The 130,624-nt window shown below is 38.2% G+C and overlaps 5 protein-coding genes and 1 pseudogene across 7 annotated transcripts; 2 read left to right on the top strand and 4 right to left on the bottom strand.

Annotated features, from left to right (window-relative positions):
• Positions 1-2,346: 2,346 nt before the first annotated feature.
• Positions 2,347-29,252, top strand: rinl (Ras and Rab interactor-like). Of its 2 annotated transcripts, none has more exons than XM_067450068.1 (13): positions 2,347-2,681; positions 4,472-4,530; positions 6,751-6,879; positions 7,232-7,391; positions 13,413-13,521; positions 14,975-15,047; positions 15,310-15,398; positions 15,525-15,625; positions 21,272-21,494; positions 24,319-24,930; positions 26,398-26,715; positions 27,728-27,859; positions 28,394-29,252. In XM_067450068.1, exons 3-13 carry the CDS (start codon positions 6,833-6,835, stop codon positions 28,813-28,815), a joined length of 2,286 nt encoding a protein of 761 aa, XP_067306169.1. In that variant the 5' UTR covers positions 2,347-2,681; positions 4,472-4,530; positions 6,751-6,832; the 3' UTR covers positions 28,816-29,252. The 2 variants fall into 2 exon arrangements, with proteins under 2 accessions (XP_067306169.1, XP_067306168.1); XM_067450067.1 differs by lacking the exon at positions 2,347-2,681 and adding an exon at positions 3,559-3,780.
• Positions 19,018-19,134, top strand: LOC137085599 (5S ribosomal RNA; annotated as a pseudogene).
• A 4,152-nt stretch (positions 29,253-33,404) lies between the features above and the next one.
• On the bottom strand, positions 33,405-57,060 carry meis3 (myeloid ecotropic viral integration site 3). Of its 2 annotated transcripts, XM_067450065.1 has the most exons (14): positions 56,833-57,060; positions 54,115-54,249; positions 53,672-53,759; positions 50,969-51,108; positions 49,471-49,645; positions 48,151-48,201; positions 48,008-48,058; positions 47,580-47,729; positions 43,847-43,955; positions 40,414-40,559; positions 38,777-38,853; positions 38,500-38,558; positions 38,284-38,370; positions 33,405-35,665 (listed from the first exon to the last, which is right to left on the bottom strand). In XM_067450065.1, exons 3-14 carry the CDS (start codon positions 53,681-53,683, stop codon positions 35,475-35,477), a joined length of 1,248 nt encoding a protein of 415 aa, XP_067306166.1. In that variant the 5' UTR covers positions 53,684-53,759; positions 54,115-54,249; positions 56,833-57,060; the 3' UTR covers positions 33,405-35,474. The 2 variants fall into 2 exon arrangements, with proteins under 2 accessions (XP_067306166.1, XP_067306165.1); XM_067450064.1 differs by lacking the exon at positions 56,833-57,060 and having other exon boundaries at positions 54,115-54,370.
• Positions 57,061-79,462: 22,402 nt separating this feature from the next.
• On the bottom strand, positions 79,463-95,830 carry prss16 (serine protease 16). Its single transcript, XM_067450062.1, has 12 exons — positions 95,682-95,830; positions 92,519-92,664; positions 91,956-92,055; positions 90,525-90,654; positions 90,322-90,445; positions 89,708-89,785; positions 84,759-84,806; positions 84,341-84,625; positions 83,230-83,362; positions 79,968-80,147; positions 79,639-79,790; positions 79,463-79,522 (listed from the first exon to the last, which is right to left on the bottom strand). Exons 1-12 carry the CDS (start codon positions 95,737-95,739, stop codon positions 79,463-79,465), a joined length of 1,494 nt encoding a protein of 497 aa, XP_067306163.1. The 5' UTR covers positions 95,740-95,830.
• Positions 95,831-95,974: 144 nt separating this feature from the next.
• ech1 (enoyl CoA hydratase 1, peroxisomal) lies at positions 95,975-108,222 on the bottom strand. Its single transcript, XM_067450066.1, has 10 exons — positions 107,940-108,222; positions 106,723-106,891; positions 104,899-104,987; positions 104,453-104,577; positions 101,650-101,698; positions 101,029-101,093; positions 100,833-100,903; positions 100,670-100,741; positions 98,393-98,543; positions 95,975-96,443 (listed from the first exon to the last, which is right to left on the bottom strand). Exons 1-10 carry the CDS (start codon positions 107,968-107,970, stop codon positions 96,339-96,341), a joined length of 927 nt encoding a protein of 308 aa, XP_067306167.1. The 5' UTR covers positions 107,971-108,222; the 3' UTR covers positions 95,975-96,338.
• Positions 108,223-113,850: 5,628 nt separating this feature from the next.
• mrps22 (mitochondrial ribosomal protein S22) lies at positions 113,851-126,457 on the bottom strand. Its single transcript, XM_067451566.1, has 8 exons — positions 126,291-126,457; positions 125,469-125,626; positions 125,116-125,280; positions 124,723-124,866; positions 124,556-124,639; positions 121,883-122,028; positions 119,393-119,501; positions 113,851-114,073 (listed from the first exon to the last, which is right to left on the bottom strand). Exons 1-8 carry the CDS (start codon positions 126,415-126,417, stop codon positions 113,984-113,986), a joined length of 1,023 nt encoding a protein of 340 aa, XP_067307667.1. The 5' UTR covers positions 126,418-126,457; the 3' UTR covers positions 113,851-113,983.
• Between the last annotated feature and the right edge of the window lie 4,167 nt (positions 126,458-130,624).

The raw sequence follows: 130,624 nt of genomic DNA, 5'->3' as shown, positions 1-130,624 counted from the left end.
TTCATCAAACTACACCTTTGTTTTGAACAGGCGCCCTCAAGTGGACGGAAATTTGCATAGTGCACCTTTAATAATTATGAACACTGTTGTTGTTTGAAGCAATTCCAGTCCATCTATTTCAGCCGGCAATAAGCCTGGAGGAATTTTCCCAGATCTTGATCTATGTGTTCAGGTTGTCCATTGGATTGAGGATGATACCCAGATGTTAGGCTTATGTTGGACATTAAGCAGTATGAAAAATGCTGACCATACTCTGGAAGTGAATCGAGTTGACAGGCCTTGGAGAATCATTCAATGACTAGGGTATAGCCAGGTGTAGGCCTGTGCCGAAATTCACTGCAACATGAAACAAAGAATGACATGGAGTAGGAGGAAGAGGAAGAATGAGTCCAAAGGGAAATTGGGGGTAAGAGTGTCACAATTCACTTTCATGATTCCAAAAGGCATGGTGGTGGCCCAGTCTAGTGCTTTTCCTGACAACAGAGATGCAACAAAGATAACTTGAGACTCTTCAGTTGGGTAAAAATGTGGTTGTTGGATAAGGAAGAGATCACATTGCACAAAAAAGCCTCAAACTTACCTGGCACGCTGTCAAAATTGGAGAGAGCTGAGATGCTAGACTGCGCGTGGTTAGTTCACCCGGAGACGTGCTCATGCTGGATTGCTGCTGCACATATCTGACAAGCTCCGCCATCAACGAGCTTGCAGAGTTGCTGATGGTGACAGGCCAGCATTTCTACTTGTGCAGTAACAATCTCGTTTAGCTGTTGAACCACTGTTGGATCCATTAGCGGTTACATCTGAAACTGCATAAAACTGCATTCTTCCATCTTTAAAATATATCTAAATTACGGCACATGCTTTCAATGCAAAATGCTGAACATATAGTACATGCGTTCATGAGCTCAAGGCTAGATTATTGTAATGCTCTACTGGGTGGTTGCCCTGCTCGCTTAATAAACAAACTCCAAATTGTCCAAAATGCAGCAGCTCGAGCTCTTACTAGAACCAGGAAGTATGATCATATTAGTCCAGCTCTGTCAACACTGCACTGGCTCCCTATTAAACATGGCATATATTTAAAAAAAATCTTGCTTATTACTTACCAAGCACTAAATGGTTTGGCTCCCCAGTACTTAAAGGTGCAAAATGCAACTTTCTGTCCACTAGAGGGCACCTATTCAAATCAAAGGCGTAGTTTGATGACGCCAAGCTTGAGCTCAGTATCTTGGGACATGTGGCCTTCACCTCAAAGCTAGTGGAAAATAGGACTCGGGCAGAAATCATGTTCACGGGTGCATTTATTAATGTTACTGTAGTGTGAAGCAGAGCAGGACCGAGTGTTGTGGAGCTGAGCACGGCCGCTAGAGGGATTGTTACACAAACACCTGCCTCGCGAGTACCGGTACTTTTATTATGAGTGGACGGGACACAGTCGCGGGGCGCCTGCAGTTTTTCCGGTCATGATTATAAGGTAAAGCAGCTCTGTTTATGTTTTCAGATACATTTAAGTGTGTTTAAAATTATGTTATGACGTTACTCTGTGCGTTCACTTGGCACTGCTGTGACTTCTTCACACTTAAGAGTAAAGCGCTTCTGCCAAATAAAACTGAGGGAAACGCAGATATGACGCGATTGACAGGCGACTCGCTCAAACGCTATGCTGAAACGTCCCGGTCCTTGCTTAAAATAGCAATTTTCTCACAATTTACAAATAGTTGGAAACATTTGGAATATTGTAGGTACTCAACTGAACAAAATATATAACACTGGCCTAGTGGATTTTGCATATAATACTGCAAAGTACACCTTTAAGTGAGCTCTTAACACATTATACTCCATCACGTCTATTGCAGTCTCCTTGCCAGTTGACAATACCTAGAATTAGAAAATCATATGCAGGGGGTCGATCCTTTTCCTATTTAGCACCTAAACTCTGAAACAGTCTTCCTAGCATTGTTCGGGGAAGCAGTTTAAATCAAGACTAAAAACACATCTCTTTATGGCTCTTTAACTGGAAGTCAAATATAAACAGGTCATTTCCATTTACTATGTATTTTTTTTTCAAAGTCATCATAAATTTTAAAAAGCACATTCCACTAATATTTTATTCACCATAAAACTACTTAAATATTATGTGTAATATTGTTACCATACTTTTTTAAAGTAGATACTGTTTAATATTTTTACAGTGTAGATACGTGTAATGAAATTGTGTTATTAAATTACCAAAACAAAGTAATTGTTACATTACTGAGGTAAAATGTGTAATTTAATTAGTTACTAATCATATTAAAAGAAATTGCTTTGCATTGATAAGTAATCCAAACCACATTTATAATGGCTAACTTAAAGGGTTACTTCAGCAATTAGCATATGGCATTGTGTCAGTAGAAACCCTGGAGTATATTCAAATGATTGTGCCCCCCTCCTCCTCATATCCCCCTGAGACAAGAGATTTATGCATGTTATTTCTGGAAAAATTCCTTCCATGAGGCAAATATCGTCAATTTGCGCCATCGGAGGAATTGTTGGCCAGAGGCTAAAGACTACAGCCAGCAGAGGGAGCCATTTCTGCATGTTTTTAACTCACGTGTGGGGGATGGAGATCACACTCACAGCTCAGCTCGCAGCAGCAGCCTCAGGCATTCATGTTTAAACGGTGCGGCCAGCAGAGCAAAGTAAGTCTTTCAACTTCTCAAACTAATTCCTATGAAAGTTAAACTTTCAAAGGCATGAACTGAAAATGCGCCAGACAGAACATGCGCTGTGAATCTATGCCAGGGACGCGTTTACCTCAGCTCTCATCACGAGCATGACTGTCTATATATCTGACTCCTGCAGCGTTTTGGGCTGGGAGACTCCTTCAGCGGCTAAATCACATATTGAACAGACACGTTTAGTTTTTAATTGTAGTGTCTGTTCTCTAACTGAACTGAATTTATGAAAATGAATGCGGTCGCGGTGGGAAAGTGATCGGGATTCAGTAATCTAGTAGCGGTGGCTTTGGGAATGGTCTAGGAGGGCAGCAATGCATTCTGGGAATTGTTGTCTTTCATCCCCATGAGACAAAAATACATGTTCTGTCTTTTCTCAGTCTAGAAAGCACCAAATTAAAAAATAATTTCACATTTCTCCTACATTAATGACCCATTTTAAATTATTAAAGTACTCCTTTAAGCAATTACATTTCCAAAGCAACCTAACACTGAATGTATGTGAGACTCAACACATTCTTTCTGTTGTGTGACTGTGTGGAATTTCTTTGAATTGTCATGAATTTAATTCTACTTCCTGTTCCTGTCATTCAAATTCAACTTCCTGTGGGGCGGAGTTAATTCAATTCAAATTCCAAATCATGAATTGAATGGAGGCCAATTTTGAAATTCTGAATTTTGCACAAGCCTGCTGTAACACTCATAGCTATAATCTTTCTGCTCCATCCTACTTTCACTTGATTTTTTTTTTTTCTGTGAGGTTTACCACAATCATGAAAGTAGGTGGAGCTTATGGTGTGAAAGACACAAAGGGCATCCTCAAGAGTTCTGTCACTCTTATCAAAGCTGATAATGATCTTTTTAGTCTGACTGAAATTTAATGTTTAATATCACATACCAAAAGTGAATCTCACTGGTGACGTGACTGAGAGCAGAGCATATTCGTAATGAGGAGACTTGGTTACTTCACACGCAAACTTGCAGTGGGTGGAGGTGTCTGTAGCAGCTTTCAGAGATGTTCAGTTTTTTCTTCATGTAGGAGGACATTTTGAAGACACCACATGTGAGTTTAGCAAAGACTTTTGTTTGCATCATTGCAAGAGTGTTACTTTAAATGCATATTTCTTAACTTATTTGTGAGACACAGGACAAAACAGGATTCATAAGTGAAAGAAAAATCTAATTTATGTGCTGAAGCCTACCAAGGAATTACTGTTGCTTACACTTTTGAGAGCAATCACGTGCTACTTCCATTTTTATATAGAAATAGATATAAAATAATATACACTGCAATGAAAAATATTTATTATAAATGACATTAAACATGGATTAAGAATAAACTAAAAAGACAGACTGTCAAGACTATTAGTTCTGATTGATGACAGCTCAAAAGGCTGACAAAAATTATAGTTCGCAGCACATCAACTAAAAAAATAGCAGTGTTGCATTTTTTCATAAACATAATCCACTAAAGATGACTAAATGCTAAAAAATCTACATAGACAAGCAATCACACCACTAAATACTCAACATTCAATGTTTTTGTAAAACTCTGGACATTTTTTTACTGCAAAAACATTTAAATGATTGATTTATGTCTATATGTATATGCTTGTATTTGTTAATGTGTGCAAGGTCAGTGTGTGAGTTTACAGCACTAAAACTAATTTAACGGTAGGCTTCTATTTCACTGAAAGATTTTTTTTTTCACTCAACAATTCAAAATAATTTGCACTCATTGTTTATTGTCACAGGAAACCCAGCAATGTGTCTCCCAGCTGTCAAACTAAAGCAAACGCAAGAAGACCAACATGTGAGCGAAATGAACTATTTTTCCTTTCATTATCCATTTAAAAGTAAATACTGTGCCAGTTTGGTATAAAGACAAATTTAAGATATTTAGACATCGGAAGGACTGGCGTAATGGGATCCCATTACATCATTCTTTCCGACGTTACGTCTCAATCCTCTCCTTCAGGGAACAAGAGTAACATATGTAACCGAGACAGTTGATGTTGATCACTACATAATTTCCATATGTGTGTTATTTTAATTGTAGCACTTTTACAGTTCTGTTTATTTTAGTAATTGCAATAACTGGTTAATAACCTTAAAGGTGCCCTAGAATGAAAAATTGAATTAACCTTGGCATAGTGAAATAATAAGAGTTCATTACATGGACATCACACGCTGTGAGTCTCAAACATCATTGTCTCCTCCTTCATATGTAAATCACGTGAATCAAAAATGCCACAGAAAAATAAGTGCTTCTCAACATAACGCCAACCGTGACGCAAGCGTTGGGAATCATTTATATGCACTCCCCCAACATTTGCATCTGTCCAAACATGTTCATTGTCAAGCGGAACTGACGGAGCCGAATCATCGGGACTGCAGGTAAACAAGACACTTGCGGATAGCAATGGTTGAGGTTTATTATAATCGGATACCACAACAATTTATTTCAAAATCGTTCGTTTGTTCGGCACATTTCAAGCAAGCTTCGCTCAGCGTCTTAAACTGAAGAAAGGGGCGAATATATTCCTGCAAGCAGTAAGTAGTGATTTATTCACTTATTGACTAGGTGTTTCTTAGAGAGACAGCGCTATCTAGATGACGCAAGATGCTAATACAGTAACAATAGGAAACTCCAAGTACCATACAAAACTAAATAGTGTGTCTAATGACAGGTTTATATTATTTAGTATTACAAAATACAACCGTAGATACATTGTTTACAGATCGTTCACTCGATCCTTCTACCAAACATCACCTTTACCACCATATAAGTTAAAACGAGTCATTTGACAAGGCTATTCATTTTGCAAAAATATAAGTTATATTTTTATATTTTAGAGAACTGAAGTAGGCCTATGATGTTTTCGCATGATTGTATTTCAGAGAAACGTTACATCACAGTCACTGCGTAGCCTACATTGTGACTAACGTTATATAAACAAGTCTAAAATGTAGACTGAATGACACAATTTAAGCAGAACATCTCAAATGGAGATTGCTGAAATGCAGCTTACTTGTTTATTGGTGTTTTCAGATCATCCGCGCACGAGAGAGAGCTTACGTGCATATGGTTGCCAGATTGGACATGTTTAGGTAAAACACCGGATAGTATACGTGTTTTTTTTTTACAGAAAAGCTCTGTTTTGGGGATTTAAATGACTGAAATCTGGCAACCTCAAACACGCGAGCTCTTTCTCGCGCGAGGATGATCTGAAAACACCAATAAACAAGTAAACTGCATTTTAACAATCTCCATTTGAGATGTTCTGCTTAAAGTGTCATTCAGTCGGTCTGTGTTCTGTCAGGACTGTCAGGACTCACGAGACGCTTCACTGAACTGCTGTGAGCTGCTGAAATAAGCCAATCAGAGCAGAGCTCAACATTAATATTCATGACTCTTCCAAATAAGGCAAAAACAGAGCATTACATCCTAGGGACAATTTATAGGGTTGTAAATGGACCTGTAAAACTCTATCTGGACAATTTTTGCCCTTAAATAAGACACATACCCTCTATGTAGATATCAGAGAACAATTTAACATATTGTTTCAACTCATTCTAGAGCACCTTTAACCTACTAACCCTGAACCTATACTACTAAACCCAAACTCTACCCAAGTAGTTACCTTATGGGTGAGTAGTTTACACTGTAATTGCACGCACTACTGTAAAGTAAAGAGCAATTGTTTTAATGACTATAATATTATTCTAAAATGTGATAAATAGCAATAACGAGTAACAATGAGCTGGGGTGCTGGTGTGGTGATTTCAACATGCTGGAAGTGGCCTCTTTTTGTCACAGCACATGGCCGTCCGTTTTCAAAGTTGTATATCACAGATGGAACTCCTCCCCTAAATATGAAAACTTTCAGACTTTAGATTTCACTGCTGATAAAACGCGTTCAACTATTAACTAGGAACTATGACAAAGAGAAAGCATATGACAAGACGTATGTGGGAGAGAAACAATATTTCATCCATTTTTTTCTTTTTTATTATTTCCAAATATCAACAGGGTTTCAGCAACATAGTTAAAATGGAAGACCTTGTGCCAGAACAGATTTCCTGAGCAGGTCCACGGCTCTTCTGTTGGACCAATGATGATGAAAGAGTCAAAAGATGAATTCACAACCAGTGGAAACAGGTGAGAAATAAGCCAAGTCAAGTCAACTTTATTTATATAGTGCTTTTACGATGACGATTGTTTCAAAGCAGCTTCACAGTGTCAAACAGGACAATATTGCAGCAGAATCTGATTTGGCTGTACAGTCGTTCTGGAGAAAACAGTGATGTTATCAGCTTATTTTAATTTATCATATAGCAACAATGTGGGACGATCAGTATTATAGTTTATACAGTTAATTTAGTAATTCATTTTATTTGTATATTTAGTTGAAAACTTAGATCTGATACAACCATTATGTTCTTTTTTATTTCTAGTAAAGAGATTATTGTTTATTTGCTGTTTATTCAAGCAGCTTTTTTATTTCTCATAGAGAAAATGCTGACAGTGCAGTACCCAACGGGGTCTCCAGGGATCCAACAAAAACCCTGAGTCTACAGCAAAGTTTACGCTTGTGTCAGGAGGCCTGGGGTCCCAAGAGCCCGTGGGATAGACACGGGGCTCACGCTGCTCTGTGGGGCAGACCTTCTGGGGTGCGTGCCTTTACTTCCTTTTTAGCAATGCTTGCTTGTTCAGTCATTCAGCTTACAACAGTAAGTTGTGTAAACCCTAAGGTGCGGTTCAGACAGAGACGCAGGTCAGTGGAACGGAAATAAGCGCAAGGTCTAGAGATGCATCTTTTAATAAGTTTAACTTCTTTTAAAGGGGTGATGAATTGAGAAATCTTTCCCTTGAGCTTTTGAAAAGAAAAGCTTTTATTGGCGCCAGGCTCAGAAAACGATCGTGTTCGCATCTTGAAGTCATCGACTGACGAAACACGCCTCTACAGAATTATACGCTTGTGTAATTCAGTCGCCCCGCCCACAGACTCATCGGATCACGCTAGCCAGCAGCAATAAACATGCCGAAGAATATAGCAAGATATTGCACTATTCCTGGTTGTGGAAGAATACAGTTGCTGCATAAGCTTCCTTCGGATCCTAATATTAGGGATGTGTGATACTTCATTTATTTTTAATGAAGTTCCAGCTGACGTGGGGAAGCCATTCGTATGTTTGCTTCATTTAACAGCAGAATCGTTTGCAAACAAATCTCAGGTCGTAGATTTGCAGACATTTGATATTAAAACACAATGCAATTCTTCTATATTGGATCCAACAGGAATGGTGCAACACACTTATGTGAGTAAAACGTGTTTTTATATGTAATAGTACTCATTGTTTTAGATCGTTTTGCTTTAGATTGTTTTGCTTATGTGTACGTGTTTAACAGAACATAGCTTTAGCACGCTGGACTCGTGTGGCCTCATGGGTTTACATGCATTAGCCAGGGCTCGCAAAGCCCAACGCCCCGGGGCTGTGTGTTTTCCAGACGGGGCTACCAAAACGGAAGCCCGTCGGCAGGCTAATGAATCTCATAATATTCCTTTCTTGTTCTGCTATTCTCTCTCTATTGCATGACATTTGAAGGGCGCGTGCGCGCATGTGTGTGTGCGCGGTTCGCACTTATATCGACCGATCGTGCGGTCTATGTAATACAAAAATTATAGTCCAATCAATCATGGGTCGATGAGAAATAAATCATTGTGTTTGTTTGATAAAGACTTACTTGAATCAGTCCGGTTGCCGCTTTAATAATCCCTCCCTCATGTGAACTGAACTGACAGGGGCTGAAGCTCATTAAATATGCTAATCTTATCTAATTCTTGCCGTGGGCATTTACTTGCAAGTCTCCAGTGCGGCACGCCCATCAAAACCCAGCGTTCAGGAGAGAGCCTCAGTGTAGAAAATAGCCTATTACTTATTAGATATGATGTTTTTGAATGTAAAAACCACACAAACGTCATTAGTTGACCTCAGACAACAGTATAATTTTTTTTTAAAGCCTGTTCATGACACCTTTAACTTGAGCTCTGCATTTTAAGAAAGCCGTCCCATGCGAGAGACGCTGCAAAAGATGCGAGTGCGACGGTTAAAGACATCCGTCTAGCGCATTTATTTTGAGAAACACGGTGACTGGAAAACCGTGTTCTCTGTGAACGGTCCCCAATGTTGTCAATAATAAAAACAGGCAAGTACTTTTAGTGTGACTTGAAATCTAACTCATAATTCAATCATTTGCATTGCTTGATTTGTTTTGTCTTTTTCTTTTTTTATTCCATAAAAGTTAGACTTTAATTATTAAAGGGATAGTTCACCAAAAACTTGCACATAACCCTGGATGTAAGACTAAACTTGACATAAACTGTTACCTTGTCCCTCAAATCTGGTTGATTTCAATGTTGTTTTAGGATCAACAAAGATGTACTTGGTGAAATCATGTTCACCTATTAATACTTTTGTTTGTTTGTTTAATAAACCGTCTTAATAAAGCCATTTAGGTTTAGTCCTGTGAACTTATTGCGTTGCTAAACACTGGGGGAAAGATGTAAGGCATAGCATAACCTGTGCTTAATGTGGAAACAGTAATAAAGGCTTAATAATTATTTAGCCTTTAGTATTATTGATGCTATTTTGTAATAGTTATTGTGGGAAGACACTGTTGCTTTTTTGGTGAACGTGGACCCTGTTTAATAAAAGCCCTTTCTTTGTCTAAATGCATAGTTGGAGCGTAGTTTTAATGCGCATTATTGGGGAGATGTAAATTTAACAATTGACTTATGGTTGTTTATACCTGCACCATAATAAAAATATTAAAAAAAATCATCTTGGTAAGGTTTACTAACCTAACCAGCACTATGACCACTATAAGTTCAGTAATGAATAAACTACCGTTATGTTGCTGACAATTGCAGAAGTAGAGTTAGATAAGAGTGTAGAAAGCATGATTGCAAATATACTTAAGGAGAGGCTGAAAGAGAGAGAGAGCTGAGCACTGGTGTCTTAAAGGACCACAAGATAGTAAAGTAAGATAAAGGACCATAATATTGTAAGGTGAGATCTATTCTACAATTTGTGTAAGTTGTTATTTAAAATATGTTGATTCAGAATGGTGGAAAGGAGCATTATGCAATGTTAATTTGTTTATTGCTTTTGCTGGTCTAAAGATTTATTTCTAGTTTTTCAGACTTCATTTTAATCTCAGCTTTATCCTTAATATATCCAAGGATCCAGCGTTGTACTTTTTAGAAGTGTCGGTAAACACTGATAGTCTGTGAACGATACGTCTATATTCCCACAAACTCTTACTCTGTGTAATTAGTGAGTGATGTTAAAATGATCAAAGATTTCATTTCACTTCCTCTGTGGTCAACACGTTCCAAACAAGGAATCTTGTTTTTTATATTTTGGGGATTATATTTTAATGACATATTGCCTGTGAACATTGTTAGCAGCATATTCATAACTGGTTTCAATAAGCTAAATAAACTCAAATAACTTCAGTAGCTCTCTCTATCATCTATTTTTGGATTTTTTGGCACCCAACTCGTCTTTCTGTGTGTGCGCATTGACTTCCTCTTGAGAGAGTGCTTACCCACAAAGTGAGCGTTTCCTTGATGTCAATGCTGGTTGTATAACTTATTGAGACTCATCCGTATGAGTTCTCATCTGCCAATGATACAATATTCTCCACAATATTACAGTTTTTCAATCCTCATTGCTCTCAATATAACCCACATTTACATTTACATTTAATCATTTAGCAGACGCTTTTATCCAAAGCGACTTACAAAAAAGGGGAGAGCAATAGAAGCAACGAAACAGACAAGCCCAACAACCTGTAAGAGCTGTAAGAAATCTCAATTAATTAGCACAGTACACAAATTTTTATTTTATTTTTTTATTTTTTATAGACATCTACAACAAAAACTCATGTACGCAAAATACAAAACACTGGATTTTGATAGCTATGATAACAACCCATTAGGACAAAGGCTGTTGCCCCAACTGTTGTCGTTAATGCAGATTCAGTGGCCCAATGGGTTGGTTTTGTATGGCATTCTAGCTAAACGTGCAGCAATAGCCATCTACAACAAAAACTCACGTACGCAGAATACAGAACACTGGATTTTGATAGTTATAACTATGTAACATACCCGCCTGAAGGCACAAATCCGGATGAGAGACGTAGATATGATCCAGGAGTGTGCGCTTTTGGTCGTTGCTGTGGTGATCAGTAAGTGCTATTCTGTATTGGTCAAGTGCAATTGGAAAAGATGTGTCTTAAGATGTTTTTTAAGAATGGCTACAGACTCGGCAGCACGAATTGAGATCGGCAGGTCATTCCACCAGGTGGGAACGGTCCAGGAAAATGTCCACGAGAGCGATTTCATGCCTCTTTGGGATGGAACCACGAGGCGCCGCTCACTCGCAGAACGCAAGCTTCTGGAGGGTGTGTAAGTCTGAACAAGTGAGTTTAGGTATATTGGTGCAGAGCCAGTGGTTGTTTTGTAGGCGATAACTAGTGCCTTGAATTTGATGCGAGCAGCCATTGGCAACCAGTGCAGTCTGATGAAGAGAGGCGTGACATGCGCTCTCTTCTGCTCATTAAAGAGCACTCTCGCCGCTGCATTCTGGATCAGCTGCAAGGGTTTGATAGTGCATGCTGGAAGCCCAGCCAGAAGAGCATTACAATAATCCAGTCTGGAGAGAACAAGAGCTTGAACCAGGAGTTGTGCAGCCTGTTCTGATAGGAAGGGTCTAATCTTTCTAATGTTGTATAAAGCAAATCTGCAGGACCGGGCTGTTGCAGTAATGTGGTCAGTGAAGTTTAACTGGTCATCAATCACAACTCCAAGGTTCCTGGCTGTCCTTGATGGAGATATGGTCGATGAACCAAGCTGAATGGAGAAATTTTGATGAAGTGCTGGGTTGGTTGAGAAAACAAGTAATTCTGTCTTTGCAAGATTGAGTTTAAGATGATGCTCTTTCATCCAGTCAGAAATGTCTGTCAGACAGGCAGCGATACGAACACTGACTGTAGGATCATCTGGTTGAAATGAGAAGTAGAGTTGAGTGTCATCAGCATAGCAGTGATAGGAGAAGCCGTGTTTCTGAATGACAGAACCTAATGATGACATGTAGAAGGAGAAGAGAAGTGGTCCAAGGACTGAGCCCTGGGGAACCCCAGTATCTAGATGATGTGATGGAGCAGTTGCGTGTGTAGACAAGGTCTAATTAGTTACCTGATCTGTGAGTAGCCGTAGTAGATACTAACTTAAGGTCAAATGAAGTCAGTAGAGTGCTGAAGTCTGCGGCTAGGTGTTTATCAAGATGGATGTTGAAGTCGCCAAGCAGAATCAGTGGAGTGCCATCCTCAGGGAAGCTAGAAAGTAACACATCCAACTCCTCCACAAAGTTACCGAGGTGACCTGGAGGACGATAGACCACTACCACATGGATTTTAACAGGGTGAGTAATCGTGATTGAGTGTGATTCAAATGAAATGGCCGGTAGAGATGGTAATGGATCAAATTTCCAATCATTTGAGATAAGCAAACCAGTGCCCCCACCCCTCCCAATAGGCCGAGGAGTGTGTGAAAAAGTTAAATTGGTTGAGAGGGCTGCAGGAGTGGCAGTGTCCTCTGGTTTAATCCAGGTCTCAGTTAGGGCCATGAGGCTGAGCTGAGAATGAGTCCCAATAGATGAAATAAAGTCTGCTTTGTTTACAGCAGACTGGCAATTCCAGAGACCAATTGGAATAGAGAGTAAAGTAGCAGAGGATGTTAGGATATAGCGCAAATTATTAGGATTGCAGCGTCTCATGCGTACAGAGCGTGATTTACGAGTGCTAGTAGTTATAGTTGAGATTTGAAAGCACATGGTGAATTCAGATCAGAGAAAAGGCCAGATAGGAATTAGAAAAGATCCGAACACAAATAATGAAAAGGAAGATGATACTCAAGTGCCTTGCCGGGGTCCTTGCTCGGGTGGAGTTGCACAGGGAAGAGTTGAGGTCTTTACACTCGTCGGTCTTGCACAGGGAAAAGTTGAGGTCTTTACACTCGTCGGTCTTGCACAGGAAGAGTTGAGGTCTTTACACTCGTCGGTCTTGCACAGGGAAGAGTTGAGGTCTTTACACTCGTCGGTCTTGCACAGGGAAGAGTTGAGGTCTTTACACTCGTCGGTCTTGCACAGGGAAGAGTTGAGGTCTTTACACTCGTCGGTCTTGCACAGGGAAGAGTTGAGGTCTTTACACTCGTTGGTCTTCACACAAGGAGGGCTTCACACTGCCGCTTCCGCTGCCGCGGACTATCACGCTATTTATACTCACCTGAGTATCGTTATTGAAAGCAGCTGGGAACGCCCCCAACAAACTCACTCCCAACGTGGCAATGACCAAACAAATGCTAACTCAACAAATGCTAACTCCCACACACACCGTGAGAATACACCAAAACTAATAATACACACCACTGCACTACACAGACACACTTATCCAACAACAAATGAACAAACAATCAAATGAAAAAAGTTACAAACACTTACAGAGTAGTTGTCTATCAGTCAATTAATTGCTCACCTCTAGGTTGCTCAATTAATTGCTCACTTCTAGATAACCCTTTCGTTAAAACTTGCATAACAGTGAAATAATCAAAATGTTTCTTTACACAGAGTTTCCTGGTGGTCCAAGGGTCTTTGTCTCAAGACCGGCTTCTGTGCGTGTCTGTAGAGGACAGCGGGGAACCGGTCAAAGAATTCCCCATCATAACCACTGGAACAGGTACTCAAAAACTACTTCATCCTTGATTGAGACTCAATCAAAAGTCAGATTTCAACATGAAATCAAACATTCGATCATGTTCTCAACTCATGTTGTCAACTCTTCCAAGATCAATATCTGAGCTATGCTGTCCATATTTTATAGCTGTATACTATTCCTGTTTATGCTGTCAAATGCTTGAAACTGATTGGTTAATGAACGCTGTGCAATTCAGGCTAAAGTATTTCCAGGCAGGTTGGCATTACAGTCACTTCGCCAAATGATTCAGTTCTTTCAAATGTCCTTACAGCCGACAACAGCACAAAAACCAAAACCCACAATGACAGCGACCACATCTGCTCTCTCTCTCTCCTCTCTCTCTCTCTCTCTCTCTCTCTCTCTCTCTCTCTCTCTCTCTCTCTCTCTCTGTCTCTCTCTCTCTCTCTCTGTCTCTCTCTCTCTCTGTCTCTCTCTCTCTCTCTCTCTCTGCTCTCTCTCTCTCTCTCTCTCTCTCTCTCTCTCTCTCTCTCTCTCTCTCTCTCTCTCTCTCTCTCTCTCTCTCTCTCTCTCTCTCTCTCTCTCTCTCTGTCTCTCATTCTCTCTCTCTTAATGTGTGTATTCATTTTCTAATAATTCAATGGCTGGATTCAATTAATATGGAAACTTCTGCCACTGAATACAATTTTGTAACTTTTTGTGTCACAATTCTGACTTTTTTTTTCTCGCAACTGTGTTTACATCTTGCATCCCCATAAAATGATATATAAAAATGGGACAAATGGGTCAGTAGTTGTATTATGGAAGCTTGTTCCTGCCATGGACAACTTTTTGTTCTCAGAATTGTGCGATATAAAATGTCACAATTGCATGTTATAAATTGAAAATTATGAGATAAAAACCGGCAACTCTGAGAATTATTATTATTTTTCCTCAGAAATGGACTTGCGAGTTTATATCTCACAAATCTGAGATAAAAATTAAAAAAAAGTTGCATGGCAGGAACAAGCTTCCATAATATCAACTACTGACCCATTTGTCCCATTTTTATATATAATTTTATGGGGAACATCCATCAAAGCATATAGCTAAGTTTCCTGAGATATGAAAGAGCGACCGCAGAGCATTTTATATTTTGCACAAAAGGAAATGAACAAGATGTCATTCTGCCAGGCATGATGCGGATGTAAAACATTGCAAGTTTTCTACATTTCCTGTTACAAACAGACATGGGAAGTGCACTCTTGGAATCCATGTGCAAATAGTTTATGCTGTGTACAAGTTCAGTAAACTCGTGTGCACTGTAGTTCCTTCTCCATTTGTGCATGCTGTTCAAATTGACATCATGAACACTGCAGCCTTCCTCTTTCCTCATTGCATCCGTGTTCTTTTGAAGTTCACGACTAGTCTGTCCAGTTTCTCTGTATGACTCACAGTGCACGTCGGATTGAGTTCTCATGTCTTTTTTCCCCCGCAGCGCTTCAACTGAAAACATCACACCTGGCTTTCCCTGATCTCTTTCAGCTGCTGCACTTCTACACACTGAGCAGGTGCAGATGACTTATTTTAATCTATTGATAAGGTAGAACGTCTGTTTAGCTTGATAACAGGACTGTATCTCAGGAAGTAACACTGCACCGCTGTATTAGATAGTAAATTGTACTATATTCTCCTATGGCACAAAGAGTTGCAGAGAAAGTGAATTCATAATCTGCTTTTTTCTTTTACGCCAAAGTTTAAAATGTGTGTTAAACCATACAAATAATGCATTGTAACCTTATCTGGCATTTGATCCACTCACTTTTCTCTTAGGGATGTTTTACCTGCCTGTTTGTTGGTTCCCTCGTGGGTTTACACCTTTATCAATCTACCAGATCATCTTGTTCCTCTGCTTGGTCCAAGTTAGTGCTTGCCCTGTCATTCCCCATTCTCTGTACTACACTATAAATCTGCTGTTATGTCAGTCAGACATAATTATGTCAGACTCTCTCAGTTTAAAGGTTTTTGTGTGTGTGTTTGACTTTCAGAGGCCTGGCTGTGTCCCTCCTCAGATCTGCAGGCTAACAGCATGACTTCAGAAACACAGGACACAGAGGAAATGCCAGAAACAGTCCTGTGCACGATCCAGGTGATATAGAGCTTCTACTTCTGTAATGTTAGTTTTACAATATTTCTTCGGTATTAAATATGTAAAATGAGCTTGTGCTCCATTTTTATTCCAGATTCTGATTTCTGAATTAAAATTGTATTAAAGCCACAGCATGTTATTTTTCGCCACTAGATAGCACTTATTCAGAACAAAGGTGTAGCTCGATGACACCTTAATTTTGCATAGCTTTTATTATGCCGCAAACGAGCGCTTCCGCTTTTCTTGATCATGCGTATGTGGGGTAACGCAGTGCTGTTTTATCATATTAGATACATTTGAATGCTTTGAAAGTTGTTATATAATGCTACTCTGTGTGTTTATTGGGCGGCTATTATGAGACACTTGTTCACACTGCAGTGAGATATTAGGCATGGTAAAATAATGATTTAAAGTTATAAAAAATCCAAACATCTGTCTGATAAAAAACATAATAAGGGGTGGTGAATTGAGAAATCAACTTTCCCTTGAGCTTTTGATATATAAAAGGTCATGGTACTATAAGAATATCCTGTACGTTTCAGAGCTGAAAACTTCCTTTTTAGTCAAAGAAAAGCTTTTATTGACACCAGGCCCATCGTGCAACGAACATTTTGCTTCTACAGAACGTGTAATTCAGTCGCCCCGTCCACCGACTCATCGGATCACGCTAGCCAGCAGCAAAAAACATGTGGAAGAAGATAGCAAGATAGTGTGGAAGAACACAGTCGCTGCATAAGCTTCTTTCGGACCTTATTATTAGGAATGTGTGATACTTCATTTATTTTTAGTGAAGTTCCAGCTCACGTGGGGAAGACCATTTGTGTGTTTGCTTCATTTCACTGTGGAATCGTTTGTAAATAAATCTCAGGTCAAACTGGGTTTGCAGACACAATGCTTTGCTTCTATATTGGATCCGACAGGAATGGTGCAACACTTATGTGAGTAAAACGTCTTATATATTTTATATGTAGGCCTAATAGTAGTCCCGGGGCTTTGTGTTTTCCAGACAGCCACCAAAACGTACACTCGTCGGCAGAAATTCTTTCTTGATCTGGCGTGTGTGTGTGTTTGTGCTTATATCGACTGATCGTGTGGGCCATCAAATTAATCACGGGTGGATGAGAAATAAATCATTATGTTTGTTTGATAAAGACGTTTACGAGCCCTGTGGTCAAGAGAATCATTCTGGTTGCCGCTTTAATAATCCCTCCCTCATGTGAACTGACAGGGCCATAGATATGACAGGAGCTGAAGCTCATTAAATATGCAAATCTTATCCAATCCTAGCCGTGTGCGTTTACTTCCAAGTCTCCAGTGCGGCACGCACATCAAAACCCAGCGTTCATCAGAACGCCTCAAAACCAGTGTAGAAAATAGCCTATTACTTATTAGTTATGTTTTTGAATGTAAAAAACTACACAAACATCATTAGTTGACCTCAGACAACACCTTTCATGACACCTTTGAAGCGTCTTTGGTTGTTTCCATGGTTTCTTCAAAGTAAAGGGTCTGTATCCTGGTTAAAATTGTTTATTTCTCTGGATTTAAACCTTATTGGAAACATTTTGGATGTAAACGTCTTTATCTAACAAACACAATCATTTATTTCTCATCCACCCATGATCGATTGGACTATTATTTTTGTATTAAATGGCCCGCCCGATCGGTCAATATAAGCGCAAACCGCATGTACGCACATGTGTCCTTCAAATGTCACGTCAAGAGAGAGTGTATAGCGCAGATCAAGAAAGGAATATTATTTCACTATTTAAGATTAATGCTGACTGGTTTACGTTTTGGTAGCCCGTCTGGAAAACACACAGCCCCGGGACATTGGGCTTTGCGATCCCTGGCCTGGCCCAGTCCAGCGTGCTAAAGGTATGCTCTGTTAGACACGTACACATAAGCAAAACGATCTATAACAATGCAATACTATTACATATTAAAACACGTTTTACTCACATAAGTGTGTCGCACCATTCCTGTCGGATCCATTATAGAAGAATAGCATTGTGTTTTAATCTCAATATGTCTGTAAATCCAGCATCTGATACTTGTTTACAAACGATTCTGCTGTGAAATGAAGCAAACATACGAATGTCTTCCCCACGCCAGCGGGAACTTCATTAAAAATAAGTATGTGTATAAGTATCACACATCCCCAATATTAGGATCCGAAGGAAGCTTATGCAGTGACTGTGTTTTTCCACAACCAGAAATAGCGCAATATATTGCTATATTCTTCGGCATGTTTATTGTTGTTGGCTATCTAGCCCAAGCCGATCACCTCCATGAGTCGGTGGGCGTGGCGACTGAATTAGACGCGCTGTAGAGGCGCGTTTCGTTGCGCAATGAGATGCACACACGATCATTTGCCAAGCCTGTTGTCTATAAAAGCTTTTCTTTGACTAACAATGAAGTTTTCAGCTATGAAAGGATATTGTTTATCATATTACCATGAACTTTTATATATCAAAAGCTCAAGGGAAAGATGATTTCTCAATTCATCATCACTTTAATCCACAAATCTTATATATTGTGCCTTACAATTGAAGATCAATAACATGAAAAGTTATAGGTTGTTTTAAGTTTTCAACTTGTTTTAGAAAAACGTTTGTTATACATTACATCACTTTCTTTTTGTAGTAACAGTAAATTATGCATAATTCCAAGCCATAGCATAAGCGCTAACCCTTAACGGGTACACGTACATGCTATTAATTAATATTAATTAGTTCTTTATTATTATATCCTTATTATATTATACAATTTATGTCCTTTATTGGTCCTTTATTATTCCAAAGACACCCTGAAATAAAGTGTAACCAAAAGTGTAACCACATTTCAAAGACTGTTTGTCTTGTTCCCATGAAATGAAGAATAACATCTAGACACTGACAAAAAGTTATCATTCATTAAACCAAGACTTATTGAACGTCGTATTTTGAGTGCAAAGTCCAAAAATCAAATTATGATGATAAAGGATGCTTTAATGTAAGAAACCTGTGCACGTGACTGATTACATTACACTTCATGTTTTTTATAACAAAGAATTGGAATATATTTTATTTCTCTTTGTACTTTATATATCAATATGGTACAAGATTATGCTTTTCAAATTAGTGTCGTTTGTCACACTAATTTGAAAAGCATAATCTTGTACCATATTGATATATAAAGTACAAAGAGAAATAAAATATATTCCAACATATATTCCAATTGAGTCAAAAGTAATGTAAAAGTAAAATTCAGATTATATTAAAAATATATCTGATTACATAAAGATAAAAGTCTGATTATATTACCTTACATGTTTAGTGTAATGTAATTTGGAATCAGTAACTGATTAAAAAAGTAATCTATGGACAAGGAAGTTGAAATTTACCACCACCAGCAGCAGCCATATCACCCTGTAGCCCAAGACTGGTTTCCCACTGAAGCTAAGCAGGGCTGAGCCTGGTCAGTACCAGGATGGGAGACCAACTGGGAAAACCAGGTAGCTGCTGGTAGAGGTGTTAGTGAGGCCAGAAGGGGGCGCTCACCCTGTGGTCTGTGTGGGTCTTAACACCCCAGTGTAGCGATGGGGACACTATACTGTCATAAGAGCACCGTCCTTCGGATGAGACATTAAACTGAGGTCCCAACTCTCCGTGGTCGTTAATAATCCCAGGATGTCCTTCGATAAAAAGAGTAGGGGTGTAACCCCGTCATCCTGGCCCAATTTGCCAATTGGCCTCTGTTCTTCATGTCCTCCTAATCATCCCCCTATTCTGATTGGCTTCATCACTCGGTCTCCTCTCCACCATAAGCTGGTGTATGGTGAGCGTTCTGGCGCAATATGGCTGCCGTCGCAGCATCCAGGTGGTACTGCACATTGGTGGTGGTTGAGGAGATTCCCCTTTCGATATGTAAAAGCGCTTTGAGTGCCTAGAAAAGCTAGCCTGGATGCCAGCCGAACTTAGCCCCGCCCACAAAATTTAGGGATCGGGCAGTTCGGTCTGGCCTTGCTCCATAGAGGAGTAATTATCCCCGAACAGAAACTGTTCGGACCAATGAGATCCTCAGGGCGGGCTTTAGACGATGACGGACAGATGATCAACAGTAACGTAATCATGCACGTCATCAAAGGGGCTTGGATTATATTTACTCGAATCCTAAACGCAGAGCTTGTTTGTATCTGCATGCACCTTCACTATTTCTCTCAGAAATGATGATCATGTTGGGTAAGTACTCTGTGTATCATTCAATTATTTTATTTTTTTACAACACCGGCAAAGATCGTTTATTCCAGCGTACGTGCAGACAGGGTTGCCAAGTTTTTACAACAAAACCCGCCAACTACTAGCCCTGAACAATAGCTTCTCGGGGGGTTCTCCGGGGGAAAAATGAGTGTTATTTTGGCAAGGTTGCCTTCTAAAATTCACACTCATGGGTCTATATATCACATAATAGTCGCTTCAACCTGCGGACATAGAAAACAATCCGCGGAAAAAATGCGTACTTGGCCACTGTGGACATTTGACAATGCGTCGCTTCGTTGCTCTGATTGGTTGTCGGTCTGTCCAATTGAGGTCTTTCCTGGTTCGGTTGAAAAACGCCCCATAATCACAGCCCAATGGAGCAGTTTCAGACTCATGCTGCGTCCCAATTCGCCTACTTATACTACGTCCTAAAAGTATGTACTCTTTTTGTGAAGAAAAAGTATATACTTTTGAGTGTGTAGCAGAAAAGTATGCAAGCTTCGGGACATACTACTTCGCCATCTTTAACGGACTCTGTCGCTTAGTTACGTGCATCCCGTCACCGTTTAACTGCCCTGTCAATCATCTTCAGATTCGTCACAGTTCAAATCCTCCACATGCAGTTTAATCTCCTACCGTATCGGAGAGAAATGTAGCCGCTCGTTGATCTGCCATTTGTGGGTCTTTAATGCAGAGACTCTCCTCGTGTATTTGCAGTTTAAATATTATGATGCATTTAAAAGTTAATGGCCAAACATGTCATTACAAAAGTTCACAATTCTGCTGCAGGTGAAATATAATGTGACAACACTGAATAAATATATTTTTGTCAGGTTAAATATTGATAGTTGGTCACTCAAACCCCTTTATCTAAACTTCTCTACTTAACCGCCGGACTCGCACATCCGCCATGTTTGTAGTTTTTAACGCTTTTTATCCGCGCTTGTAGTTCTAATCGAATCCCCATACGACCTCGCAGTGGGTTGTGGGCAATATCAGCCGTTTGAGTGCCCATCGATTCATACTTCGAATTCGGACCGGAAATAGCAAACCATCCGGGTACCTTTGGAATACTCTTTTCAACATACTATGATTTGGGACATACTAATTCTATTTTCGAATACTATTTAGGATGGATAGTATGCAAATTGGGACGCAGGGTCATATTCTGACTAGAATTGAGTATGACCACGTCAGACTATAGAAAAGCACTATATAAATGTAACAAATTATTATAATTTTTTACCACAACAAATGTGTCCATTGGGATCTATTTTAATTTGGGATTTGTATTCATTTTCTTCACTTGTCCAGTTGGACCACAATGATTGACATGCGAGGCTATATTACATAGTCTCCAATTGGAGAAGTGATCTTCAAATTATTTCTGTTTTTGGAAATGTAGGTTACAGCCGCCAATGGTGCAATGTGCTTCATCAATCCCTTATACCTTCAAGAGCACGGGGATGATTGGCTTACTCATTCTTCAGCCAGCCCAGTCAATCGTCCAATCGGCTTGAGGCGAGACAAGAGGTTAAGCACCACAAGATCATGGGAAGGGAGAGGACTGAAACAGAGACCATCTGCACTAGCCAAGGACAACTCTAGCAGTTTTGACTATGACAGAGGTAGCGGTGGACTTTCTTTTCTTTTCTTTTTTTGCTTTAGTTATGTCATTTCAACCAATTCGAAATGTGAAATGTATAGATATTTTATGAAAGAAATTGTTTACTTGTTGTTGAGAGTGTGTTGACAGACTGTCTTTGAATGGCCGAGATCCAGAAAATCAGCAATGAAGGGGCTTTGATAGTTACAGATTTGAAAAAGAAAAAGGCGGGGAAAAGAAACATTTCTGCACATAAAGACAAAACGGTTCTAAATAGAACTGTTACTACGTGTCAACAACCTTTAAAGAACCCTCTTTTTTTAGAGTGTACTGCAGTCCCTGACAAAAGTCTTGTCGCTTGTGTACAAATTGACCTAAAGTGCCGCTGAAATATATTTCTAATCAAGATTTTTTTTACAAGAAACGGCTCATTTTAATCCCACCAGCTTTTGTGATAATGTTTCAGTGAAAAACTAAACTTTCAAAAAGTATTCTAATATTCACAGCTTGGTAAAGCCCATTAAGTCAATTTTTGCAAAGACATAAGTGTTGTCACCTTGTCATATGAGCTTCCCCTGTGACTAATAATGGATCAATTAGGTCTCAAGTGTGTATAAAAAGAACCCCAGTACACTAGACCTTCACATCAACTGCAACTAGACCTCTGCAAACATGCCTAAGAGTCACCCTGAGACTAAAGTTTTGATTATCAAGAGGCTGAAGACCAGATCCACTGCTGATGTGGCAGTCACCTTCAATGTGTCTCAGCGTCAAGTACAGAGGATAAAAAAAAGATTTGAAGAGACTGGAGACGTTTTTGACAAGCCCAGGTCAGGCAGACAACTGCTCGAGAGGACCGTTTGTTGGCTCGCAAATCCAAGGCCAGCCCATTTTCCACTGCAGCAGAGCTCCACGAGACCTGATCACCTGAAGTCCCGGTGTCAACCAGAACAGTTTGTCGGATTCTGTCTCGAAATGGCCTCCATGGTCGAATCAGTGCCCAGAAGCCAGCACTAAACAAAAGACAATTGAAAAACTGTGTGGCATTTGCCAAGGCCCACAGCCTGCTAAAAGGATGGACGCTGGAAAAATGGCAGAAGGTGGATTTTTCAGATGAATCTTCTGTTGAATTACACCACAGTCGCCGCAAATATTGCAGGAGACCTACTGGTGCCCGAATGGATCCGAGATTCACCCAGAAAACAGTGAAGTTTGGTGGCGGAAAAATCATGGTCTGGGGTTACATCCAGCATGGGGGTGTACGAGAGATCTGCAGGGTGGAAGGCAACATCAATAGTCTAAAATACCAAGAAATCTTAGCTACCTCTTATATTCCCAACCATAAAAGAGGTCAAATTCTGCAGCAGGACGGTGCTCCATCGCATACTTCCATCTCCACATCAAAGTTCCTCAAGGCGAAGAAGATCAAGATGCTCCAGGATTGGCCAGCCCAGTCACCAGACATGAACATCATTGAGCATATGTGGGGTAGGATGGAAGAGGATGCATGGAAGACGAAACCAAAGAATATTGATGAACTCTGGGAGGCATGCAAGACTGCTTTCTTAGCTATTCCTGATGACTTCATCAATAAATTGTATGAATCCTTGCCAAACCGCATGGATGCAGTCCTTCAAGCTCATGGAAGTCATACAAGATATTACATTTGGATCTCACAGCACCACAACTTAATTTGCTGACATATTTTTGTATTTGCAGTAAATTTGTTCAATTTCTGTATAGGCGACAAAACTTTTGTCTTGCCAATATTTGACCTTTCTGTCTTGATTAAATGATAAATATTTTTTCTGTGAAAATTATTTATTTCAGTGCATTAATTGAAGTTTCACAAACTAATTTCGGGAGAAGCACGCGCAAACAATTAAATCTAATTAAACACAGGTGGAGCAGGCTCAGATAATTAACCCAATTGGAACACAAGAGGAGCACATTAAACTAATCAGTTAATCAATGATAGGAGGTGTATATAGACAGCCGATTTACCTTCCTGTCATTGGCAGTTTCTCAGCATCCCACCACCACCCCTTCTCCGCACTTACTTAAATCAAATGCTATAAATATCAAAATAAATCACAAGTTGCAATCTAGTTCTAAACTATCCATGTCGGGGGGGGGGGGGGGGGGGAGCTATTTCTAACACCAATGAATTAATTAAAAGTCAGGTTAATATCAGGTATTTCTAGAAAATAGATAAGCGACAAGACTTTTGTCAGGGACTGTATTATATTGGTTTGAATGAGCTTTTATTCTTATATTGTTTCGTTATATTCAATTTTAAAAAGTTTGCCAATTTTATTTGTTTTAAATATTTCATAATTGTCACTTTTTCCCTTAAATATTTATATTTTGAGTTCATTTTAACTACAAATAATGAAAAATCATTTGAATAGTTTTAGTTTTATCAAAGCAAAGGAGCGCAAGAAGTGCTGCACAGGGTGTAAAGTCTCTGTGCTCTTTGGTTATTAGGGAAAATTAAGTCTAAAAGCAAAAGTAGTCCAAGGCACTCGATGGGTGTATTGAGAAAGAAAGTTTCAGTTTTAGTCAACAATAATAGCACTGATTTCAAGGAACCAACATACAATAGCTGGTTTTCCACAGTCGGGGCAAACATTTCTTGTTGCTTATCCGTTTCATTTTGTGTCCAGCCGCTATAAAAGGGGTTACACTTTCCTCTGTGTTCCTCTGACTCAAGTTGAAATATAATAGGAACTGTTCCTAACTGCTCGGCCCGGTGAAAAAGCAGCTAATGTATATTTCAACAGGATGTGCTGATAAAAACAGGGCTGTTAGAAAGTGCTAGTTCATATCTTTTTTTTTTTTCAAAGGGTCATTTGAGAAGAGTCCAGTATCTCCATCTACTCCAGGCGGAGTAGTGCTTCGAAGGGCGAGTGGCACCAGCAAGGAGGACCCCCTAAAAAGAGAAAGCACAGACTCCATTCAGAGCCCTCTCCCTCAGTCGCCCCACCGCGTGTCGTGGATAGAGGACAAGATATGGCTGAATTCCCCAATTCCTTCCTCTTTGCTTCACCCACCCTGCTTAGAGCTGGACTCGCTGTCAGTCAGCAGCATAGAGGAGGAGTCTGAATCAGCTTTAAGCCCCTCTCCAATGCTACCTTCGCCCCGCTTCCATTTGGCAGATAAGATGAAGAACCGCCTCTCTGCAGTGGGTCAGGCTCTGGGAGGACTTGTGTCGCCACACCGTAGACTGAGTAAACGTGTTCAGGAGATGTCCGAACGGAAGGGTGGGGCTTTTGCAGAGGCTGTCAGGGGATTCGTAGAGCAAACTCTTGCGAGTGGAGACGCTCCTGGAGTGAGCTGCACCGAGATGCTGCAGGAAGTGCGTTCGTCTCTCACTGCTCTGAGGGAAATGCTATTTGATTGTCCAGAGATCCAAAGCATCACAGACAGCTTTGGAGACACTTCGGATTTTGAGCTGGGTATGACCAGGAGATGTGTTGGGTAAATCCGTTGGGTAGTGAGTTTTCGGCATGCAATGTAATCAGAAGAAATGGATGAAGTATTCTATATTCTTTTATCAACAAATACAATTGAATGTAACACTTCATTTTATTAGTCCACTTTAAATATTCTAATAACCATTAACACTCGCCAACCCACCAAATGCAGGTGTATTTCAGCAGTGGCGTGTAATACAGACGCTCCTACTAGCCACTTTGACGGGTTGAATTTGATATATAATATATATACATTTTACAGTTGTAGTCTTTTAAAAAGGCTTCTGAAATAATAAACTACATGTAATGTAGTGTTGTCCAAAATATAGATTTTTCAGTACATACTGTATCAATACTGAAATATTTGAAATGCTTCCAATACTCATTTCCCGCAGAATAGTTACACGACACCATCTGCAATTTCTCGCTCATCTCTCCGACAGCGAGTGACACACAAACCATCCTCCCTTCACTCACTCTTTTATTTACTCAGGATTAATATTGTTGGTGTTACAGGGCTTGAATTTCGGCATGGGATTGAGCATATTGTGGCATAATTTTATGCAGATTTTGAGCTCACACCCAAAGTGAGCACACTCACAGCCGCCTCTGAGTACTAAATTGAGTCCTTTTCCGCTGCTTATTGTTCAAACACACAAAACAATGTCAAAATGCAGGTCTTGGCGAGTATTCACGTAAACACAGTCAAGTTTTAAGTGAACGTAAACATTTGAGAAAGAAAACGCATGTGTAACAGTATAATGGATCCGTGCGTCTGCTCTTAAAGTGACAGCAGCCTAATATACCTGCTGACAAATTATGAGATAATTTTAAAAATATCTATATGGTAGTTATTCCCCATGGTATCAATGTCAAACTTGTGGCCAGTGAAAATGCTGAGTGGCTAGTAACTTTGGTAAACCACTAGCCACAGTGGCTGGTGAGCAAAAAAGCCCTAGTACTAACTATTTAAAACTTTGCAACTACATGTCAACTAGCAGTCATTAGACTAACAGTAGTCTGTCTGCTTAATATCTGAATACACTTTATTTTGATGCTCCTCAACAGACATTAGTAACTTTGCAACTTTCACATCAACGTTATTCGACAAACCCTAACAGTCTACTAATATTTGAATGACTGCTATTTGACATGTAGATGCAAAGTTACTTATATTTAGTAGAACGTCTAAAGTGGACCATCAAAATAAATTATAACCCAATTGAATTTCTCCATTCTCCAAAAGAGTTATGCCTACATAATGAAGGAAAGATCTCTAAGGTCACAAAAGTTTTGCAAGCATATTGTTTTGATTCTTATTTTTCAATAAATAAAATGATAAAATGGTGCTACAGTACACACAGCAAGAATTCTATATAATAACAATTCTATTATTCGCCTCCACTAAACCAAATGACTTCACAAATCTGTTTTTTTCTCTGCCCTTAGATGCTTTGCTGGAGCTTGCCTTACATAAAGTAGCTTTGAAGCCAGTTTACACTCACCTTTACGTGTATCTAAAGACAGCCCGCAGGGATGATGGCACTCTGCAGCGTTTAGAGGCCAACAAGAGCACACTGGAGAACCGGAGCCTGGAAGAGCTGGAGGGAGCAGCGGGGGCCGGCGTTCCTGATTCCAGCATGATGGAAAAGATCCAGCAACGCTGGACTGCAATGCATGAGGCCTACTCGCCTAGTAAAAAAGTTAACACCCTCCTCAAAGTCTGCAAGAATATCTACCACAGCATGAATGCTAATGCTAAGCCTGGTGAGTGAAGTAGACTAGGCCTACTGTAGAGACACAATACATGACTAACTCATCCTGGAGTGTCTGCTGAGCCGTGTCAAACAGAGGTGTCTCCTCTGAATTTGCCTCACCGGCACGTCATCCTCAATAAACCCATCTCCGGCGCGACGACTCCGATCTTTCAAGTATTCAAACTCTTGTGTAATCGACGCACCATCCTCAATAAACCCATCTCTTCCGATCTAGACCATGCATATTCTGATCTAATATGATTTCTATCCTGTAAGGTTGCCAGAATAATAATCGTACACCGTGTGTTAATAGGCCAGAGGAGAACTGGCACCCTGACTGAGTCTGGTTTCATGCCCTGATGGAGTTTTGGTTCCTTGCCACTGTCGCCTTTGGCTTGGCTTGCTCAGTTGGGGACACTAAAATTTCGATCAAAGTTATTCAACTAAATATCTAAATAAAATCTATTTATTAGGTCTTAATTAATTCTATAAACTATAATACTGATCTGCCAACATTGTCGCTATATGATAAATGAAAATAAGCTGATAACTTTGCTGTTTTCTCCAGAACGACTGTACAGCTGAATCAGTTTTTGTTGCAATATTGTCCTGTTTAACACTGGGAAGCTGCTTTGAAACAATCGTCATTGTAAAAGCACTATATAAATAAAGTTGATTGATCTTCCTCTAAACTTGCTCTCTATTTTTATACTCCCCAGTCCAGTCCTTTGCCGAATAACCAACAATTTCACACACATTGCTGGGTAGCTTACTGATTTCATATAAAATGACAAAAATTGTAGCTATTAACGTAAGCCATTACATTACACATTTAAGGTAATATAATCAGACTACTTGTGGATTACTTTTAGATTACTTTTGACCTAATTAGGTTATCACATTGATTTGAATGGGATAATCTTGTACCATATTGATATAAAAATACAATGAGGAAGTAAATGTATAAATATTGGTGCCATTAAGTTGTAGAAGATTTAAATATGTTATTTGTTTCTTGTCAGGAACGGTTTTCGGGGCAGATGACTTCCTGCCCTGCCTGACATGGGTGTTGCTGCGAAGTGATGTAGCTATACTACAGGTCGACACTGACTACATGATGGAGCTGCTGGACCCCATGCAGCTACAAGGAGAGGGTAGGGATTACACACACATTCAGACGCATAAACAATATTTACACCACTAGTTTAATGTGCAGTGAGGTCTATAAGCAAGCATGCACTGCAAAAAAATGCTTTTCATACTTAGTATTTTTGTCTTGTTTCTAGTCCAAACATCTAAAAATTTGTAAAACAAGAAGTATTTACTGGACAAGCAAAAGTAATTGTCTTGTTTTAGGAAAAAATAACTCAAAATTAAGAGAGTTTTTGCTTAAAATAAGCAACATAATCATAGAAATGTTGATGTAAGAAGAGCGTTTTTTGCAGTGAGTGGGTGTACAGCAATCAGAGATTCTGAAGAAACTCATAGGGATTTGGGAAAACATGAACATAATAAGAATGTAATTATTTTTCTAAATGTATTTGTTGCTTGACAAACTAAATTTATTGCATTACAATTTATCAGTTCAATAACCAGCAATGGAGTTTTGGCCCATGAAGGGTGTAGTAGTTCAAGAATTGACACCCTGCAGTGTATGACAGGCTTCTCTCCCTCTGTCTTTCCCTCAGGTGGCTACTACCTTACGTCTCTCTACGCGGCCCTTTTTTACATCAGCAGCTTCCGGCCTCGTCTAGCAAAGCGGCAACTCAGCGCAGAAGCACATAAGTCTCTCAGCCAATGGCACCGCAGACGCACACTGCACGGCAACCAATCGCGCTGCAGCAGAAATCGCAGGACCATACGGAGGCATGGCCCGCCGGCTGGAGGCCGAACAACAGCAGAGGATGGCAACTCTTTAAATGAGAGCACAGAGTCCAGCAGTCTGACTGACGTCCTGCCAGCCACCCACAGCATGCAAGAACCACTCCAGGGTTTGGATGAAGAATTAGAGGCTGTGAGGGAAGAAGAGGAGGGAAGTGCAGGACGAGAACAAACACAGTTACCAGAGACGTTGGACCTCACCCGTCCCAAGAGAGCTGATGGAGATTAAGGGAAATCACAGGATCCTGAATTAACCAGCACAGGGTATCAAAGAACTTAACATTTGACTTATTAGTGATGCTTCTGAAGGCAAAGTCAGTTACCCAAATGATACCTCAAATCAGCTTAATGCGATAAAATGGGTTAGAAATTCCCATAGACTTACTTTGATATTAGAGGACATGCTCCAGTCCCTCCCTCAGAGACTGGGGGGTCTTTTTTCACATTTGCCAATGAGGACCCAGTCAGAAAACCCTAGCAACTGCATATCAACACTTTAAAAATGACTGGATCGCCCTGGCAACCATCCACAACATCTTGGGCAAAGCAAACCATTTTCATTCAACAAAAAAATCTATATAAAAAGTATACGTTTTTATTTTTTAATAATACATTTCATTTTTCAGTATGATTACTCATGAACATGTTATGACAAAACAAATTGTGTGCGTGTATATATATATATATATATATATATATATATATATATATATATATATATATATATATTGTCAAATGTCTTAAACATTTATTTACTAACATATAGTTAGTTTATATATATATATAATATGTAAGTAATTTATTAAGTAATTTCATATATATATATATATATATATATATGAAATTACTTAATAAATTACTAACATTTAATACCATGTGTAGCAACTCATAAGTAATAACTGCACATATTTTAATAAGTTTTAAATCTTATTATTATCATAATAATAAAATGTTCATAATGTAATCATTTTCTCAAAATGTAATAAAATCTTAAGCTCATTATGTAATAACATTTTTTTACATTATGAGAAATCTATTACATTATAAACTCATCAAAAACATTCATTATTGAAATAGCTTTTAAAAACAAATATTAATATTCCAGTCTTCAACTACCTGTGAAATGACACAGACTTAAATATTCATGCTATTATTATTAGTAATAAATAAAGTATTGGTATTCCTTTACAGTACATTTTAAAATTCAGTCTTAACCTCCATACAAAATCTACCAGATTGCTGAGACTTCTACTACTAGTATTTAGATGTTTAAAATGTACTGTAAGGTATACCAATGCTTTATGTTTAATAAACAGCAGTTATTACACTGAGTTGCTACAGAGTTACAGTGTCCTTGCTTTAAATGCTTTAATTTATGTCAAAGTTTTTAAAATGGAGCCAAACAACATAAATCAGGTTTACAATAGGAATATATTACCCAGCACACTTTACATTATCTGCTACGCTAGACTTCGGAAATCCCTCTGTTGTGTAACATTGTTGAATTCCTTTAAATTTAGACATTTCCTCTTCCTGTCATCCAATCGACGCTCAGAACTCGGGCCTGTCCAAAACTTGATGACTAGTCTACTAGCATGACGTACAGTATTTCCAGTATTTGGCCCAGAGCTCAAGTTGGTACAAAGGCCGCAAGTGTGTTTCTAACTTTTGATTACCTGATGGGACACACTTACAACATAGTGCTGTGAAAATGCTCGCTTTATTTATACAAGATGATTTTCTATTTAAAATAAACTTTAATATGTCTGTTCAGTTTCTATGTAACAAATACAATTTACAACGGTTTTACAACACATGCACCAATAAAATGTACAACACTTTACATGGATACTACCAAGTAATATCTGATTCATTTAACATGCGCACTGGAAAGTGTTCTGGAGATGTCATGAAATCCATGATGTACAGTTGTGGTCAGAATTATTGGCACCCTTGGTAAATATGATCAGAGCTGTAAAAAAAATTCTGCAATGTATATCCTTTATCTTTTACACAAAAATGTGCAAAAACCTAACCTTTTATCTGTTTGGTATTTGCTAGAATCCATGATACCATGTGTCTGAACAAGATGTCCAGGACCTCCAGCAAAAAAAAACCAAAAAGGCACACAACATTAAAGATTCAGCTGTATGGACATGGGTTACTTTTTTATCCCTGTTTGCACCCCATCTGGTGGGTTTTCTGCCAAAAAGCTCTTTTTAGTTTCATCTGACCACAGAAACCGGTCCCGTTTGAATTTCCAGTCGAGTCTGAACACTGAATATACTGGAGTTTGTTTCTGCATGAGCGAGGAGGATTTTGTTTTAAACCCTCCCAAACAACATGTGGTGCTGTACAGGTTTATTCATATATAGTTTTTAGGCTTTCTGACCCAAAGACTCAAGTTAATTAAAAAGTAAATAGAAATAAGACTTTCTATTTTGTGATCTTTTGCTGCACATCAGAACTATATTCTGTGGTTTTACTCATTGGGAGAATGATTAAGGGAATATTGCCTTTGCGTTTCCTCATATTTATATTCCTGTGGTACAAGACCTCATAGCTAGATAATTGCACGCTCCCACCCTGGTGTCCTAAAAAAATAATATTAATGGGAATGTATTGAGATATTCACTCTCAGAAAAACGATACAGTGCTGTCACTGGGGCAGTACCTGTGGGCAGTACCCTAAGGTACTAACACCACCATTTAAAAAAAAATAAAAGATCAAAAGGATAAACAATACAGATTTATTTTTACAGCCATCTTTATTTATATTTACCAGAGGTGCCAATAACATGCTTGCATACTTCAAGTACAAATTTTGTTGCAATATTGTCCTGTTTGACACTGTGAAGCTGCTTTGAAACAATCGTCATTGTAAAAGCGCTATATAAATAAAGTTGATTATTTGATTGATACTTGGGCCAAGACCAAGACCGCAATTCTTGGGTATTGGAAAAGTTTTACTTTTACTTTTAGTTTGTAGGCCTGCTATGAATTAGCTGCCATTCATTGTGACCACTAGAGGGAACTATTGTTCATGTTTTTCCAGTCATTTGTTACTAAAAACCAAAGATTTCGAGTGCTTATTGTGGCGTTCAAACATTGCTTTGGAAAAGGTATGTATTTGATAATTACATATTATTTAAATGTACGTTTTTTTTCTTTTTTCTTGTATCAATTCTCCTGTTTCTTTAACAAACATAAGAGCAAAAACAGAAGATTGTAATAATTCACATCCCTCTATACCGGTTCACTTGGCAGTTTGTTGTGACTGGTGCACACAAACACATCACTATTTCATTCTTAAAATTGCTTGTTTTTAGAATAATGCATATATAAACAGCCAAGAGGAACCAGATTACAAGCCCCAATATATAACTGGACCAAAAATTATTATTCTTTTTCTCTTTTAAATTATTATTTTATAATTATTTTTTTAATTGAGACTGAGCCGAATAAACAAGCTTTGATATATTTACGGTAGGAAATTTACTAAATAGCAACATGATCTTTTCCTAATATCCTAATTATTTTTGGCATATCCTAATGATCATTTTGACCCATACAATGTATTGGCTATTGCCACAAATTGTGAGACTGGTTTTGTGGTCCAGGGTCACAAATAATGCATCCAGCATGGGCCATACGTTGAACATACAGTATACGGCCTTTTCTTGTGTATCGCTGAATACACAGATGGTTAAAGCCTGAGGTATTTAAAGGCTAAACATAGCAACAAAGAGGGACTGGCTTCCCAATACACACTTTCTGAATTTGTGATGCTTTGATTGACAGCTTTGTAAAGAGTGTGAGCTATAATGAAGCTGCAGTTAATGGAGATAAATAGAGAGTGCCAGTGGCAAAATGCACCCCAGCACTTTCAAACCAATTATTCTCTACATTAAACCAACGGATGGATCATTAACAACCTGCCTGGATTTTTCCTTTCTGTCTCACACAGACTTTCACACTTCTCTTGTGTCACGGGCCCACGTGCATGCATCGTTTCAGCAGCTTGTTCACAGCAATTTTGCTGAGATTGTGCTGTGAACAGTGACTTTACGTATAATTATAAAGTGGAGCAGCTTGACTCCACGCCATCGACATAAATACCATGGCATATGACAATAGTTATCAATCATTATGTGGTACATATTAAAGTAGGGGTTGACTGATTCATATAGAATGTAAGATATAATTTTGTTAATCATCATTGTTGTCTTGATCCCAGAAACAAAAAATGGGCCTTTACAATATATATATATATATATATATATATATTGCTAAAATTTAGTAAGGGTTACACTCAAAACAAGAAAATGAATTAGCCAATGGGATTTAGATGATAGATAGATAAAACTGCAGCGTGTGCTTATAATAAACAATATTTTGCGCCGGTGTGGACACGAATGTAGTTATCGTAATAGTTACAGGATTTTTGGAGTGAACAGGCCATAATAACAGATGAAGAAATGTTTCTTATCAAGCCTACATTTTGTGCTAAAATCAGTGTCTACTTGAGAGACAAAGATAATAAAAAGGTAATAAAAATGAAAAGAAGAAAAGCTAATGGATGGTCATAAAATATGAGGACAAGAAATGAAAGTGGAGGGACTCGGGTGACCTTCAGGGGTCAGAGGGATAGGCCTCTTCCTGTTAACCCTTGAGTGAACTCTGACCCCTGCTGAGGGCTGAATCTATCACACAAGGCTGGCTGGCATGTGTGGGGGTCGACCTGGAGCCAGAAGACCAGCGAGGCGCGCAAAACGCTTCGGCTGAGATTTGTGAGGACAAGGAAAGTAAAAGCCAACCCACGGGTAGAAACTGTTATTTATTGTTATATTTTGTCTGCAATTCATTGGATGCCTTTGATAGCATTTAAACAAAGAAATACAAATTGCCCCCCAAAAGAAATCAAATAAAAAGCTGTGATTTTATGGAATTGGTTCAAATGTTGCTTCTCTCAAATTCAAATGTCCTCCTTTCCAGTCTTCAAATCTTCAGTGTCAAACAATTCTATAATTAATTGATACATTTATTGGCTTTAAAAAAATTATCAAATTAAATATGCATTAACCATGAGTTAAACTGAATTTAAATTCATCCAATTTAATGTTTTGTACCTATATACCGATATAAATGCATTTTGCCATATCATACACTCAATAAAATTCTGGGTAAAAAAAAAACCAATGTTGGGTCAAATATGGACTAACCAAGCAATTGGGTTGTTTTTAGCAAATATTTAACCCAACCGCAGGGTTAAAACAACCCAATCGCTGGGTTAGTCCATATTTGACCCAACATTAGGTTAAAACAACCCAGCATTTTTTTAGAGTGTAAAGACATCATAAACAGTCACATAATCTGTTTTAATGCAGACAGGAATGACAAAAAGAAGAGCTCAGGTTTCAAAGATCGAAATCCATTGCTGTCCAACAAATCTCCGAAAGGTGTAGTCAGAAATTCTTGAATTGATTAATACGTTTGTACTGAGTGATAAAAATGGATGAAATCTTGATGGCGATGCGAGTCAGGCCCTTTAGAGCAAACCAAAAACGTGCCTGTCGGGACCTCAGCAGGTAAACATTCACATAAACTTCAAATAACTGAAGAACATATTCAATTCTTTATCAAATCCAGATATTCGTGGCACTCGGGTTATTGTAACTTTAACGGTTTGCAGCAGCCGTATTTCTGACACAGATAAATACAAACAAAAAGAAATAAAATAACATACATTTTAAATTAAATAATGTGTAATACTAAAAAGTGAGACTGGCTTGTTAAGAGAAGAACTGAGAGAAATGTATATGACGGCCCTCAGCTAGGAAGACAGAGACTCTTGGCTGACTTTTTACAGGTAAATCTCACAAAACCTCTCAATGACATGTCAACATTTCTTAGTACAGAGACTCTTAAGGGACATGGTGTTGGAAAAATGATGAGGAAATATGCTTTTACTTTGTGAGAGAACGCAAAAAAAAATTTCCTCCCATTTTTTCCTTCACTGTGTTCCTTTAGGGGCTCTGTAAGTTTCACCCGCAAATCAAAAGAAATAAAATAAGAATTATGTTTTTCTTCCAAGAAAAACTTTACTACACCAATGGGAAACTAATGAGAATCGTTATTGAGAATAGCGTGGGAAGGGAAATGGGATCATATGTTTTGAAAATAATATAACTATCCAAAAATGAAAAAGTAATCTTCATTTTCTCTAAATAGGGCAAAGTCTTTTTATCTTTTCTTTTGATTTGGGGGTGAAATGAGACCTGGTCCTGTTTCATGAGCTTCACCCTTAGATTTTATTAAGCATGTTCAGCAGTTATAAACATTTGGTGCAATAGTTCATCTCTATTTCAGGACCTTTTGATATGCTTTCCTTGGGTCCTGACTGAGGAGGTATATGCTGTGTTTTTCCATTTGTGCTCCTCAAGAGGGTTTTCGGAGGCAAGGCAAGAAAGGCAATGAAGGCCTTAATGTTCGATTAAGGGAGATTTCAGCTCACCCCTAAGGCCATAGGAAGACATGGGTGTATTCAATCAAACGCTGCAATGTGCATTAAAACTAGCGGTTAGATGTATTGGGTACAGTGCATTCAGAGCATTGTCATGAGGAGAGAGGGTAGTAATACATGTTGATAAACGGCTAAGGAATGTAACAAGTCCGTCAGGCATTGAGTGCATAAAATGGACATTTCGATACATTTATAGGATGCCAGGTCAGTGCATTTAAGACATTCTCAGAGTCATTATGTGTCGACTGCGGTGATGCCCTGAAGGTTTGGTGAGAGGCTGTGGTACTGCCAAGTCAATTTACAATGTACCCTTCCTTCCTTCCTTCCTTCCCGTTTTCAGCGCACCCTCCCCTGCTCCGCTCCAGTTAGTGGGCGTGTATGTCCAGGCCTTGTCCTATGAGGGGTTCGGCGGGGTGGCTGTGGGGGGGTGGATGGAGCAGCATGGCGGTGTGGGGGCCGGGGTAGGGGTGCAAGGATGGGCCGGCGTGGGAGTATCCCGGCTGGGGCAGAAGGGCCCCGGGGTAATCTGTGGGCAGGGACGGCATTCCCTGAAGCCCTGACGATGGAGAAAGAGAGAAAGGGTCAATCTCCAGAACAGGTACATCACCCTCAGTCTCACAAAGCAAGTGTTCGCACACAACAAAAACGACCACATGGTTAACTGCTTCAGATGAAGTCATGTGCTGTGCGATATTGAAGAAAAATGCGATATCTTCTTAAATAATGCGATATTCGATATGCGATATGATATAGCTATTAGTTTGTAAAATCTATTTAAATTATATTTTGAAAAAGTATTTTTAAAAAACAGAGAATGATATTATTTATGCGTTTCACATTCTTTCTGGGAAAAGAAAGTATTGTTACAACTTCTGAAAGTGACCAGCAGTGTTTTAGCAAAAATGTATGTCACAAATCTGACAATATCATTTTAACATCAATGTAAACAAACAAAAAAATGTAATGCAAATATTTAAATACCAAAAACTCTTTGCTTGACTTGATAATATATAGTTATATCAACCTAAAACTTAACAAGAACATCCAGGTAAACAAAGACACCTGAACTAAGGGTGGACGATTATTGTTATTTTTATGAATCTTTCTAATTAAAAATAAAAACAGTCGTCTTCTTATGATTAAAATATGCATCATAAAGCTACAAAGGTTATTCAGCCGAGAGCACAGAGTGATTTTCTCTTGTTCTTTTGTTGTTTGACAGACGGCGGCAGCTTTACCGTATTAGCAGTCTGTCACTTTAAGACATAATGCACGGATGTGCGCACATTTCGCTGTGTCAGATAGCAGACAGCGCAAGACTGCAAGGAGTCATAAGTAACAGTCGTGCCCAGTACACTTTTCACAATGTTGAAGTAACCTATTCAAATCATTCAGATATTGCGTGCCGTTGCAATATGCATATTGCGATATGTACATTTGCGATATTTCGATATATTGCACAGCCCTAGCTGGAATGACACATAAAAACATGTTGGGATATTTGTCATTACAATACTGTATGAATTAACTTTGTCATGTTTCAGCATAACACCATTATTATTATTATTTGAATATGGAAGGAAAAACTGCTAAATAATACTATCATTTAATAACTTTATATTATTTTCAATTCACCCAACGTATACAATGCCAGCGTTATTGTTTTTTAAGTATTTTTCTGGCAAGTGCCAGAATATTTTGTTGTATGAATATCTGAACATAAAAACTTCTTACCCATATTCAAGTGTTGATAAATAAGAATGTTTAAAGCTAGGATATATATATATATATATATACACAGGGCTTGACATTAACTTTTTTGCTCACCAACCACTGTGGCTACTGGTTTTCCAAAGTACTAACCACTCAGCATTTTCACTGGCCACAATTTTGCCATCGATACCACAAGGAACGTATATATTTTAATATTATCTTATTAGGCAGTAGGTATATTTTGCTGCTGTCACTTTAAGACCTGATGCACGGATCCATATTGTCATGCATGTGTTTTCTTTCTCAACTGTTTACGTTCACTTAAAACAGAACTCACTGTGTTTACGTGAATACTCGCCAAGACCGGCATTTTGACATTATTTGTGTGTTTGACTCTTTGAGAACAATAAGCAAAATTATGCACAACATGCTCAATCCCACACCAAAATTACAGCCCTGTAACACCAACAATATTAATCCAGAGCAAATGATTGCAGGGTTTATGTGTAACTCGCTGTCGGAGAGATAAGAGAGAGAAAGTGCAGATGGTATCGTTTATCTGTTCGGCAGAAAATTAGTATTTCAGAAGCGTTTCAGATATTTCAGTATCGATATGTATCGAAAAATCGGTATCTTTGACAGCACTTGCTCTTTGTTTATTATTTCAGATACATTTTTAAAAGACTATAACTTAAAAAAGAAAATATTATATATCAAATTCAACCCACCAAATTGGCTAGTAGGAGCGTCTGTGTTACACGCCACTGCTGAAATACACCCGCCTTTTGTGGGTTGGGGAGTTTTAATGACAATCCCTGTATATATTTATCCTAGCTTTAAACATTCTTATAAATAAACACTTGAATATGGGTAAGTTTCACAAAAAAATCTAAATTTTCATGAAAAATCTGGAAAAAAATCACGTTTTTGTCCAAGACTACGTTCTATTCAGATTCAGAATGATGATCAAAACACAGATGAAGTAGATCTAGTCCATCAACACCCCCAAAGCTTCACAGTCCAATAGTTTGTCCTGGGTCGACATTTTGGTAACATTAGGCAGTTTTGATTTATATGCTTATGCAATGCTTATATCACTTGTTTCTGCTTCTTCTCCTGTGTTTTGATCTGTACTATTTGAGATTCTGTACTATTTTAGAAGATGTATAATAGCACCGCCTACTGTATAACAGTTGAAAACATGGTTTGCTGAAAAATTCTTCAGTAGAGGGGAAAGAGTTCATTATGAATACAGTATGCTGCTTACAACATCAGAACAAAAGAAAAACGTTGAAAGTAATGTGAAAATATATTCACATATACAGATGACAACAGTTTTAACTATGGCTAGATTTTAACTATGGATAAAAATGTTCTCAGAGCAATGTTTTGGTGGTGTATATTCCTTATGAATCCTTATGAATCCCTTATGACAATTGCTTGAGAAGAAGCGGCTCTCACCTGCTGTCCTAAGACCTAAATGAGACTGAGCATCTAACCCATATCCTCCCAGACCTGCCCCCTCCGGACTGTACGGATCACTCTGGCCTAAAAAAACACACACACACAAATATGTGTTATTCAGTGCAGAGAGCCACAGTAAATGTTAACTTCCTATACAATCAGTAAAACAAGCCATAGGTAAACACACACAAATGCAGAATTACTTTCTTTTACCTGAGCGGTTTGATTGGTCAATCATTGGCTGGACTATTCTGCGTCTGGCATTTATAAACCTGAGAGCGGACAGCAGGAGCAAACACACAATTAGAACAACAGGAGCTCATTATTTTGATGAGTGCAACAATAGCTGACCAAAGAACCACAATTTAACTTAAGCATTTAATATCAATACAATTTGAATATTTGAATCCATTTTACAGAAGTTAAAAATGCCTAATGAAGGGAGGTAATGAGAGAGGTTGATTATTAGTAAAAGAGAGTGATTACTAACCAGTTGTTGACCTGCAGTATGGTGAGACCCGTGTCTAGGGAGAGCTGTTTTTTCTGTTCTTCAGACGGATACGGATGCTGAGAGAGGACAAAAAGGTTTGTAATGCAATTAAGCCTAGGTTAGTGGTGTGACCTTTGTGAGCGCACAATAATAGACAGCTGCATTGTTATTGGCAGTGCTGGGGGTTACATATTTACATACTCGGATTACTTTCTGAACACATAAACTAATGCGTACATTTTTGAACTTGCACCATTCTTTAGTTAGAATGAATTTTTCAAGCAAGTAATGCATACTTGGTAAATAGTACACATTATTAAATATTTAATAAATTTACTGACAAATATAATTGCAACAATGCAACACAATGGGCCCTATCATACACCCTGCACAATGCGACGCCAGGCACAACGCAAATGTTTTTTGCTGGTTTCCGACTGATGCAACTTTCATTTTCACATCCAGTGCCACGTTGTTTAAATAAATAGCAAAAGCACTCGTGCCCATCTGTTCGCCCATGTGCTGGTCTGAAAATGAGGTGTGTTCAGGCGCTTTGTTGGCGTGCTGATATTTTGAGGAACTGAAAACGACTGTGCCATTGACCAACAAAAACCTGGTATAAAGTCAATCTTGTTATTTATATAAATATAAGTTATTTAAAGAGTGCGCTATTAATATGCACCTATAGGCGGGTGCACAACGTGCATACTCACTTGTTACACACACAGGGCAGCACACAAACGTGTAAATATTAAAATAAAAGGATGAGTCCATTTACCATTTAAACAGCGAATCCGCCATGGTGCGAGCACAACTGGCTTTTAAAGGTAATGGTAGATGAGACTCTGATTGGTTTCTTGCACATTACACCTAAAACACACCCATGACTTATTAAGAGTCTACGTACAAAGCTTTTAGACCATGTGCCTGGCGTGCAGACCATTTTTTCCATCGTTAAACTAGCAAAAGTGGATTCGGACACGCCATTAGAGACACATCATGTGCTCAGATCGTTAAAATAGGGGCCAAATAGTTACTTTTTGCAAGTAGTAAAATAATGTAACAAGTTGCCTTTAAAATAAATATAAAATGCATTTAAATATAAACCTGTTTATATTATTATTTTTATCCTTGTTATTCTTAGTAACTTCTGGATATTAAAATGCGTCATTACTTGGCAGTTACCATATGCTCATTACCACATCTGCAAAAGCTTTGCTAATTTCAGCTGCGCTCAGCTATGAAATATTTTTAACCATCGAAGAGATCATAAATTCATATTTCACAGATATTATTATTTGAGATGGTCAATAAAGTCATACATTTCTGTCAAACCTTTTCTAAACCTTTTATGACTTCTTCTTTTTCTAGCTTTCCTCTTTCGTCTTTATCTTTCTTCAAGCTCTAGTCTTTGTTTTTCTGCCACCAATTTTTGCACCAAATGCTACAATTTCTTTCAAGCCTTATATAAATATATTGTTATCATCACAATAAATCAAAAAAGGGTTCACTCTCATTTACTTCATATTTTCCTCATGTCATTCCAAACCTATATCCTGCAATTTTTTTCTCTCTCCACAAAACACAAAAAGAAAAATTGTGTTTTTAACTGTTAATGAATTGGTTTTCTCTCTTACCGACAGGTGCTGAAAGAGCCATGCTCTCATAATGTTCGTTGCAACTTTGGGGAAGATTCCTCTTTTCTTGTTGTTTCGTCTGTCTCTGTCCGTTTCATCTTCTTCTCCTGTGCTGGGCGATGCCACACTTCCATCCAGCCCATCACCTGACACAGCACAACACACACGCACAATGAAATATCGGCCCCACTTTATATAAGGTGGTCTTAAGTACTATGTACTTACATAAAAAAATAAGTACAATGCACTTATTGTGTTCATATTGTATAGCAAAACACTTTTGCTGATATTGAGATGGGATACGGGTAGAGTTAGGGACAGGTGTGGTGATATGGGTCAGTTTAAGGGTAGAGTTAGGTGTAAGGGAAGTGCCAACTGTGTAATTACAAATGTAACCAGAAATTAATTACAGATGTAATTACATGCAGGTATTTTTTAAAATGTAAGTACAATGTAAAATCATGTATGTTCACAATAAGTGCATTGTATCAAATAATTATTTAAAATGTTAGTACAAAGTAGTTGAGGCCACCAAATATAAAGTGGGTCTGAAATATCTCGCTAGACTGGACTGATAACAGGACACCGATCATTAAATTAAAGGATTTGTTCACCCAAAAATGAAAATTCTGTCATTAATTTCTTACCCTAATGTCGTTCGACACCCGTAAGACCTCCGTTCATCTTCAGACACAAAAGCAGATATTTTAGTTGAAATCTGATGGCTCAGAAAGGCCTCCATTGACATTGTCATTCAATTGTCTCCAATGTCATTTCCTCTCTCAAGACCCAGAAAAGGTAGCCTGGATGCCAGCCAAACTTAGCCCCGCCCACATTTTTTTTAGGTCGGGCAATTCGGTCTGGCCTCGCTCCATAGAGGAGTAATTATCCACTAACAGAAACTGTTCGGATCAATTAAATCCTCAGGGCGGGCTTTAGACGATGATGGACAGATGATCAACAGTACCGTAATCATCACGTCATCAAAGGGGCTTGGATTATATTTGTTTGAATCCTAAACGGAGAGCTTGTTTGTATCTGCATTCAACTTCACAATTTCTCTCAGAAATGATGATCATGTTGGGTAAGTACTCTGTGTATCATTAAAGGTGAACTATGTAGTATTTTTGCAGTAAAAAAACCAAAAACCACTAGGCCAGTGTTATATATTTTGTTCAGTTGAGTACCTACAATATCCCAGATGTTTCCAACTATTTGTAAATTGTGAGAAAATTGCTATTTTAACTAAGGACAGGGACGTTGCAGCATTGCATTTGAGAGAGTCGCCTGTCAATTGCGTCATATCTGCGTTCCCCTCGGTTTCGGCTTTTATTTGGCAGGAGCGCTTTATTCTTAGCAGTGTGAACAACTGAACGCACGGAGTAACGTCATAACATTGTTTTAAACACACTTAAATGTATCTAATATGATAAACAGAGCTCCATTACCTCAAAATCATAACCGGAAGAGCGGATCTGTGCAGGCGCCCGGCAAATGAGTCCCGTCCCGTCATAATAAAAGTCCCGGTATTCGCAAGGCGGGTATTTGTTTAACAATCGCTCCAGCAGCTTTGCTCAGGTCCATAACACTCGGTCCTGCTCTGCTTTAGACTACAGTAATGTTAATAACCGCATGCATGAACGTGATTTCTGCCCGAGTCCTATTTTTCACCGGCTGTGATGAGAAGACCACATCTCCCAAGATGCTGCGCTCACACTTTGCGTCATCAAACTACGCATTTGTTTTGCATAGGCGCCCTCCAGTGGACAAAAGCTGCATAGTGCACCTTTAAATTATTTTACAACACTGGCAAAGATCGTGTATTCCAGCCTGATTTCAGCGCACGTGCAGACGGGGTTGCCAAGTTTTTACAACAAAACGCGCCAACTACTAGCCTTGAACAATAGCTTCTCTGGGGTTTTTCCGGGGAAAAAATGGTGTTTGGGGGGTAAAATGTGTGTTATTTTGGCAAGGTTGCCTGCTAGAATTCGCACTCATGGGTCTATATATCACATAATAGTCGCTTCAACCCGCGGAAAAAACGCAGACTTGGCAACACAGTGCAGTTGAGCTCTGTTGACATTTGACAATGCGTCGCTTTGTTGCTCTGATCGGTTGTAGGTCTATCCAATTGAGGTCTTTCCTGGTTCGGTTGAAACACGCCCCATAATCACAGCCCAATGGAGCAGTTTCAGACTCATATTCTGACTAGAATTGAGTATGACCACGTCAGGCTACATAAAAGGCACTAAAGACGTTGTTACAAAGCCCATCTCACTACAGCGGCTCTACAATCATTTTATGAAGCCACGAGAATAGTTTTTGTGCACAAAAAAAACAACTAAATAACACTAACACCAAATAATCGGCCGATTTTAAAACAAAGATTCGAACGGTTATGAATCAGTGTATCAATCACTTGATTTCAACAGTTTGACAGGCGATCCGAATCGTGAATCAATACGCTGATTCATAACCGTTCGAATCTTTGTTTTGAATTTGGCACTTCACTATATAAGTCGTTATTTCATTTTAGTTTTTAGAGAGGAAATGAAATTGGTGTCAATGGAGGCCTTTCTGAGCCATCGGATTTCAACAAAAATATCTTCATTTGTGTTCTGAAGATGAACGGAGGTCTTACGGGTGTCGAACGACATTAAGGTGAGGAATTAATGACAGAATTTTCATTTTTGGGTAAACTAACCCTTTAAACCAACATGTCCGCCAACCAATTCGCCTATATAGGTCGTTTGTCACTTCCTTGAAATACGACCAATGGGAGCATTTACTAAAGTTGCGCAGCTATCGACAATATTTTAATTAATTAAATATGACGCTCAGGAGCGTTTTCTAAAGTTGTGCTCCTATTGACTGCAGGACACTTTCATTTTAAAGCATTTTTCCCTTTAATCTGCTTAATATTTCAGGTTTTGCATAATTCTGTTGGTAAACCATTGCACTACACAACAACAACATGTGATCATGCGATCGAGAGTTTGATCCCAGGGAACACATGTGCTCAATGAGTGTGTATATTTCACTGGGTAGATTTAGGGATGGGTGTGTGCATTGTAAATTTAAACAAAATATTTGCGCAAAATGGAAATTAAGACATTGCATTAAAATGAACATGCATTTTGATTGGTTACGACAGTCATGCGTCATTTCATGACGTCAGACGTAACACGGCACTGTCATTATTTTTACGCCAGCTAGAGGGCGCATAACTTTAAAACGTAAATATAGGTCGTAATAAGCTGCTTGAAAAATGACCAATAGAGTCGTATTTTTTTGGAGGACAGGTTGCTTTAAACATGCAACAACGAAGCATACTGCTGTTTGAAACATTCATCACTGCATTTAGTTTAAACAATTCACAGAAGATTTTATAAAACAGCATGCAGTACTTGATTGTGTGTAAAATGATCAGTACCGGCATCGCTGCAGTTCTCTACGCTGTGTGAGGTGAGGCCGCAGGAGGCGCTGGGGGTGCCCGAGGGGGTCGACAGACAGTCATCTGGGTCCCGCAACCAAGACGGATTCTAGATCAGGAGAGACAAACACAGCCGGTCAGTCAGACACACACACACACACACACACACACACACACACACACACAATAAGAGTAGGCAAAAAGTCCCCAGATGACCAATTACATCTGGTGAGATTCTGAAGTGTGCATACGATGGACCCTTTACTATCGCATGAGGCCACAGGGGAGGATTAATAAATGACAGTGAAGCTGTAGGTCACATGATCATGCCAACATGGTGAATGTAGTACGTCCAGATTACATTCATACTACATAGAACATACTTTTTTAGCGGCTGTGAAGTAGTAATTACTTATCCAAAGTAAGTACCTACTCAAGAGAGCATGTGATTTCGGACACCGCCAAAGTGTTCTGAGGACTGCACACTGCACAGTGTCTGGGTTAGCATGAAAAATATGCTTTTTTTATGCTATGTGAGTATAAAAAACAACATTTATGTTAATGTCAGATTTTGTTGCTGATTTGAAATATGTTATTTAATACACCTTATTCAGAGCAGCGCCATGACAGGTATGAAAGTGAGGCTTATAGTGCGCTCAAGTCCTCCTGGGAATTTGGTATTTATGAGGTGGGAAGTCTTGTTTACGACATCAGGTGACTTTCGTCGGGGCAAGATGGCACCTTCTCTTAATTAACTACTTAAAAATACAGCAAGGATTTTTGACTCTGCGTCTAGAAAACGAAGAACAAAAATGTGCATCAGGTGTGTTGTGCTTTTTCTATGTTTTTTAATTAATTTATGAAGCCACTGTAAACTTTGTTGTTACACATTTTATTTTTACATTACAATGCTATTATATTTTCTGTTTTAAATAAATAAAAACCTGACAATGTCACTGGTAAATACTCAGCAAGCAATAGTCGACATTTCCCCATCTCGGTTAACTATAGACCTGATATTGTCCGCAGAGGTGGACAAAGGACACAACTTCATTACTTGAGCAAAAGTAACAGTACTACTGGTCAAATATTAGTCTTTTACAAGAGAAAGGTGTAAAAACTGATTTTTACTTCAGTAAAAGTACAGAAGGTAGCCTGGATGCCAGCCGAACTCAGCCCCGCCCACAAATTTTTTAGGTCGGGCAGTTCGGTCTGGCCTCGCTCCATAGAGGAGTAATCCACTAACAGAAACTGTTCGGACCAATGAAATCCTCAGGGCGGGCTTTAGACGATGACGGACAGATGATCAACAGTAACGTGCCAAGTTTTTACAACAAAACCCGCCAACTACTAGTCCTAAACAATAGCTTCTCAGGGGGTTCTCCGGGGGAAAAATGCCGTTTGGGGGGTAAAATGAGTGTTATTTTGGCAAGGTTGCCTGAAATTCGCACTCATGGGTCTATATATCACATATTAGTAGCTTCAACCAGCGGACATAGAAATCAACCCGCGGGGGAAAAACGCGGACTTGGCAACACAGTGCAGTTGAGCTCTGTTGACATTTGACAATGCGTCGCTTCGTTGCTCTGATTGGTTGTCGGTCTATCCAATTGAGGTCTTTCCTGGTTCGGTTGAAACACGCCCCATAATCACAGCCCAATGGAGCAGTTTCAGACTCATATTCTGACTAGAATTGAGTATGACCACGTCAGGCTATAAAGAAGTATTTGTTTTCAAAAGTACTTAAGTATCACAAGTAAATTTTCTTTTTTATGTCAAAACATTACTTTATTATTGTTGTATAAATGCACATTATGCCATCATGGTTTAAGCCAGTCAGTGATGCTCCATCCGTCATACAACAAACTAAAACTAATTTAAATACTGGTATAAAAGTTACAAAGCCCTTTACAATGCTGCTTTCACTTTAAGGCTGAATTCTCCCAACTGTTTAGGTTAAGATAAACAAAGATGATTATGTGTGAATACTCGCCAAAATGATCATTCTGACATCCGTATTTCATTTTGCTATAAACTATAAATCAGTGTTCAAAAAAAGCAGGGAAATCATTGAACTTCATGTGACTCTACAAGAGTGATTCCTGAAAGGCTTTCTGCAAAAACCCAAACACCTTTTAAAGAAGAAAAACATCATCCACTGACTTTCAAAGCTGCTACAGAAATGACTTTTGACTTTGAGGACCTTCATAGAAATGTAGTGGAGTAAAAAGTTCGATATTTGTCTCTCAAATGTAGTGAAGTTAAAGTCATACGTTTCCAGAAAATAATAATAAAGTAAAGTACAGATACTCAAAAAGTGTACTTAAGTACAGTACTCAAGTAAATGTACTTAGTTATTGTCCACCTCTGCTAGTCCGGCTCTGAGTAACCCACCTCTAGCCAAAATAATCTTGAATTTGGTTACATGTGGTTTTTGCCAAAATAACTTGAGAGACGCATGATATTCCATCATGTAAGCAAAGTCAACAGGTTGATTACAAGGTGTTTGGTTTCATTTCTTTGACATGTTCATGTTCTAGATGACTAGTCTATTCTAGACATTATTACATTTTCAGTGACAGCCCAAATTTTGCCTTGTTCTTTTAGATGTCTTTCAAGTTCAAAATTGCATGCTGGGTACCGCCACGTTTTTCACTGACTCGCAACTAGTAAACATCAGGGCCTAAAGAAAATCTAGAACTTCCCACTTGTATTTACGACTTTGTCAAGTCAGGTCAACTTTATTTATATATTTATGTTTCAAAGCAGCTTCACAGTGTTAAACAGGAAAATATTACAACAGAATTTGATTCAGCTGTACAGTCGTTCTGGAGAAAACGATTTTATCAGCTTATTATAATTTATAATATAGCGACAATGTGGGCAGGTCATTGATATAGTTGATACAGTTAATTTAGTAATGATTTTTATTTGGATATTTAGTTGAATAACTTTGATCATAATTTTAGTGCCAACTGAGCAAGCAAAGGCGACAGTGGCAAGGAACCAAAACTCCATCAGGGCATGATGGAGAAAAATAAACCTTGGGAGAAACCAGACTCAGTCGGGTGCCAGTTCTCCTCTGGCCTATTAACACACCGTGTATGATTATTATTCTGGCAACCTTACAGGTCAGAAATCATATTAGATCGGAATATTCAAAAGTTTGAGCACTTTGAGGTATAAGGCCGGAGACGGGCTTATTTAGGATGACGTGTTGAGTAAACAATTATTAAATATGAATATTCGAAAAATCAAAGTCATCACGCCGGAGACGGGCTTATTTAGGATGATGTGTCGGTGAGGCAAATTCAGAGAAGACACATTGTGTTCAACTCGTAAATATGAAATCTTTTCAACATGACTTGAACGCACCATTACCGTATAGGCGTCAGCTTTGAAAAACCCTTAGATCAATTTTAGATCAACCCTTAAAATTTTACACAGCTCATATTGGGTTTTTTGTCAACTGAAACTTCTTGGAAATATATTTTGCAGTGTTTCATCAGCAAAACAAATTTAAAAACACATCAAATAACGAACCATAGCCTCGCTTTCATTCCCCTTAAAAATCAAAGATGTTTCTGCTGTTAATAAGGATTTCCATTCATGTAGATGGGACTTGGTCTTGGGTGCCTGAAATAGCAAATATGGCCACCGAGTGAGCAGACTATCTTCTAAAGGGACTTAAAGAACTAGCTCCCTAATATGTGACAGATGTCTGCTGACTCACCTGTTCTGACAGATTGGTGCAGGAACCAGTGAAATCCTCCATGTCAGATTTGGATCCCCCCTCCCGGTCCTCCAGCACCAAATCCGTGGGCATCTTGCCCTTTAGACAGGTGATGTAGCGATGACAGAAATTATCACAGAGGTCATGAACCTATGAGAAAAGAGTAAAGAAGTCAGGCTTATTGACATGTATAAAGCTGTTTATGATGCTTTTTCATAAACAATGAAAGCTAAGAACACAGAAAAGAGACATCTGTCTCTTATTAAAAAGGCTTGGTTTCAAAACATGCGTGTGATGTTTGGTGTCACTGACAGTACTGATAATATATTAAAGTGCAATATTATTCTCATCTGATACAATTCCTTTATAATTGTATCACCATATTGCTTTAAAAACACTTGTCGTGTAATAATAGAGATAAACCGTACCTTTTCTAGCTCTAACAGATGAAACCGAAGAACTTGAATGGCTTGGATCATCTGTGCAAAAAGAGAACATATGGTTAAAATGTTTACACCCTTTGCAAAATTACATGAAGGCAATTGTTTTTTAAAGCTTATGTATATTTTACCAGATTATCCAGTTCTGGGTTTGATGAAAAGATGGGTTTCTCTGATCGAATCTAAAATAATTAACAGAAAGAAGCATTAGGCACTGGCTTTGATTTTCGATATTTATGCAATCTGCAGGAATTTTTGTAGTAAAGACAAAAATACACTACAAGACACAAGCCTGTCTCCTTTGACATTTTAAACTAGAGTTGCAGATCCCAGTGTGTGTGTGTGTGTGTGTGTGTGTGTGGGGGGGGGGGGGGGGGGGGGGTTGTGACATATGACGACACAAATATGTATAATAACTTGGGTATGACAGGTATTACAAGGAGAGGGTGCTTATAAATGCTTATAAATCATACAGGATGAGTTTTTTTTAGAAAGTAAAAATGCAGAATGTTTCCGGTGATTGGTGATAGGGTAGGTTTAGGGGTAGGGGCAGTGTAAGGGGATAGAAAATACAGTTTGTTCAACCATTACGCCTATGGAATGTCCCCATATGTCACAAAAACAAACGTGTGTGTGTGTGTGTGTGTGTGTGTGTGTGTGTGTGTGTGTGTGTGTGTGTGTGTGTGTGTGTGTGTGTGTGTGTGTGTGTGTGTGTGTGTGTGTGTGTGTGTGTGTGAGCCTGTTTATGTGGTTTATGAGGACATATCAAATGTCCTCATAATTCAAATGGCCTTAAAAACATACTAAATGATGTTTTTTTGAGAAAGTAAAAATGCAGAATGTTTCCTGTGATGGGTAGGTTTAGGGGCAGGAGCAGTGTAAGGGGATAGAAAATACGGTTCGTACAGTATAAAAACCATTACGCCTATGGAGAGTCCCTGTAAACCACATAGACCAACGTGTGTGTGTGTGTGTGTGTGTGTGTGTGTGTGTGTGTGTGTGTGTGTGTGTGTGGTGTCCACAAGGAAAACAGCTTATAAATCAAGTGATGTTCTTTGAAAATATAATATCAATCAATCAATCAACCAACTTTATTTATATAGCGCTTTTACAATGACGATTGTTTCAAAGAAGCTTCACAGTGTTAAACAGGACAATATTGCAACAAAATTTGATTTGGCTGTACAGTCGTTCTGGAGAAAACAGCGATGTTATCAGCTTATTTTAGCGACAATGTTAGCAGATCAATATTATAGTTTGTAGAATTAAATAAGACTTAATTAATTAATTTTACTTGTATATTTAGTTGAATAACTTTGATCATAATTTTAATAATGCAGAAAGTTTTCTGTGATATGTAGGTTTAGGGGTAGGGGACAGAATATAGAGTGTGTACAGTATAAAAAAATCATGTTTCCATAAAACATAAAAAACCCAAATGTGTTACTCACTTGTTTGGCAAATGCTGCGATATCATCATTGAACGATTCGGAGGAGCAGACATCGCTGTGATTGGTCATGCCGTGGAGGTGGGCGGGGTTTGACATGGAGGAAGAGTCTCGTGGTGAGCAAGTGGCAAGTTCACACTTTTCAAATACCAGAGCCAGGAGTGGAAACAGCGGATGACTGCAAATCAAGACATGTGCTCCAATAAGACCACAATGCAGGGTAAGAGCATGCAACACCGCTAATGCTGCCTTAGAATGACTGATCTTATGTGATAAACACAAATTAATGCCACCACAAGGTCATAATCATTCAGGATTCTCTTCATAGTATATCCTTTCTCCTATCTCAGATTATTGTGGATAGGTAATAAACTATTTGTAGATTGGCTGTCCACTAATATTAAAATGGCTCTAAGGTGAATTTTAAACATTGCCCAAAACAGCAACTAGCTCAACCAATGGCATGAGTTCGAGGACACTGGGAGTGTTTGGAAAACCTGTCTGAAAACAGTCATTATTTTGTGCAATTTCATTTGGTGACAATCTTGCTGCAAAAATGACACACCACATTTTGGACTTTCCAAAACATTTTTAAGTTTTTAATTGTGAATTGTGAATGTAGATTGTAAACTGTTAAAGAACAGCCTGCCTGAAAATATAACATTTTGTTGGTTTTTGTGGTGACCAATTTTGATCATTCTCAGTGGTAGCACTTGAATGGTAAAATACATAAATGATATTGCTTAACTCTTTCCCTGCCACAGACGGAAATCTTTGGTAGAAATTTTCGGTTTTCTGTATTTTCAATTCTATACTGTAGCGGGCGCTATTACAATCAATCAATCAATCAATCAATCAATCAATCAATCAATCAATCAATCAATCAATCAATCAATCAATCAATCAATCAATCAATCAATCAATCAACTTTATTTATATAGCACTTTTACAGTGACGATGATGTTTCAAAGCAGCTTCACAGGGCATGAAAGTTTTGTCAAAAATGCTGGCACACCCGTAAGACCTCCGTTCATCTTCACACACAGTTTAAGATATTTTATATTTTAGTACGAGAGCTTTTCTGTTCCTTTAATGAATGTCTATGCACACTATACTGTCCATGTCCATAAAGGTAATGAAAACATCATCATAGTAGTCCATATGTGGCATCAGTTGGTTGATTAGAATCTCTTGAAGCATCGGAAATACATTTTGGTCCAAAAATAACAAAAACTACGACTTTATTCAGCATTGTCTTCTCTTCTGTGATTGTTTTCAATCCTCAAATAAAGATTCAAATGGTTATGAATCAGTGAATCAATTCATGATTTGATTAGTGTGGATACACTTAGATTCTCTCTCGGACTAAATATAAAATATCTTAAACTGTGTTCTGAAGATGAACGGAGGTCGTTTTTGGGTGAACTAACCCTTTAAGACATGCAGTGCTGGTACATGTTTCGTGGGAGGCAACAGATGGTTGAAGTAACCAGACTCTCACCCGTAGATCTGGTCCCGGTGGTGTTTCAGGGAGTCAGGCACAGTGTGGCCAAAATGAGGCGGAGGAAGAGACCTCATGATGTCCCGGTAGCCTCCCACAGGCATGCCGTCAGAGCCTGGGTACTGCACCAACTCCTCATACTAGATATGGATAAGACAAAATTACAAGATAAGACATTCGCCTTATGTTAATATGAACTGTGTATGGGAGGATTGGTTATGATGTATAAGTACATACAGGATTGACAGTACAGTGGAGTATGCGAGTTATAAAGAGAGGCTGTTTGAAGTCGCTGCTAATTGTATCTCCTCCTTAATAAACACTGGCTGCGGAGAGGCTTTGATGTGCGATTTTTCAGTGTGCCAGGCAACATTCACCCAGGGACATAACTCCAAAGAAAAAACTTTCACTGATTTATAATTAACAGCCTTACATACAATTACATAAAGTCATCCAGCCTTCATTTTTATACTAATTAGGTGATAATAATGTGAACTTTCTGATTAATGCTGAAGTTAGATCAGCAAGACAGCATATAAAAAAACTGCACGATGGGACTGCTTTCAGAAAAATCAATAATCATAAGGGGAAAGAAACTATAAAATACATTTGATTTATTTCTAATGACTGCTCACCTAGTGTCAATATTAATAACGGTACTTAATGCAAGCCATAACCTCTGCAAAGTACATTTGAACTAAAAAAAAAGTAGGCCTTTGTTAATAATCAGGCTTTTCAGTAGCATATGAGTAACATGCTCATATTCTTATGCTCAATATTTTTATTCTTGCATTTGCTTTCTCAGCATGAAAACCTTTTTCACACACTATGTTAACACCAGTTTCATTTGGATTTACTTTTTTAAGCTGCAAACAGAGAAAGCTATTTTTAGGTTTCGTAGTTCTTTAAAATTTGTCCAATGAACATGCTGTTATGGAAAATATGGTAACACTTTACAATAATGTTCATTACTTAATGAACTGCTCTTATAAAGCATTTATTAATCTTTGTTAATGTTAATTTCAACATTTACTAATAATTTATTAAACTCTTGTTAGCATTAGTTAATGCACTGTGAAATAAAATTAACACTAATGAAACCTTATTGTAAAGTGTTATAATATGTGTGTGTGTGTGTGTGTGTGTGTGTGTGTGTGTGTGTGTGTGTGTGTGTGTGTGTGTGTGTGTGTGCGCGTGCGTGCGTGCGTGCGTGCGTGCACGTGTGTGTGCTACCAACACTCATTATAAAATTAATTCACAAAAAATAACAAAAAAAGAAGTTTTGAGCTAACATTAGAAGTCGGCCTATTATGAAGATCTACAATGTACGCATTTAAATTTGAAGTCACATCAGTCATCATTACCGCAGCAAATGCGTTACAACAACCTATGTCAAGTCACCCTTATTTATATAGCGCTTTTACAATGCCAATTGTTTCAAAGCAGCTTCCCAGTGTTAACAGGAAAATAATGCAACAGAATGTGATCCGGCTGTAGAGCCGCTCTGGATAAAACAGTGATGTTATCCAGCTAATTTCTGTTATCATATAGTGTCAATGCGGGCAGATCGGTAATATAGTTGAAATTCAGGTGTCCCCAACTGAGCAAGCCAAAAGCCAAAGGTGGCAAGGAACCAAAACTCTTTCAGAGCCAGAATGGAGAAAAAACCTTGGGAGAAACCAGACTCAGTCAGTAGGCAGTTCTCCTCTGGCCGACGAACAAACAAAGTGTATGATTATTATTCTGGCAACATTACAGGTAAGAAGTCATATTAGATCAAAAGTTATTGATTTTTCTATGAGCAAACAAAACTGTTGAACGTATAAAAAAAAGATCCAAAGTATTATATTTGATAAACAGTTTATGCAGTGCTGGTAATCAGTAGTTTAACACTTTATAATAACTTTCATTCAATTTAAGTAATGGACAGATATAGCTTACCTACATATAAAACTGGAAAACCTGAGATTATCCTGTCTATTTTTCTGTCTATTGATGGAAATATCATCAAACTTTGATGCACATATTTTAAGTGTTAATCACATAATGACTACTAGTGTAAATAATGAAGATGAAATACACATGAACCCACTTATTTTGTGGAATTTATCAATAAAAATTGTCTGGTGTAGTTGCAGGAAAAGATATAAGAGCTTATGTTTGAGACTGAATATGCCAAATTAACAGGATCTTAACTACCATTTCTGAGAAGACACAGACAGAACACAAGAAGAATTTCCATTTGGCCGCTCACTGTAGCACAAAAGTTGACCTACTTACCGACTTCATCTGCCTTTCTAGGGCCTGTATTTTCTACACTACTCAATTCGAGGTTTGCCTTTTGTTGCATTTCTGAATACTAGCTTGATTTCAATAAGGATAAACTGAGCATCTGAGTGTGAGCACCATGCCTGTCAAAGTGTTGGCCTAGCTACATGAAAATGCATAAATTATTTATCTCAATATTTGAATGCACATTAAGCATTTCATACTAAAATACTGTTTACGACTGAATTATAGCCTAATATAACGTGCCAGGCAAAAATTTCACAATTGCAAAATAGGAAGTAACTTTTTGTATTTTAAACAGCATTGCTTGCAAAATTCTATACTTATGCTTTTTAAACATCCACACTACGGCATCAAACACTACACATAGCAGGAAAAGGGATTTGGAAAATCAAGGGAAGAAACAGGACCTACCCTCTTCTCCATGCGATACGGAAGCCGAGCTCACACACTCACTGACGGAGGACAACACACACCAGACACCCGGCAGATAAGACACACTCTATATAAGAAATAACGCGTTAAAAACATGCATTGTGACATAAACGCGCACTGATGTCATATTCATATTCTAGTCCAAAAGCATTTGAGATTTTGGGGACATTATAAAACAAATAGAAGCACATAGCCTTGGAGAGTACAGGATAAGATTGCTTTTTTCACTTTAAAAGTATCCACCAAAATAACAGCGCAAGTGTTACTGTTCTAGAGTGAATGAGAAAAGCATACGAATATACAATACATATCACATATCCATAACAAATTACTGCATCCACGTAAATGTTGGTTCTGGAAAATGGACTGTATTATGAATATAGGCTACTAGGTTATGATGAGAAGGCGTAAAGATACCCCACCTTAAAAAGACCGTAGCAGCAGAAGCGTGAAGCGGGCCGAGTATCCAGCGTTAGCGGCGCGTCCTTCTCGCGCTATCGATGTCCATAAAGCGACGCGTTGAGCTCAAATGCGTCTCTCCACGATGGGCGATAGAGCTTTAAACGAGAGAGAGAGAGTGAGGGAGAGATGGAGACTGAGAGTTGTTTAGGGGGTCAAAACACAACGGGGTCTCTCACCCCCACCTCCTTCACACACGCTCGCGCATTACAAACACACACACACACACACACTCGCGCATTACAAACGCAGAGCCTTTGGTTTTATCTGGAGGACGCTCTCTTCCTCTTTCTCTCACACAAACCGTGCTTACCGAGTTTCATCATCGCTATTTCGGTGTATAATCATTCTGTCTGATTTATAGGCTACAGTGTCTGGAGCAGATCTGTTTGAGTTGCACTGGAGAATTCACACACATGCGTTATTCTCCACTTCATGTAGCCTAAGCGTCACATCATATACTACACAATACCACCACATTAATATATACAGTGGACTCAAAAAGTATTTGCAGACTCATTCCGTATTTTACATTGGATTAGATTCAAAAAATGTATCCAAGCAAACGGCATCTGCAAACAAACAAATACATTTTTTTCAGAACTATAACTTGAGCCATATTTGCATATTAAATAACTGGTGTCAAGGTGATTTTATAGTGGATATATGAAGAAAGTTCCCGTTAAACCTAACACTCAAAATAATTAATTGGTTTGAGTAGAGCCAACTCAAATTAAACATCAAATGAACTTTTATGAGAATTTAGAATTTTATCTTACATTTGAGTTCTCAAAACTGACAAATTTAAGTAATCTGAATTGTTTCACTGTTTTTAGTTTTATGAACTTGTTTCTTTTAATTAAGACAAACTTAAATTTAACCGAAACTGGGCTGAGATTTCTATTTCCCAGCATGCTTTGCCATGACACTCAAAAGGGAGAGTAAATGCCGAAATTAAGTGTATATGTTCCTTTACGATAAACAGAATGTGTCTGTTAATAAATTATTGTTAATATACAAGTGTGTGAAATTGTGTGTAGACTAGAGTTTATTTTTTCTTTACTAAAAGTCAGTATTGTTGGGTCATATTTTTAAAGCAATGCTGATGTGAAATGATCAGCTGTATTCATGTGACATGTAAGATTGGTGAGAAATGTAACGCAGTGTAAGTTGTACTAGTTTAACAACTTTAAAAATGTGCTACATGGGAAGAATTCAGTGTTATACGCTCCTAAGGGGACAGTTATAAGTGTCTGTGTAAAAATATGAAGGGTTTACATGACGAAAATAAATTCTGATAGCTATAATTCTGAGGTATAGAAATGAAAAATAAAAATCTACATTTGCTTTGAATTCAGCACTAACTCGCAATAATAAAATACTGCTTGTTTGCTGTTTTAAAATAACATTTCTATAACTTTTTTATTTAAATGCCTTCAAAAAAAAATTAAGTAAAACATTTGTATCCTCTTTATAATTTAACACCAATTACTTATAGTGAAATATTAGCTTAAAAGGTAAGCTTTTGCCATCCTTTAAATTTGGTGACGCTTGGTTTGACTTTTTGTGGTTGTTGTTGAAATAATGGCTTTTATTGTCAAAATAGTTTTGGGAGACAATGTACACCACTTTTGCTGAAAGTCAGGCACCAATCAGCAGATAACACTAACTGCCCCAACTTTTAACTTACTATAATAAATAACATGCATGTAATTGTTTTAATTGCAGGGCAAATTACAGCAATAGGTTTCTCTTATTTATGACTGTAATTGCTCTAGCTGTGACATAGAGAAGCTCTCGGGACTAAACTCTCAGTATATCCACACTTAATTAAACCACATTAAGACAAATGTTAGATTACATTCTGAAGGTCGAACTGTTTTCTCAAGACAAAGGTATTTTTCATTAAATTGGTATATGTTGTCACGTAGCCTGTTTTTATACAATTCATTACGTGCAATATGCCAAAGGGTTGTTGACATGACATTGCATTGTCACACAAGGTAAAAATGAATACAATTAGTATTATTTTATATATTATCATTTAAAATGGAGTAAATGGTTAAACATTTATTTGTCTTTCATGGTCCTATAAAAACCTTCAGAATTATTTTATTTTTTTCCAATTTTGAGCCACATCTCAAAATTGACAAGTGACAAAAATTGTCTTTTTTAAACTACTATAAAAGTGTTAAGTTTTGTTGTCCTTCGGTGCAACACCCCTATATTCTTAACTGTTGTTTTCACAGTTACACCATATAGGGCACATTTCAGTAAAAATAAAAATAAGTTAGTGACCACTATACTTTCTCAAACATCAGACTTCATACTACAGTAATATGTAGGCCTATGTTTTCTTCAAAAGTGGTGTTTTACACACACACACACACACACAAACATTTGTTTACTGCATATTTCTCAACTACCCCAATATAGCCTAATTGTTTTTCTTTTGTTTGATAATTGTTTTACTACTCGAAAAGCCATTAAACAGCCTATAAAACATTTTAAATACCGCGTGTGTGTGTGATGTTTAAGTGAAAACAATGGGCTTTCAATATGTAGCCAACCAGCATAACAATGATTTCGAGCAACCTGTAACAGGAAAACAGTTCCTCAGCGGACCAAACGTGGTCTTGTGTTGTAAATCAGACTTAAATAACATAATAATTATTGCATACGTCCCCTGAACTCTTCCCCCGCTGGGCGAGCCCTCGCAGGCGGTCGGGACTTCAATCAGCGCGGCGCTCCTCCGACGCACCGCGGCCGGACCGACGCGCACGGTGGGCGGCGCGCGGCATGACACAAGCAAGGCAGAGGATCTGGAGATCTGCGGCCTTTCAACGCCAAGGGAGGGCATTGGCCAGCAGAGATGATCATAGCTAAATAAAGGCATTAACAGCGGAACAACAGTGATTGTAAAGACGCTCAAAAGAGCAACGCCTTTTGAATGCGGCCTTTAATCGGATATTTCCACTTGTAATGCGTTGTCTTTTCATGCAACAAAATGCTATAATACAACAGCTGCTATAATATAACCTTGTAAATAATTTAGTTTAATAATAATAATATTGTCAAATACTCTGGCCTTATTAATTAAATAATTTTAAACGACTGTGAGAAATAATAACATTTAATGAATACACAAAACTTGGTTCAACTTAAAAAAGTAAGTTACCTGGTTGCCTTAAATTGCCTTAATATGCCTTAAATAGAGTTCATTGAAATTAAAACTTTGAGTTAATACACTGTAAAAAAAAATATTGTTGGTTTAACTTTAAAAAGTAAGTATTAGGGTTGCATTAACATTTTAAGTTTATTGAAATTAAAAATTTGAGTTGATACAATAGAGGAAAATGCTTTAATAATTAGAACTCAAAATATTATTGTATCTGAACCACAATCAAAAATTTGATAAATCATGAAAATATCACTATTTGACATGTTTCACGGCATCTTCCCACAATAAAACACACACAATTACCCAATATGCTGACAAAATCTTTTAATAATATTTGAATAAAGGTTGTTGATTCTCAAAAATGTTCATTGTATTAACTCAAATTTTTAATTTCAATGAACTCAAAATGTTAAGGCAACCAGGTAACTTATTTTTGAAAAAAAAAATTTTTTTTACAGTGTACAATGATACAAATATAGTATGTCATCTGAACCTCATTGATTAAGTTGATTTGAAAAAAATATTTAAAAAAAGTTGTATACAAGTGTATATACAATAAACATGTATATACTACAACATGCATCCTGCCACAACACTGAAAAGCCCACACTGGTTTGAACGGTGCCATCGATGATTGTGTATAGAGATTTTGACGTTAATTGTGTGTTTGTGTTGGAGTGAAAGTGAGGGCAGGTTGTGTTTAGAGAATAAGCTCATTAGTGTTCTGGTGTTAGGTAGGCTGGTGTGATTTTTTTTGTTTAATGTGACTGTTTGTCACTTCCTCTCAAAATGTGAATGTTTGTTTTGGGGCATTTGTCGTCATGCCATGTGAGAGACTTTGGTCAGTCAAGTCACCGAGACAAAAACACACACCATGGAGAAATAACAGCGGCAATTCATAGTCAACAAAACACTTTATGATCAAGTTTAATATCATTCCAGAGCTATACTGATCTTATGGCCTGTCCTCCATTTACAGTTTGCTAAAGAACTGACCTCACAAATTAACATCCCAACAACCTCACACAGTCTTTCAGGCCTGACCTTTGACCTCCGGATCAATATCTGCTGCTGTGAGCGTTGTGTATCCCTGAGGGAGTCGTTCTCCGGCGTCCATTCACCCCAAATCCTCAGGTCAGGATCTCTCTGTCACACACATTACATTTTTGGTGCCTTTAATGCTTATTATTAGGCTTGTTTATGGCACTTCTCATGTTATGCAGAATGTCGACACACACTTTTTCAGTCAGACTAAACCAATAATTTGTCTTTCTAAACTTTTTCTTGCAAGGTTAGACTAACAGACCTAGATAAAAGGAGTGTGCATGAAAGAGCTTGTGATGTGTACATCAAATTACAGTTGGTCTTGGCATTGTGCACATCCTCCGAAATACAGAAGTGATGTGCTACATGTATTTAATCCTTCAAATATTTGATTATGCGTTGTGTTATAAACAACAGATGAAGATCAGACACCTGACTATGCAAAAAAACAACTGATAGCTCGATATTAAATGTAAACCTACTGACGGTGTTACTACAGGATGAATTGCTTTTGTTGCAACATTCATCACTTGTGATCAGTTAAAATAATTGATTCAAATAGAAATTCATTGTTTTTTTTCCTTATCATAAAAAATGTGACTTTTTTGTACACATTTTGATTTGTAAATCATGTTTCCAATTGAAAATTTTCTGGTGACTGATCGCATCTAAATTTTTCAGTTGGCCAAATTGAATTTCTGTGAATTGATGCAACTGTGACTGAAAAATTTTGATGCGATCAGTCACTAGAAAATTTTCAATTGGAGACCTGATTTTTTTTTTCCAGTGTAAGGAAGACATTTAGTACTGGCTTTAAAGGTGCAGTGTGTAGTATTTATGAGGATCTATTGACAGAAATGCGATATACTAGACATAACTATGTTTTCAGTGGTATATAAACCCCTTACATTATGAACCGTTATGTTTTTATTACCTTAAAATGAGCCATTATTACCTACACAGTACACACACTCTTACAGTGAAGTCGCCGTTTTGTGCCATGTTTTTTACAGTAGCCCTAAATGGACAAACTTCTCTACAGAGCGCTAGTCACTCTCTGCGGTCTCAGACGACATCTTTGTCCTGTGTCAGCCACCGTAGCTTCTCTATTACCCCTTTTCCACCAAGGCACTGCTGGTGCTAGTTCGGAGCCAGAGCCTAGTTTCAAATCGGTTCTTTGTCTTTCCACACCCAAAGCACCAGCTCCAAACCAGAAAAAAGTGGTTCTTAAGTAGCACCAAAACATTGCTGGGCTAGAAGTAAGAACCGATTGTGTCAGCGGCTGGAGGCGGAGTTACCGTGATCAACAAGACAAACACAAACCTGTGACCGCCATTTTTGAAATAGCAGCTAATCAAGCTAACAGCTGCATCAATTGTAATCTCCGTCTATGCGACTCATGGAGAGCTGCACAAATGCGTTGGATTCACGGCGTTTTGATGCTGATGTAGGATCATAAAGCCATGAGCCATTGAGGGAAGGCTCGTTGGAGAGGCATCGGCGCGCGCTGTGCAGACCGATCGCGTATGACATCAAAGTACAGCGAGAGCAAAAGACTCCTTATGCTTTTGAATCACTCTCGCCAGTATTTTGATATCATACAGTCCGCGCAGTGCCGATGCATCTCGAACAAGCCTGGTGTGTTTGTATTTCCGCTGACTCGCTAGCATTGCTAAAACGCTAGCAAGACAGATGAGACGTAGACAGTGTGTACAGAATGTCCAATACAATTTTCTACATTTATTCTTATTCTTCACACAGACTTACATTTATCCTTTTCCTCACATTTTATGTTGTTATTGATTCGTATAGTTTGTATGTCGACACACTTCTGTTTAAAGTTTAATTTTGTAATGCTATAGTACTTTAATAGCAACTATGTTGCTTGCATACATTTCTCAGATGGTTATTTTGCAATTAAACTATTAATAAAATCATTACAAATGAAATTGATAAGTACTGTGATTATTGATATGATAGTCTGGGGGTGGGGGGTACATTATACACACACCAGTGGCAGCCAATGTTGGGAGGTTTATTATAAAGCATTAAGTTTCAAGTGCAGTAAATGTTTTACAAATGAATTTTTTTTGTATAGGAGCATTTTTATGTCCTCGTTCCAATCAATGCATTTAATCGCCTTCGTACCGCCGGTTCTTCTGAAACGGCCGTGATCCTGTCGGAATCCTATAAAACTTAAGCCCATTGGTGGAATAGCAATTAGTGCAACCGAAAACGCAACAGCCAGACATTTTGATGCTGGGAAACCGTTTTGATAAACTTTCGGAGTTGCTCACACGTTAGAACCATAGACATCATTTAGACCTATATGATGTCTATGGTTAGAACCACTGGGGAACAACACCACTTCCGTTGCCAAAATGCGCGCGCAACTCTTTGATCACCTGGGCTGTAAAAGGGTCTATTAACTAGCAATTTAATTTTACTTCCCTGTGCCCCATAGAAAAGAGTTATAAGCTAATCTGTTTTTAGAGATAAAACTCTTTAAATTCGATGTTCATGAAAACACATCCCAGAGAACGATCTACTAGCTAACCATCTGTTAATTACCCCTAGGGTAATTAGGGAGGAAACTAGGGAGGGGCGAGCGGTGAGAGGTTGCAATTCACAACCTCACCACTAGATGCAGCTAAATTATATTTATTTATATCTATAATTATATTTATAATTTAATTATATTTATTTATATTAATTTATAATTAATAACTCAGTGCAGCTTTAATAGAAAATAAAGAAGACACATCAAAGTGTTAGCAGATGTTAAAATAATTAACAATTAATAATGATGGTATTACCATAGTGTTTCTGAGGTGGCATTGACTTTTGCTAGACTTTTGAACGGAGACAAGTGGAAACCAACAGCTCTACTAGGCTACTAAGACATGCTTAACCATTAATCTTAATATTGGCCAACATGTACCATTCTTTAAAGTGCTATTCCCAAAAGCCTGTAAACATGATAACTGAGTCGAAATGTTGTTTTTTGGTGAACTTGTGCTGGGATGACACCGACATGACATGAATGGCCAGTGTTTCTCTGACATGCAGTTAATGCACAACATCAAAGAGAATTCAGTCTACCTACATCTAGCAGCGGCCAAAGAGAGAGAGAGAGAGAGAGAGAGAGAGAGAGAGAGAGAGAGAGAGAGAGAGAGAGAGAGAGAGAGAGAGAGAGAGAGAGAGAGAGAGAGTGAGAGAGAGAGGGAGAGAGTGCTTTTTTATGAGCACGTTCCTCTCCAGTTACGGTGTCGTCTGGCCCAGCACCCATAAATATTACTTCACTTTTTCGATCTTTCTCATCAGGCCTCTTATCTGTCCCATATATAAGTTTACCCTCTGCCTGAACTTTGTCTTCCTTCAAATGCGTACCTCCTCTTATAGATGTTTCCAAAGTACAATAAAGCTGAATCAAAATTATTTTTAAAGGATTACTATTAGTGGCCGTTCAAACAGAATATTTTTTTTTATTCCACTGCACTACTTTTCCACACTCTAAAAAAATGCTGGGTTAAAAACAACCCAAGTTGGGTTGAAAATGGACAAACCCAGAAATTGGGTTGTTTGAACCCAGGGAATGGACCTATTCAAACAACCCAATTTCTGGGTTTGTCCATTTTCAACCCAACTAGGGTTGTTTTTAACCCAGCATTTTTAGAGTGCATTGTTTTTCAATGTAAACACACGCAGGTCGGACATCTTTAACTGCTGCGCTCACGTCTTGCGTCTTTTGCAAAGCTTCGCACATGACACATGAATCTAAAAATGGGGCGCTCACGTTAAATTAAGTTCAGTTGAAAAAAAAGCATCATTAGACCTTGTTTTCTTTCATTCGATTGTCTATCTCACATTTTTAACAGCAAAAGCGCATTCTGTGTGAATCGGCCCTTAGTGATTGATTTGTGTTTTGCTAAGGCAAGCATAACTATGGCTGTTGCTCATACGTATAGGGCATTGAACAAACATGAATGATACTCTCAAATTTTGGGGCTTGTTGATGAGATGTGCCGATTACGTTGCAGAGTCCACCTGATGGATGTCAAAAACTGGCAACAAAAACGGCACATAAAATGTCAAATAATGTCAGAATGTCAAGTCACCTTCATTTATATAGTGTTTTTCACAACATAGACTGTTTCAAAGCAGCTTTACAGTGATAATTAATGGAAGAGAGATTGTTTTGGCTGTACATCACCTCTAGAAAAAATGTTATTGTTCAGCTAAAGTAAATTTTTTACTGATAAATTTCCGCTGTAAGAAATCATTAGGGTATATATTTTAGGGCCACTTACACGACACCATTTTAAACTAAAATAGAAAATTCTCAAAGCATTCTGCATTGAGCTCATCTGCACAACAACAGTACCTGCAAACCCCAAAATATTTTTTGAAATGGTTTGAAATGATACCATTTATCATCTTCATTAAAACCTTTTAAAAAACGTATGCATGCATGAAAGCATTACGTGTCTATAGGCAAGCGCGTTTGAACACGTAGGTGTGCAGGCGCATAGGTTTTCTTTACAAAATGACTGCTAAATAACTTGCTTGGCACGCATAATAAAGTGTGTTTAGTAGTTTCCCAAAAATTTGTTTGCGATAATAGGGAAAGTGAAGAGTCTAGTTGACCGTCTGATCCGGATCCGGCAGACCACTGTAGACCTCAGGATAAACAGAGAGACTAATATTATTAGTCTAGATGCCATTCTTGGTATGGTGTAATGAGTACATCAGGTGTTAAAGACAGGACCAGAGACAAGAAACGGGACAAGAAAACCAGAGACCTCCTAGTAAGCTCTTTAAATTGGACAGTAAGCAACACCCTATAGCTGGGGTTTTCAAACTGTACAATGCCAAGGACCCCTAAATACGAGGAACATTTATGGGAGACCCCCTTATTAAAATCGATCTATATATTTGTATGAACAAAACATTTAAACTGTTACATAAAAAGTAAGTGTGACATTATAAGTACAACATATTAGCCTGACAAGCCAGACCCACATCAAGATGTTTGGTCTGGAAACTCACCATTGACAGCTCAATCCGAGGGGCGGGATAAACGGTTGTCTTTCAAACTCCCTCTGCACGCGATAGGATAGCGCTACAACCAACCAGAGCAACGAAGGTGAAGCAGAGATCGCTGACTGATTAAACATTCGCCGTATCCGGTCGGCTAAACTCCGAACACATCTTCCCTTTTTAAGAATGACTTCAGTGCCCCTCTTTGTTCTTTTCTCAGAGAAAAGCTTAACTCCAAGTCTTCCAGAGTCACGGCCAAAGCTGATTCGAAAGACCGCCGTTCGGCAGTTTCTGTGTTTACTAGAAGCACGCGGACGCAACTCGGCCGTCATCATTATGGCCCCGCCCACCGACTCTATACACGATGTGATTGGGCCGTCCAGATTCTGAGGAATACAGCTCAGATGGGTATTGAGAGTTCCTAGACGACACTTGCGGGCAAATTAAATTTGCTGCCGCTAGGGTGCGTCTAGATTTCTAGGCTAACAACATATTGTTTCCAAACGTAAATTGGCTATACGTAATGTTGGACATATAAATCTGTAAAAGAAAATGTTTAATGAAAATGTACTTGTATAAGCAACTTTCATAATGTAGGATTATGTAAGCAACTTATGTACTGAGTTAAGAACCCCAGCGAGCAAGATAAAAGGGACTATAGTGAGAAAAACTCCCTAGATACAAAGCAAACATACAAAGTATGTATACAGCAAATGAGGAGAGAAACAGTTAAAGCATTCGAATGTTCGGTAGACTCCATTTTTGCCTTTTCTTTTAATTCTCTTAAATTTTCTGGGGACCCCTTAGAACCTTCTGGAGGACCCCTGGGGGTCCCCGGTCCCCCGTTTGAAAACCCCTGCCCTATAGCTTCCACCCAAAAATGTTCAGCCTTGTCCTTAGAAAATGAAATGTCTATAGTTTAAAAGAGATTTGACAATTTGTTTACTCGTTTACAGTATGTTCAAGGGTCACTATTTCCACTCGTTCTTCTTCTGAATTTATTTGTATACTCCTTGTTTGTTTTCACCACATTCTGGAGCAGAGAAACCATGGCTTTCTTTCTCCAGAACCCTCCTCTTCATCCCTGACTCCCTCAATCTCTCCCCCTCTCCCTCCGATGGTCTTCTTGCAGATGGAGATTAACTCCGAGCCCGAGCGCCATCCGTTTCCCTGACTGTTTGTTATTAAAGAGATGGATGGTGGCTTGCAGTGCCAGCCCGACACAAGCGCAATTACAGCAGGGCCCATGATAGATAGAGGGAGAGAGGGAGGAGACGGAGAGAAGCAGATAGAGAGAGGGGCATCTATCACACCCCTTAATCTACCTGTCACTCCGGGGGGAGAGGCAGCAGAACAGAGTGAGAGAGGGAAATAAAGAGAAAAGATTTTCATCTGGCTTATCTTGCAAATCTTTCAGCTTTGAATTGAATTATTTTTAATTGCAGAAAAAAATACTTGTGTAAGATTGGAGTATGAAAGCTCTGTTTAGACATTTTAAATGTCTTTAAAAAAAAATACTTTTAAAATGATGAAATCTTTAAACTTTATTTATTTTAAGGTGTCCTTGTTGAAGTGTAGTTATCCATGCAAGTACTGAGTAACATTAATGAACTATATTGGTTTTTGTTACATAATAATAATAATAAAAATAATAATAATAATTAATTACATTTATATAGCGCTTTTCTAGGCACTCAAAGCGCTTTACATAGAAGGGGGAATCTCCTCAACCACCACCAATGTGCAGCACCCACCTGGATGATGAGACGGCAGCCATATTGCACCATTACATGAATGTAATGTGTAACAAAGACACTGTAAAATAGAGAAATCGCTGCATGTACACTAAAAAAGGATAATTATGATAAAAATGATACCAAATAGTGATGAATAGTTATGCCATTGATGAATTACTGAGTAATCCACTATATTGTAGAGGGTGATCAAATTGATTTGGAAATTTTGAGCCAAATTACAGACGGGTAAATTTGACTTTAGAAAGATGTCAGCACCATTATTTTATTTTTAAACAGAGATTGGTATAGGTCTATTTGTAAAATATGGTGACAGTTCAAAATTGTGAAAAGCTATTTTTCAAAGTTTGAATTCCTGTAACTCAAGTAGTATTAGATTCTAATTATTAACAAACCTTTCTTTTGGTCTTCATTTTAAAGGTCCTATATAGTTCAATCAGAGATACACTATGTTGCCAAAAGTTTTGCGATGCCTGCCTTTACATGCACATGAACTTTAATGACATCCCATTCTTAATCTGTTTAATTGGCCCACCCTTTGCAGCTATTCCAGCTTCAACTCTTCTGGGAAGGCTTTCCACAAGGTTTAGGAGTGTGTTTAAGGGAATTTTTGACCATTCTTCTAGAAGCGCATTTGTGAGTTCAGGCACTGATATTGGATGAGAAGGCCTGACTCTCAGTCTCCGCTCTAATTCATCCCAAAGGTGATCTATCGGGTTGAGGTCAGGACTCTGTGCAGGCCAGTCAAGTTCCTCCACACCAAACTCACTCATCCATGAATTTATGAATGCACTTGTGCACAGTTATGTTGGAACAGGAAAGGGGCCATCCCCAAACTGCCCCCACAAAGTTAAGAGCATAAAATTGTTCAAAACGTCTTGGTAAACTGAAGCATTAATAGTTCCTTGCCCTGGAACTAAGGGGCCAAGCACAACCCCCTGAAAAACAACCTCACATCATAATCCCCCCTCCACCAAACCTTACACTTGGCACAATGCAGTCATGCATTTGTACTGTTAGTACTGTTCTCCTGCCAACTGCCAAACCCTGACTCAACCATCGGATTGCCAGACAGAGAAGTGTGATTGGTCACAATTGCAATTGGCCGTAGAATATTTAGTAGGGAGGAAATTTCACGAATGGACTTATTCCACAGACGGAAACCCATCACGGTACCACGCTTCAAGACGAGAGTTCACTGAGCTCCTGAGAGCGACCCATTCTTTCACAAATGTTTGTAGAAGCGTCTGCATGCCTAGTGCTTGATTTAAACACCAGTGGCCATGGAAGTGATAGGAACACCTGAATTCAGTGATTTGGAGGGGCGTCCCAAAACTTTTGGCAATAGAGTGTATGTGTAAATCTGATTTAATTTGTATTAATAGAAAGAAATTAAAACAAATGTATATACTTTGATAATGAATAACTGTATAAACTTTGTAATCCTGTGTATTTCACTAATACATTTCAACACAATTTAAGGTCATTTTGTTTACTTTTGTGTAATAAATAATTTTGGTACAGTTGTTGCTACCCTGATTACGGTATGAAATCAGTTACTGGCCTACTAGAGTGAATGAGTTATCCTGCATCATGAAACATTCTGCAAGCTGCTCAAGCTGTAAACATCAGGATGTAAACGCTGACCTCTGTGTAAAGTCTGGTCTACTTTACAGCTGAAATTGCCTCAAAAAAAACTCTTGATCCTACCATCAGACAGACTGAAAAGGGAGTCACATCTCATTCACACTTCCGTATATTTAGACCTGATGCATTATGTTCAGCTCTTTTAACATGCAGTGAAATGGAATGATTCACACTTGAGTTTTGTCATATTTATTTTCAGACATAGCCATATGAGGGTCAAACTGGCAAATATCATCTGCATAAGCAATAAAGTTTTACGTGTATTATGTTGATATACTTCCAACTTCCCACTTCTGAAGTCAGGATTATGAGCTAATTTAATGACAAGACAAGCAGATAGCTGTTGTGGAAAAAACTATTAAAGAATCCCAGTCGCTGCAGCAATCGTTCTCCGTTTATGCACTCTAAAAAAATGCTGGGTTAAAAACAACCCAAGTTGGGTTGAAAATGGACAAACCCAGAAATTGGGTTGTTTGAATGGGTCCATTCAATGGGTTCAAACAATTTCTGTGTTTGTCCAACCCAATTCAAACCCAATTTCTGTGTTTGTCCATTTTCAACCCAACTTGGGTTGTTTTTACATTATTTTTCATAATGTAATGATAAAAAATTAAACTTTCATATATTTTAGATTCATTGCACACCAACTGAAATATTTCAGGTCTTTTATAGTTTTAATACTGATGATTTTGGCATACAGCTCATGAAAAACCAAAACTCCTATCTCAAAAAATTAGCATATCATAAAAAGGTTCTCTAAACGAGCTTTTAACCTAATCATCTGAACCAACTAATTAACTCTAAACGTCTAAGGCCGAGTTCACACTGCCCGATTTTTGCCCCGATTTTGAGTCGCCGACAAGTTTTGTGAAATCGCCGACAAATGCCCGAGATCACAGGCAAATCGGTGCTCGTGCACGCGAGTGACAATCACGCAGTGTGAATAATCAAAGACGCGATCAGAGAGAATCGCCGACGCCGGTGAAATATTTGGCATGCTAAATATCTGGACCTGCCGGCAATTCAAACTCCTTCTGTGTGAACTGCGTTCTGACTGAAAATTACATCGGCGATGACCGACAGCCAATGAGAGAGTGAGATACAGGGCAGCAGGAGGTTCAGGGAGGAGTTATAGAGCAGAATTTCAGTATTTTAATAGATATATTTACAATTCTATCAAACAGAAACAAAGGCCAAACATTTGTACATCCAGCCACAGCAGCAGCACATTACAAAATTATTTATTTACCTCAAACTGTTTTTGCAGAACAAAATCCTGGCTCCCTCTGTCTCTCCAACAATTTCTTCCGCCATAATCTTTTTTCTTTTTCTGCACAAATCAGCGCACATACAATTTGAAGCAAACTTTGTGCAGTTTATAATTTTTAATAACAATTCCAAGTCACGCGCAAGAACTCCGGTCTGACGCACGTGTGATCTCGCGTTGTTTACTTGTCACATCGCACGTGTGTTTGGGAAACGTAGTTTGCGCACGGGAGAGAGAGAAAGTTGTCGGCGATTCTTCCTCTTGTTCAGTCATGCAGTGTGAACTCCTCTGTCGTCAAACCATCGTGCAGTGTGAACAAAGCAGTGACTGAATGATACCCCAGATAGTCATGCAGTGTGAATAGAGCAGTGACCCGACGAGTTTGAAAATCGTGCAGTCTGAACTAGGCTTAAAAGATTCCTGAGGCTTTTAAAAACTCCAAGCCTGGTTCATTACTCAAAACCGCAATCATGGGTAAGACTGCCGACCTGACTGCTGTCCAGAAGGCCATCATTGACACCCTCAAGCGAGAGGGTAAGACACGGAAAGAAATTTCTGAACGAATAGGCTGTTCCCAGAGTGCTGTATCAAGGCACCTCAGTGGGAAGTCTGTGGGAAGGAAAAAGTGTGGCAAAAAACGCTGCACAACGAGAAGAGGTGACCGGACCCTGAGGAAGATTGTGGAGAAGGACCGATTCCAGACCTTGGGGGACCTGCGGAAGCAGTGGACTGAGTCTGGAGTAGAAACATCCAGAGCCACCGTGCTCAGGCGTGTGCAGGAAATGGGCTACAGGTGCCGCATTCCCCAGGTCAAGACACTTTTGGGCTACAGAGAAGCAGCACTGGACTGTTGCTCAGTGGTCCAAAGTACTTTTTTCAGATGAAAGCAAATTTTGTATGTCATTCGGAAATCAAGGTGCCAGAGTCTGGAGGAAGACTGGGGAGAAGGAAATGCCAAAATGCCTGAAGTCCAGTGTCAAGTACCCACAGTCAGCGATGGTCTGGCGTGCCATGTCAGCTGCTGGTGTTGGTCCACTGTGTTTTATCAAGGGCAGGGTCAATGCAGCTCGCTATCAGGAGATTTTGGAGCACTTCATGCTTCCATCTGCTGAAAAGCTTTATGGAGATAAAGATTTGGTTTTTCAGCACGACCTGGCACCTGCTCACAGTGCCAAAACCACTGGTAAAGGGTTTACTGACCATGGTATTACTGTGCTCAATTGGCCTGCCAACTCTCCTGACCTGAACCCCATAGAGAATCTGTGGGATATTGTGAAGAGAAAGTTGAGAGACGCAAGACCCAACACTCTGGATGAGCTTAAGGCCGCTGTCGAAGCATCCTGGGCCTCCAGAACACCTCAGCAGAGCCACAGGCTGATCGCCTCCATGCCACGCCGCATTGAAGCAGTCATTTCTGCAAAAGGATTCCCGACCAAGTATTGAGTTCATAACTGAACATAATTATTTGAAGGTTGACTTTTTTTGTATTAAAAACACTTTTCTTTTATTGGTCGGATGAAATATGCTAATTTTTTGAGATTATAGAGCTGTATGCCAAAATCATCAGTATTAAAACAATAAAAGACCTGAAATATGTCAGTTGGTGTGCAATGAATCTAAAATATATGAAAGTTTATTTTTTATCTTTACATTATGGAAAATAATGAACTTTATCACAATATGCTAATTTTTTGAGAAGGACCTGTAATATCTGAACAGCTTTTAGCAGATTTCCTTGAAGATGAAAGGCGCTAGAATAGTACTACGCAAGAAAAATGTCTTAATTTTTCAAAATGTCATGTTACACTCTGAGACAACCAACTAACACACACACACACCTGCAGTTAACCCACAGCTGCATGTAACGTATGTGCATACGTTTGGTGTAATGCAATACAGTTTTTATTTTCCAGTGTTACAAAAATGTTATGAAAAATCCAAGGTTCTCCCATTTCCTGCCCTCCCTCTCATCAGTCTAGAGGAGTGAAGGATGGGGTGGAGGGATTAATACTCTTCCGCTGGCCACCGAGATGATGGATGGACAGATGTGGAGAAGGACAGAGGGAGGTAAGAGAGAAGGCCAAGGGAGGAACGCTAAGCCAAGTGCTCGATAAATCTAATGGAGGGTCTGCTTTGCATCAGACACTGACAGACTGTTGCAGAGGTGTTATGATGAACGACTGCTTTACCGCTCGCTGATTGGACCAAATTTCATGCTTTTGAGGAGACGAGAGCTGAAACTTTCGTCTTTGTGCATAGTGTTTCACTGTGTTGGTGTTTACACCGATGCAGAACAGTCTGTACAGTATCAGAGCAGCCCTTTCTGAAGTTTCTGCTGACCTGGGAACAGTTATTATTTGAGGAGGGGTTTTAAATTAAGTGTTTGATGTTGCCAGCCAAGAAAAATGGCAAAATACAGTTTTCATTATATGCTGACTTTCTTAACTGTTTTAGATTAGTTGCCACTATACTGACTTGACAATGCATACCACTGTAAAATCCAACAGGGATTCTAACTAACACTTTTTGTGTGTGTGTGCGTGTGCGCGCGCGCGCGTGCGTGTGTGTGTGTGTGTGTCTTTTTTTACTCAGAAAACCCACGTTAAGATTAATTGATTGTTTTGAGTCCCACTTTTTGAGGCGGCCAATTCTTAATAGACTTTCCACCCATTTCCTCCACTTCTGCAGTTATCTATCTCTAGTTGCATTCACTCATTTCTAAATGTCATCTTGAAAGTTCAATTGTCAATACAACTGAACAATTTAAGAGAACATCACACAAGCTGACTTCATAAATTGATGTTTATTTTCCTAAAATGTTTTTGAACTCACCATTATGGTGATCAGTGTTTCCTTTGGATGGGCACTTGGAACGTAATTTATATTATTGTAATTCCCTTCCTATTTATACAATGATGCAACAAGAAATCCAGTAATCTAGTTTCAAAACACTTACGTAATCATAATCACCTTGTGAAACTTTTAATTGGGATGATATACATTTGATTTAAAGTAAATTATCAAGTAGAAGTTTTAGTTACTAGAACTCTATTGTAAACTAAGGGCGTTTTCACACCTGAAAGTCCGCACTAAGGTCCGAACCAAAGTTCGTGTTTGGACATTTGGTTCGTTTTGGTTTGCTTTCACATTGCAGTTATGTCAGCGCACCAAAGAACTTTACATGACGCACTGGCGTCCTGTCGTCATCATCTATGTGGGCTGCATCTTAACATTGATTGGTTTGTTAGCGGACGTGCGTCTGACGTCAGTGTGTTGTCAATTCAGCGGGTAACTTTGACAAGAATGAACAGCAGACGCATCGTTGCCAATACTGTTAATATTATGGCATTACTATCTGCAGCACCAACTATACTCGAGGCAAATTCACCAAATGAACGTCCTCGTTGAGCAAACATTTTATCGACGCCGACAGGAAAGGAGGAGCTCCTAAAAGATAGGCTTTTTAGCCAAACAATGTGTTTTATTTTATAGTTATGTTTAAATATTATAATGTTATTTTTAAATTTCATCTAGGCTAAATTGATTATGAAACGTGCACAGATGTGCAATATATGTCAAAGACATTAAGATTTGTTTTGTAGAAAGCTTTATTTTGTATCTTAATTTTAATAAATGTTTCATCGTTTGCCTGAATTTAATAAATAAGCTTAAATAAATAATATAGCAGACATCCCGTGACGGAGTGATTATTTGCGTTGCACATGAACTGGAGCGGTCTCATAAATAAACCGAAACTCATATAGTCAAGCAGAGCACGCTGTTCACGCGAGCTGACATAAGTACACACGCGGTTCTGGTTAAAATGCTGCGCACTCCATCACTGCTGCTCACATGTGCAGTGAGTTTAATCTGTTTTTTCACTAATCCTACACCAGAACTTCCTGTAAATGGTCTGAAAGTCCGAACTATACAGAAAATGCTTTCACACAAGAAATGAACCGAACCTTTGTTCTGTTTGGTCCGGATCGAGACTACCTCTTTTCGTCGGACCAAATTTCGTCTGTTTGGTCCGGACCATGGTCCGGGGGAGGTTTCACACCTGTAATTTTGGTTCGTACCAAACTGAAAAGTCCGAAAATCCGGACCAAACAAGGTAGGTGTGAAAGCACCCTAAGTGAACTCTACTAACTAAGCATTTTTCAGTACAACATACTATCATACAACATACAATCAGGGACGGATTGGCAATCCGAGGGCCTTCACCCGTCCGTCGAAAAAAAAAAAGTTGAGATAGTCAATAAATCAATAAATCGCATGATACAAAATTATGAGCTCGATAATTTTTCCAGCCGCGATCATTTCCATTTGCATGCTTGTTTGTTTTCCTCATCTCTCTCTCTCGCTGACGAGGCACGCGCCTCGTCCGTTTAGAGGTGTTTAAACTCCACGCAGACTGTGTGCGTGATGAGACGTCATGATCGGCCAGATTCGCCTGAACTCGTGCTTCTTCGGTTACGGAGCCGCACGCAAAGTTACAAAATTTGACGAGCACACCGCGATCATCGGGGTCTCGCGCACTCCATGTTGACGTTATTTTTGCCGCGCACCCTCGCGCTCGAGCGGACACGGCGAGTATAACAAGGCAAGCCTATACTGAAGTTGGCAGTTTAATAAAAGCAAGTTAATTCTTCAGTTCAATCTTTGTGTGCTAAAAAAGTTCCTCTAGAGATAGCAATACACATTCTCCTTTTGTTAGCCAAATAAATGAAAAGCATGCCATCAATCTTCTCTCTTGCTTTTTCAAAATCTCACCTAGCTATAAATCTCATTAAGCTATAAATAATATGCTAAAGTAAATGTCTGGAGTGTTAATAATCAAAAGAAAAAACAACAACACGAACCCTAAAGAACTAAAAACCATGAGCCTAAAAGCATGATATGATCCAAACCGTGGGTTTTGTGAACCGTGCCGCCCTAATATGCACCTAAAACACAATAATCCATTGCAGTTTTCATCCATTTTATTTTTTTGTTTTTTGGTATTTATTCAAGTGTATTTTTTGTTAACAGACTGAAAGTCCATTGCTTTTATTGTTTTAGGTTGTTTTGTTCATTTATTGTGAATATTTAAAATGTTTCCATTTTCAGTGTTAAATAGTCTTTAGAAATAAAAGTTTATTGATCTTTGAAAAGGTGTCCCTGCATTATTATGCCATTATCATTATTTTAGATGAAAATGGTCTCAGAACGACAATATTATCGTTTATATCGCAATAATTTCTTGGCCAATTTATCGTCCAGCAAAATGTGTTATCGTGACAGGCCTACTAATAACACAATATGAAAAGCCATTGGCAGGGGCATTAATACGATCACTTATATACTGCTACATGCAAAACAACAACAACAAAAAACCCTGAGGAAGATGAGTCGGCCTACTAGCCAGAAAAGAGGGCCAAATACAGTGTAGTACATAGTACACCATAGTACAGTGTAGTACATAGTACACTATAGTACAGTGTAGTACATAGTACACCATAGTACAGTGTCTGTTGCGCACGGCTAGGGGCAAATAGCCGGATTATGGGCCTATTTAGGAGAAAGTCCAGGGCTGTTTTTTAGCCCCAGTCCATCCCTGCATACAATGGGTTTGCATGTTTTTTGCATCCATTTGATTTTACAGTGTACTCTTATCGTAGATATTCATTTTTTTTTTTTTTTTTTGAGACTTGTCTCAGTTAATTAGTTAGTAAGGTAGTTGTTTAGGTATTGGGTATGGATTAAGGGATGAAGAATAAGACATTAATATGTGCTTTATAAGCACTAATAAACTGTCAATAGTAATATGCATGCTAATAAGCAACTAGTTAAGAGTGAGAATTGAACCCTAAACTAAAGTGTTACCAAAGTGTTTACTGTTAGCTGATTGAAGTCTTCAGATGTGATACTCATGTAATTATAGAGAATGTGACACGGTCCGCTCAAATCATCAGGCATATTTCATTGTAATTTTCACAGCTAATGTATACACTGTTTGAAACTTTGTATTAATAACAAAGGCTCTGATGTGCAAGTACACTAGTTCTGTAGAATGGTGCGCAGCGATGGGCCTGCTGACCTAAAACAAGTAAAAATAATGGGCTGAACTCCAACATGATATACAATGAATGACTGAAGGGGAAAATTCACTGAATTAGTTGTCTTTATGTTGAGTTGACAAAGACAACGTATACTGTTGATATTGTACATAGTATTTTTCTAAATCCCTAACCCGAGATCAATATTTCTGAATATTTTCTTGAGTTTTCAAGTCAAATCAAGTCAGATTTATTTAGGCTATTTAGCACTTTATACAATACATGATGCTTAAAAGAAGCTTTAAATTTTCAGCCGGTGCTGACTTGTATAGTGTCTATATGGTATATTGCAGTATATGCTTAATACACATAAAGGAAAGGATCTGTCAAGCCAAAATTAATTTTTTGCTTTGCAATTTATCAAAATGATCAAGTGAGGTTATTAAAATCTTTTCCCATTGTAAAATGGACTGTATTTCAGTAACAGAGCTCTTCTTGACATGCCTGCACCACGTATTTGTACAATGTAGCATGGCATCCCTGTTTACACAAGCGTGTGGGCTTTTGTTTCAGACCGCATGTGTGTTTTCAATCAGCATCTGTAGTCATCTGTAAGTGTCGTTGTGCTGTGACCTGGCTAAGATCAGATAAAGTATGCCTTCACCCCTCCACTCCGCCTGCCACCCTGCTCCATTTGTTATGGAGTAGCTGTCGGGGCGCTGTGATTGGTTGTTGTGGTAGACAGATAGCCGATAGGCCCTGATTAATAGTTGTGGCTCTGGCACTTGCTCATTGATCAAGGGAACAGACGAGAGAGAGAGAGAGAGAGAGAGAGAGAGAGAGAGAGAGAGAGAGAGAGAGAGAGAGAGAGAGAGAGAGAGAGAGAGAGAGAGAGAGAGAGAGAGAGAGAGAGAGAGAGAAGACTCTTAGCTTCTGCTTATCTGGTTGCAGTGATGAGATAAGGGCTGATTTAATATATATATATATATATATATATATATATATATATTCATGGTGATATTATTTACACCGTTAAGAAAAATGTGTTACACTTTAGCTCTCACTAACTAGTTCCTTATTAGCATCTTATTGTGCATTATATCCCTTAATCCTACACAATACCTAAATTTAACAACTACCTTACTAACTAGGAGAATGTCGAGGCAAAAGTCATAGTTAATAGTCAGTTAATAGTAAGCATTGGACACACACACACACACACACACACACACACACACACACACACACACACACACACACACTTGTAGGTTAATATGGGCAGTTGACATGACATGTCAACATATATTACAAATATTTATATTCCCAGTTAACATAAATTCATATTATAGAAAATAATTATAAAATAGTTGTTTAAAATAGTTTTAGATGAAGCATAACACGGCAGGATCCTACTGTTACATGTCATACTTAAGACATGATAAGTGATCATGCACAGTATATTGGCAAGTGTATGTATTCATATGTCTGTTTGAAAGGGAAAGGGGGTAAGAGTGAAATGGAGTGTGTGTGTGTGTGTGTGTGTGTGTGTGTGTGTGTGTGTGTGTGTGTGTGTGTGTGTGTGTGTGTGTGTGTGTATGTGTGTGTGTGTGTGTGTGTGTGTGTGTCCTGAATGAGCTCTCTCGGAGGGGGGGTCAGTAGTGGGAGGTCGTGACCTGGTCGACCCTGGGGGAGTGGAGATCATCAATCAGCGAGAGGCAGGACCAAACAGCAGGAGCTGAACACACCCCCTGTCCCCTAAACCACCCCCTCACTCACACACACACACACACACACACACACACACACACACACACACACACACACACACACACACACACACACACACTGCCGCCAAGCAGATGGCCTTGTAACAACTGGCTCTTGCTCTCTTTACACACACTCATACATTCACAGATCGAGTATGATTGATTTTGTGTTCCTGCTGTTGTTCAGACAGCATTGCACATGCCTCTATTTATAAATTATTTGCATAGAAACGATTGATTACTCCTGTAGTGCTCAGATCATGCAATAGGAGTATGAGAGAATACCAGGATAATCTTCTTGTTATTATCATCATGCACCTCAACATATTTTTCTTGATCCTGGAATTGCATAATTAAACTTATAAAATGTACAGTATAGAAAGTTTTGCAAGACTCATCTATTATATAAATTAGATCTGCAGTTACATTTGAAGCAACTGCACTAAACCATTACTCATGCAATGACATTTTAAAACTCTCTCTCTCTCTCTCTCTCTCTCTCTCTCTCTCTCTCTCTCTCTCTCTCTCTCTCTCTCTCTCTCTCTGGCTATAGTAAAGATTGTTAATAGGAGTGGGAGTATGTAATATCAACAGCGCCTCCTATTGTATAAAACAAGCTGGTGGCTTTTCATAGATAATATTGTGGATGGAAATTGCCCATTATAGGGTTTATCTAAATTTCAGGAGTTTGAGGAAGAGCATGATCATTTATACCTGTGGAATACACAAGGTGTGACATTTACCAAATCTGTATACCAAGAGCACATACACACATAAATTATGCATCACACATATTATATTATCATTAAAGGCCTTATTAATCACCATAAGTATTAGTCAGATGTTAACTTAGATTAAAACAGATTCATTTACTGAAAAAATTTAAAGCATAATATTAATATATTTCACAAAGTGTACCCCTCATTTTTATGTTATATACTGCACACAAATATAAATCTGTGCATATAGAAAATCTGCCTACTGTGTATTGCAGTACAGAAATAGTAAGAATAGCATGGTAGTATACATTTCCATACATAGTCAGTGGCCTGACTTTGTATTTGCATGTAATTACAAACACAGTATTTCATACTCTGATGACCAAACTCCAACCCAAATGTACCTACTCCTCCTAACCTAAGCAAATGCAAATCTGGTAATAATTTTGCAGACCAACATTTTTGTAATTAGAAGTACAATTTTATATGCTTATCATTTGAATATTAAAGACCACTAATATGAAGTGTGATCGTAATATTAATTAGCATGTGTGGAGTTTTTAATTCAGCTTGAGTAGCATTAATAGAACATTTAAGACTGGAATCATTGTGAGTGTACATACACTATGGCCCTGTCCCAAATGGCACACTTCATGTGCACTTTCGGTCTTGTGGACTTACAATGACCATTGCGTGCGCGTGTCCGTTAAGTCCACGAGACCGTAGGGTGTCCCATTCGTCATTTAAGCTTAAAGAAGGGTGCTTTGCGGCTGCTATGCGCACTTGATGCGCACTTTCGGTGAGCCCTCAAGACCGTGAGTTACGCAGAGGACTTCAGCCCGGCAGTCAAAGCGGCATTACGTTGTGAAAATGCAGACTCAGAGGAAGACCGTGAGGGTTTAGGGTGCCATTTGGGACAGGGCCTATTATTGCCAAAGTTAGGGGGGCTAGCCTAGAAATCTAAATGCACCCTAGCGCCAGCAAATCTAATCTGCCCGAAAGTGTCGTTTAGCAACTCTCAATACCCTTCTGAGCTGTAAACGCCAAACTCTGGTCGGGCCAATCACATTGTGTATAGAGTTGGTGGGCGGGGCTTAACATAATGACGGCCGAGTTGTGCTTGTGTGCTTCTAGTAAACACAGAAGCTGGCGAACGTCGGTCTTTCGAATCAGCTTTGACCGCAACTCTGGAAGACTTGGAGTTAAGCTTTTCTTTGAGAAAAGAACAAAGAACGGCACTGAAGTCATTCTTAAAAAGGGAAGATGTCTTCAGAGTTTTGCCGACTGGATGCAGCGAAAGTTTAATCTGTCAAATAGCTCTGCTTCACCTTCGTTGCTCTGGTTGGTGGTAGCGCTATCCTATCGCGTGCAGAGGGAGTTTGAAAGACAACCGTTTATCCGCCCCTTTGGATTGAGCCCTGTCTATGGTGTGTTTCCAGACCAAACATCTTGATGTGGGTCTGGCTTGCCAGGCTATTGGGAGGCCCCTCCAAATCACTGAATTAAGGTATTCCAGTCACTTCCATGGCCACAGGTGTTTAAAATCAAGCACTTAGGCATGCAGACGCTTCTACAAACATTTGTGAAAGAATGGGTCGATCTCAGGAGCTCAGTGAAGTCAAGCGTGGTACCGTGATGGGTTGCTATCTATGCAATAAGTCCATTCGTGAAATTTCCTCACTACTAAATATTCTACGGTCAACTGTTAGTGGTATTAAAACAAAGTGGAAGCAATTGGGAACAAAAGCAACTCAGCCACAAAGTGGTAAAATCACAGAGCGGGGTCAGCACACGCTGTGTTGAAGTCAATAGACCTACAGACCTCCAAACTTCATGGGGCCTTCAGATTAGCTCAAGATCAGTGTGTAGAGCGCTTCATGGAATGGGTTTCCATGGCGAGCGGCTCATCCAAACCTTACATCACTAAGTGCAATGTAAAGAGTGGGATGCAGTGGTATAAAGCACAACGCCACTGGACTCCAGAGCAGGGGAGACGTGTTCTCTGGAGGGACCAATCACACTTCTCTGTCTGGCAATCCAATGGTTGAGTCAGGGTTTGGCGGTTGCCAGGAGTTCAGTACTTGCCTGACTGCACTGTGCCAAGTGTAAGGTTTGGTGGAGGAGGAAGTAAGGTGTGAGGTTGTCTTCAGGGGTTGGACTTGGCCCCTTAGTTCCAGGGAAATTAACTCTTAATGCTTCAGTATACCAAGACATTTTGGACAATTTCATGCTCCCAACTTTGTGGGAGCAGTTTGGGGATGGCCCCTTTCCTGTTCCAACATAACTGTGCACAAGTGCATCCATAAATTCATGGATGAGCAAGTTTGGTTTGGAGGAACTTGACTGGCCTGCACAGAGTCCTGACCTCAACCTGGTAGATCACCTTTGGGATGAATTAGAGCGGAGACTGAGAGCCAGACCTTCTTATCCAATATCAGTGCCTGAACTCACAAATGCGCTTCTAGAAGAATGGTCAAAAATTCCCTTAAACACACTCCTAAACCTTGTGGAAAGCCTTCCTAGAAGACTTGAAGCTGTTATAGATGCTAAGGGTACTCCATATTAAACCCTACAGATTAAGAATGAGATGTTATTAAAGTCCATGTGCATGTAAAGGCAGGCGTCCCAAAACTTTTGGCAACATAGTGTATATGAGTACTATTGCATAAATGGAAATAATTTAGACATTTGTTAAACTCCACCAGTCTCTCAACTCCTATTGAAGGTTAAGAAGTTTAATGTAGAACAGATTTCAAGATTTTACACACTCAGATCTCTCTCTTTCAATTAAAAGATAAAAAGAAACCCAGTTGACACACTTTGGTCATCATGTGATTATGAAAAAGTCATGCTGATCAAACCATATGGTGCTGTGCTGCGCGTTTGAGCCACATGGACACACGTCTTTCAATCTCCTATGGGGATAACAACATGGAAAATAGTGTGAGAAACAAGGGTATGTCAACTACTTTATTTTTAAAATATGGATTATTCCATAATCCTTTTTTCACAAACTCCATTACATAGCTACCTTCCTTGCTTGGTGCAGTGCAGGTTTATCCACTGATTTATCTACGTTCATGTCCATACAGTGGGCGGTGCCGTCGATAAGAATGACTCTGTCATCCTCCACCATAGTGTCGTTCCAGACCACGCTTAACGCCGACCACGGGTCAATGTTGCCTTGGTCAGAAAAAACAGGTCTTTATGAATCACATCACAATGTTGTGCAGGCAACTTCACTTTCATTACATGCATACGAATTAACTCAATCATATATTTCAACAGAACTGAATTCTGCTTAATCTAATGTGAAAGGATCTGAGAATCTTTATGAAAGCCAAAGGCACTCATGCTCACCGTTGACATAGAGAACTCTTTGTGTTTGGGGCTGGTTTCCTCCATAGTACTGGTTGGTAAAATCAATGCGGACAGGCAGACTGTCCTGAGAGATGCCGAAGAGTCTAGAACAGAGCTCCGTCTGAGACTGAAGGGTTAACATTCGTGAGAAGGGGCAGCGAGTGTCCTCGCATGTCTGATCTGCACCATAAACCAACACAAAAGGTCCAAAACAGTGAAATTAATCCATGCTGGGTCATTTTCTTATGAATTACTGTTAATCAACAGCAGTAACTGATGTTTATTGCATCACAATAACTCATTGCTCTTTACTGTGAATTCACATGATAAAGTTGTCTTTAACACCACTGTAAGAAAGTATATTGTTCAGTACTGAAATTGTTTTGAAGTCACCATGATGGAGATCAGTGTTACATTAGTTTGGGATCTTGGACCTTGTATAATCATATCCAATTTCTGAACTAAAACATTTGTTAAAGGTCCCGTTCTTTGCGATTCCATCTTTCAAACTTTAGTTAGTGTGTAATGTTGCTGTTAGAGCATAAATAATACCTGTAAAATTATAACGCTCAAAGTTCGATGCCAAGCGAGATATTTTATTTAACAGAAGTTCCCTTTCAAAGCCTACAGCGAACGGCCGGTTTGGACTACAGCCCTGCACATCCTGCTGTAATGACGTCACTAGAACCGTTTGTTGACTAATCATCCGCCCATAAGAACACGCAAAATAGGGGGAGTGGTCTCATTGCTCTCCCACGTGGAGAAGAGCGCACATTGAACGCTTACATCTCCCCATTATGGTAAGAGGCGGGACCTTTCCGGGCAAAGTGCACTAAGCTGCTGTCCAATCACAACACGGGAAGCGCCGGCCTAATCAGAACTCGTTACGTGTTTCTGAAGGAGGGACTTCATAGAACAAGGAAATCATCAGGCCGTTTTTAGGACAGAGGAAACAGCGCTGTACAGATAAGTAAATTGTATTGCACACTGTAAACATAATCAAAGCTTCAAAAACACGCGAAGAACGGGACCTTTAAAATAATGAGAATATAAAGCTAGAATATAAAATAAGCTAATTGGCTGATTTTAAGTTAGTCAGATGATACTATTATGCGCTAATACTTCATGTGTTATTTTCCGCCAAGGAGAAAAAAATTACAACAATGACAAACTAAAATATAAAACAAGATAATTGGCTGATTTTAAGTTACTTTAACTATACTATTATTAGCATTATTTCAGCATAACGATTGAACAATATCTTATTTCAAATTCAGAATTGTTTGCAGATTGATATTTCACAATAGTAGAGCAGCTGCTGAGATTTATCTTTGAAAGGGATGAAATGTTCTTCCAACACAATTTTTCTTCCAAGTCAATCAATCAATACTCAACAAATACTACCACTACTACTACTAATAATAACAAAGATCAATTCTGACCACTAAACAAACAACACAAACTGCTAAAAGTGAAGCATAAATAAGTTCAGCAGCACAGTTCAAAACAATAAGAATCAAGAAACTCCACAGGTTCATATTTTCCTGCCGCACTGCATGCTGGGTATCTTCATCATAGAGTGCAGTTAGAGACAAGAGACGTCCTACTGTGGACTTACTGTGAAAGTCATGCGGTTATTAACCTGGATTGGAATATGTTATTTCACAATTATTATTTTTTACATTTTAACACTTTACAGAATACAGATTGTTTCAAAACAGCTTTACAGTGATAAACAGGAGAATAATGATCCGATCATGCAAACAGAATTAAATTCATTGTTCAGCTAGTCAGTTCAGTTCAATAACTGTGTAAAGACAATCAATATGAAATGAGCTCAATACGTCTATAAAGCGGCTCTGAAGAAAACAGTGATATCAAAAGTGAAGAAAAATCAGCTAAAAAATCAGCTCAGTTCAGTTTTCATCCAAAGTGTCAGTACAGTCGCATCAATAATTTTGTTTTATATTTAGTTTCCCCAACTAAGTAAGCCAGAGGCAAGATTGGCAAGAACCCAAACTCCATCACACTGTAAAATCTAATTAGTTAGACCAACTTTAAAAAAAAGCATGCAAATCGATTGTCTTAAAAAACAAAGTGAAATAGGAATAGTTTGTTGTGCTGAGTTAGAATCAGAGGTGGACAGTAACTAAGTACATTTACTTGAGTACTGTACTTAAGTACACTTTTTGAGTATCTGTGCTTTACTGGAGTATAATTTTTTTCTGGAAACTTTTGACTTTTACTTCACTACATTTGAAGGACAAATATCATACTTTTTTCTCCACTACATTTTTTATCAAGGTCGAAAGTTGTTTCTGCAGCAGCTCTGAAAGTCGGTGGATGATTTTTTCCTTCTTTAAAAGTTTTTGTTGTTGTTGTTGTTGTTGTTGTTGTTGCAGACAGTCTGTCAGGAATCACTTATAGGGTCATATACATTTTCCCAACTTTTTTTTAACACTGATCAGGTCATAGCAAAATGGAAGAAGACGGTTCTTAGGCTCAAGTGTGTGCACCCATAGCCATACTTTGAAAGTATGTTTCAGTTAAAAAAAAAAAAGAGACAAGATTAGTTTCGTTTAGTTGGCATACACTTGGTGCATGTCTTATAAAATATTAAAAATATAAACTTCTGGGAGAAAGAGAATGGTAAATTTGGGAGAATATCAGATGTGTATCAGTGTATTGGATCCGTGCATTCGGCCTTAAAGTGACAGCAGCTTTGTAAAGAGCTTTGTAACTTATATACAAGTATTTAAATGAGTTTAAGTTAGTCATATGGTAGTATGACGGATGGAGCATCACTGACTGGCATAATGTGCATTTATACAACAATAATAAAATAATGCATTGGCATAAAAAAGGAAATTTACTTTTATACTTAAGTACTTTTGAAAACAAATACTTCTGTACTTTTACTTGAGTAAAAATCTGTTTTTACAACTTTCACTCTTATCGGAGTAATATTTGACCAGCAGTACTTTTACTTTTACTCAAGTAATAGAGTTGTGTACTTTGTCCACCTCTGGTTAGAATAGCCTAGTTCACTCTCACTACAGTTATAGTATAACTAAAAAGCTTTGTTTTACTATTTGTTTTGTTTATTTGACAATTTTATTGTCTTAATTGTCAATTTGATTGTTGAAGTCTGTGTGACTCACTCAAGCATGATTAACTGCAAGATATTGTCACAAATATAGAAGATTATATAATCCCAGTTAAATGTTTTGGTACAAATAACAGGTGTTTGTGAGTGACTCACAGAAGCCGAACTCAGTGCAGGTCTGGTAAAACCACGGTCTGTAACTGGACGCAGCTTTAGTGTTACTGAGCTCAAGCACGAGATTCTCCCTAGAGACATCCAAACACGGGACTTTCTCTCTGGTACGGTACATCTGAATATAGAGCAAAAAACATTTATGATAAGACCTCACAGTGGCTGTTGAGCTCCATCTACATAATCTGTGATAATGTTATCATTTATATACTATATTAATTGAGCAAAATGTATTGTATAGTCAGAGGAATCTATTCAGTGTGTACAGCTGTGTTCAAATATAAAAGAGATTAAAAAGAATCAGGCAACATTTTTTAGTCAGTGATGCGCTCAGCTGGTTAGAAATGATATTGCGCTTTTCATTTTATTTGCACAACATGGGCTCAAATGACCTCAATACAGATTACATTATTTGAGGAAAACTTTTGGAAAGTGTCATTACTTATCACATTATAAATTAATGGTGACACGTGTGTGTGTGTGTGTGTGTGTGTGTGTGTGTGTGTGTGTGTGTGTGTGTGTGTGTGTGTGTGTGTGTGTGTGTGTGTGTGTGTGTGTGTGTGTGTGTGTGTGTGTGTGTGTGTGTGTGTGTGTGTGTGTGTGTGTGTGTGTGTGTGTGTGTGTGTGTGTGTACATATTAATATAAATATTAACCAGCATAAAATGATAAAATATAATCCACATAGATAGTAATAAGAGCAATTATGAATAATTCAGCATCAATAACTGAGCAGCAGATCATCATACAGATTTCGGATCTCGGATCCTTCATGTTTTCTGAAAGATCATATGACTGAAGAGTGGAGTAATGATGCTGAAAATTCTGCTTTACTATCACAGGGATAAATTACAATGAAATAACACTATAGTATTGTACTGTATTTAAATGTAGAATTTCTAGTCTGAGCAACATATCAATAATGTTATGAAAATGAAACAATTTCAGTGTAAACATTTACATTTAATTACATTTATTTATTATATTTTTAAATTTTAAATTATATTTATTAAATTGACACACAAATTCACTTTTTATTTTAACCAAACCATAACATATTTTTAGGATACCACATAAAATGAGATGAAAAAGAGTTACCGCCACTATTTTGACCAGCCGGTCATACGCCTCCTCCTTCTGCTCATAGGCCTCACTCTTGTTGGTCATGACGTTACAAAGCTCTGCGATGGTGAATGCAACGCCCTCCTCATTGTATTGGACGGTCCCCATGAAGATATCAGCCAAACTCTGCAACAGCTCCGTCTTGTCCTCTGGTTTCAAAGGGGTCTCACAACAGCCAAAGTCTTTTCCCACCTCTGTCTCATTCCCCATAAGCAGAGCTGCCTCTACTGCTGCAAACACACCCTTCACTTCTTCTACACACTGAGGCCACACACACACACACACACACACACACACACACACACACACACACACACACACACACACACACACACACTCAGATAGACACACAAAAACACAGAGAAATTCATAGCAACCCTAAATGTTATCTTACCCTTTTAGAGCCACCCACTGCCTCATTCATAAGACTATAAGCAACCACCTGCAAAATAAATTACAAATAGTTTTTTAATGCCAAACCACACAGGATATGCAATAACTACTGAAAGTTGTGACTGGTTTTGTAGTTCACATATATAGATGGATTTTAGGAAGGGGGTCCCTCATAAAAGGTTCATCATATTTGAGGGTCCTTGGCATCATAAAGTTTGAAAACTCCTGCTTTATAGCCCAGTGTTTGCCAAATGTTGGGATTGGGAAACTTCATCTATTGCAGTGAGTTTAGCTCTCTGCTGTCCGTCATTCAGGAGAAGAACTTGTGTTCTGATCACAAGAACATATATATATGACGGACATTCAGACACACACATATATATATATATATATATATATATATATATATATATATATATATATATATATATATATATATACACACACAGGTCCTTCTCAAAAAATTTGCATATTATGATAAAGTTAATTATTTTCTATAATGTAATGATAAAAATTAAACTTTCATATATTTTAGATTCATTGCACACCAACTGAAATATTTCAGGTCTTTTATTGTTTTAAAGGACAACTCCGGTGAATTTTTAAGTTTATCTTGATCGTTATACCTTTGTGAGTACAGTCTATAGAAAAAAAAACGAACCATGTCTAAGTGACTAACGCATCTCGTTGTCATGTGAGGGACCTGTTCATGTTGGACGGACATTTTAATTGCATTTTGTGTCTGTTAAGAGGCACAAAGACACCCTTTACGTGCATGCCCCCAAAGCTGCCGTTTTAGCTGAGGGGGGCTCTGGGCATTAACTGTAATAACTACGTGGTACGTTTTTTTTTTCTATAGACTGTACTCACAAATGTATAACGATCAAGATAAACGTAAAAATTCGCCGGAGTTGTCCTTTAATACTGATGATTTTGGCATACAGCTCATGAAAACCCAAAATTACTATCTCAAAAAATTAGCATATCATGAAAAGGTTCTCTAAACGAGCTTTTAACCTAATCATCTGAATCAACTAATTAACTCTAAACGTCTAAATGATTCCTGAGGCTTTTAAAAACTCCCAGCCTGGTTCATTACTCAAAACCGCAATCATGGGTAAGACTGCCGACCTGACTGCTGTCCAGAAGGCCATCATTGACACCCTCAAGCGAGAGGGTAAGACACGGAAAGAAATTTCTGAACGAATAGGCTGTTCCCAGAGTGCTGTATCAAGGCACCTCAGTGGGAAGTCTGTGGGAAGGAAAAAGTGTGGCAAAAAATGCTGCACAACGAGAAGAGGTGACCGGACCCTGAGGAAGATTGTGGAGAAGGACCGATTCCAGACCTTGGGGGACCTGCGGAAGCAGTGGACTGAGTCTGGAGTAGAAACATCCAGAGCCACCGTGCACAGGCGTGTGCAGGAAATGGGCTACAGGTGCCGCATTCCCCAGGTCAAGCCACTTTGAGCTACAGAGAAGCAGCACTGGACTGTTGCTCAGTGGTCCAAAGTACTTTTTTCGGATGAAAGCAAATTTTGCATGTCATTCGGAAATCAAGGTGCCAGAACCTGGAGGAAGACTGGGGAGAAGGAAATGCCAAAATGCCTGAAGTCCAGTGTCAAGTACCCACAGTCAGTGATGGTCTGGGGTGCCATGTCAGCTGCTGGTGTTGGTCCACTGTGTTTTATCAAGGGCAGGGTCAATGCCGCTAGCTATCAGGAGATTTTGGAGCACTTCATGCTTCCATCTGCTGAAAAGATTTATGGAGATGAAGATTTGGTTTTTCAGCACGACCTGGCACCTGCTCACAGTGCCAAAACCACTGGTAAATGGTTTACTGACCATGGTATTACTGTGCTCAATTGGCCTGCCAACTCTCCTGACCTGAACCCCATAGAGAATCTGTGGGATAATGTGAAGATAAAGTTGAGAGATGCAAGACCCAACACTCTGGATGAGCTTAAGGCCGCTATCGAAGCATCCTGGGCCTCCATAACACCTCAGCAGTGCCACAGGCTGATCGCCTCCATGCCACGCCGCATTGAAGCAGTCATTTCTGCAAAAGGATTCCCCACCAAGTATTGAGTGCATAAATGAACATAATTATTTAAAGGCTGACTTTTTTTGTATTAAAAACACTTTTCTTTTATTGATCAGATGAAATATGCTAATTCTTTGAGATTTTGAGAGAATTTGGGGTTTTCATGAGTTGTATTCCAAAATCATCAGTATTAAAACAATAAAAGACCTGAAATATTTCTAAATATTTATATAATATAATTATTATAAATATTTCTAAAATATACGAAAGTTTAATTTTTATCATTACATTACAATATGCATTTTTTTTTTTAGAAGGACCTGTATGTATATATATATATATATATATATATTCAAACTAATATCGAACTTACCTCGGTAACAACTGAAACCAGCTTTGTGCAACAGGCCACATATTGATTAGGCTATATATATATATAATATATAATATATATATTCGGTAAGTTCGATATTAGTTTGAGCTCTGGTTAGTTTGAAACTCTGGTTTTTCGGGCTCAAGAAGTTGGATTGGTTTTTATCTGTGATCATCACCATGGTAACTTACACTGCTAACCTAGGTTTTATTCTGGGTTAGAGATCGCAAACCCAAACTGGACCAATCAGCTGCCAGTAAAGATGCAATAAAGCCACACCCCCTGTATCTCCCATTCCAAATTAAAGCAGTTTATAATCAAAAAACTTTTGAAATAAAACTGTGCATATTTTGGTGCTAATTATTTATTATATTTATATTACATGAATTATAATCACTTTGAATTCATATATGTTCATATAAATTTTATATTAATTGACAAGTAATTATACAAGTATAATACATGCGTTTATAATTATTTTAAACAACGTGTATTCATTTGAGCTCTTTGTGAACATATAATTATTAGGCATATTCCTTTGATTCACATCATGCATTGTTATAGTCAGATATTCTTTCAGCTGCCTTCTCAATCGTTCGCTGCAGTAGCAGTGTTTATGCTGCCTTGTTAACACATTTAATTTCATGATCATTTTCAAATCGATCTCTCAATCTTCAGAAGAGAAGTGAATCAAATGGATACTGTGATGGGCTGTTTGCCGCACCTGTCACATTTTCAGGTGCTTCAGAGTTAATTGCTAACTCTAGATTAAACCTGAGTTGACTGCGAACATTTATACCGTGCTTTGAGAAACAGTTGAACTTGATCTAAACCAGGTTGGCTTTATCTGGATTTGTCAACTCTAAACCTACTCTGAAATTCAGAGTTTGTTCAACTAGCTTCATGCAACAGGCCTCTGGGTTTGATCTGATTTCAACTTTGTTATTTGAGTCTTCTTATTCTTAAAGTTATTCTTCACTTTTGCCATATTGTTACAGCCACACCAGTTTGTGTGTGTGTGTGTGTGTGTGTGTGTGTGTGTGTGTGTGTGTGTGTGTGTGTGTGTGTGTGTGTGTGTGTGTGTGTGTGTGTGTGTGTGTGTGTGTGTGTGTGTGAGTTGTACTCTTGATATTTAAACATTTATAAATACTCTTGATATTAGTGTAACCGCTTCCTTGCTGTCCCTTTTTTAGTGCATTGTGGCTGATTTGTAGATTGTTATCACAAGTTTTTTTCAGTAATTATTGACCGTGAAGAACACAAGTGTGACTATTTTTCAGACCTTTTAATGCAACACATTATTAGTGCCACTAAAGTCACAACGTTTTGTACATTTCTGATGAATCTAGGGTTTGTAAAATTTCATAACATAATATGTTTCAGTCAAAAGTGAAATGCATTTTGAGAATGCACTGTGTATTAGGTTAACATTATTCAAACGATTTCCAACATTTCTGTGAATATAAGTTTAGAACTCCATCAGTATCCTGCCAAAATAAAAGCTTGAAGATTTGAGAGTGAAGAATTTAAAATATAAATATTAGTACTGTAACTTGAAATGTAAAATAAAACAATTATTATGCCTATAATTAGAACAACAGCACAACAACTACATTAACACTACTACTACTTTAAACCAACTTTATTTATATAATGCTTTTACAATCACGATTGTGTCAAAGCAGCTTCACAGTGTCAAACAGGATAATATTGCAACAAAATTAGATTTGGCTGTACAGTCGTTCTGGAGAAAACAGTGATGTTATCAGCTTATTTTAATTTATCATATAGCGACAATGTTGGCAGATCCGTAATATAGTTTATAGAATTAATTAAAACCTAATTCATAAATTGCATTTGTATAATTAGTTGAATAACTTTGATCATAATTTTAGTGTCCCCAACTGAGCAAGCCAAGCCAAAGGCGACAGTGGCAAGGAACCAAAACTCCATCAGGGCGTGATGGAGAAAAATAAACCTTAGGAGAAACCAGACTCAGTCGGGGTGCCAGTTCTCCTCTGGCCTATTAACACACCGTGTAAGATTATTATTCTGGCAACCTTACAGGTCAGAAATCATATTAGATCGGAATATTCAAAATTTCAGGGTATCATGGAAGAGACGAGTTACGGGTCACGGAAGATAATAATGCGTTCGATTTATATATCGCTTTTCAAGGCACTCAAAGCGCTTTACATAGAAGGGGGGAATCTCCTCAACCACCACCAATGTGCAGCATCCACCTGGATGATGCGACGGCAGCCATATTGCGCCAGAACGCTCACCGCACACCAGCTGATTGGTGGAGAGGAGACCGAGTGATGAAGCCAATCAGGATATGGGGATTTTTAGGAGGCCATGATGGACAGGGGCCAATGGGCAAATTTGGCCAGGATGCTGGGGTTACACCCCTACTCTTTATCGAAGGACATCCTGGGATTTTTAACGACCACAGAGAGTCGAGACCTCGGTTTAACGTCTCATCTGAAGGACGAGATTACTACTACTACTACTACTAATAATAATAGGTACTTACCCTATTATAAGAGCTAAAGTCCAGTTGGCCTTGAACAGGGGCAGAGGACGCCACTGCTCCATAGATAAGATGAGGAAACTGAAAAAAAAAACACACATTTTGGAAGGTATTTTATTTGTTATTTTTGGAGTTTCACTGAATGGAAAAGAGCAGCTTAAGTATTTTTGTACATTTCTTCATTGCTACAAAAAAATGATGTTAGAATGGACTTGAGTTAACATAAACTGACAATAAACAAAGTATTTTATTAACGTTAATAATGATCAATCAATAGAATTGCTAATAGTTAACTGAGGTTTTTATTTGATTTTTATTTTTTGTGAAAACTAACCCTTTAAGGTGCAGGTGACAGACCTTGGTGGAGATTTGATCCCCTAAAATGTATTAAAATTAAATAAAACAAATGAAAAACGTTAGTTCCCTTTCCTTACCTCTTAACAGGTTTGGTTGTACAGGTAGGTTTAAGGATACCCGTACAACCAAATCTGTGCCTAACCTCTCCTGTACCCCACGTCAATAGCAGCAAAAGTGTTTTGCTATTTAACATGGTACACTTAAAGTAGTAGTGAACACATGGGATCATGTGTAAACCACAGATTTGTTTGGGAACAAACCTTTCCTCTTAGCCAAGCAGAGAGCGCTCCAGCGTAGGAACCTCCGAAGCTGATCCAGGTGTTCCTCTGGGAGAGGCCGAAGCGCTGGCTGATGTAATGATGGAACGCAGCTAAGTCTGCCAAACTGAGACAGGAGGAGATAAAACACCACATATTACAAATGTCATTGTGATCATCGGTGTGAAAATGTCTGTCATTATTACGCTTGCTGGCTGGAGAGATCTCGCAGGTTCTCCGTCTCCAGCCCGTCGGGGTTGATGCTCTGCCCGTAGAAGCGGTGCTCCAGAGACACCAGCAGTGCTCCGAGTCTCTCTGCCATCTCCACATGGTGGCCTGACAGATGGACACTGGTCAATGTAAAAGCCATCAAGGTGTTGTTTTTTCCTTTCTCAAAATTAACATATCAATTCTGTTCCCATTATCCCACTGGTCCTGGAAAATCTGAAAATGATATTTACGAAAATATATTTTTTACATTCTTTTTGATGTTCTTCTTTATTTGTAAGTCATTGCTTTGGATAAATGTAAATGCATATTTTTGAGGCAACCCTTTATGACCGATGATTCTATTTTGAAAGACTCCAGCAGACAGGAAACGCTCTCCAAAAAGACGCCCCTCCAAATCACTGAATTAAGGTGTTCCAATCACTTCCATGGCCACAGGTGTCTAAAATCAAGCACTTAGGCATGCAGACGCTTATACAAACATTTGTGAAAGAATGGGTCGCTCTCAGGAGCTCAGTGAACTCAACCGTGGTACCGTGATGGGTTGCCATCTGAAATTTCCGATCCATTAGCAAAAATGTCCTCACTACTAAATATTTTAAGGTCAACTGTTAGTGGTATTATAACAAAGTGGAAGCAATTGGGAACAACAGCAACTCACAGAGCGGGGTCAGCACACGCTGAGGCGCTCAGTGTGCAGAAGTCAATAGACCTACAGACCTCCAAACTTCATGGGGCCTTCAGATTAGCTCAAGATCAGTGTGTAGAGCGCTTCATGGAATGGGTTTCCATGGCGAGCGGCTCATCCAAACCTTACATCACCAAGTGCAATGTAAAGCGTGGGATGCAGTGGAAGAACACCAGATAGATCACCTTTGGGATGAATTAGAGCGGAGACTGAGAGCCAGGCCTTCTTATCCAACATCAGTGCCTGAACTCATTAATGCGCTTCTAGAAGAATGGTCAAAAATTCCCATAAACACACTCCTAAACCTTGTGGAAAGCCTTCCCAGAAGAGTTGAAGCTGTTATAGCTGCTATGGGTGGGCCAACTCCATATTAATCTCTACAGATTAAGAATGGGATGTCATTTAAATTCATGTGCATGTAACATCCCGATATTTTTGTCAAACAGTGTATAAAAACATGTGTAACTGACAGCATGATGCTTTCCCTAGAGTTGTACTTGTTTTGAACCTGCAACATTCCTGTGTGCCATCATGCGTTGAAGAAAATAACACTGGCATTTAGCGCCACCCAGTGGACATTTGACCTGGAAGCAGCAGTGAGATGCAGGAGGAGGCGATGGGCAGTGTGGCTATAGCTTAATGTATGTATAGTCACGTTTTCTCAGGAGATCAGGCTGAATGTAGCAGAATGACTTGAAGCAACAACAAAAAAGGTGCTAACCGAACAATACACTGAATCTGGAGAGCGGTCCCTCTCCTCCGATGTAGAGAAAGACTGGCCCATCTGAATGCTGCCAATAAACGTCGTTCACAAAGAATTTCTGTGCAGAACAAATATTAATGAATAAATCAAACAATATGATTAATGTATTCATTCGAATATAATTAAAATGTTTTTATTTTATTTTACATAATTCATTTGAATATAGCAATCAAAACGACCCATTTTGGTAACACGTTATAAATAGAGTGAGTACTGACAAAACATTAACAAACTAGTTTGTAGTTAATTCATGGTTCATTTATTGTAGCATACACATTGTTCATATATTAATACGCAGAGTTCTCCATTCATTTTCACTGTAATTAACTCAATTATTATATATTAACAATGTCGAGACTAATATAGCTACTAATTATGAATTAACTACAAACTAACAAACTGTTTGTTAATGATTTGTGAGTATTACAAACTTTATTACTGTATACTTATTATAAAGTGTCACCCTGATCACATTCAATGCAGGGTGAGTGCAAGGTTATGTCTATAAGTTGTAGGCCTACCTGTGGGAAGGTTTTGTCATTTTTCTTGTCGAAGTGGTTCAGGGGTTGGTGAATCGTGCCTTTTTTGGGAATGGCAGTGGAAATGTGTTTTATTCCGGCCTGTTGGATTTTATGCACGTGGTCCTTCATTCGCCATAGAATTTGACCTAGAAAAAATAAATGTTTATTAAAAATAATAAACATTAATGTTTTTAAACATGAATGCTGAGTAGGCTTTCCAATGATTTATGGTTTGTTAGGATAGGACAATATTTGGCCGAGAAGATCGTCTTTAAAGTTGTCCAAATGAAGTTCTCAGCATTGCATATTACTACTAACAATATATTTTATAAAAATATATTTACGGTAGGAAATGTTCAAAATATTAATGAAACATGATCTTTACCTAATATCCTAATCCTTTTTTTTTTTTTTCATAAAAGAATTTTGACCCATAGGCTACAATGTATTTTTGCTGTTGCCACAAATATACCCGTAAGACTTATGACTGACTGGTTTTGTGGTGCAGGGTCACATGATGATTTAATACATGATGATAAAACTCATAGTGGGTTGCACCAACAAGGATTAAATTAAGATCATTTTAGAGCTAATCTAGGCTTTAATTTAAATCTAGTTGTGTTGCACCACTTAATTTTAAACCAAGATTAACAAATCTGGGATTAGCAGTATTTAACCTGCGATTAAAACCTCCATTAATTTTCGCCGCCATGATGAGCCACTGACAGCAACAATACTAACATTCAATTTCCTTCTTTATTGAACACCAGAAACACTCTCTCTGACATAAGGAGCTCTCGCTGATAAAGGAAATAAACTTGTAAAATGTCCTCTGTCTTTATAAAGTGCTAGAGTAGCAAGTTTAAATTTAATCCCTAACTGAAATTTTAATCTGAGATTAAAGTTATGGAGCAACAAGATTATAGTTAATCCAGGTTAATTATGAAAATAAATCTAGGATTAAAGTCATGGTTTAAATTTAAGACTGCTTATTTTTAAACAAAGTTTAAAGTTTGGTGCAACAGAATTATAAAATAAACCTTGATTTAATCTAGATTTAAAGTTAATCCTTGTTGGTGCAACCCACCCTAATTTAAAATTACAACCAACTTAAAAACTGTACATAATGTAATAAGTATTCTTTTGAGGAAATGATTACATTGTAATTTTATTACAATAATATGTTCATAATGTAATAATTTCATCAGTGTAAAAAAATATTTTGCTCAACGTAATAATTTACATAATGAGAAATTATTACAGTAAAAACTCAGTGAAAACATGTCATATTTGCATTAATGTAATAGCTTTAAAAAATTATATATATATATATATATATATATATATATATATATATAATTATATATATATAATATATATTATTATATAATATATATTATAATATATATAATATATATATTATTATATATATAATATATAATAATATATATATATATAATAATATATATATATATATATATATATATATATATATATATATATATATATATATATATATATATATATATATATATATATACCCTGACAGTACATTTTTTAAAAATCTAATGCCCTTAATCAACTACCTGCAAAATGAAACACATTTAAATATTCATGCAATTATTATTGTTATTATATGTTTATTAAACATTGCATTGGTATTCCTTTACAGTATGTATATATCTAAACCATCCTACTAAATCCACCAAAATCCCTCTACTAGCAATAATAATATGTTTAATAAATAATAATAACAACAGTAATTGCATGAATATTTACATGTTGCATTTTGCAGGTATTTTAAGACTGGATTTAGATTTTTTTAAATGTACTGTACTCATTTTTTATGTTTTAAATTTTAATTTCAATAATGAAAATATGACATGATTTTGGTGAATTTATAATGTAATACATTCAATATTTTCTGTGTTTTGAGAAACGTATTACATTTATTACAATAATAATGTAATACTTCATACATTATGTGCAGTTATTACATTATGAGCATTTTATTACAATAATAATGTAATACTTCATACATTATGTGCAGTTATTACATTATGAGCATTTTATTACAATAATAATGTAATACTTCATACATTATGTGCAGTTATGACATTATGAGTTGCTACAGATGCTCGCTATACATTTCTTTTCACTATCAGTGGAAACATGCCTGAAAAAAAATAATATTTATCATTGCTCAACCATTAATCGTTACATTATTTCAACCCCATCAAATGACACTTTGGCTAATTTTGCAATTTTAAGGCTTTGGTGCACGTTGGCATAAGTCACACATAATAATCAAAAGAATAGTTACATTTCTGTCTCATAATCATTTGTTACATTTATATAGCGCTTTACTAGGCACTCAAAGCGCTATACATACTGAAAGGAGGAATCTGCTCAACCAACAACCAACCCTTGGTTGAATACCTAAAGCCAGAGCGTGTATATTGACCTTCTTTACCGGAAGTGAAGCACATTTCAGGCTGTTGATATAGCGTTGTATTTGAGGTAAAGAATGACTCACACAAACGGATCGCTTTGTGTCTTAAGATATCAATGTGTCGTCATGAGCCACAGGGCTCTTTGTGCATGTTGTCTAAGCATATTTGTTTTGCTCTCATAGAATTGTTACCCATTCACAAGCATTATATGACTGGCACACAGCAACGGTTGGAGTTAAAAATCTCCATTTGTGTTCTACTGAAGAAACAAACACACCTACATGTTGGATGCACTCGGGGTAAGCAGATAAACATCCCATTTTCATTTTTGGGTGAACCATCCCTTTAAATTTCGGTGCACACTAAAAGTAATTTTCTTTTTTTGTTGTTGATTGTTTTAAATCTGTAGCTCTTTGGTGTTTTGGGTTACAAATAAAATGTATTATTTTTATTATTATTACAAAATTGCAAACAAATAAATAACACTTCTCTTTATTATATCAATAGTAAGTCAGAGAATGTAAATAAGACACAAATGGCACTGCATCCAGAGAATTATATACTCATGTTGTGTTATCAAGAATAAGAGAAAAAGATCAATTTGGCATTTAACCACTGAGATAACTATTAACCTGGTTATAAATAGAGACATTACTTTCACAGCTTTATGTTATTTTTTATTGGGTTAAACAATGCAGAATGGGTCTTACCGGAGTAAACCCCGTCGAACAGCAGAATCAGAGTAGCCCATCTCATCACAGACATCATTGCACCTGATTGTCATACAGATAGCAGAGTCAAACAGCCCTCTGGAGCTCAGGATTCAAGACTGGAACAGACTTTTATACCCAAATGGGGAGTCAGTAATCCGATATGGTGCACAATTCTGTGAATGCCTTCCCGGTGTGTACAGTGTGATATAATGAACACCTGAAACTTGGACGCGGAGATAAGCACATAATATCCACGCTGCGACGATGTTCATATTACAAAACCAAACTAGTTTCTCTTTTAGTTTTTTTTAATTTAGATGCAAAACTATCATCACAGTTTATACACACTATAACATCCCATCATTAAATGGAGGACACTGTCAAATAATCAAACCATCAATCATAAGGTACCTGTACACATTTAGTTTTAGTGTGCATTCAAGCACTGAACATGTTTAGCATTATTTGGTTATTTATCTGACATCCTTGAGCCAGAATTTATAGGCACCCATAGAAAATATTAAATCGAACTTTCATTTTAATTAACCAGTCCTAGACCCAAATCAAAAGAGTTTGCGTTCACTGAAGGTGAAGACGAACTTGAAACACGCAATCGCAAGATATCGAATTTAACCCAGCAGGGTGTGCAGACTCTCAGAGCTTGGAGAAAACGATTTCTTTGAGGCTTTTCTTCTCCATCGCTGCCTGCGCTGACTTCATTAAATCTTGGGTTTGGAGCATGCTCATATTCCAGGTGTTCTACACAAACAAACAGGAAACACAAGGACAGTTTCTCAGTTTATTCACTGGATGACAAATGTGGTTACTGTTTATCATAAGACACACTGATGAGCTTGATGGCTGAATCCTACATTGAGCCGCATTCATGTTTTTATTGTTGTGCTCAAAAGTTTACACACCCCTTGCATAATCTGCAAAAAGTTCATTATTTTTAAACAAAATAAGAGGGATCATACAAAATGCATGTTTTTTATTTTATTTAGTACTGTCCTGAATCAGAATTTACATAAGTAATGGTAACATATGGTCCACAAGACAAAAAAAAAGCTGAATTTATTCAAATGACCACAATCAAAAGTTTATTAACCCTTGACTCTTAAAGGTCCCGCTCTTCGCGATTCCATCTTTCAAACTTTAGTTAGTGTGTAATGTTGCTGTTAGAGCATAAATAATACCTGTAAAATTATAAAGCTCAAAGTTCAATGCCAAGCGAGATATTTTATTTACCAGAAGTTCCCTTTCAAAGCCCACAGCGAACGGCCGGTTTGGACTACAGCAGGAAGTGGAGGGATGTAATGACGTCACTAGAACTGTTTGTTGACTAACCCTCCGCCCACAAGAACACGCAAAAAAGCTTGTTGCTCTCCCACGTGGAGGGCACATTCAGCGCTTGCATCTCCCCGTTTTGGTAAGAGGCGGGACCTTTCCGGGTAAAGTGCACTAAGCTGCTGTCCAATCACAACACGGGAAGCGCTGGCCCAATCAGAACTCGTTACGTGTTTCTGAAGGAGGGACTTCATAGAACAAGGAAATCATCAGGCCGTTTTTAGGACAGAGGAAACAGCGCTGTACAGATAAGTCAATTGTGTGAAACGCAAAATATGAACTCATGTTATATAATCAAAGCTTCGAAAACCTGCGAAGAATGGGACCTTTAATACTGTGCGTCGTTCCCTGGATGATCCACGGCTGTTTTTTTTGTTTTGTGATGGTTGGTTGGTTGTTCTCGAGTCTCTTGTTTGTCCTGAGATCCTCCAGGTCCTGCACATTCTTTAGTTTTCCAGCATCTTTTGCATATTTGAACCCTTTCCAGCAGTGACTGTATGTTTTTGAGATCCATCTTTTTACATGGAGGATGATTGAGGGACTCAAACACAACTATTAAAAAAGGTTCAAACATTCACTGATGGAAACACAATGCATTATGAGATGGGGCTGAAAACTTTTAAACAGGATGTGCTATTTTTTTTCTTATTTAAAATATCAATTACATTTAGTACTCCCTTCAGAAGAAACATTACAATAAGGTTAATTTACCTTGATCTTCAAAAAATAAAGTGAATATCAAACCTAAAACTAACTTTGCCTAGTGGTCCGGAGCATTTTGTTGTGTTATGGCTTGTTTCTGTTGTGTTGTAAACTTAGTTTGCTTTTAAAATTTCGGTCATCGTAAAAATCTTATTAAGGACAGCACTAAATAAAAATATGTATTTATGGTCTCTCTTATTTTGTGTTACAGTTAATGAGCATTTTTATTAAGGCAGCGTGTTATAAATTACTAGTGATATTTAATTAATTAAATTTATATATTTTAGGAGATGTGTAAGAGAAAATTGTAGCATAAAATGAGATTATAGTTTGAAACACATTCAAGAAAAATGTGCTACAACACTCCCTGATCCCCCCCTACACAACAAGACAGACACAAAATATGTGTACAGGCACATACTAATTAATCTCTTGTTTGCTTGGTGGGAGAAGAAAGACAAATTCAACACATTTTTATTTAATAATAATTGTTTCCCTCTGTATCTTTACTTTTACCTCTTAGCAACCTGTTATTTTAATATCCATATACAATCTGGATCTATGGTTTTCTGTATTTTGCCTTATTATTCATATGATATTATTATGTAACTTTGTAATTTTATATACACTTGTATGTGTGGATGTTTGACTGATCTCACCATGTAGTTAAGGGCATCTGAAACACTGTGGTCTCTGGAGTAAATGAGGTTGACTTTGGTTCCCTGCACTGCTACAGGACTTTTGCTGGCAATCTCTCCTGCCATCTCCAGAGCTCCGGCCATCATAGTCTCTTTATCTGGGAACACACGACTGTGGACAAGAGAAAATATAAACGCACACGTCTACTAAAATTGACAAACTTATGTTCCACAGAAGTATACACTCACTGCCCACTTTATTAGGTACACCTTGCTAGTAATAGGTTGGAGCCTATTTTGCCTTCAGAACTGCTTTAATTCTTCATGACATATTCAACAAGCATCTCACAGTTCCTGCAGATTTGTCGGCCACACATACAGATCTCCCATTTCAGCACATCCCAAAGATGCTCTTCTGCATTGAGATCTAGGGACTGTGGAGGCCATGAGTTTAGTGAACTCACTGTCATGTTTAAGAAACTGTCTGAGATGATTTAAGCTTGGTGACATGACACGTTATAATACTGAAAGCAGCCATCAGAAGATGGTACATTGTAATGCTGCCTGAATCATAATCATCCCGACTGAGCCTTGTTTCTCCAATCTTTCACCTGAAGGAGTTTTGGTTCCTTGCCACTGTCACCTTTGGCTTGCTTAGTTAGGCACAAAATGTTCAACTATATTACTGATCTGACTGTACTAACACTATTGGATGAGAACTGAAATGATCTGGACGATGGCATCAGCCATCTGCGTCTAGCCGAAACAAATTTTGTTGCATTATTTTTCTGTTATCACTGTAAAGCTGCTTTGAAATAATGTATATTATAAAAAGCGCTATGTAAATACAGCTGAATGGACTTGTGCTCATAAAGGGATAGACATGGTCAGCAATAATACTCAGGTACACCAAACTGATGCCACAGAACTAGCGCTGATGAAAGCTGACTGTGTTGTCCTTTAGACATCTGTCTATTTCTGCAGATATATTTGTCTATATTCATCATTCAAAAAACCGACACTGCAGGCTGCAGATACACAAACCGTAAACAAAGCAGCAAGTGCTTACCTTTTGAATATAAATTTTGCTGATCACTTTCTTTATTCCACTCCACTCATGTCAATATTATAATATTTGCCCAGGAATGCTCGGTAAGACGAGGTAAAAATAGACCAGCCTTCAAGAACAGCCGTTTTGACTTCTTTGCTCACTGTTTTGATATTTATTCTCATGTAATTCTCATTGCAAATGAGCCAGTGCCTCTCTAACTGACAGCGCACCACCGATTCTACATGTTGAATCGGCCCAAAAAACCCAGACAGTGTCAGACTAAGGCCAACGGTGTGGAACATGGTGAGAAAAACTCAGCTGACACTCAAAAATGGCCAGACTTTGCCCCGACGGCTGATTGGTGTGTCCCGTGCTTAAGGCATTTAAACAACGCTCATTTGGTATGAGGGGCCCAAAGGGTGTCGTTAAAATATCCCCTACACTATTACACCACCAGCATCAGCCTGAAACATTGATATAAGGCAGGATGGACCCATGCTTTCATGTTGTTTATGCCAAATTCTGATCCTACCATCTGAATGTTGCAGTAGAAAACAGAGAGTCATCGGAACAGTTAACTTATTTCCAGTCTTCTATTGTCCGGTTTTGGTTGGGCCATGTGGATCGTAGCATTAGTTTCCTGTTCTGAGCTGACAGGAGTGTCTCTGGTGTGTCTTCTGCTGCTGTAGCTCTTCTGTTTCAAGGTTTGACGTGTTTTGTGTTCAGAGATGCTCTTCTGCACACCTCGGCTGTAGCGAGTGTTTCTTGAGTTGCTGTAGTCTTTCTATCAACTAGTCTGTTCATCACCTCTGACCTCTGGCATCAACAAGGCATTTACCATTCTCTGTAAACCCTAGAGATAAATGCATGAGAAAATTCCAGCACATCAGCAGTTTCTGAAATACTCAGACCAGCCCGTTTGGTAACAACAACTAAAGTTCACAGTCATTTAAATCACCTTTCTTCCCCATTCTTGAGCATCAGTTTATCAGATAATCTTGACCATGTCGAGTTGTCTCATGTGATTTGCTGATTAGGTGTTTGCGTTAACAAGCAGTTGTACAGGTGTACCTAATTAAGTGGCCGATTGACATGTGAAGAGGATAGCCAATCACAACAGAGGTCCTAAATCTACAGTAGGAAAGTTTTTATTTTAAAACCACTTAAGGCTATTCTATATTGTAAACATTTATATTATAATTTCAAAATAGCACATCATCTCATATCTTATAGCTTAAATATCTCACCTGACCAATCCACAGCTCTTGGCTTCATCTGCGTACATCTTCCGTGCAGTGAAAGCCAACTCATTCACTAGACTGAAAGACAGTGGGGTAAACTTAACTATCAATTGCATAAAAGCAGGGCACTGCTACTGGATCTATAAAACGCTTATGATTAAGCAAATACCTTCGACTTCCAATCACTCTGGGGAGACGCTGCAAAGTCCCGACATCAGCTGCCAAACCAATGTCAACCTCCTGAGCAGGAAAGGGGGATCAATTCAGGCATTCAAATTGAAATGTCTGCAAATCAAAGTTTATTCTCAAATGGCATTAAACAGTGAATTAAAATCATAATGACAATGCAATAAGAATGCCCACACCTTGACCTGAAACCAGGCATCCTGCGTACAGAGTCGTATATCACATGCTGTGATCAAGTCCACTCCTGCAAAGGAAGACACAATGGAATGATAACATTTACATATGTTACAAAGAATAGTTTTCTATCTGAAGCAACAAACTTCTAGCGAAGAAACTAACTTCACTAGTACAAAGTTATTAAAGCTGAAAAGGCCTATCATGAATGAATTAGTTACGAGTGTTTGCATTATGTCATAGAGCTTCCTGGCTTTGAGGTCATCTGTCCAAAAGGCCCACCAAAGTTTGGCTCAGTAGGACTAATAAATAATAAATATAACTACTCAATACTTATTGGTCATTGCTAACTATATTTTTTGCATATGTTGCATCATCAATAATTTCATAGTTAAAGCAAATTTAATGTCTGTCATAATAATATCTATATAATCATAAGCATTTATTATAATAATAATAATACAAATAAACAAAAATAGGGTACAGATACTGATTAATTAACAATCAAATAATACCAAAGAAGAAAATCTGAATGATAAATCTGTTAATGAATCATATAATGGATCTGTTCTATAAACACAATAACACAGAATGTTGTGGAAACTTTTTAACAGAGGGAAACTAACCTCCTCCTATACATGCGCCATGAACGGCCACAATCACTGGTTTTGGACACTGTGCAAAGAAACACAAGAGACATGATGAAACATGATTTGTGCACTGAGATAAAGTCTAGCTGCCATATATATATATATATATCTATGATTTCTCTCGTGCAGTCTTCACACAGATGAGCGCTTTAATCTAACGCTTAACGCCGTTGCAGAAACTTTCTAATTGTTCCGGTGAAATCAGGAAACAAAATGCACAAAAACTGTCCCTGCTCTTGATGTACAACCACCGATGGTATTCAGTTTTGATGAAAAAAAAATACAAGGGCAGATTTGAAACAAGAACTTCTGACATTAGGGAACAAGACCACTAGACCATTAGGGATTACAAGCAAAGTTTGTGAATCTATGCCTTTATTCAGGTGAATTTTTATTAACGATATATTGTGTTTAGATGCAAGAATTAAACATGAGATCTATATCAGTAAATTAACTGTTGAGTTGATTTCTATCTTAATACCAATTGTTGTACCCCCATCTTACATAAACCTGTCCCACCCACACCCAAAGTTACGGCACTGTACATACATACAGTCTTGTTCAAAATAATAGCAGTACAATGTGACTAACCAGAATAATCAAGGTTTTTAGTATATTTTTTATTGCACAGCCTTAAGAGCGTGCATATCATGAATGCTGGGTCTCATTTGTTTTCTGAGAATCTACTGAACCTACTGGTAACTTGTTTGCCACGTAGCAATAAAAAATATACTAAAACCTTGATTATTCTGGTTAGTCACATTGTACTGATATTATTTTGAACAAGACTGTATATACATTTTATATATATATATATATATATATATATATATATATATATATATATATATATATATATATATATATAGTGCCTTGTGAAAGTATTCAGCCCCCTTGAACTTTGCGACCATTTTCCACATTTCAGGCTTCAAACATAATGATATGAAACTAATTTTTGTGAAGAATCAACAACAAGTGGGACACAATCATTAGGTGGAACGAAATTTATTGGATATTTCAAATCTTTTTAACAAATCAAAAACTAAAAAATGGGCGTGGGCAAAATTATTCGGCCCCCTTAAGTTAATACTTTGTAGCGCCACCTTTTGCTGCGATTACAGCTGTAAGTCGCTTGGGGTATGTCTTTATCAGTTTTGCACATCGAGAGACTGACATTTTTGCCCATTCCTCCTTGCAGAACAGCTCGAGCTCAGTGAGGTTGGCTGGAGAGCGTTTGTGAACAGCAGTTTTCAGTTCTTTCCACAGATTCTCGATTGGATTCAGGTCTGGACTTTGACTTGGCCATTCTAACACCTGGAAATGTTTATTTCTTAACCATTCCATTGTAGATTTTGCTTTATGTTTTGGATCATTGTCTTGTTGGAAGACAAATCGCCGTCCCAGTCTCAGGTCTTTTGCAGACTCCATCAGGTTTTCTTCCAGAATGGTCCTGTATTTGGCTCCATCCATCTTTAAGAAATGGCTTTCTTCTTGCCACTCTTCCATAAAGGCCAGATTTGTGCAGTATACGACTGATTGTTGTCCTATGGACAGAGTCTCCCACCTCAGCTGTAGATCTCTGCAGTTCCTCCAGAGTGATCATGGGCCTCTTGGCTGCATCTCTGATCAGTCTTCTCCTTGTTTGAGCTGAAAGTTTAGTGGGACGGCCAGGTCTTGGTAGATTTGCAGTGGTCTGATACTCCTTCCATTTCAATATTATCGCTTGCACAGTGCTCCTTGGGATGTTTAAAGCTTGGGAAATCTTTTTGTATCCAAATCCGGCTTTAAACTTCTCTACAACAGTATCTCGGAGCTGCCTGGTGTGTTCCTTGTTCTTCATGATGCTATCTGCGCTTTAAACGGACCTCTGAGACTATCACTGTGCAGGAGCATTTATACGGAGACTTGATTATACACAGGTGGATTGTATTTATCATCATTAGTCATTTAGGTCAACATTGGATCATTCAGAGATCCTCACTGAACTTCTGGAGAGAGTTTGCTGCACTGAAAGTAAAGGGGCCAAATAATTTTATATGCCCAATTTTTCAGTTTTTGATTTGTTAAAAAAGTTTGAAATATCCAATAAATTTCATTCAACTTCATGATTGTGTCCCACTTGTTGTTGATTCTTCACAAACATTACAGTTTTATATCTTTATGTTTGAAGCCTGACATGTGGCAAAAGGTCGCAAAGGGGGCCGAATACTTTCTTCTACTATATACTATAATACTACTTTCGCAAGGCACTGTATATACACACATACACACATACACACACATTATATGGAGAAAAAGTATTGGGACACCTGACCATTACACTGTCTGGACTGTAATGACATCTCATTCAAAACACATAGACATTTTGCAGCTTCCACTCTTCTGAGAAGCTATTCCACAAAATTTTGGAGTGTTTCTGAGGGTTATTTTACCCATTCATCCAGTAGAGCATTTGTGAGGTCACCAGGCAACGATGTTGGACAAGCCTGGTTCACAAGCTCAATTCCAGTTCATCATAAAGGTGTTTGATGGGGTTGAGGTCAGGACTCTGTGCAGGCTAGTCAAGTTCCTCCACACTAACTCATCCAAATTTGTCTTTACAAGGTCTGAAAGTCAGCACAATGTACTCAGGCAGATAACATTCTCCTGGTAACCACCAATCCCAGATTCGCCCATCAGACGGCCAAACAGAACTAAGAGGTCCCAATACTTTTGTCTATATAGTGTATGCATTGAGATGTTTTTTTAAAGTACATGAATAAGATTCAAAAATAGTAACCTTTTCAATGACAGAGAAGGTCTCTTGGTATTTAGCTATGGTATTTCGCACGTTCCACGAGATCCTGGCTGTGTCGTCTCCTTCAGGATGTAGAATATCACTGGCCATGCCCATGAGGTCAATACCTGTACAGATCATTACCATTCAGTTGACGATGAAATATTCATATATGGCATATTATACATAACTATCCATCCTAAATATTTATATTTGTTAAACTTATAACCCCACTATCAGTCCATGTTGCCAAAAATATTTGTTTTATTTCAGTTGCCGGTTTTTGAATTGTTGTTGAGATAAAATATAATTTGTGCAAATTTGAAAATGTATTTTCATAGTATGAGAAATCAATCAACAAATTGCAATGAAATGAAAAGACTTGAAACTGGTCAAATTTGGAAAGGTGTTGCTAGAATAGTTGGCAAGATAGTGTTAGAAATCTTTACCGGAAGTGAAAAGCTTTCCAGCGCCTGAGAAAACCACGACACGACACTCTGAGTCTTCAGATATCTGATTGAAGCAGTCAACCATTTCACTGTAGGTCAAACAAAAATACACACACACTAATTATTTAGACAATTTTATGTCTCTCTTTCTAGTATAAATGATCAGACAGACTTTGTAAACATTTTAACATATTATTAAGTGTTATTGAACTGAAATGATTCAACACTGAACTGAACTGACTTGAGCTGAATAACAACACTAGAGCTGCTTACATCTTAAGTGAACTTTATAATTTATAAACTTTATAGTTTATAATTCAGTTCATATTAAACTGAACTGAATTAACACTGAACTGACTTGAGCTGATTAATGACAATATTGGCTTTTTAGTGCTGCTTTATAGCAGTTTGATGAAGTTTGCATCATTGATTCTGTTATTTCGCTTTGTATTACTGTATTTTATAAAGCACTATATAAATAAAGGTGACTTGACTTAAAAAATTACTACTCATGTCACTCTACACAGGAGATCTTAAAGAAAATTAAATGGAATGAATGATTCATATGGATATCAGCAGTGTTGCCACAGTTACTTTGAAAAATTAATCCGATTACTGATTAATCCTTTAAAAAGTAACTTAGTTACTTAACAGATTACTAAACTTTAAAAGTAACTAAGTAAGATTACAAGTTACTTCATTAGTTACATTCACCAGTTGCCGACAACACCCCTGCCCTGCCGCCTCAATATAGAAATGACAACCGTTTTTGGCAACACTCACTTTATTGGAAGTGCATTTTTAACAGTAACGTCAACAATGTATCTTCTGAAATTTTAAGTTGAAATTAAAAAATATTTCCTGAAAAAAACACTCTCCCCGAGATGCATGAAGAAAGCAAAAATATATATTTTCAAGCTCATTTTCATTCATTCAGTTGTCATGGCCAGTGTACCGGAACCCCAACATGCTGCTAAAAAGCAAAAACGCCTCTGCAAGTACTGTTATTAATATATGCACAAACACAATACGATCTTTTTGTTTAAAGGTAAGGTAATAAAAAGGTAAGATTTACACACTGTTACTTACAACAGTCATTGTTTTTTGTTCTTTTCACAATGACATTCGAGGTCATGATTTTAAAGCTACACTGTGTAACTACTAGACTTTTCGTGTTTTAACACTCGATGGCAGTCATGAACGAGATCAAACTGGAAGCCATGTTAAAGCTACACTGTGTAACTTTTTTAGTTTATTCTTAGCTAAGAACACTTAGTTCTTCCAAAAATATATGTGCTCATTAATGTATATTTACTTCTTTCAATTAATAAAGTATTCTCGTAAGTTTATAATATGCCATTGAAAATGCATACGGGTGAGGGGTTCGAATGCTGGTCGCCATGTTGGCCCTCCATCTTGAAAGTACATCAGCCAAAGAGGGACATACCCGTAAATTCAAGCTTCGCCTTTCGCATTTTAACATTCGATGGCACCGTGTCGAATGTGAAGAGGGGGATTGCCACGTTAATCTTGGACTAAATCGGCCACCGTAGGAATTAAAACGAAATCAGAATTGAGAGGAACAGAAAATATTATTCACTGGATTGTCATATACCTTTGCACCGCTAGATGGGGGAAAATATCACACAGTGTAGCTTTAATGCTGTTTTTTTGTGGCAGACTAAAGACTAATGACTGGTGACACCCCCCTCCCCTTTCCGTCCCGAATTTCAGCCAATCTCATCTGATCACCCTACTTAGTTGGGTGTTACTGGCATCACTGGATAGTGGATATCAGTGTGTAATATGGACATAATGTCTTACAGCCAGAATGCCTTGTTCATTGCATTGCGTTTCTCCGGACGGCAGATCTCGACGTGAGTGATGGTGTCAGCCGGCCGGCTGATGGACAGGCTGGTGAAGGGGGGCGTGGGTCCTCCTGATGAAGACATTGCTCTAACAGAGTTCAGGAAAGGGATAAACAGACCCTGTTCTAATCACAAGACACAAAAAGAAATCACAGGTTTACACTTCTGACATGCAGAGGACCGAACTATTTGAAATTAAACTGAATATATATATAATCATCACTTTATCATTCACTGGTTCCAAATAATTTTTAGTGGCTGTGCATTATATTGCAACTCATTGACATTTTAGTCAAAAGAGGGTGAGGACTTGACCCATAATACATCCCTGATCTGGCGATATATTCTATTATTATTAAGGTGACATTTACAACAAGGTTACAATAACTGGTTAACATTAGGTAATCTGAACTCACAACAAACAATACTTTTACAGCCTTTATTAATCTAGGTTAATGCTAATTTCTCCATACTCTATCCAAATACATTTTAATGCATTAATAAAGAAAATGAATTAATAATAGTGTACTTCATATGTTTACAAAGTTATAATACTTTTTATGTCAAGTTAAATGTGCACAAAGTATACAATATATATATATATATATATATATATATATATATATATATATATATATATATATATATATATATATAGTATATTGTTTTGGTTAAAAAAACGTTTGTTATCTTTCCTTCAAATATATTCCAATAGGTTTGATTTATTATTTAATAACAAAAAATGTGATTTAAGTGTCCAAATACTAATCGTAATCAATAAGTTCACCAAAAACATTATTATATTATTTATTTATATACACATTCCAGCTGGCAATTCCATTTGCATGTTATACTCGTTTAATATTTGATTCATCCATAAAATGTATTATTCCTTCAAAGAGAGAAATAACATTATTGAGTAAGTGACCTTTCACCCAGTTAGCAGAGCATGTCTGCCATGATACATTCACCTACATTCAGTCACAGATACAGACAATTAATAAATTGGTTTCAAATCGAACATTTACATTACATTTTTCCAGTGTATAATACTTAATAATGTATTATACAAACTGTAAATATTGTTAATTGTGAGTATTCTGGAAAAAATAGGGAAAAAATGTAAAAAAAAAAAAAAAAAATGCAGTTAGATGATCAAATTGTGTTACTTACTTCTGATCGCAGAACTGAACGCAAATGCCATCGGTGCCCTTTGACCAATGTTTTCACAATCACAGAGGAGCTGCAGACCTGTTTATAAAGAAGACTAACGTTACTATCACAATACTAACTGCAGTGGTGTGGGTTTAACTGCTTTAAAATAATAGGTTACTCGTCACAGCAGAACAAAAACACGGACAATATCAGTCTCTGTCTTCAAGGTGTTGTATTCTACAACTCTTATTTTTTAGGACGTAATTATGTTTATCCTGTGACGTATCGTTTTCTTCTCTTCTTCTCTGTGTAAATCTGGTGTGTGTGCACCCACAGGCACATACTGCCACCTACGGTATCTTTTCTTACAAAGCCAGAGTTTATTAGCCTACTTTATTAGCCAGAGTTTATTAGTTCACACACGTTGCTGTATTTCTGTGTTCAACTCCCATGCCAAAATCCCAGATTGTGTGTTGCCGTAGAGATCTTTGTGTGTTAATTATTGTGATTCCCTATCGTTTTTCTAATCCTGTTTCTACTAGCCTTTCATTACTACTTTGTCTTTAGCTAAATTTCTTTTTATGTCAACTGGGTTACACTGCATTTATGTAACATTATTTATTTAAATAAACTTAATTACATAAGGTTAATCCAATGCCATTTAGTTAAAGAAGGTTAACAGTCTTAATTTTGAAAAACAAATACCTATTTATAATTCAGTTGAATTATCCTAATAGTTTTACCTTAACCCCCCCCCCCCCCCCCCAAAAAAAATGTTTCAATGAGTTTATTCAATGAATGTTTATTCAATTTTGTACAAACATTTCCAAAATGAACATGAGCAAAATATGTACTCTGTAAAGACTGCATCCACTTTTCAAGATTGAACATAATAGATCATTAAAAAATAAAAGCAAGTTGCCTTTAAGGGAAAATAATTGAAAAAATACTTATGTTCTGGAAAAAAAAGCAGCAAACAATTCCTCAGTTGTAACGAATCAGTTGCAGCCAACAACTTGAAACCTGCAAAAACAAATAAAGACATACATAAATATATAAATCCACATATTCCTGCATATATAAATATATCCATAATCTAATGTGCAAGGATATCAATAATGAAATAAAACTAATGTTGGCAGTAAAAAAAAAAGTTAAAGAAAAATTACAATCGGGGGAACACTTCTTAATCACGTCACATATTACAATTATTTGGGTCTCACAATCTCCGCTTCTGGAAAATTTGAGATGGCAATCAAAGATCTGACTGATAAGGCACGCAGGGCTTATTACTGTATAAGAAAATCACTGTTCAAATTTAACCCACCTATAAAACTGTGGATGAAGATTTTTGATAGCATCACCAAGCCCATTCTTCTTTATGGCTGTGAAATCTGGGGCCATAAATTTAAATCAAACTATAAATTATGGGATAAAAACCCTACTGAAATTTTCCACCTTGAGTTCTGTAAGAACATCCTGGGACTTCACAGAAATGCCCCTAGTTTGGGCTGCAGAGCAGAACTGGGCAGATTCCCTCTCTTATCTGAGATCCAGAAGAGAGCGGCGAAGTTCTGGTTCCATCTCTCAGACTCGCCGACAGACGCCTACCATCACTGCACGCTCACATACAGGGCAAGACACCCAGAGAACGACCCCTTGCATTATTTAGTGGAAACACACCAACTCAATCCAACAATTCGGTGGACTCACAAACTCACAAAAATTAAAGAAATAGGGAGAAAAAAAACAAGAAGACTACATCAACAACTGGCAAATCAAAATAGCACAAATAAACAAATTGAAGTACTTCTGTAGAATAAAGACTGATTATCAATTGGCACCTTTCCTGATCCAAACTAAAGACAATCGTCAGAGAAAACTCCTGACGAAGTACCGTTTAAGTGAGCACAGTCTGAGTGTGGAGACGGGCCGACACAAGCAGAGCTGGAGAGCCAGAGAGCTCAGACTGTGCTCACACTGCCCTGATGGAGTCGTAGAGGACGAGCTGCACTTCCTCACACAGTGCAGCAAATATAACAACATCAGAGAAACGTACTTCACCCAAATCACTCAAATGTTCCCCAAATTCCAGCAAGCAAGTGACATCGCCAAACTGTGTTATATCTTAGGAGAAAAAGAGAAATGTATCCTCCTGCCATATCATGAGGGACAAAGGCTGAACCCTCTTTAGTCTCTTCACTGCTCTCTGTAACCATTTACCCTGTATCTTACAACCGATTGACTTATGTCATAATATATTTACAATATAGCATGTGTTTTTTTTTTCTTTCTTTCTTTTTCTTCTTTAATTATATTTTGTATTTAGATATCTATACCTGTATAACTTGTTACATGTTTTATGCTTTGGCAACATTGTACTATCCGACAGTCATGCCAATAAAGCTGAATTGAATTGAATTGAATTGAATTGAATTGAATTGAATTGAATTGGAGAGAGAGACAGAGAGAGATATTTATCTGTATATCTAATATTTTGTTTGTTCCAGATAAAATAGCTATGTGGAGAAAATTATAATTATATATTAGAGACCAGCATATTAAAGTCTGTTTATGAAAACTAGAAAGGGTTAAGGGTATTTTAGAGATGTCATAGTTGCAGCGCAATAGCAAACGTAAACCTCCAACTAAACTGAAAATATGATTTGGGATAATATTCTACCAAAAAGACACAGGATTGTTTAGAAAAGACTTGATGCATTTAGTCTTGAAAGAGTGGAAAAGTCCACTAACTGAAAGCCACCCTTTGTCCTATCAGCTATCATAACCAAGTGGAAACCTTCCCTCAGTTTCTGTTGAAGCCAATATGGAAGTAACTTAAATTGGAATTCATCGACTGGCCGCTAGGGACAGGCTCCAGAAGGAATCTCACTGAGCCCCATGTTAAAATGCCCAACTTTCCAGCAGAAAAAAAAAAACATGTTTAAAGCCTGGAAAAAAATTGTGGTTTTAGTCTATACGGCTAATTTTTCCCTTCATGACAACTGTGAGGGGGTGCATTTTTTTGTAACTCATTCGTTTACATAATATAAAGCCCTAAAGTTCTGCATAATTAAGGGCGTGGCCACTTTGAGGGACAGGTACATAGCCATTTATCTGCTGTCTGTTAGTCATCACATCACCTAAGCTCCGCCCACATCTTTGCCCATTTTCTGTTATGCAAGCGCGATGCCAAGATGGCAACGGCCAGCTCGTCTCTACTTAATGCTTCAGAACGGCACATTGAAATCCTATGGGTGACAGACACTACGTCCATATTTTTTTTGCAGTCTATGATCATAACAGTTTATAAAAATTAAAGCTACACTATGTAACTTTTCCATCCACTAGATGGCGCCTATTCAAAACAAAGGCGTAGTTTGATGAAGCCAAGTTTGAGTGCAGAATCTTGGGACATGTGGAATCTTGGGACATGTGGTCTTCACCTAGCCTGACAAGCCAGACCCACATCAAGATGTTTGGTCTGGAAACTCACCATTGACAGCTCAATCCGAGGGGCGGGATAAACGGTTGTCTTTCAAACTCCCTCTGCACGCGATAGGATCAGGGGCGTGGGACTGGGGGGATAAAGGGTACCGAGTAACCAGGGTCCGAGGAAGGGGGGGCCCTTAGAAGTCAGTTTTCTATACATACACATACATGGTACGGGGGCCCAGCAAGCTGGTTTGTACCCAGGGCCCAAAATTTGGTGCTACGTCACTGGATAGGATAGCACTACACCAACCAGAGCAACGAAGGTGAAACAGAGCTTGTTGATAGATTAAACATTCGCCGTATCCGGTCAGCAAAACTCCGAACACATCTTCCCTTTTTAAGAATGACTTCAGTGCCGTTCTTTGTTCTTTTCTCAGAGAAAAGCTTAACTCCAAGTCTTCCAGAGTTGCAGTCAAAGCTGATTCGAAAGACCGCCGTTCGCCAGCTTCTGTGTTTACTAGAAGCACGCAAACGCAACTCGGCCGTCGTCATTATGGCCCCGCCCACCGACTCTATACACGATGTGATTGGTCCGGCAAGAGTTAGGCGATTACAGCTCAGAAGGGTATTGAGAGTTGCTAGACGACACTCGCGGGCAGATTAGATTTGCTGCCGCTAGGGTGCGTCTAGATTTCTAGGCTAGTCTTCACCTCACAGCCGGTGGAAAATAGGACTCTGGCAGAAATCATGTTGATGGATGCGGTTATTAACGTTACTGTAGCATGAAGCAGAGCAGGACCGAGTGTTGTGGAGCTGAGCACGGCCGCTGGAGCGATTGTTATACAAACACACGGCTCGCAACAAAACAAAACAAACCCCTAAATTGTCAGAAAGTGCTTCAAAGTAGAAATTATAGTGAGATGCACTTAGAATAAGACAAATGCTCACGCTATTATATAACATATAATCTATAACACTGCCATTTTCCACCAAACAGCAGTAACTAACAAACAACAAAGCTAGACAGGGAACAATGGGAACATGATGTACACCGATTAGTCATAACATTATGATCACCTTCCTAATATTGTGTTGGTCCCCCTTTTGCTACCAAAACAGCCCTGACTCGTCAAGGTATGGACTCCACTAAACCCCTGAAGGTGTGCTATCGTATCTGGCATAATATGTCAGCAGCAGACCCTTTAAGTCCTGTAAGTTGCGAGGTGGGGCCTCCATGGATCAGACTTGTTTGTTCAGCACATCCCGCAGATGCTTGATTAGATCGAGTTCTGGGGAATTTGGAGGCCAAGTCAACAACTCAAACTTGTTGTTGTGCTCCTCAAACTATTCCTGAACCCTTTTTGCTTTTTGGCAGGAGCATTATCCTGCTGAAAGAGGCCACAGCCACCAGGGAATACCGTTCCATGAAAGGGTGTGCATGGTCTGCAACAATGCTTAGGTAGGTGGTACGCTTTAAAGTAACATCCACATGGATGGCAGGACTCAAGGAAGGTTTCCCAGCAGAACATTGCCCAAAACATCACACTGCCTTTGCCAGCTTGCCTTCTTCACATAGTGCATCCTGGTGCCACGTGTTCCCCAGGTAAGCAAAACACACGCACCTTGGCCATCCACGTGATGTAAAAGAAAACATGACTCCTCGAACCAGGCCACCTTCCATTGCTCCATGGTCCAGTTTGCTCATGTGCGGACACTCTGCAGTTGTGCAGCCCCTTATGCAACAAACTGCGATACATTCTGACACCTTTCATTCAGAAGCAGCATTACATTTTTTAGCAATTTGAGCTAGAGTCAATCGAGAGGAAAAGTTAGAGCCAACAATTAGGACTTAATCTGTAGCAATAAGACAAAAAACAATAGACTCCGATAGAAAATTAGCAAATCCTTTGTTAAAGTCTGTATGGTGCCCTTGTGGCCAGTATGAGCACAAATGTCAAGTGGGATTTATCACTTAAACTAGATTTCACACACATTTCAAAGGAATTATATTTGAAACTAGACCTCTGATATCTAGGTCCTCTGAGTCTCTTGTGTTAGGATTTATCTGACTTGAGATGACGACATAACTCACTGTTTATTTACCGATCTAACTTACCATAGTTGTTTGATGGACTCGCTGGTCATTTGCATAAAGTTGAACAGATCTCAACTTCACGTCGCTGGACATTGTCACTCGGGTCACCGGAAATCGACCCCACGAAATCGAAATAGCCTCCACTAAAAATGAATGGCTGCTGGAACCGCTTGAATGGTTTAATAGTGCTTGAATGAATGATACAGCGATGATACAGTAGTAGAGCCAAAGGATGTCAGAAAAAAACTTATGCTGCATTAACCGCATTAAATATGTATATTTGTGTACTTGAGGTGGGCCATTGTGCTTTTCTGAGAGAACTATTCTGATCTTTACATTTGGTAAACTTGGGAAAATGTGAAAGAAACTTGGGTGATTTTAAATAAAGAAACTGAGACATTATACACAAAGATTTCTTTATTATGTACAGAATAAGTAAGTTTCAAAACTTGACATGAACATTTGAACAATATGACAGATACTTCCATTGATGATAGTTGTTGGTTTTCCAAAATTTAACATTTTAATGTATTTAAACCGAGCTCAGTGCTTTAGTCTGTTCATAGTTTTGCACCGCCAGCTCGATGAATCCAGCTCTGTTTGACTCGTACTGAGCATAGATCTAAGAATAAAAGAAAAAAGAAAGAGAAAATGCATTAGAAGAACCTGTTTGTGTGGGATGTAAGGATGCACATGTAAGGCATTTAACAGACAAACTGTTTTATCTTAACATTGTTCTTTTTTTGATGTTAACATGCGCTGACCCGCTCAGTAATATTAAGTGGCCAACCACTTCGTGGCTGAGTTGCTGTTGTTCCCAATTGCTTCCATTTTGTTATAACACCACTAACAGTTGACCGTAGAATATTTAGTAGTTAGGAAATTTCACGAATGGACTTATTGCACAGACGGAAACCTATCACTAGTGATGTTACGCTCTGTGCCGAGGCTTCGGAGCATGTGTCGAGAAATCCCGGGAACTTTAAGTGAAGCGCATATTGAGGCTCGTATTGTTTAGACCAGGGGTCCCCAGACTCGGTCCTGAAGGACCGTTGTCCTGCAGAATTTAGCTCCAACCCCAATCAAGCACACCTGAAACAGCTAATGTCTTACTAGATCCTATCAAGGCATTGAATAGCTGTTTCAGGTGTGTTTGATTGGGGTTAGAGCTAAACTCTGCAGGACAGCGGCCCTCCAGGACCGAGTCTAGGGACCCCTGGTTTAGACCAATGACGTCCTCAATGACGTCCGAAGCCTCGCTTAAAGCCTGACTGGTTCAGAAAGCGGTTCAGATCTTGCCCTCTTCCCAGTTAAACCCAGCTAATTTCCAGTTGTATAGTAATAATAATATTGCCCCTCCTGCCCATGTCCAGATAATTGATTTACACACATTTGATAGCCCATTCATTTCAAGCCAATAGGTTAATTACACAGTTATGTTATACAATCATAATATACCACCAGAAAATACACATTATATTAATTTAAATAGATTAGTCTATGTGGAAATTTATTTTTCTTTTCTTCACTGTTATATCTAAGCCTTAACTGATGCAAAACACAGTGCATCACAGATCACATCATGGTCATCTGTAATGTATCCGTTTTACACTCTTTGACCACCAGGCGGTATTGTGAGCAAATGAAGCCTCGAGAAAAAAGCCCGTTTGTGAACAATTTGGATTAAAAAAAGCTTCAATGCTTCATGAGGCTTCATCTCACCAGCACTACCTATCACGGTACCACGCTTGAGTTCACTGAGCTCCTGAGAGCGACCCATCCTGTCATAAATGTTTGTAGAAGTGTCTGCATCTCTAGTTCTTGATTTTAGACACATGTGGCCATGGAAGTGATTGGAATACCTGAATTCAATTATTTGGAGGGGCGTCCCAATACTTTTGGCAATATAGTGTTTGTTCAGCAACCCTTTTCAATACAACACTGGCGGGGAAAGAGTTAATAATGATTCTAAAAGATCTATTTATTTTTTGTGTGTAAAATTTTGCTAACTTTAATTAGCAAAACAAATACTGAAATACTGACTTCCTGTTACAGGGGTTAAAGGGTCAATGTGACATAAAACAGGGTTGAGTGGAGAGAGCACTAAGCCAGAACCATGACTAAACAGTGGCCCCTCATCAAGTCTACCATGCTTGCCTATTTCCTTCCAAAGAATCTAATATACACACTCTTACACACACATTAAAACCTGTCACTCTTCCAAATTACTGGTGGCATCTCAAAACTAGACAAGAATGTTTTGGCCTTCCTTTACTCCATTCTCTCTGAATGACGTCCTGGCATGGGTTAAAGGTCAAAGCACAGGCTAATGGGAAGTGATGTACCCTGAGCCTGACCCCTTCTTCCCAAATAGCATTAATGTTCCCATGTAAGAGTGACAGACTGAACAGTTTCACTGATCTCTACTGCAGGTATGAGAGGTGATTTGGCACATATTTGTGACCCTGGACCACAAAACCAGTCATAAGTCTCACGAGCATATTTGTGGCAATAGCCAACAATAAATTGTATAGGTCAAAATTATCCATTTTTCTTTTATGCCAAAAATCCTCAGGATATTAAGTAAAGATCATGTTCCATGAAGATATTTAGTAAATTTCCTACAGTAAATAAACAAATAATAATAATATTCATCAATGGAAAGCTTATACAGGTCCTTCTCAAAACATTAGCATATTGTGATAAAGTTCATTATTTTCCATAGTTTAATGATAAAAATTAAACTTTCATATATTTTGGATTCATTGCACTCCAACTGAAATATTTCAGGTCTTTTATTGTTTTAATACTGATGATTTTTGCATACAGCTCATGAAAACCCAAAATGTCTCAAAAAATTAGCATATCATGAAAAGGTTCTCTAAACGAGCTATTAACCTAATCATCTGAATCAACTAATTAACTCTAAACACCTGCAAAAGATTCCTGAGGCTTTTAAAAACTCCCAGCCTGGTTCATTACTCAAACCACAATCATGGGTAAGACTGCCGACCCGACCCTGTCCAGAAGGCCATCATTGACTACGTTTACATGGACAGCAGTAATCTAATTATTGACCTTATTCTAAATAAGACAATATTCTGATTAAGGTGTTTACATGAGTTTCTTTTAGAGTACTCCATTCATGTTCCCATTTTACATGTTACAGAACATAGATAGATTATGGCACGTCATCACGTCCCCATGCCACGCTATGTTCTCCAACATCCAATCATAGCGTGACTTTGGCAGGTCTGTTAATTTAATGGGCTCAGGAAACTCGCTAACTTCACCTGCGGGTGTCGCTGTTGGACAGTGTTACTTTACATTAAGAAGTATATAACAAACATGCGTTTTTATAATGTTTTATATACATTTACGTTGATTTATTTTTGTAATATTATGTATTGTCTCTTTCTGGTTTTTTGAAGAGACACTGCCCCTCTTTCCTCCTTATTGACAGCCTACATTTATAATAATAGCTTTGATTAATGATGAAATAGGTTTAAAAAATTGTGAGTGACCCATCTGGTTCACAATTACAGATACAAACTTATTGTATTTTACTTTTACAATCAGCATAATAATTACAACAAAAATAAATAAAAAACTAGAGAGGACGCAGTGTTCAGAATGAACAGTCAAGCGAAACACACACCGCCCATAGCGACGCGTTATGGCAACGACATTTCAGACTGACAGATACGTAAAAGATAAACGGGACTATTCCGCCATTTGTTACTGGTTTGTAGATGTTGTTATATTAATTATAATTCCAATTCTGTTTTATTGGCCACAATATTATCGATGATTGTTGAGAGGGGCACTTTTGATTAATTTTCAAAAAGGGCAGAGGCTCGGACCCACAAAGCCTCCCCTCTGCACTTCCCTGGTGTGAGTAACGTTGTGTGTCCTGTCACAAAATGTGGCGAAATCTCCGACACGACATTAATAGTTAGATTAAGGTGTGTACATGTCTGTAATGCTCTCCGATAATGCGACTAAAATAGGCATACTCCACATGTCTTAATCCGATTTATGTTTAGTTAGATTATGAGTTTAATAAGATTAAGGTAATTAGAAATCGCTGTCTACATGGTAGCCTCTTAATCAGAGTATTGTCTTAATCAGATTAATATCGGAGTATTGTTGTCCATGTAAACGTAGTCAGTGACACCCTCAAGCGAGAGGGTAAGACACAGAAAGAAATTTCTGAACGAATAGGCTGTTCCCAGAGTGCTGTATCAAGGCACCTCAGTGGGAAGTCTGTGGGAAGGAAAAAGTGTGGCAAAAAACGCTGCACAACGAGAAGAGGTGACCGGACCCTGAGGAAGATTGTGGAGAAGGACCGATTCCAGACCTTGGGGGACCTGCGGAAGCAGTGGACTGAGTCTGGAGTAGAAACATCCAGAGCCACAGTGCACAGGCGTGTGCAGGAAATGGGCTACAGGGGCCGCATTCCCCAGGTCAAGACACTTTTGGGCTACAGAGAAGCAGCACTGGACTGTTGCTCGGTGGTCCAAAGTACTTTTTTCGAATGAAAGCAAATTTTGCATGTCATTCGGAAATCAAGGTGCCAGAGTCTGGAGGAAGACTGGGGAGAAGGAAATGCCAAAATGCCTGAAGTCCAGTGTCAAGTACCCACAGTCAGCGATGGTCTGGGGTGCCATGTCAGCTGCTGGTGTTGGTCCACTGTGTTTTATCAAGGGCAGGGTCAATGCAGCTAGCTATCAGGAGATTTTGGAGCACTTCATGCTTCCATCTGCTGAAAAGTTTTATGGAGATGAAGATTTGGTTTTTCAGCACGACCTGGCACCTGCTCACAGTGCCAAAACCACTGGTAAATGGTTTACTGACCATGGTATTACTGTGCTCAATTGGCCTGGCAACTCTCCTGACCTGAACCCCATAGAGAATCTGTGGGATATTGTGAAGAGAAAGTTGAGAGACGCAAGACCCAACACTCTGGATGAGCTTAAGACCGCTATCGAAGCATCCTGGGCCTCCATAACACCTCAGCAGAGCCACAGGCTGATCGCCTCCATGCCACGCCGCATTGAAGCAGTCATTTCTGCAAAAGGATTCCCCACCAAGTATTGAGTGCATAACTGAACATAATTATTTGAAGGTTGACTTTTTTTGTTTTAAAAACACTTTTCTTTTATTGGTCGGATAAAATATGCTAATTTTATGAGATAGGAATTTGGGGTTTTCATGAGCTGTATGTATGTATAGTCTAGTAAAGTAATATTGTTACTGTAATTCGTTACTTTGTAACTCGTTACCCCCAACACTGGAAATAAATGGGGAATTGTGTCAAAAATGTCACCCAAAATTCAAGAGATATACATACACTTTTATGATATCTTGTTTTTAATAGTATAACATATGATATAACTAAGCAAAATCACAAGAGCTGTTTTCATGAATATGAGCACGAGTGCCAAAGTGATACTGATTTATACGTTTACAGTTAATATTAAGTGACTTACATTTTAGACACAATTCTGAAAAGGTTTTTTTTTTTTTCTCAATTCCGGCAGCAAAAATATTTCCAAACAAATCCCATTTCCCAGCAAAACACACCAGAGTGTTTCTTAACCGAATGGATCAGCTTTAAATGAATTGAATAAATTGTTCTGTGACTCGTTAATTAAATTATTAATTATGTAATGCCACCTACTCATTTAATAAAAAATAAAAAAAATCTGATTTTATAAAATTGTTATCAAAAATTGTAAAACATTTATTTCAATGTTATATTATGCAGTTGTAATTGTACTAATTAAGAAAAAGTCTTTCAAAAGGTGGGCTGGCATAATGCACACTATAGAAAACCTTAATTTCAAACCATGTCATGTAGTTATGTTTAAACTGTATTTGTGGTGACAGTAAAGAATATGGCATAGATGACGGTGTTGTACAGTGATAGCTTGTTCACCTTCAGAAGGTCCAGGTCAGAGGCCTGTTGTCTTTGAGCGTGCTGCGCAGACTCACTCTGAGGATGAACCAAATTAAACAGACGCACCAACATCACCGCATCCGGCATTCTGTAAACATGACAACACATACTCATCACACAGAGACAACAGCAACCAGACCTTACAACACAATACATACTTTTACTGAAATTAAAGGTGATGTAGGCGATGTAAACCAAGCCAGAACTTCCGTCAGACACAGACTGAGCCACGCAGGGTGAATCTTTTACTACTAATTTCATAGTTGTATCAAAACTATGGCTATTTAAAGGGTTACTTCAGCGATTAGCATATGGCTTTCTATCAGTGGAAAACCTGAAGTATATTCGCACGATCTGAAAATCCTCAGATAACGCAAATATCGTCAATTTGCATCCGCATGGGGAGTGGGAGATCGCACTCACAGCTCAGCTTGCAGCTGCAGACATTCATGTAAACGGAGCGGCCTTCGCTGAGAAAAAAGCACTAGAATAAATCGTGCTACCAAAAGTGATTAAATCGTACAATCGCTTGGCTCATCACAACAAACCGTGCAAATCAATATTATTGTTATACTTTGTTCTCAAATCGTTAATGTTAACAACATCTGCATTGTGTGACTACGTGTATTTAGTGTGTTTAGCGTTACCTGTAGATTTCAGTTTCTACAGTCTAATCTTTTGCTTTTGACTACGGGTGAATATCCGTTGACTCTGATGATAGTCATCTTTCTGGATTACAATCCGCCATCAAAATTATGAATTTAATTATTCCATCTGCTGTGAGAGAAGGCTATAAATTATCCGCAACCTGTAGCATCCTCACATGCGATATTACGCTAGCCGGACTCTTTCTTTATGTATACAGAAATTCTCGAAATTCCCGCAGAAATCCACCAGTACCACTCTAATTATAAAACATTATTACAAGCTTTACCGTTGTGAATCAGGCTAATGTAAGAAGATTGTTTTGAACACTGGCTGGTTATGTACTTGTTCAAAAATAGATTTTGATATCGGAAAATACGGACTGCAGCTTTAAGTAAGTTCAGTGATGGTTAATTTCTGTTGTTAAAAAAACCTTATAAATTTAGCTCATCTATCTATACAGCCTTGTCTGTGTAAAAGACAACTTGTCATGTTAGAGCTGCACAATTCTGGATAAATCTAGAAACTCTCATTAAGGATTCCAGAAATGGATGTTATGTAACTATTATAAGAAGAAGGAACTTTTCCATGGAGAAAACTTTTCCCCATTGGAATTACATCGGCAGTGCAGTACTCAGTTTAGAAACCAGGAAAAGTGGACACACCTCAAGAAGATGATTTACACATCTTAACCATAACCATTGCTATGGAATAATTAATGTCAATAATAGAAGATTAATTTCTCCTTTTACAGTTTTTTTATGATCATCAATACTTAGGTTACTTTTTCAAATCTCTTCACACTGAGCACAACAGAAGTCTATGTGGGCTAAACTGTGAATCAGTTATCATTGCTTTGGCACAAAACGCATTCAATGACTATGTGGCAAGCAGTCGAGGCCGAGGGACAGTGAGAACGGGGCGAAGCGGTTTAATAAGATTTATTTGTGATGGAATAATTACTTTATAGTTGTATTGGAGTTTTACACACATGTTGTGCAGTTTATCTGCGTTGTGCATTAATTTGAGTGATGACATGTTATGCGATGGCTTGATGCAGTGCAAGAGATGCAGATAATTTAATCTTGACCATTAAGAAACTTTGATTAATACTGCCACGTAACAAATCTGCTTCAAATTTAAAATTTAATTACAACATTGAAATAAAAATGTAAAGGGTGTACAAGTAGTATAAAATCGTAAATATAAATAATTGAGAATCATGTAAAAAATATATATATAAATTTATCATTGATCTATTATAACTTTTAGGTTGGTTTGGTCAGTTGGCTGTTTACTTATAAAGGTCCAGAAATCATGTTTTGTCTTTTTTTAATTTGTCAAGTTTTTTGCTAGGTGGCTTTTTTAGTTATATGATGTCATTATGTTGTCTTGCCTCCAGCCAATCGCTGCATTGCTGATCGTGTTTTCAAGTATTGATGCATCTGCACTCTTCAGGGAACACAGGCACGAGCAGTGATCTCAGATAACTTCCAATCCACAAATTCATTTAAAGTACCAAATTAGCCAGAGATCAGTTATCACGATTAGAAGATCTGGGATCTGTCAAATTATCTCAGATGTATTTAGGTATGAAGAACGGACCCCCAGGCCTTTATGTTGTGTTTTGGTTATGTTTTCCTATGTGTGTGCGCAGCAGTCGTAAGGAGGCTGCCGTTTTTACTTTCAGTTTGTGTTTATTGATTAAAGTGTTAAATGTCTGCCGGTTCCTGTCTCCTTCCCATAACAAAGAATTCAAATTAATTTTCTGTAGAAACTGTCAGCTTTTCCTTTTCAGATCTCCACCCACACACACATACTCACAGGTCTCTCTGCAACATGTCCACCAGAAGGCCATCAATTCGGTGACCGTTGGCCAGATGCCAGGCCAAACCACCAAAAAAACGTGTGGATCTGAGCAGATGATATTTCCCATGCTTTTCAATGTCCTCATAGGTCAGCATGAGCACCTAATCGCACACAAGATCACATTACTATTGTTAGTCAGTCCTATGACAGCAGAATGCAGAAAATAACTGATGTAATCAGAGAGCTCGGTTACACTTAGTTTTAAGGTGACGTAGTTACATTGGCCCTCATTTATCAATCTTACCGTAGAAACGGGTGTGTATGTTGGCGTAAGATTATGCTTACACTCCTCTCACCGCCTGATTTATGAAACTGTGCGCACCTCTGCAATCCAGGTGTACGCAATACTTGCCCTTGATAAATCCCGCGGCTGAAAACGATCGTCATTAGAATAACACGCCCCTATATATTCAAGTCTCTGCCTCCCGCACGCCCTCATTTTACGCCATGGACAAACAGAAGACGGCAAAGAAACGAAACTTCTCCGACGTGGAGATCGGGCGCGCTCAATCATCTCTTTAGTCCACTAGTCAGGGCACTGATTAGGACATAAGTCAATGGGCTGACTCCCTGATCAGTGCTCTGACTACTGAACTATTGAGATGATTGAGACGCGCCCATCGAGACCCTCACCAGGGAAGTGGAAAAAAACCCGAAATTGTTTTATTTGGGAGTTTAAAGAGTGGGATTAAAGGCGCTCACAAAAACAAAATATGGACCCAAATTACGAGTAGCTACTGTTAGTGTGGGGGTTGAGAAGCGCACTCCAGCAGTTTAAATAGCTGTTTGGATGATAAATTACCATCACAATGCATTATTTTACAGCACGTTTTGAAACAATTAGCATTTAATTTCGTATCACGGCACATGTATTGGTGTGTACGACAGTGATGATGATGTGATGTAGAGTTCCATTCATTCACATTAATAATTACTTGACAATTTGTAAGATTCTTCTTCTTATTATTATGATTATTATTCTTAATGACGCTTGTTATTTAGAAGAAAATGCCGTTTTTATTGATTTTATTATTATTTAAAAGAAGAAGGCCATTTTTATTATTTTGTCAGTCTGAATTATTTTAGTCCCAGTCCGTGCGCAGCTGCTGGGCCAGGCGCGGGCCTGAAACGTCAGATAAAGCGCACAGGCTCGCGACTGGAGGAATACATATGCCTACAGATCAAACACTTTGGTAAAGTCACACAAATTAAACATTGACGTTCATGTTACACAAAAATAAACACTAAATGTTGTTGTTGTGGTTTTTAACAGTGGGTCATATAGCATATCTTGTCATTGCGTTTTGTGGTGTTAGGAATTGTTTTTCTGCGCATTTTCCCACTAACTCAAACGTGCGTACACCACCTCCTGAGCTGGCGTAGGATTTGAGTGTGCCGTACGCCAACGTCCATATTGATAAATCTCAGTCACCGTGGGTTTGGGTGTACGCAAGGTGTACGCTGGAAATTTGGTGTACGCACTTTTGATAAATGAGGGCCACTGTACTTAGTCAAATAAGTAATCTGAGTAACATTAATTTAATACAGGTGCTTTTACACCTGAGTGTTTCTTTCGGAAACTGGTGCATTTTCTCCCTTGGGTCGGTTTGTTTAGGCATATGTGAACATGGCAATTGCGCTCGGATCCTCACCAAAACAATCGCTCCGAGACTGCCTGAACGAGGTGCTCTCGGCCCAAAAGCAAACAAACTCTGGGACGGTTCACTTGAGGTGTGAAAGCAATCTGACCCAACAAAAAAACATGCTATAGGCTATAAATAGCATTAGTGTCCGATTCTGTGTGTCAGCACATCCCATACTTTTTCAAAAAAGTAACAAGTTACTTTTCAAAAACGTTTTACCAACAGCTCTCCTGTCCCATGATGAGAAAAATGGTGAGTAAGTGCAGAGGGGTTGTGCGTAAACATGATGGTTATTGTAGCTCTAGACTAAATGTGAGCATGAATTCTCTCATCTCACTTGCACAATAAAGATTCAGTACTCCTCAAAATGCATCAAATTAATCAAATACAAAATCAGAATACTATGCAAACCTCCAATTGTTAAGTAAAAAAAACAAAAAAATGTAATGCATTTAATCTGACTTTATCGACCAATGTCTTGCTGCTAACCTTTGAAGATTCAGTTAAACCATGAGCAAAAATTACTAGATTTTTATTAGTAAAACTTCTATTTTTCCATTATCCAGAAAGGCTTGTTTGAGCTGCTCCCTCTACTATACACGTGCAAATTTATATTTTTAATTTGCATCTTTACATTTGCACAAAATATAACCTTTTTGTTATAAAAAAAACAAAACAAAAACAAGCCCAGCCCAGGAAAGAAAAAGTAATGCAAATATAACGTAACACGTTACTTTTCTTTAAATATAACGCAATATTGCAATGCATTACTTTTCAAATTAACTTTCCACAACACTACTTGCAATTATGCATAATTTACTGTTATTACTATAGTAAGTCCATGTAATAACATCTAATTACACGACATTAAAATAAAGTGTTGCCGAGCACTCTTCAAGAAAGAGAATAAGACGTTTTCTTGCGCTGGTACATCATATCACCCACCCCTGCTTTCTATACATTTGTCTGTCAGCAACACACTCACATTTTTAAATTCTGCAGAGTCTGGCTCAAATTGGACAACACACTGATTTAGCACATCCTCGTGTCTATCCTGTTCAAAGACCACCTGCACGGAGAAAGAAACACTCGTCAGGAATTAATGCATTTGCAAAATCCGTAAGACCTCTTTAGTTTTTGAACTTTTCATACCCTGAGGTTTTCTTCTTTAAAGATGGCTGGTGGTGTGACTTTGCGACCCTCTTTGGGGAAATATACTTGTATTATCCTATCTCTTTCGTTCCATGAGGCTTTCCGCAGGGTTCCACTCGGCTCTCTTACAACTATGAATCTTTCCTTTGGGATATTTGTGAGAGAAACAGAAACGCCAACAACACGAAAGATAATTAACAGTAACACAGTACCAGATCGCTCTGAAATCACATTAAAAGATCAGGAAATTACAATAAATAACTTATTGGGTTATTATCCTTGAACAATAGGAACATTGTGAATAATTACATTTTAAAACCATAGTCAAATTTAAGTAAAAATGACAACGATATGCTAAACTTGGTTATATAATATAATGCCGTTTTTTCTTACTCGATGTGGGACGTTAAAGTTGATGTCAGTGAATACATATTTAGCAGTGTCCATGCCTTCTAGCATCTGATCTTCAGAGAGCACATCGTTTATGGGCTTCCTCTCAGACAGGACTGGTGGCATCTTCAGCAAATGTTTTGCTTGTTCCTCTGCTTTATGCACTGCCTACACAGCCGCCAAACACAAGAACCTAATTAAGACTGCACCATAACTGCACAATCATATCACAAATCATATCTCATCATGTTTTTCCAAAATGCCATACTGAATCCCTTTCCATAATATCATGCATCTTAACCTCTCTTGATTTCAATCCCATTATGAATCCCAGATTTGGGAGAGGAAAATCTCACCTCCTCTAATTCTGTGTCTGTCATGAGCTTGTATTTAGGTGGCGTTAGCTGCTGTCTTATGGGTCGGAAAACTTTCTTTAGATCCAGACCCGTGATTTTGCTCAGAATGTCTTGAACCTCTGTATCTGTGAACTGAGCTTTAGGTGCATCCACAGAGCCTGGACGACGAAAAAAAGAAAAGAAACATTGATCAACTTTAGTAATGAGGCTTACATGCAAAAGTACTGTGGTTGGAACAGTGATGTTATCACATGGTACTTTATATTGATATCATAAAAAATAAAAAAAATATTGTATCAACTCATAATGTAATTACTGCACATAATGTAAGTAAGTATTACATTATTTTTGTAATAAAATGTTCATAATGTAATAGTTTTCTCGCAAATCTAATAAAACCTTGAGCTCATAATGTAAAAATTCTTACATTAGGAGAAAATAATGACATTACAAACTCAGCAAATCATATTGTCATTATTGTAATAGCTTTTAAAAGAAAAAACAATATTGGTATTCATTTACAGTAGATTTTTAAATACTTAAACTATCTGCAAAATGCAAAAGATTATGTCATGTAATTATTATTATCAATATATTTTTATTAAACATAAAGCATTTATATTCCTTTACAGTACATTATTTAAAATCTAAATCCAGTCTTAACCTGCCTATAAAAGCTTTGACTATAATGACTATTTTACATTTGGTAACCACATGAGACATTAAAACTACAAAACGTTACATGCTATACAAGGTCAATTCTCCAATATTGTAAAGCGTGTGGCCGTAAACGCGTGAGATTTACAGTATGACTGTACTTACTGCTGCCTGATGCTGATACACACAACAATCGTGCTGTAGTCTGTAAACGAGCCTGCACATTTTTTTCTACACATTTAACGCAAAAGTAAGAATTTACTAAACGCCTTGCGACACTGAGCGCAGCCATGCTGTAAGTGACGTCATCATCACCGTGGCTGTATTTTGTACTTCCACCTTTCAAAGAACCGCTAGGAATGATGGGAGATGTAGTACAGGGACTTCTTCAAGTATTTGAGCGTAAAATCTGCGTAATGATGACGTTTTCGTAAAAATAAATACATAAATAAATGCATAGGCTACATACATGCAAAAAAAATCCAGATTCATTCATTTACTAGTATCCTTTTACAAACAAATAATATACTAATATACAAACCAAAATGTATCACATTATCACAGTTTTTTCGCTATAGTTTAGAAAATGGTAAAGAAAACATGACAAGAACTTAGTTCAACTGTCAGAACAAATTCATCTTGATAATGTCAGATAACTTTAATAGAAAAGTAGGCTATTGATTACAATCAACCAAGTACACAATTAATACCAATTTAGGTCAACCAATGACCAAGCAATGCTTGATTAAGTTCAGCATGGGGTGTAAAATGTCGATTTTTATTTAAAAATGTATATATATATATATACACCAGTCAGGCATAACATTATCACCATAGTCAGGTGAATTGAATAACACTGATTATCTCTTCATAGCGTCGCCTGTTAGTGGGTGGGATATATTAGGCAGCAAGTTAACATTTTGTCCTCAAAGTTGATGGGCAAAACAAACAAAAAAATGGGCAAGTGTAAGGATTTGAGCGAGTTTGACAAGGACCAAATTGAGCAGCTCTTGTGGGCAGTTCCCGCTCTGCAGTCAGTATTAAAAGTGCTCACTGTGATGAACCGGCGACAGAGTCATCGCCTTCGTTGAGGGTTTCCAAGGCATCCAAGGCTCAGTGATGCACGTAGGGAGCGAAGGCTGGCCCGTGTGGTCCGATTAAACAGACGAGCTACTATAGCTCAAATTGCTCAAGAATTTAATGCTGGTTCTGAGCCAAAGGTGTCAGAATACACAGAGCATCATGGGGCTGCATAGCCACAGACCAGTCAGGGTGCCCATGCTGACCCCGGCCCTGTCCACCGCCAAAAGTGGCAACAGTGGCATGTGAGCATCAGAACTGGACCACGGAGCAAAGGAAGAAGGTGGCCTGGTCTGATGAATCACATTTTCTTTTACATCCGGGTGCGTGTGCGTCGTTTACCTGGGGAACACATGGCACCAGGATGCACTATGGGAAGAAGGCAAGACGGCAGAGGTAGTGTGATGCTTTGGGCAATGTTCTGCTGGGAAACCTTAGGTCCTGCCATCCATGTGGATGTTATTTTGACACGTACCACTTACCTAAGCATATTTGCAGGTTAGAGTAGCACAACAACGAGTTTGAGGTGCTGACTTGGCCTCCCCCAAATCTCAATCCAATCGAGCATCTGTGGGATGTGCTAATGAACAAACGTCTGATCCATTGAGGCCCCACCTCACAACTTACAGGACTTAAAGGATCTGCTGATAACATCTTGGTGCCAGATACCACAGCACACCTTCAGGGGTCTAGTGGAGTCAATGCCTCAACGGATCAGGGCTGTTTTGGCAGCAAAAGTTGGACCAATGCAATATTAAGAATGTAATATTCTTATTATAATGTTATGCCTGATCGTAATGTAATGGTAATGGTCATAATGTTATGCCTGATCGGTGTACAGAAACAAAAGTATATGCAATGTCACATTTAGATAGCTAAGTATACATTTATTAAAGCAGCACTAGGTAACTTTTCAACATTCATAATATATTTTCAAGACTCTTGTGATGATGCATCGACTTACAATAGGTTGAATGACACGTCTGCCAGCTTGACGGGGTCTGTATCGTTTTTAATCGTACTTTTAAACTTCGGGTTTCGGGTAGTAACCCGAGAACAAAAAGAACTACAAAATTCGACTGCTTTACGGCATATACGTCACTTCCACCAACACCCACACTTCCTTAAATTCGGACGTGCGAGCACAACTTTGTTCGTCGGATAATATAATCATGTCTGAAGCAGCACAGACAAAATAAGAAAGAAAAGGTTTTGTTGGAGGAAAGCAATAAGAGGAAACGAAAAAGTGATGTGATTAAAGGCAGGACGAGGATCAACATGTGACCAGCGTTTGCTCGTCGGCGTGAGCTGAAGGAGGCCTGCCCGACCGATGCTGTCCTGCTGGTTACGGTGATTACCTACCACTCAAACATTGAACTGAAGTATCATATAGATTCTGCAAAATGGTAACCAATAGACTACTATAATGACGCTGGCTTGTAAACGTGAGCATCGTGATTATTTGGCGTTTGAAAAAAATAAAACCCATGAAATTATATTCATATGACATGCTGAGACATATACCACTGACTGTACCTGGGATGAAGACATTTCACACGCGCCGCCAGAAGAACACCTGCATGTGAACTCCTCCTGCAGTGTTCAGGGGAACTGTTAGTGCTGCACCAACCCACGGGCCGCTTTTATGAAGTTATTTGGCCCGCCCCGCACTACTGTATATATTTTTACAACCCGCCCCGCACCCGTGACCATTAAATAGACATACGGGGTCCGCGGGTTATGAGACGACCCGCGCACTAGTTCAGGCCTATCAAGGCTGTCATGTCAACAAATGGACGCGCGATGGCATCCCCTGTTGTAGGATGACAGAGCTTACGACAGTCATGAGGACATTATTTTTTCCCAACTGTAGGGGGACCACGAAAGCAAAAGTTACCAAGTGCTGCTTTAAGTTGGGATTGACTAACCAGTAGCCTAAACCAGATTCTGTGTAATGATTTAGAATAAAGAGTTGTTTTATTAATACCTTACTAATAAATTAGCTCAAAAACTCATTTTTTTTTGTTGTTGTTTTTTTTAAAGAAAGGCACATGCTCTTGCTGCGCATGTTTTAATAATTCATTAGGGGTGACAAAATGTGCTTCCCATGGGTCGTGATTTTTGGCCTGTAATGTAGCCTTCATCAGGGGGTTTCAAACCATAAAACCTCCAGTTCCTCCAGAAGGCTCTAAGGGGTCCCCAGAAACTTTCAGAGGATAAAAAGACAGAGAAAAACTGAACTGAATTTTCTAAATGGGTTACATTTCTAAATGTTTCTCTGCCGTATACATTCGAGAATTGTAAATGTTTGCTCTGTATCTTTTGTGGGTTTTACTCTCCATAGTCCCCTTTATCTCGCTCACTGGGGTTGCAAGGCAGTATTCTTACACAAGCTGCTTACATACATTTATTGTGACAGTTGCTTTAGGTTTATACATCCAACATTAATAGCCAATTTAATTTTGGAAACAATATGTTGTATTTATAATGTCACACTTACTATTTAACAGTTTAAATATTTATTTATTTACTTAATTACATAAAAATAGATTTTAGGAAGGGGGTCCCTTATAAAGGTTAATCATATTTGGGGGTCCTTGGCATCATAAAGCTTGAAAACCCCTTTGCGTGACTCGATGGCAAGATTCAGTCGGTAGATGGCGCCAGAGGCTTACACTGATCTGTGCACTAATGCAACTCCGCAATAACCACTAAACACAGCTTTATACTTCATAGACATACATACACAAACATAAACAAGCAAATAATAAGCAGGCTAAAAATAAAAAAAAATAGAAAATTGCATACATTGCAATGTCTACATGACATTTCCTGCTTTTTGAACGTTATAGTATAATCTAATTATTAAAATGTCATGTGCACACCTCAACGTCCAAAACAGCCATGATTATATGACCATACTCAGAAAAAACATGGTGATCGCGAGGACCTAAATTAAAGGTCCCCATGGGGAAACAAGATGATAATTCATACAGAATAAAAAAAAAAAAAAAAAAATATATATATATATATATATATATATATATATATATATATATATATATATATATATATATATATATATATATATATATATATATATAATTTTTATGTAAAAATGAAAAGTTTGGTGTGATGGGCAGGTTTGGGGTTAGTGTGAGGGAAGATCATATTCAAATTGTACAGTATGAAACCCATTACACCTATGGAGAGTCCCCACAAAGACCAGACATCAGTCAAATATAGTGGGGAACACTTTATTTTAAGGTTACATATTTACACATTACTTCATTCATACTTAATTTCAGTAAATTATGAATAATTACAAGTAACAAACCCTAAACCAAACCCTAACTAAAAGTACATGTACTTAATTAATATTGCTACTAGTCACATTGTTATTAGTTAAAAATAAAGTG

The sequence above is a fragment of the Pseudorasbora parva genome, chromosome 8 (assembly GCF_024679245.1).
Source record: "Pseudorasbora parva isolate DD20220531a chromosome 8, ASM2467924v1, whole genome shotgun sequence".
NCBI classification, from domain to species: domain Eukaryota; kingdom Metazoa; phylum Chordata; class Actinopteri; order Cypriniformes; family Gobionidae; genus Pseudorasbora; species Pseudorasbora parva.
Note: the sequence above shows the minus strand (reverse complement) of the source record. Positions and strands in the feature narration are given on the sequence as shown.

What these genes read in the sequence shown, in the direction of transcription:
- prss16 (XM_067450062.1), bottom strand. Translation starts at nt 95,739, where the DNA reads ATGATGTCTGTGATGAGATGGGCTACTCTGATTCTGCTGTTCGACGGG. An exon ending in GTTCGACGGGGTTTACTCCG is followed by an intron (nt 92,665 to 95,681) that starts GTAAGACCCATT and finishes TATTTTTTCTAG; the next exon opens with GTCAAATTCTATGGCGAATG. An exon ending in CTGCTTGGCTAAGAGGAAAG is followed by an intron (nt 89,786 to 90,321) that starts GTTTGTTCCCAA and finishes TTTTTTTTTCAG; the next exon opens with TTTCCTCATCTTATCTATGG.
- mrps22 (XM_067451566.1), bottom strand. Translation starts at nt 126,417, where the DNA reads ATGGCTGCGCTCAGTGTCGCAAGGCGTTTAGTAAATTCTTACTTTTGC. An exon ending in TTAAAGAAGAAAACCTCAGG is followed by an intron (nt 124,640 to 124,722) that starts GTATGAAAAGTT and finishes TTCTCCGTGCAG; the next exon opens with GTGGTCTTTGAACAGGATAG. An exon ending in ACTCTGCAGAATTTAAAAAT is followed by an intron (nt 122,029 to 124,555) that starts GTGAGTGTGTTG and finishes GTGTGCGATTAG; the next exon opens with GTGCTCATGCTGACCTATGA.
- ech1 (XM_067450066.1), bottom strand. Translation starts at nt 107,970, where the DNA reads ATGGCATTTGCGTTCAGTTCTGCGATCAGAA. An exon ending in ATGAACAAGGCATTCTGGCT is followed by an intron (nt 104,988 to 106,722) that starts GTAAGACATTAT and finishes TTTGACCTACAG; the next exon opens with TGAAATGGTTGACTGCTTCA. An exon ending in TGGAAAGCTTTTCACTTCCG is followed by an intron (nt 104,578 to 104,898) that starts GTAAAGATTTCT and finishes TGATCTGTACAG; the next exon opens with GTATTGACCTCATGGGCATG.
- meis3 (XM_067450065.1), bottom strand. An exon ending in GCACCAATCTGTCAGAACAG is followed by an intron (nt 43,956 to 47,579) that starts GTGAGTCAGCAG and finishes CTCCTGATCTAG; the next exon opens with AATCCGTCTTGGTTGCGGGA. An exon ending in TGACCAATCAAACCGCTCAG is followed by an intron (nt 38,371 to 38,499) that starts GTAAAAGAAAGT and finishes GTGTTTTTTTAG; the next exon opens with GCCAGAGTGATCCGTACAGT.
- rinl (XM_067450068.1), top strand. Translation starts at nt 6,833, where the DNA reads ATGATGATGAAAGAGTCAAAAGATGAATTCACAACCAGTGGAAACAG. An exon ending in GAATGCTAATGCTAAGCCTG is followed by an intron (nt 26,716 to 27,727) that starts GTGAGTGAAGTA and finishes GTTTCTTGTCAG; the next exon opens with GAACGGTTTTCGGGGCAGAT. An exon ending in CATGCAGCTACAAGGAGAGG is followed by an intron (nt 27,860 to 28,393) that starts GTAGGGATTACA and finishes TCTTTCCCTCAG; the next exon opens with GTGGCTACTACCTTACGTCT.